General features: G+C 42.0%; 4 protein-coding genes, 1 long non-coding RNA gene and 1 pseudogene across 5 annotated transcripts in view; 1 reads left to right on the top strand and 5 right to left on the bottom strand.

The window, feature by feature from the left end:
* LOC115149342 (BDNF/NT-3 growth factors receptor) overlaps positions 1–11465 on the top strand; it is a 26367-nt gene extending 14902 nt beyond the window's left edge. Inside the window, exons 14-18 of the mRNA XM_029692128.1 lie at positions 181–311; positions 598–770; positions 5028–5268; positions 7036–7194; positions 9564–11465. Of these exons, the coding sequence (XP_029547988.1) occupies positions 181–311; positions 598–770; positions 5028–5268; positions 7036–7194; positions 9564–9749 (890 nt within the window). The 3' untranslated portion in view covers positions 9750–11465. The remainder of the gene's footprint in view (positions 1–180; positions 312–597; positions 771–5027; positions 5269–7035; positions 7195–9563) is intronic.
* A 10657-nt stretch (positions 11466–22122) lies between these two features.
* LOC115149341 (E3 ubiquitin-protein ligase KCMF1) lies at positions 22123–32418 on the bottom strand. The gene is made up of 7 exons (XM_029692127.1): positions 32209–32418; positions 29394–29561; positions 28778–28917; positions 28365–28466; positions 27983–28160; positions 27342–27630; positions 22123–23806 (listed from the first exon to the last, which is right to left on the bottom strand). The coding sequence occupies exons 1-7, from the start codon at positions 32222–32224 to the stop codon at positions 23518–23520; spliced, it is 1182 nt and encodes a 393-aa protein (XP_029547987.1). The 5' UTR covers positions 32225–32418; the 3' UTR covers positions 22123–23517.
* A 5289-nt stretch (positions 32419–37707) lies between these two features.
* On the bottom strand, positions 37708–67614 carry LOC115149339 (calcium/calmodulin-dependent protein kinase type IV). Its single transcript, XM_029692126.1, has 12 exons — positions 67539–67614; positions 67206–67432; positions 48666–48744; positions 48498–48560; positions 48309–48391; positions 48147–48219; positions 44711–44801; positions 44364–44438; positions 43910–43985; positions 43164–43290; positions 41703–41855; positions 37708–38034 (listed from the first exon to the last, which is right to left on the bottom strand). Exons 2-12 carry the CDS (start codon positions 67325–67327, stop codon positions 37864–37866), a joined length of 1113 nt encoding a protein of 370 aa, XP_029547986.1. The 5' UTR covers positions 67328–67432; positions 67539–67614; the 3' UTR covers positions 37708–37863.
* LOC115149340 (uncharacterized) lies at positions 45491–47529 on the bottom strand. Its single transcript, XR_003866850.1, has 2 exons — positions 46475–47529; positions 45491–46369 (listed from the first exon to the last, which is right to left on the bottom strand). It is a non-coding gene; the product is annotated as an uncharacterized LOC115149340 (long non-coding RNA).
* Positions 67615–70186: 2572 nt separating the features above from the next.
* On the bottom strand, positions 70187–103637 carry LOC115148337 (WD repeat-containing protein 36-like; annotated as a pseudogene).
* Positions 103638–115904: 12267 nt separating this feature from the next.
* LOC115149338 (solute carrier family 25 member 46-like) lies at positions 115905–126995 on the bottom strand. Its single transcript, XM_029692125.1, has 8 exons — positions 126521–126995; positions 123377–123419; positions 118717–118774; positions 118368–118445; positions 118114–118214; positions 117475–117531; positions 117168–117225; positions 115905–116785 (listed from the first exon to the last, which is right to left on the bottom strand). The coding sequence occupies exons 1-8, from the start codon at positions 126768–126770 to the stop codon at positions 116210–116212; spliced, it is 1221 nt and encodes a 406-aa protein (XP_029547985.1). The 5' UTR covers positions 126771–126995; the 3' UTR covers positions 115905–116209.
* Positions 126996–144179: the final 17184 nt, after the last annotated feature.

The following is a 144179-nucleotide window of genomic DNA, read 5'->3' as shown; positions in this document are numbered from 1 at the left end:
CGACACAATGAAAAATATTTCAATGTGCCCTTGAGCAAGGCACTTAACCCTTATTTGCTCCAGGGACACCGAAATACTATGGCTTACCCTGTAAAACAAAACATTTCACTGCACCTATCCGGTGTATGTGACAAAACATCCTTTTTTCATAGCCTAACTGTGTCTCTCTTTACATCCCAGTTGTCCAGCACATCAAGAGACACAACATTGTGCTGAAGCGTGAGCTGGGAGAGGGGGCCTTTGGGAAGGTGTTTCTGGCTGAGTGCTACAACCTGACCCCAGATCAGGACAAGATCCTGGTGGCTGTCAAGGTAAAGTACGGCCATCCACGCAGTTATTTCAAACTTTCAACATACACTTTACAAAGGTTAAATAATGAAACAATGGGTCTTTTTATTCTGGCTTTGATATAAAAAATTGCGGTTTGTGCTTTTCATTATGCATTGTTTTGGATAATAGCACCACAAACTAATATCTCTTTGGATTTAATTGAACTTTGTAGGAAGGAGACTTTGAAAAATTCAACAATCCCAGCAATCAATTATGATAATTATGTGTGCATGCGTACCCATGCACGCACATCCCTTTCCTCCTCAGACGTTGAAAGAGGCCAGCGAGAGCGGCCGTGCTGACTTCCACCGGGAGGCGGAGTTATTGACCAACCTGCAGCACGAGCACATCGTCACCTTCTACGGCGTGTGTGTGGACAGCGACCCGCTCATCATGGTGTTCGAGTACATGAAGCACGGCGACCTCAACAAGTTCCTCCGGTACCGTCCTGTGTCCCGATGTCTACCTTTGTCCATTCTTCCTGTGTCTGTATTGAATAGAAAGAAATAAGACGTGGAATTTTGGCACAAAGTGTACCAGTCAAAAGTTTGGACACACCTAGTCATTCAAGGGTTTTTGTTTATTTGGACTATATTCTACATTGTAGAATAATGGTGAAGACATCAAAACTATTAAATAACACATACGGAATCATGTAGTAACCAAAAAAGTGTTAAACAAATCAAAATATATTTGAGATTCTTCAAAGTAGCCACCCTTTGGCTTGATGACAGTTTTGCCCACTCTTGGCATTCTCTCAACCAGCTCCACCTGGAATGCTTTTCCTACATATGCTGAGCACTTGTTGGCTGCTTTTCCGTCACTCTGCAGTCCAACTCATCCCAAACCATCTCAATTGGGTTGAGGTCAGGTGATTGTGGAGGCCAGGTCATCTGATGCAGCACTCCACCACTCTCCTTCGTGGTGAAATAGCCCTTACACAGCCTGGAGGTGTGTTTTGGGTCATTGTCCTGTTGAAAAACTAATCATAGTCCCACTAAGAGCAAATCAGATGGGATGGCGTATCGCTGCAGAATGCTGTGGTAGCCATGCTGGTTAAGTGTTCCTTGAATTCAAAATAAATAATTGACAGTGTCACCAGCAAAGCACCATCACACATCCTCCTCCATGCTTCATGGTGGGAACTACACATGTGGAGATCATCCGTTCACATACTCACATCTCACAAAGTCACAGTGGTTGGAACCAAAAATCTCAAATTTGGAATCATCAGACCAAAGGACAGATTTCCAACGGTCTAATGACCATTGCTTGTGTTTCTTGGCCCAAGCAAGTCACTTCTTATTATTGGTGTCCTTTATTTATTTTTATTTTTTTTCACCTTTATTTAACCAGGTAGGCTAGTTGAGAACAAGTTCTCATTTACAACTGCAACCTGGCCAAGATAAAGCAAAGCAGTGCGACACAAACAACAACACAGAGTTACACATGGAATAAACAAACATACAGTCAATAATACAATAGAAAAAAGTCTATATACAGTGTGTGCAAATGAGGTAGCATAAGGGAGGTAAGGCAATAAATAGGCCATAGTGGTGAAATAATGACAATATCGCAATTAAACACTGATAGATGTGCAGAAGATGAGTGTGCAAGTAGAGATACTGGGGTGCAAAGGAGAAAAATAAATAAAATAAATAACAGTATGAGGATGAGGTAGTTGGATGGTCTATTTACAGATGGGTTATGTACAGGCACAGTGATCTGTGAGTTGCTCTGACAGCTGGTGCTTAAAGCTAGTGAGGGAGATATGAGTCTCCTTTTTTGCAGTTCATTCCAGTAATTGGCAGCAGAGAACTGGAAGGAAAGGCGGCCGAAGGAGGAATTGGCTTTGGGGGTGACCAGTGAAATATACCTGGTGGAGCACATGCTACAGATGGGTGCTGCTATGGTGACCAGTGAGCTGAGATAAGGTGGGGCTTTACCTAGCAAAGATTTATAGATGACCTGAAGCCAGTGGGTTTGGCGACGAATATGAAGAAAGGCCAGCCAACGAGAGCATACAGGTCGTAGTGGTGGGTAGTATATGGGGCTTTGGTGACAAAACAGATGGCACTGTGATAGACTGCATACAATTTGCTGAGTAGAGTGTTGGAGGCTATTTTGTAAATGACATCACCAGCAGCAAGAGCGACATCATTGATGTATACAGAGAAAAGAGTCGGCCCGAGGATTGAACCCTGTGGCACACCCATAGAGACTGCCAGAGGTCCGGACAACAGGCCCTCCAATTTGACACACTGATCTATGTCTGAGAAGTAGATGGTGAACCAGGCGAGGCAGTCATTTGAGAAACCAAGGCTGTTGAGTCTGCCGATAAGAATGTGGTGATTGACAGAGTCGAAAGCCTTGGCCAGGTCGATGAATACAGCTGCACAGTCTCTTATCAATGGCGGTTATGATATCGTATATATGTCATGTCTTTGGCATCATTAAAGTGAAGACTGTTATTTTATCAAATCAATTCTCTGTAATTATTATTACGTGGTTTAACTAATTGTGTAAATGTGATTAACTAGGAAGTCGGGGCACCAAGGACAATCTTCAGATTACAAAGTTAGAATTTTCCTAATATAACTTTTCAGATATTTTAATATCTGATCAATTAGTCTTCTAATTAATGAATTATTCTTTACCTCATGTTAGTCTCATTCCAAAGGTCGTAAGTTGTTGGTTATCTGCACGAACCCAGCCTTCAATATGAATCATCCATACATCAATTGTCTTAATCATTTATTTACTAACTAACTAAATAATCACAGAAATACATAACAAACAATAATATATATGGTTACAAGGAAATGATAGGGGAGGTTCCCTAGTGGGCTAAGCCGATATGACGGCTTGGTGGACAAAGGGAAGTGAGTGTGGACTGAGAAGGCCAGGAAAGACGAGACACTACACAGTTGATAATTATAACAATTGAAATGCTAATCCTTTGCACACGAACGCTCACTCATTCGGGAATAATTGCAATCAATATATCTATTTACGCTCAGTGTGTCGTCATGATCTCTGTAGGAATCGTCCGTCTTTCTGTTGGAAAGTTCATCTGAACTTCTCTTTGCATCCCTGGAGTCTTTTGTGGTTAGAATGGATACTTCAGTAAGAATGGATACTAGATACTTCAGTTAGAATGGATACTAGTAATTAGTATCGAATATTTGCTCTTATTCTGTCGGTATCGATAGTCTCAGAGTTTAACCATTTCCACCAGTGTAGCCAATGCCCCTCGTGGTTTGGTTAGGAATTCAACAACCGAGGAATGCATGGTCTCTACTCAAACCTTAGCCCTCTCGGTAATCGAGGTACTCTTGGTCTGAAGTGGTCTTCTCCAGGTGGGGTTTATATTCGGAACAGCAGAAGAGGGCTGTCCCATGACGCCAGATCAATGTCTGTGCTCATGGGGCGGGCCAATGACTTAGTTAAATTTTAAAGGGAATTGGATTCTCTTTCATTAAACAGTTTAAAATCACATTACATAATTTCACAAATAGTTTCATCTTTACTCATTCATTTTATACAATAATTAGATGCAAATGTCATAACAGAAACTCTTGTATAAACAGGGTTATGGTAATGTGGCTGTATTGCCTCTCATGAGGTCACAAACATTAGACAAAATGGACCGGTCGTAGCTGGATTCTCCACGACCGTTTACACATTCTCCAAAACATGGATATTGTTCAGTTCTCAAGTTCTGTGATGTAGAAGAAGTTCCTTTGTTCTACTGTGAAACTCTCTCTCTATACTGCATGGCCGGGGGGGGGGGGGGAAGAGAGTCTCCTCCAGGAATTTACGACCTGAGATAACAGAGCCTGGGTGTAGGGGGAAGAGAGAGGTGGTGAGAGAGAGAGAGAGAGTTGGTGCTTGCTATATCCAAAGAGGGCCACGTCATGACAGTTAGGACCTTGAGCGTGGCTGAGGTGCACCCATGACCAGCTCGGAAACCAGATTGCATAGCGGAGAAGGTACGGTGGGATTCGAAATGGTTGGTGATCTGTTTGTTAACTTGGCTTTCGAAGACCTTAGAAAGGCAGGGTAGGATAGATATAGCTCTGTAGCAGTTTAGTAGTAGTTTCTTTGCAGCAATACAACCACGAAGGCCTGATTCACGCAGTCACCTCTGAATAGTTGATGTTGAGATGTGTCTGTTACTTGAACTCTGAAGCATTTATTTGGGCTGACATTTCTGAGGCTAGTAACTGTAATGAACTTGTCCTCTGCAGCAGAGGTAATTCTGGGTCTTTCTTTCCCGTGGCGGTCCTCATGAGAGCCAATTTCATCATAGCTCTTGATGGTTTTTGCGACTGCACTTAAATAAACTTTCAAAGTTCTTGAAATTTTTATTTTACCAAATAGGGCTATGTTCTATATACCATTTGTTTAACACTTTTTTTGGTTACTTCATGATTCCATATGTGTTATTTCATACGTTCATGTCTTCACTGTTATTTTACAATGTAGAAAATAGTAAAAATAAAGAAAAATCCTTGAATGAGTAGGTGTGTCCAAACTTTTGACTGGTACTGCATGTTAGTTTGATGGTGATACTGTATTTGAATTAAAACTGGATAACTGCATTGCAATGCAAGCGTATGAGTTTGCACTTATCCTTCGCTGTAGTCAGCTGTAGGTAACTACTATGTCTCTGACCCACCTGTGTTGTGGTGCAGGTCCCATGGTCCTGACATGGTGCTGATGGCTGATGGGCAGCACAGCCTGATGGTGGAGCTGACCCAGTCCCAGATGCTGCACATCGCCCAGCAGATCGCTGCAGGCATGGTCTACCTGGCCTCCCAGCACTTTGTCCACAGAGACCTGGCCACACGCAACTGTCTGGTGGGAGAGAACCTGCTGGTCAAGATTGGGGACTTTGGCATGTCCAGGGATGTGTACAGCACCGACTACTACAGAGTGAGATACATACATACATACATACATACATACATACATACATACATACATACATACAAGCAGGACAGGAATACTCTCAAATGTATAATTTAAATTTTGTTCTGGTTTTGGTTTGTAACAGCCATGCAGTTACAGCAATAGTTATTTTAACAAAAAATATTTGATCTATTTTTAATGCCATTTAAATGCAAATGCTATAATCTGCATATACATGCTGTTTCCATGGTTATAGGGGGCAACAGTGCAAATTGCACTGGCAGTTTTTTCCCTGAGCAAGGAGTTCATGGTTGACTTTGCGTCAACAATTGCGACGCAAATTTAGCCGTGAATTCTACTACACTATTTTAAAGCAAGTCCGTTTTTTTTACCGTTCTTAAAATACCAAGATTTCATGAAAACTCCTCTCCAGTATCTAACCCATTTCAGATAATGTGAGGAGAAATAATCTACCATAGCGGCTAGCCCAATCTGTTTCTGCTTTACCCAACTTTATTGTTGTTGTAATGCTGCACTGGGATTGGCTAGTTAAAGCACAAACCGATTGGGTGACCAGGCTAGCTGTTACTATCTAGTCTACACTAGAATAGTATAAACAGCCACTAGAGATTCTGGGTTCGAGTCCAGACTCTGTCACAGCCGGCCATGACCGGGAGACCCATGCCATGGGGCGGTGCACAATTGGTCCAGCGTCGTCCGGGTTAGGGGAGTGTTTGGCCGGCAGGGTTGTCCTTGTCCCATCACATGCTAGCGACTCTTGTGGCGGGCTGGGCGCAGTGCACGCTGACCCGGTCAGAAGGTGCACAGTGTTTCCTCCGACACATTGGTGCGGCTGGCTACCGGGTTAAGTGGGCATTGTGTCAAGAAGCAGTGCGGCTTGGTTGGGTTGTGTTTCGGAGGACGCACGGCTCTCGACCTTCGCCTCTCCCGAGTCCGTACTGGAGTTGCAGCGATGAGACACGACTGTAACTATCAATTGGACACCACGAAATTGTGGAGAAAAATGGGTAAAAGTAACAAAAAAAATTTATAATCAAAAATAATAGTATAGACAACGCTACAGGCGTCAGTCATTAAACATTACAGATAGTAATCTTAAGCCAGTAATATGATTTGTTAGTTGCAGACATGTTCTGTCTCCCAGTCAGCCACAGACCTAGGGTCTATGTAGACAACAGTACTCTCTGCTGCTGACTGGCCCTCTCTGGGGAGAATCAATACAAAACAGATGAATGTAACTGAGACCATCATCCCCCAATCAGATAGCAGCATATGAATAGGCCCACTCACTAATACACAGATAGGAAGAACAAGAATGCAGCTGAACAGCACTTGGCTCAACACATGGAATAATTAGCCAGTTATTGTAAACCGACAATTGTGATGTCAATATTAGCCATGGCAGAAGATTGTAAATACCATTACAGGCAAAAAATGTATTGTGCAAGTTGGGTTTAAATATAATTTTTTTTAGATATATCACATCATGACATTGCATTCCACGAGAACTCTAGGCCCACACACAATATACATTTGTGTACATGTCATGTTAACCAAAGGCCTTATCGTGTAGGTTGGTTACTGACCTGACTGACATAGTCCTTTCAGCTACTTGTGGAGCAAAGTGACTCAACACCTATCCATTTAACCCCTTTTCGGGGGGGTAGCTTATTTTCTTCACTACAGTTTGTTCCAACCTTCATCTCCTTCATTTGACCTTCACTGTGGTTTTCCTGGATGGTTCCTGATGGATCCTTTGTTTGTTTCCAGGTGGGGGGTCACACCATGCTGCCCATCCGGTGGATGCCTCCTGAGAGCATCATGTACCGGCGGTTCACCACAGAGAGCGACGTCTGGAGTCTGGGCGTGGTCCTCTGGGAGATCTTTACCTATGGGAAGCAGCCCTGGTACCAGCTCTCCAACAATGAGGTCAGTAGTCTCTTATGACGGACAGCAGCACTCAGTGGGATTTGGTTCTGGGTTCTGAGATGACACGGTCAGAGACAGAAGCTCAAAACTTTCCTAAAGTAGATTGACTACACTGGTAGCATAGTTAGGGCCTTGTGTTTTGGACAGTCATGTCACATGACCTGGATTTTAAACTGTTATTAAATTTATTTTCAACAAACTGTCCCCTTTTATTTTAATGTCAGATCGTCCGGCACCATCCTCAGACAATTGCTTTAATTTGTGGTGTAATTTTTGGAAAATACTTCAAATAAAGGTTCAAATTGAGGTCATGTGACATGATAGCCCAAAACACAGGTCCCAAACCATAGCACCTGACCTCCAATGATGAGATTTATCTCCAAATACATCACTCTGCTGTTGTCTCTTTTTCTAATCCTAGTTACAGTAGGTCACATTCGTATTGTCCACATAGATTTGAAATGTATCATGAATATACAGTACCAGTCAAAAGTTTGGACACACCTACTCATTCCAGGGTTTGTCTTTATTTTTACTATGTTCTACATTGTAGAATAATAGTGAAGATATCAAAACTCTAAAATAACATTTATGGAATCATGTAGTAACCCAAAAATTGTTAAAGAAATCAAAATATTTTATATTTGAGATTCTTCAAAGTAGCCACCCTTTGCCTTAATGACAGCTTTGCACGCTCTTGGCATTCTCTCAACCAGCTTCATTAGGTAGTCACCTGGAATGCATTTCAATTAACAGGTGTGCCTTGTTAAAAGTTAGTTTGTGGAAGTTCTTTCCTTATGTGTTTGAGCCAATCAGTTGTGTTGTGACAAGGTAGGGGTGGTATACAGAAGATAGCCCTATTTGATAGAAGACCAAGTCCATATTATGGCAAGAACAGCTCAAATAAGCAAAGAGAAATGACAGTCCATCATTACTTTAAGACATGAAGGTCAGTCAATCCGGAACATTTCAAGAACTTTGAACGTTTCTTCAAGTGCAGTCTCAAAAACCATCAAGCGCTATGATGAAACTGGCTTATGAGGACCGCCAAAGGAAAGGAAGACCCAGAGTCACCTCTGCTGCAGAGGATAAGTTAATTAGGTAATGGCCTCTGAAATTGCAATCCAAATAAATGCTTCACAGAGTTCAAGTAACAGACACATCTCAACATCAACTGTTCAGAGAAGACTGCGTGAATCAGGCCTTCATGGTCAAATTGCTTCAAAGAAACCACTACTAAATGACACCAATAATAAGAAGACTTGCTTGGGCCAAGAAACACGACCAATGGACATTAGACCGTTGTAAATCTGTCCTTTGGTCTGAATTTGAGATTTTTTAGTTCCAACCACCGTGTCTTTGTGAGACGCAGAGTAGGTGAACAGATCTGCGCCTGTGTAGTTCCCACCGTGAAGCTTGGAGGAGGAGGTGTGATGGTATGGGTGTGCTTTGCTGGTGACACTGTCAGTGATTTATTTAGAATTCAAGGCACACTTAACCAACATGGCTACCACAGCATTCTTCAGCGATACGCCATCCCATCTGGTTTGCGTCTAGTGGGACTATGATTCGTTTTTCAACAGGACAATGACCCAAAACACACCTCCAGGCTGTGTAAGGGCTATTTCACCAAGAAGGAGAGTGGTGGAGTGCTGCATCAAATGACCTGGCCTCCACAATCACCTGACCTCAACCCAATTGAGATGGTTTGGGATGAATTGGACCGCAGAGTGAAGGAAAAGCAGCTAACAAATGCTCAGCATATGTGGGAACTCCTTCAAGACTGTTGGAAAAGCATTCCTCTTGAAACTGGTTGAGAGAATGCCAAGATTGTGCAAAACTGTCATCAAGGCAAAAGGTGGCTACTTTGAAAACTCTAAACTCTAAAAATCTATTTGGATTTGTTTAACACTTTATTGGTTACTACATGTGTTATTTCATAATGTTGATATATTCACTATTATTCTACAATGTAGAAAATAGTAAAAATAAAGAAAAACCCTTGAATTAATAGGTGTGTTGAAACTTTGGACTGGTACACAGGGCGGCGCACAATTGGCCCAGCGTTATTAGGGTTTGACCAGGGTAGGCCGTCATTGTATATAAGAATTTGTTCTTAACTGACTTGCCTAGTTAAATAAAGATTAAATAAAAATAAAATAAATAAAGTACTGTACATTTCCCAGTAATCTATTAAATAAACCAGTCTAAAAAACATATCACCATGGTGAACCTCACATTTTTTTAGATGCTGTTATCATATGAGCAATGGCTTCCTTGATTGCCCCTGTGGGGATAAATACATTTCATTTGAATTAAATTGAAAAAGTACTGTGCAGTGGAAGTGACCCGTGGTGCTCCCCCTACAGGTGATTGAGTGCATCACCCAGGGGCGCGTGCTGCAGCGGCCGCGTTCTTGTCCAAAGGAGGTGTACGACCTGATGCTGGGCTGCTGGCAGAGAGAACCCTACATGAGACTGAACATCAAAGAGATCCACAGCCTGCTCCAGAATCTGTCCAAGGCCTCGCCTGTCTACCTGGATATTCTGGGCTGAGTGAGTCTGGTCGGCTGTGTTTGTGTATGGGTGGGAATGAGGGTGGAGTTGTGTGCATACGAGCGAGCATACTGTTTGTATGGGTGCGAATAAGGGTGGAGTTTGTGCGTGTGAGCATACTGTATGTGTGTATGGGTAGGACGAGGGTGGAGGTGTGTGTGTGTGAGCATACTGTATGTGTTTCTGTGTGCTGATTGTGCTTCTGCCTCCTCATCACATAGACAAAAGCCTTACATTTGATTGCGATTTCCTTTCCTTGTCCATTTGAAAATACTCTTAGGATTCGTTTCTCAAACCCAGATTAAAAGAATCCCGGAGTAGGCCCAATTCTGGTTTAGTTAATCAAGAGCAAAAAATAGGATTTCATAAACATCAGTTAACCTTGAATTACATACTCCTGGACTTTGACGGGGATTTTTTAAATAATAGTCTGAGAATAACTTAATAATGTCCATGAAACCAAATGATCAGTAATCTTTATTAAATTGTAATTTAGTCAAGGAGTAGGCCAAATCTGGGTCAGCGAAACAGATCCTTAATGTACAATGTTTATTGCACTGTGTTTGCTGGTGATAAACCGAGGGAAAATGACTGTGTGTCAAATTCATCATGGACACGTGCCAACATGGATACAGCATTTCCTTGTTCCTCCTAACATGAGGAGGAACATCTCGTGTGTAGCGACATATAAAGTCGAGACGTGCAAAAAAAACGAAACCCATTGCAATGAAGTAAGGCTTACTGCTTATATGGATGTCATGGACTATTTTTATGATGTGAGACCTTTCTAATTGATGTCAAGGGCTCTTGACTCTGTTGTTTTCATGTTAAGTCATGTCTTTACATTTTCATTTGTGACTGGACTCTGTTGTCGTCATGGCCAACCAGAGCTGTGGAGTTGATATGTTGGCACTTGAAGGGTACCTCTTAGGACTTATAATGACTTCATAACACGTTCATAAGCAGTATGTAAGCATATCATGAATGTTTTTCCCCATGTATTTATGAAATGCTAATGTACTGCAGTATGTAGGGTTATGAATGTTATGTTAAGTCTCTATGTAGGTTCCCTCAGTCCAGAGAGAATGAGAGCCATTCATCCACACAACCAACACCATTAATCCCCTGAGTGTTAATATCCATATGTGCATATTACAAAAACACATTAATTTTATTAAAATAAGCGTTTACCTTTTAAAAGACAATGGAATCTCTATGCCATATTTATTTATAATTATTTTTTTATTTTGTATTATAATTTTTTTTTTATGAATGTTTTCTGGTTGTGATTCATTATCAGTGGTATTTTCTATCTGAATATATTTTGCTAGCTACTGACATTGTCCATTGTCCATGTAGAAGGTGTTGGTGTTTTGAATGTGGTTAGAATGCACTACACATGTCAGTCTTAACTGCATAACTAAAGCACAGTGAAAAATATCCTAGTATAAAGTTGGAACAGGGAAGAACTTTGAGTTGCCTCAACTCAAATCACAGCAGTATGGAAGTTGAGCATAGCATAACATTGTCCTTTTGTTTTGAATTTGTGAAGAGCACATTCACCAGCAATGGCTTAGATAGAGCATCCCCTTTATCCTCCACCGTATGATTCTTTTGGTGGCCCATAACTCTACTACACTGTTTGTTTTGCATTTTCAAAGGCAGCTTTACAAATGTTGTTGAAGTTGTTGTCGACATTGATAAAATGTTACAGTATATTGAAGCTGATAGGAAATTATGGATTTTGCCTTTGAGGATATTTGATTTATTTCAGCTGTATGAATCGACAGAGTATGGGCGCTGCTCTTAGTATGAGCCTTGAGTTAGAAAAGATTTTCTGGTAGAATGCCCCTATTCAGCTATTTATGCACTTAAATTACAAATTTACTTGTTTCCATTTTGTATAGCATATTATTGCAACCAGGGTGTGATTCTGTGATCTTACATTGATTGATATACAGTATATATCATATCCTATAACCGTGGGTGATTTTATTTGCCCCCCAAGTTTTCTGATCAAAAAATAATTATATATTTTTATTTTTGGACATAAGAATGTAAAAACACCATGAAATCAGCCCCAATTGATTTTGATTTTGTAAATATGTTCCAAAGTATTTCCACGCATAATAGAGATATACAGTTGAAGTCGGAAGTTTACATACACCTAAGCCTAATACATTTAAACTCAGTTTTTCACAATTCCTGACATTTAATCCTAGTAAAAATTCCCTGCCTTAGGTCAGTTTGGATCACCACTTTCTTTTAAGAATGTGAAATGTCAGAATAATAGTAGAGAGAATTATTTATTTCAGCTTTGATTTCTTTCATCACATTCCCAGTGGGTCAGAAGTTTACATACGCTCAATTAGTATTTAGTACCATTGCCTTTAAATTGTTTAACTTGGGTCAAATGTCTCAGGTAGCCTTCCACAAGCTTCCCACAATATGTTGGGTGAATTTTGGCCCATTCCTCCTGACAGAGCTGGTGTAACTGAGTCAGGTTTGTAGGCCTCCTTGCTCGCACATGCCTTTTCAGTTCTGCCCACAAATTTTCTATAGGATTGAGGCCAGGGCTTTGTGATGGCCACTCCAATACCTTGACTTTGTTGTCCTTAAGCCATTTTGCCACAACTTGGGGTCATTTTCCATTTGGAAGGCCCATTTGCGACCAAGCTTTAACTTCCTGACTGATGTTGCCTCAATATATCCACATAATTTTCCTCCCTCATGATGCCATCTATTTTGTGAAGCGCACCAGTCCCTCCAGCAGCAAAGCACCCCCACAACATGATGCTGCCACTCCGTGCTTCACGGTTGGGATGGTGTTCTTCGGCTTGCAAGCCTCCCCCTTTTTCCTCTAAACATAACGATGGTCATTATGGCCAAACAGTTCTATTTTTGTTTCATCAGACCCGAGGGCATTTCTCCAAAATGTACGATCTTTGTCCCCATGTGCAGTTGCGAACCGTAGTCTGGCTTTTTTTATGGTGGTTTTGGAGCAGTGGCTTCTTCCGTGCTGAGCGGCCTTTCAGATTATGTCGATATGGGACTCATTTTACTGTGGATATAGATACTTTTGTACCTGTTTCCTCCAGCATCTTCACAAGGTCCTGTTGTTCTGGGATTGATTTGCACTTTTTGCACCAAAGTACGTTAATCTCTAGGAGACAGAATGCGTCTCCTTCCTGAGCGGTATAACGACTGCGTGGTCCCATGGTGTTTATACTTGCATACTATTGTTTGTACAGATGAATGTGGTACCTTTAGGCGTTTGGAAATTGCTCCCAAGGATGAACCAGACTTGTGGAGGTCTTCAATTTTTTTCTGAGGTCTTGGCTGATTTGTTTTGATTTTCCCATGATGTCAAGCAAAGAGGGACTGAGTTTGAAGGTAGGCCTTGAAATACATCCACATGTACACCTCCAATTGACTCAAATGATGTCAATTAGCCTATCGGAAGCTTCTAAAGCCATGACGTCATTTTCTGGAATTTTCCAAGCTGTTTAAAGGCACAGTCAACTTAGTGTACAGTATGTAAACTTCTGACCCACTGGAATTGTGATACAGTGAATTATACGTGAAATAATCTGTCTGTAAACAATTGTTGGAGAAAATTATTATTAAAACCATGCACAAAGTAGATGTTCTAACCAACTTGCCAAAACTATAGTTTGTTAACAAGAAATTTGTGGAATGGATAAAAACGATTTTTAATGACTCCAACATTAGTCAAATCAAAGTTTATTTGTCACGTGCGCTGAATACAACAGGTTGTCACGAGTGTTGTCTTCGAATTCCCCATCATAAATCAGCCAAGGCGCAGCGTGCCGGTAGTTCCACATATTTTATTTGTGAACCCAAACAAAACAAGAAACAGGTGAAACTGAAACAAACGTGACATTCTGTGGCTGCTCAAACGCAGCTGCACAAAAACAAGATCCCACGACTCGCAGGGAAAAACAGGCTGCCTAAGTATGGCTTCCAATCAGAGACAACGAATGACAGCTGCCTCTGATTGGAAACCATACCCGGCCAAAACATAGAACACAAAGCATAGAATGCCTACCCACCTATCACACCCTGACCTAACTACACAGAGAAAACACAGCGCTCCTAGGTCAGAGCGTGACACAGGTGTAGACCTTACAGTGAAATGCTTACTTAAAGGCTCTAACCAATAGTGCAAAAAAGGTATTAGGTGAACAATAGGTAAGTAAAGAAATAAAACAACAGTAAAAAGACAGGCTATATACAGTAGCGAGGCTATAAAAGTAGCGAGGCTACATACAGACACCGGTTAGTCAGGCTGATTGAGGTAGTATGTACATGTAGATATGGTTAAAGTGACTATGCATATATGATGAACAGAGAGTAGCAGTAGCGTAAAAGAAAGGTTGGTGAGTGGTGGGATACAATGCAGACAGCCCGGTTAGCCAATGTGTGGGAGCACTAGTTGGTCGGCCCAATTGAGGTAGTATGTACATGAATGTATAGTTAAAGTGACTATGCATATACGTGTATGTAAACTTCCAACTTCAACTGTATGTGACCATATACAAACGTAAGCCAGGTCTGGACTTCATGCGGTCTATTTGTAGTCTACAAATTATTTATAACTATGTTCCGGCCCCCTGAGCATCCGCTCAATGAAGACATCGGCCCGCAGCTGAATCTATACTGAACAAAAATATAAACGCAACATGCAACAATTTCAATGATTTTATTGAGTTACAGTTTATATAAGGAAATCAGTCAATTGAAATAAATAAATTAGGACCTATTCTATGAATTTCACATGACTGGACAGGGGCGCAGCCATGGATGGGCCCACCAATTTGGGAGCCAGGCCCACCCACTGGGGAGCCAGGCCCAGCCAACAAAAATAACAACAATAATAAATCTTAAATTCATAATTCCAAACAGTCGATTTCTGAGTGGAAAAACTATTGTAAGTATCTAAAGCCAGCTATATCTTAATCAGCCATCTGAGTTCTCCACAAAAGGGCTTTATTACAAAAATAAATACTCCTCAGTTTCATCGGCTGTCTGGGTGGCTGGTCTCAGACGATCCCACAGGTGAAGAAGCCGGATGTGGAGGTTCTGTGCTGGCTTGGTTACACATGGTGTGCGGTTGTGAGGCGAGTTGGATGTACTGCCAAATTCTCTAAAACGATGTTGGAGGTGGCTTACGTTAGAAATTAACATTCAATTATCTGGCAACAACTCTGGTGGACATTCCTGCAGTCAGTATACCAATTGCACACTCCCTCAAAACTTGAGACATCTGTGGCATTGTGTTGTGACAAAACTGCACATTTTAGAGTGACCTTTTGTTGTCCTCAGTACAAGGTTCACCTGTGTATTGATCATGCCACACCTGCCAGGTGATGGATTATCTTGGCAAAGGATAAATGCTCACTAACAAAAATGTAAACAAATTTGTGCACAAAATTTGAGCAAAATAAGCTTTTTGTGCATATGGACAATTTCTGGGATCTTTTATTTCAGCTCATGAAACATGGGACCAACACTTTACATGTTGCATTTATATTTTTGTTCAGTGTAGTTGATGATCTTTGTCCTATAAGCTATTGCAGTGGTTAGGATCAGTTGTGAGAGTAGCTTAAGTCTGATCCCCCCATGTTGTACAGTAGAGCTGTGAGGCTTCCTGAACAGGTCCTATCAAGGATGTGATGACTTGATAACTCTGACAGAGTTGAGGCAGTATGTACCACTACAGTGAGGGGAAAAAAGTATTTGATCCCCTGTTGATTTTGTACGTTTGCCCACTGACAAAGAAATGATCAGTCTATAATTTTAATGGTAGGTTTATTTGAACAGTGAGAGACAGAATAACAACAAAACAATCCAGAAAAACGCATGTCAAAAATGTTATCAATTGATTTGCATTTTAACGAGGGAAATAAGGATTTGACCACCTCTCAATCAGAAAGATTTCTGGCTCCCAGGTGTCTTTTTATACAGGTAATGAGCTGAGATTAGGAGCACACTCTTAAAGGGAGTGCTCCTAATCTCAGCTTGATACCTGTATAAAAGACACCTGTCCACAGAAGCAATCAATCAATCAGATTCCAAACTCTCCACCATGGCCAAGACCAAAGAGCTCTCTAAGGATGTCAGGGACAAGATTGTAGACCTACACAAGGCTGGAATGGGCTACAAGACCATCGCCAAGCAGCTTGGTGAGAAGGTGACAACAGTTGGTGCGATTATTCGCAAATGGAAGAAACACAAAAGAACTCTCAATCTCCCTCGGCCTGGGGCTCCATGCAAGATCTCACCTCGTGAAGTTGCAATGATCATGAGAACGGTGAGAAATCAGCCCAGAACTACACGGGAGGATCTTGTCAATGATCTCAAGGCAGCTGGGACCCTAGTCACCAAGAAAACAATTGGTAAGACACTACGCCGTGAAGGACTGAAATCCTGCAGCGCCCGCAAGGTCCCCCTGCTCAAGAAAGCACATATACATGCCCGTCTGAAGTTTGCCAATGAACATCTGAATGATTCAGAGGACAACTGGGTGAAAGTGTTGTGGTCAGATGAGACTAAAATGGAGCTCTTTGGCATCAACTCAACTCGCCATGTTTGGAGGAGGAGGAATGCTGCCTATGACCCCAAGAATACCATCCCCACCGTCAAACATGGAGGTGGAAACATTATGCTTTGTGGGTGTTTTTCTGCTAAGGGGACAGGACAACTTCACCGCATCAAAGGGACAATGGACGGGGCCATGTACTGTCAAATCTTGGGTGAGAACCTCCTTCCCTCAGCCAGGGCATTGAAAATGGGTCGTGGATGGGTATTCCAGCATGACAATGACCCAAAACACACAGCCAAGGCAACAAAGGAGTGGCTCAAGAAGAAGCACATTAAGGTCCTGGAGTGGCCTAGCCAGTCTCCAGACCTTAATCCCATAGAAAATCTGTGGAGGGAGCTGAAGGTTCGAGTTGCCAAACGTCAGCCTCGAAACCTTAATGACTTGGAGAAGATCTACAAAGAGGAGTGGGACAAAATCCCTCCTGAGATGTGTGCAAACCTGGTGGCTAACTACAAGAAATGTCTGACCTCTGTGATTGCCAACAAGGGTTTTGCCACCAAGTACTAAGTCATGTTTTGCAGAGGGGTCAAATACTTATTTCCCTCACTAAAATGCAAATCATTTTATAACATTTTTTACATGCGTTTTTCTGGATTTTGTTGTTGTTATTCTGTCTCACTGTTCAAATAAACCTACCATTAAAATTATAGACTGATCATTTCTTTGTCAGTGGGCAAACGTACAAAATCAGCAGGGGATCAAATACTTTTTTCCCTCACTGTATATAATTACCTAAACAACTTCCTATCAACCACCATCTCCCCTGCTTTTGACTGAATCTTCATGGTGATCATGCATTCCCTATTATGACTGGTCAATATGGAAAAGGACCATTAATGTCACAGGGATGTGCTAAGTGTCTGTATGTAAGGCGTTTCAAATCAGATTGTTTCTGCAGTGATAACAATGTAAAATCTTTCCACTTTCTCTAACTCTATGCTGTCTTTACTGGAGTAGGCTAAGGCCAGGATTCAATCCGGACTACGGAAGATCCACGTTGTAGCGCAGTTTGCATTTAACGGTCATTTCCAATTGAGCCGATATCTGCAGTGTTTACTTTGAAAGCAATCTCCACAGCGACGCTAACATGCATAGCCGAAAAGGGGCAATTGGATAGAATCTCGGCCGAACTCTTACTCATAAACATGATCTCTACACTACTGTTTTATCAGTGATACTACGGTACATAGGATCCCAGTTCCCATAACCTTTGGCTTTTGATATGGAGATTATCCAGTGTATTAATGTTTGCTGTGGCAATAGATTCACTTCATAATGCTCTTTAGTGAGTCAGAAGTGCACACCCAAACTCCTATGCTTTGAGCCACTGTCAATTCAATTGTTGTATTATCACCATCATCCCTGTTGCTTTCTTTGCTAAGCACCACAAAAACCTGCCCTCAGCTATGTTGGACTGTCCGCAACATAACACTGAAAAAGCGTACATATTTGTTTGGCGACCATGATCTGTCAATGGTCGGTTCTTTCTTGACCAGTTCCAGCATTTTAGACCATTCTCTATTATAGTCATGTGTCTGCTCTGAATATTCGGAATCGCCTGTAATCTGCATTCCATTATGTACAGTTCGTATATTTGTCTAAATTAATAATATGTTCTATAGTATATTCTGTTTCAAACAGGTACTTTGTCAAAAAACGTGTGACAAAAATGTGTTATGGGCCACTGGCAATATGTAAATACAAATGTATTAGTGCTAAAAAAACTAATATAATTTATTTGTGCTTGTTCATATCAGTGAGAATACTATCACATTTTTTGATGGAACTTTGGAACTCGAGAAGAGATTCCTTTAAAATGGTATTTTCTCTATGAAGAAGGAACTGATTCAGTCCTATATCCCAGCTCACCCTTCTTTCCTATCTGGTGGAAGGACCATAGAGGTTATGACTGACTGAGTGCCGTCTGTCTGTGAGAAGGCCATAACGTCTTGGTCACCTGGAACGTCGAAGGACCAAATCCAGCCACCAGGTGAACCAATGGGGACAGAGGCCATCATTTCACCACCCAACCACTCGTCTATTTCTGGCCTATTGGTCTTCTTTCAGATGAATAACTGTGACTTTGCATCATGAATAATAGTATATTATTTTGAATGTAATCTAGAAGGGATGGGATCTTTTTTGAATGTAATCTCTCGGGATGGGGGGGGATTGCCACTGGTTATTTTGTAAATATGAAAAAGCATAATTTCATTATTTTTTTTATCCCTGTGCAGATATGTTTTACTTGCTGGCTGAATGATGTTGAGTGAGAGTCAGTGTATACGTTCATACGTTTGTGAGTATGATGCCCCTAAGCTGCGGTGTGTGTGTTTTTTTTCTCCCAACAGATTCAGTGTCACTGCTTACGTAACATTCAATTCTATCAATCAAATTGTTGTGCATCATGCGAGTAACTTCTCTGCAGTAAATGGAATTGTTCCTTGTAACACTGTGCATTTAATAAAGGTGGTATGTCTTACAATAAGTTGTCTCCTTTCAGAATGTCAGTTATAATTTACAATACCAATCTCATGCATTATGTTCCGTGAGGTTGTGTACATCTAAATAATTTATAGAACACCAAGCTGATTGAATTATCTGAGATATGGGCGTCTTTGTGCAGCTGTTCAATTGTTAGCAAGTTATGTGAAATTGTAAACCGGATATGCCAATAATATCTCATCAAATCAATTCACATGATATATTGCAAGTAGGCTACCAACCTGCAGCAGAATTCCATAGCACGCTCCCAATCTATCATGGAATTGCTGGCAGAGGTCATTTCAGTCAGTGTACCCCAGTAGCCTCACCAGATCCATGCATCTCATAAATCACATTGATTTACTGCTCCTGCTCCACCATCAGGGCACACCATAGCAAAATGTTTTTGCAACAGAAAACGAAAAGGAGTTACTTGTTCAGATAGCTGTTCTTTCCAGGGAGGTACTTTCTTTGTGCCTACTGAATACGACCCAGCTCTCTATTCTGTCTGAATAACAGGCAGAGTATCTAAGCAGTGTTGATTGATACTTGATACGTGCACCCGCAATTGGGTCTGGTGGCTATTTTAAAAGAACCAGCCCTCGCAGTTTTATGAAAGGAATTCCAAGGTCAAAGTTGGGATCTAACAAACACAGTTAAGTGACAACGGCAGCTGGCCCATAGCAAAGGTCCTGATACACAGTCAAATCAAAACTAGCAGTGTTTGCTGTGCAGGATGAAGTGGTCCCTAGGACAGTTCTTACATTTCCTCTCCAACTGGTTATTTGGTATTTTATCAGGATTCCTGCGGTCCACGCAAAACATGAAACATAATACATAATGACATAATACAGAACATCATTAGACAAGAACTACATACATTTTTAAAAAGGCACATGTAGCCTACATATCAATGCATACACACAAACTATCTAGGTCAAATAGGGGAGAGGCGTTGTGCCGGTTTGCTTTATGTTTTTTGAAACCAGGTTTGCTGTTTATTTGAGCAATATGAAATGGAAGGAAGCTCCATGCAATAAGAGCTCTATATAATACTGTACATTTTCTTGAGTTTGTTCTGGATTTGGGGACTATGAAAAGACCCCTGGTGGCACAAGTGTGTGTGTCAGAGCTGTGTGTAAATTGACTATGTAAACCATTTGGGATTTTCAACACAATGTTTCTTATAAAAATAAGTGATGCAGTCAGTCTCTCCTCAACTCTTAGCCAAGAGAGACTGCCATGCATAGTATTTATATCAGCCCTCTGATTACAATGAATAGCAAAACGTGCTGCTTTGTTCTGGGCCAGCTGCAGCTTAACTAGGTTAAGATTTGGGGACCGCAAATTCTTCTCCTAGTGCTTGGTCGATTTCATTAGGCACAAAATAGAGTGGTTCTCTATCTGAACTTACCCAATATAAAAAATGTAAAAAGTAATTTTCCTTTGCAAAACATTTTGCTACAGTGTGCCCTAATGAGCATAACCTTTGTTGCAGTCATTTAGGCCAAGATTCAATCAGATCAGCGGTAACCCGCGTAAGCTGACAAATAGTTTTTCATTGCTTTTAAAAAATATATTTAAAGCGTGTAGGAGGGTGAACTGTGATGAAGCTGTCAAATCAACAAGCGGCTCCTGCCGTCACCCATTGCGGACATCGGCATTGGATGCACGAGTAGAAATCCCATGCAGCTGTGTTACTAGTTCATACACTGATTTTAATCTATTATTTCTTTAAAATGAATTACAATGTGTCATTTCCATATAGCTTACAATTTCTCGTTCTGAACTTCTGTGGTTTGTGACAATGACCACAAGAGCTCACAGATTTGACAGCTCTAACACGGTTACACCACCAACACAACCCCGCAGAAAAAGCTTATTGCTGGTTCCAAACTTCTTCCATTTAAGGACGGAGACCACTGTGTTCTTGAGGACCTTCAATGCTGCAGACATGTTTTGGTACCCTTCCCCAGAACTGTGCACAATCCTGTCTTGGCGTTCTACAGCTAATTCCTTCGACCTCATGGCTTGGTTTTTGCTCTGACGTGCACTGTCAACTATGGGACCTTTATATAGATAGGTGTGTGCCTTTCCAAATCAATTGAATTTACCACAGGTGGACTCCAATCAAGTTGTAGAAACGTCTCAAGGGTGATCAATGGAAACAGGATGCACCTGGGCTCAATTTCGATTCTCATAGCAAAGGGTCTGAATACTTATGTAAATAAGGTATTTCTGTTTAATAAATTTGCACCAAAAAAAAAAAAGGTTTTTGCTTTGTCATTATGGGGTATTTTGTGCAGATTGATGAGACAGTTTTTATTTAATCAATTTTAGAATAAGACTAATGTAACAAAATGTGGGAAAAGTCAAGTGGTCTGAATACTTTCCAAATGCCATGCAGGTAGAGTTTAGCATGGTTAGTATGTAGCTAGCTCCTGTGTTTGAAAACAATCTCAGTGTAGTTTACAGGTCCAGGGAAACGGCTGTCTACAGGCACAGCATTGTTTGCAGGACAAGGGTGAGACTGTGTTTATAGGCACTAGGGCCTACTTGTTTCCATAGTGAGTAGTGTGTTGCTCACTGCTCAGTCATACTAGTAGTAAAAAAGGTGTAGGCATTGATGTGCATAGGTAGTGAGAGGTCAAAGTACACAGGGTCCATTGGTGGCCATTGTCCACCGGTCTTTACAACCAGGGAAGTTGGTGCTGCACAATAGTATTTTGTTGAGCCTTGCTTTTGTAACCTTGTTTGGTACACACCCAGTTAAATAAAATAACTCCTTAAAGGGATACTGTGATATTCTAGCAATTAAGCAATTTTTCTACTTACCCAGAGTCAGATGAAATCGTACAATCGTAGGTACTGTTGAGTATGCTACTGTACCTGTAGACATCCGGTCATTGCTTAACTCTAGTTGGCTCACAAAACGACCTCTAACTTTCTTCATACTGCACGCAAAGACAAAAATGGTATCCACAAGTTCACCTGACACGGGGGAACTAGACAATGGCTTTATTCCCAGAATCTCACAGTATCCCTTTAAAGCCTAGCACATGGTGACACATATACCCTTTTCACACTAGCAGATCCAAACCAAAACTGTACTGGGTAAGGGTTGGATATTTTCTTCTCACATTGTCCTTTCCAACAACTATGGTGGATGAGTAACCAGGCCAGCTCAGTACAGCTCGGCTCAGTAGAGTGAAGAGCCCTATACAGTAGCCGAATAAGACACCACAAAGATCAAGAGGGAGGGGCTTGGTTTCATCAAAAGCTGTGCGCAGTTTATTGTATTCTAAATTTACATAAAAAAAAAAAAAATCTGCCCATATCCTAGAACCATTATGAAAGTTAACGCACAAATTCAATATACATCTCATTGTATTTTACAGAGGATAAGAGTATAGGCATGGAGGTGGTATGATTCATTACAAGGCTTAAAAGAATCAGAGAAACTAAAAGAATAAATAGAAGGTGCTATCCTTAGCTGAGAAAAAATATTTTTTTCTTCTTCAGTCGAACAAAAAACAATGCCTGCAATGTGGAAAGTCTCGCGCTCCCCTTCCTCAACAAAGAAAGTAATACAAATAAACTTAGGGAGTCTGGGCCTACAGAAGCAGAGAGATGGAGAAGAGTAGAGTGCGATCGATGAGAATGGGAGACTAGTTCTTCTGTACAGGTGCATAAATTAGAAACAACATCTGGTGGTTACACACAGCTTATCACTAAAACAATCAACAGCTAGGAAAAATGTCAGAGACATGATCTTGTTTTTCTGCTCCTAGTATTGTATTATTTTATCTGCTAAGTGAACGCAGACATCTCGAGTTTCTCTTGAGTTTTGCTGTTAGAGCAGCAAGTTGTTGTTATATTCAGACGATGTCACAGAGAGGGAAGGACCAACCGGAGCTGAGAGATAAACACATTGCATTGTTTTCTTTTTAAAGCTACTGCAGATTCCAATATGTTGTGTTTCTCTATTTCAAACAAAAAAGTTTTTAAAAGTTCCTAAATTATTCAGCATGTCAGTTTTTTTTTTGCGATATCACATTTTTCGGAAAAACTCAATCATGTTTCAAGTAACCGTTTAAAATGGTTGGCGAGAGAAAGCGTCGCGATATTTTCTCTCTCCCTTTTTAATGATGAGGTCATTAAAAGTCATGCACGATGCAAAGAACCTCATGCAGTAGTTTATGGTTAACCATCCAAGCACTTTTTATTTGTTATGTCATAAATACACACAGCAGCTTCACCATAGGGTGTCTGGTTCCTCTTCAGGGTTTGAATGTTTGGTATTTATAAGGAGATCATTTTTCATGAGAACAGGAAGAGAGATCTGCCACATCTACCTAATGCTTACCCGCTAAAGGAAAAAATTAGTTGTGTAGAACTGATTATCAACATTTGATATATATATAGATATATATATATTTTCTCTCAATCTCTCGCTCGCTTAGCGCTGCGCACTCATCCACTTGCACTTTCCCCAATCGCTCCCGCTCTCCTTTTTTATGGTTGTACACAAATGTAACAAAGGTGACAGACCTGAAATTACAATCACCAAAAAACAAACCCCAAAAGATCCTGCTGCCGCCCGCCCGTCACTGGCAGTGGCAGCACAGAGGACAAAGTCTGCGTGGAGCTGGGATATCATCAAAGAGGAGGTGGTGGAGGTTCCTTAGAGCTCCTAGAGCTGCTGTTGTAACCGCCGGTACCACTCTCCCTGAGGTTGAGGTTCTCCAGGGCCACATCTAAAGGCATGATATCCACGCAGCCCATGGCCCCAAAGCTGGCAAAGTCTCGCCGCTCATCCTCGTCCGAAGAGGAGCTCTCGTCGCGCATCAGCGTGCTCAACAGCAGCTCCTGGACAAACAGGCTGCGGTCAGCGCGCTCACCCTCCAGCGCCTGCCGCTCCACCTCCGACATCTTGGGCTCATTTAAACTGTAGGAGGACAGAGGAGGAAACCTGGTTAACACAGACCAGAGGGACTACGTGAAGGAAATGGGAGAGACAGTTAAAGGTAGTGGGAGAAAAGACCTGTGTAGGCCTGTGGATGCTGAGAACAGACTGAGGTGGGAGACACCATGTAAGGGGGGTTGGGAGACACCATGTAAAGGGGGTTGGGAGACACCATGTATGGGGGGGTTGGGAGACACCATGTATGGGGGGGTTGGGAGACACCATGTAAAGGGGGTTGGGAGACACCATGTAAGGGGGGTTGGGAGACACCATGTAAGGGGGGTTGGGAGTAGAGGCCGATTAATTAGGGCCGATTTCAAGTTTTCATAAATCGGTAATCGGTATTTTTGGATGCCGATTATGGCCGATTACATTGCACTCCACGAGGAAACTGCGTGGCAGGCTGACCACCTGTTACGCGAGTGCAGCAAGGAGCAATGGTAAGTTGCTAGCTAGCATTAAACTTATCTTATTAAAAAAAAACAATCAATCTTCACATAATCACTAGTTAACAACACATGGTTGATGATATTAGCAGGTTAACTATCTTGTCCTGCGTTGCATATATTCAATGCGGTGCCTGTTACTTTATTATCGAATCACAGCCTATTTCGCCAAAAGGGGGATGATTTAACGAACGCCAAAAAAAATCACAATCGTTGCACAAATGTACCTAACCATCAATGCCTTCCTTAAAACCAATACACAGAAGTATGTATTTTTAAACCTGCATATTTAGTTAAAAGAAATCCATGTTAGCAGGCAATATTAACTAGGGAAATTGTGTCACTTCTCTTGCGTTCATTGCACACAGAATCAGGGTATATGCAACAGTTTGGGCCGCCTGGCTTGTTGCGAACTAATTTGCCAGAATTTTACATAATTATGACATAACATTGAAGGTTGTGCAATGTAACAGCAATAATTTAGACTTAGGGTTGCCGCCCGTTCGATAAAATATGGAACGGTTCCGTATTTCACTGAAAGAGTAAACATTTTGTTTTCAAAATTATAGTTTCCAGATTTGACCATATTAATGACCAACGGCTCGTATTTCTGTGTTTATTATAATTAAGTCTATGATTTGATAGAGCAGTCTGAGCGATGGTTGGCAGCAGCAGGCTCGTAAGCATTCATTCAAACTTGACTGCGTTTGCCAGCAGCTCTTAGCAATGCTTGCTTCACAGCGCTGTTTATGACTTCAAGCCTATCAACTCCTGAGATTAGGATGGCAATACTAAAGTGCCTATTAGAACATCCAATAGTCAAAGGTATATGAAATACAAATGGTATAGAGAGAAATAGTCGACGCATCATAATAACTACAACCTAAAACTTCTTAACTGGGAATATTGAACCACCAGCTTTCATATGTTCTCATGTTCTGAGCAAGGAACTAAAACGTTAGCTTTTTTACATGGCACATATTGCACTTTTACTTTCTTCTCCAACACTGTGTTTTTTAATTATTTAAACCAAACTGAGCATGTTTATTATTTATGAGACTAAATAGATTTTTTTTTATATATTAAGTTAAAATACTTTTTATTGTTGTAATTGTCATTATTACACACACACACACAGTCCGATTAATCGGTATCGGCTTTTTTTGGTCCTCCAATAAATCATAATCAGTCGACCTTTAGTTGAGGTAAGGGGGTTGGGAGATGACACCGCTGTCATGACGTCCTGTTGGTGAGGTTTATGACCCCCATAAATACCTTTCCCCCTTTTCTGTCTACAGATTTGACTCTTGGAAAGCCTTTTGTTAACATAGAGAGAGTCTGGTAACATCAAAAGGTTGGGAACGGAACCATATTTCGGTAATCCAACCAGTTGAAAGTATCCGTTGGTACTTAAAGAATATGATGTCAGATCAGTTGTCGTCAGACATTATTACTGATGATAGGACAACAAACTGTATCTTGGAAAGTCTACACATTCTAGTTATCGAATTCACATAGAATTGTTGTGCAATTTAAATGTTTAAATATGAAACTATTTGTGAAAATATTAAATGTAATTTTAGCTTCTAAATTAGAGTATTGTTTTCATAAGTAAACTCTGCTCACTCAGTGGCCTCGCCTAATTGAACAGACATTGGTTGTGAACTATGAAACACGCCATTCTCTCCACCACTTCAAAAGCCCATTGACGAAAGTCAACCTGGTGTTCCCGATGACGTGAGGACTGCTGTCCATACATTTAAAAGGGCTAATATCAACTACAGAACTAAGCCAACTTTAGCGTGAGCTCTGGTTGCTAATGGTTGAACGACTACAACCTAACGAAATTAACATTGTGTTCCCTATGACGTGAGGACTGATGTCCATATGTTTAAAAGAGCGAATTTCAACGTGGAGGTGACAATCGACACGCTGGAAGGATGAATTTCGACTATACCAGCCAGAATATAGCATGAGCTTAGAGTATGGCAACTTGGTTTGAACTATGGACTCTTATTCACTAAAGAAGTGATACATCCTAGACGTTGAGTTAGCAGCAGCAGCTGTAAACGTGGGCTAGGAAAGGACGGACAATCTCTTCAGAAAGACAGGGTACTACAACGTATCCATTCTACTACAATACATATTCTTCAAAGGACAAGGGAGATCTCTGCTGGGCAACCCAGCCTTCCATCTACGACCAATCTATCGAAGCGCAGCTCAGAGTAAATATTTCTTGCATTTTCCTTTTACAAATGGGCGGTTATTTAGAATGCATTAGATTCTGTATTTACGATAGCATAGCTTCATGAGGTCCGACAGAGACCCAATCCGTTGGTTCCTCATTCTTCCCGCGCTTTCATTCAAACCAAACCACCTTTCTTTGTGTAACCAGCAGTCATATCGGTTCTGTCCACTAGGGACGTTTTCTTGTATGACATAATTAGTAATCAATGTATGATCCATCCTATGTATATGTAATTCTGTGTGATTATTTAGGTATTTAGTAAATAAATAATGAAACCAAATTTTGGACTGCTGATTCAATTTGTTAGACAGTGTTTGTGAAGATAACCAAGAATTTTACGACGTTCAGATGTGACTGCTATTGATATAAAAGATTACCAGGTCTTTAAGAGTTTATTCGGAAGACAACAGCTCTATAAATATTATTCCGTGGTGCCCCAACTTCCTAGTTAATTACATTTACATGATTAGTTTAATCAGGTAATATTAATTACAGAGAAATTATTTTATAAAATAGCATGTCATATCACTTAATCTGGCATAGCAAAGACACAACACCGCGTAGGTGTCGACCCACGACACCGCGGCTGGGTGGGAGACGACCCCCTACGATACCGCGTAGAGGGGAGACGACACCGCGTAGGGGGACAAACAGGAGGATAAGGGAGACCATGCCACAAGGAGTTGATAGGAACAACTTGGGTCCTGGGAGATGTAACAATGTAGTAGAAGTCCAGAAGGGCCTCAGATGTCAAGTCTGCAGAGCATTGATCCATTTTTAAAAACACTAAGTAGAAGGCTCTGTCCACGAGTAGACAACTCACCGTGTGAGCAGGAACTGGGAGCTGTGGGAGGCCATGGGATTGCTCTCGGCCACGCCGGCCGAGTTGGCGACGGCGCTGGGAGGTGGGATGGTGGCACTGATGTTGCCGCCGGGGTTAGAGCGTCGTGTGGCGTTCCTGGCCGTCTCTAGCTGCTGGCGGGCCGCCTGGGCCTGCTGGCGCTCCAGCTGCAGCTGCATCTGTAGCTGCTGCAGCTGAGACGCAGACGGGCCCGACGAGTTGAGCTGGCCGCCCGCCGAACGCCGCACGCCCGACAGCTGAGACAATAGCTCTGTGGGGAGGGGAGATGAAGAGATTTATTTAGAGTTCATTTTGGTGACAGTCAAATGAACATTCTCCAGTATAGACACGTTGTTGGGAGACATCACACTACTGTAGGGGTGTCACAGTGCTTTGAACAAGAGACATTACACTGTGGTTGTACTGGTTATAATTCATTGGAGACAGGAGCCATTCAGTCTCATGGAGAGATAATTTTACTTATTGTATGTCAAATGACTCCATGAGTAACATAGGAGCCACAAGAGGGGAGAAACTATAGAATCTCTATCTATTTCTATGAGGAAGACCCTGTTTGCAGTTATACTGACAGACAGACAGGTCAGACCAGGTGCACTGCTCACCTGCTATAGGGTCCATGGCTTCCCTGTTACTGGGGGAGTAAGAGGAACTCTGTGAGGAAGAGAGCCCCCCAGTGGAGCTGCTAGTAAAGTGCATGTTGGTCCTGCGTGCCCTAGGACCGCCCAGCCCACGACCGTGGTGGAACATCCGACGCACGTGCCGGACGCCACTGGACTCATCGTAAAACACAGTGGGTTAAGGAGTACAGACCAAGGGGCTCGCAAGTAACTGGAATAGTCACATCCACAGACGTGTATAGTAGTCACATCCACAAAGGTGTTCACACTCAAAGGTAGGTAGGCACACACAAGCAGACCGTGCACACACACACACGTGCAGACAGACCGACACACACAGATAGAGTTGAGCTGCGTAAAAGGATATTAAGTCTCTAGGTGCTCTGTGTTCAAGTGTGAGATGAGCAGCAAAGTCGTCAGTCACGTGATTGGGGTCCCCGCCCGGCAACGCAGCACATATTGGACAGATCTGAAATGAAGCAGTAAGCACCATCTGGATATATTCAACTGACCATTCACAAGCACCAGTTGTCAAATAATTATTTGAGAATTGTGTTAATGCTTCCATGAGCCCTGGAATCCAATTTGGATGTATGAGATGTCATTGGATGCAATGTTTCCCCTAGATTTTTTTAGAGGTGGTAAACACCAAAACATTCTATTGAAAGAAATGGATGCCACATTTTTTCAGGCAGAAGAGCAACAGAGCTAGACTGAGGGACCAGTCTGTCCTGTCTTAGTGATGCTAGATGAAACACTAGGATGATATCCCCCACTTACCACCTCTGTGGAAGTCTCTGCATGGTCTGTGGTGACATGCTCCTGTAGGGATGTCTCTGTGTAGCCCATTTTACCACAGTAAGGACAGGAAAAGCTCTGGGGCTGCTCTACTGAGAACGCCTCGCCGCCGTAATACAGGTCTGCAAAGAAAACCATCCATCTTTAGAGTCACAATAATAATAATCACCATAATACAACAAACCTCATATCAAATAATAATCATATTGAATTTGTTGAGCACATTTCACATGCTCAATGTGCATAAGGTAGAAAACAAAGACAAAAATACATTTAAAATTCCCCATGCAAATACACTGAAAGCAGAAGGATCAACAAAAATCTAATTAATAATAACATTAAGGGCGAGGAGTTTTCCGGACCACATGACCTGACCAGGAAGAACTACAAGATAGCTCTGCTGGGCCATCTGACCAGGAATAACTATTAGATAGCCCTGCTGGGCCACCTGACCAGGAAGAACTACAAGATAGCCCTGCTGGGCCACCTGACCAGGAAGAACTACAAGATAGCCCTGCTGGGTCACATGGGCAGGAAAAAATACTCCTGTCCCTTCTCATAATGTAACATGTTTAATCTACACTGCAGATGTCCTTACCAAAGTCTACCCTGGTTAATATACACTGCATGGCGTGCTCCGACGTGTGTCTCGTTGTGGTAGCTCCGCTCTCGTAGCACGATGCGCACAGGTCGTAGTCGTAGCAAATTAAACACTTGTACCGGCGCCCTCTGAAGTTCCCTTTTAAACACGCGTCACAGCTCACACCTGCAAAACAAGGGGGAGGATTCATTGTCAAAATGTACAGGCTAATAGCCCATTCATGTGGTGCAGTAGGACACTGTGTGCAGACAGTCAGAAAGAGAGGCTGGATGACATTGGCACTGGCACTAACCCACAAATGTGAATGGAGAGGAATTTTTCAAATCCACCGAACATCAATAGCAGGTCATTAATGAATGCCAGTGTGTGTGTGTACCTGGCTAGAACAGAATAATAGGGTCCCATCTTGTCCGGTTCTCATGCATTTGTACGTATTCTTTTGCATTTGTTGTTGCAAATGCAAAACAGGCATTTATATCACAATGCAGTAAATTAAACAGGCCTAAACAGCAGATGGACAGACAAGAGATGATCAGGAGAAAAGAACCAGTGTGTATAGACAAAGTGAAAATTAAAAGAAACAAGACACCAAACTGTCATCAAGCTGTCCCTTTGTGGTTTTTCTCTATCATATCACGTGGTGATTGCTATGATACTGTACTGATACACATACTGTAGTTTCCTCCTTCCAACAGGCACTATGTAAACTGCTATAACCACCACCTCCACTTTGTTACTGCTGCCGAAAATGAGACAATTCCACCACTGCCATAAAGCCAAGGCATTTGACACATGTCCCTCCTTAGGTAACTGACAGAGCAAGATACAAAGTGCTGAAACTGAAAAAGGTTAGGCTATGCTGCTGTTCATTGCTCACATTTAGGGTACGTTCGTCAATTCACTCTGGAGTGCCAGAGTAAACTCAGAGTGCGCTCTGGGCGTTCGTAAATTCAGAGAGTTGTCATATTGTCCAGTTTGTAAATTCAGAACGGTTCGCTCTTGGAGCGCACACTGGATGCTCTGGCTGAGGAATAGGGTCGATCCGAGTGTTCTGACCTAACAACGGCAGTCAAGCACCCAAGCTAACTTGCTAAAGTTGGCTAGCTTGCCAGCTACTTCCAGACACCTATGAGAGAACACATCACTGACAATTTTACTCGCCCTAGTTAAGCTGTTTTCATGTCATCTAGAGCAAGGGTTCCTCCAGACGAGAGCGCTCTGAAATCTAAGTAAGGCTCCCGAGTGGCGCAGCGGTCTAAGGCACTGCATCTCAGTGCTAGAGGCATTACTACGGACCCTGGTTCGATTCCAGGTTGTATCACAACCGGCCGTGATTGGGACTCCCATAGGGCGGCGCACAATTGGCCCAGCATCGTCCGGGTTAGGACGTCAATGTAAATAAGAATTTGTTCTTAACTGACTTGCCTAGTTAAATAAAGATAAAATAAAATAAAAGACAGACAGAATTAATTTACGAACGCACCCACAGTCAGACATTTCTGAGAACTTCTGTACTGATCTATTATTAAATTCTCCAAATTGAGAATTTGCCCTTGTTCTGCGATTACAACAGCCCTTGACTTCCCATCCTTGATGACAATAAAGCAATAATGGAAAAAATGACACCAAATCAATCAGTTACACCCCTTGCTACACTACTCAAATGTTTTTTCAGAGGCCTGGTGTCTGTCACACCTACAGCTGTCTATGCAATGCTTGTCTGGACTCTGGATAAAGGTGTGCTGCTTAGGAAAACATCCTATTTGGAACTGTATGTCATTTTGACATAGCTATGGAGGGACAGAGACTGAGAACACTTTCACCATACACTGACAGGCCTTCCTTCATAAGTGCACAGATCCTTAGTTAGCTAACGTTATAGGAGATAAAACATCCAGACCTGGCTATTCATCCAGACCTAATATGACGTTGTCCAACAAGTATAGCAAGCCAGACAGATGTCTAAGTAGATATCAAGTAGGTTGAGGCCGGGTGTTCTCCAAAACCGTACTCTAACAGGGTCAACTTAACTAGCTAGCTAACTTGTACTATTCACTCTGTTTGCAGTTAGCTAGCATACTCTACTGATCCAATAAGTTAGCTAATTAACTAAAGAATTTAACTATAACACCGGTAGCTAGATAACGTTCATTGAGTGAAGGTAGAAGACGGGCGAAGTAGTTAGTAAACTAGGTAGCAGCTAGCAAACTAGGTAGCAGCTAGCTAGCTGCCTGGTTAGGTTTGGGCCACTGTGACTGAGGCCTCAAACTACCTTAATGACAGTGCATTCAGTGACCAAACCCTTCTTGGGTGGCATGGAGTATTTCAGCACTTAGTCCAGTTAAATAACTTGTTAACGAAACTACCTACGAAAACAATGTGGCCATACCAACACACACCACGCATCCACCCTTCCTAAAAAAGGCCAGTCTGGAAACTTAACTACTAGGCTAACGACGTTGTCATTGAAGAACGCTAGTTAGCCAACGTCCTAGCTATAGCAACTGTCTGTCGGACCATCACTTTAGCTAGCTACGTTAGTTAGCAAGCTAACTAGCATTAGCTAACTCGCTAGAATAAGAAAACGGACGCTCACTAGAAGTATTACTTCTTTGAAACATGACTATTCATAAATACGGAGACTGTCGTTATCAAGAATCAGCCTGGTTCTACTCAGCAATCAGGAGGTTGAGAAAATTCATGGTGGCCGCCATCATGAGCCCTGTCCAATACATTGCAATACAAAACATGGCAACCCACTGACCAACCCCAGGAAGCTAATGTTAGCTATGGACGTCTATTTTTCACTTACCCTCATGTCGGGACATCCTACAGACGATGACACAGCCCCCTCCTTGGCCTCCCTAGCACGGATCACGCGGAAAATATACAGCTTTTAAGAGATAAACCTGGGACGCGATTTCAATTTCGTATTTTCTCTTTAAGATGGATCCTGAGCTTACAGTTCTGTGCTTCCCCCTCCCTGGCTGTCACGAAGAAGTAAGTAGTGAGACAGAGCATTCGCAGTCTGCTGAAGAAACACTAGGGGGAGCCCTTCACAATAATGTGGTTGTTCAACTGAAGAGGGGGAAAAAAAAAAAAAATCAGCCCATAGAAATAGAATCCATTTTATGATTCAGCCACTGTAATCAAAATGTGAGACAAGAAAGCTATTTACCCAATGCAATCCCTGACTAGTTTGACGTAAAAAATGTTTTTAAAAAATACATACAGTACCAGTCAAAAGTTTGGACACACCTACTCATTCAAGGGTTTTTCTTTATTTTTACAATTTTCTACATTGTAGAATAATAGTGAAGACATCAAAGTAGCCACCCTTTGCCTTGATGACAGCTTTGCACAATCTTGGCATTCTCTCAACCAGCTTCGCCTGGAATGCTTTTCCAACAGTCTTGAAGGAGTTCCCACATATACTGAGCACTTGTTGGCTGCTTTTCCCTCAGTCTGCTGTACAACTCATCCCAAACCATCTCAATTGGGTTGAGATCAGGTGATTGTGGAGGCCAGGTCATCTGAGGCAGCACTCCATCACTCTCCTTCTTGGTCAAATAGCCCTTACACAGCTTGGAGGTGTGTTTTGGGTCATTATCCTGTTGAAAAAAAATTATAGTCCCACTAGGCACAAACCAGATGGGATGGCATATCGCTGCAGAATGCTGTGGTAGCCATACTGGTGAAGTGTGATTTGAATTGTAAATACATTACAGACAATGTCACCAGCAAAGTATCCCCACACCATAACTTCTGAAATCTCCTCCTCCATGGTTCAAGGTGGGAACCACGGGTGCGTAGATCATCCTTACTCCTACTCTGCGTCTCACAAAGACACACCGGTTGGAACCAAAAATCTCAAATTTGGACTCATCAGACCGAAGGACAGATGTCCACCGGTCTAATGTCCATTGGTCATGTTTCTTGGCCCAAGCAAGTCTCTTCTTATTATTGGTGTCCTTTAGTAGTGGTTTTTTGCAGCAATTTGACCATGAGGCCATGATTGGGAGTACCATATGACGGCGCACAATTGGCCCAGCGTCGTCCGGGTTTGGCCGTTATTGTAAATAAGAATTTGTCCTTAACTGACTTGCCTAGTTAAATAAAGGTTAAATTAAAAAAAGGTCTGATTTATGCAGTCTCCTCTGAACAGTTGATATTGAGATCTGTCTGTTACTTGAACTCTGTGAAAAATGTATTTGGGCTGGAATCTGAGGTGCAGTTAACTCTAATGAACTTACCCTGTGCAGCAGAGGTAACTCTGGGTCTTCCTTTCCTGTGGCGGTCCTCATGAGAGCCAGTTTCATCATAGCGCTTGATGTTTTTGCGACTGCACTTGAAGAAACTTTCAAAGTTCTTGAAACGTTCCGGAATGACTGACCTTCATGTCTTAAAGTAATGATGGACTGTCGTTTCTCTTTGCTTATTTCAAATCATATCAAATCCAATTTTATTGGTCACATACGCATGGTTAGCAGATGTTAATGTGAGTGTAGCGAAATGCTTGTGCTTCTAGACTATGCAGTAAAATCTAACAAGTATTCTAACAAATTCACAACTACCTTATACAAGATAGGGCCATCTTCTATATACCACCCATACTTTGTCACAACACAACTGATTGGCTCAAACGCATGCACAAATTAACATTTAACAAGGCACACCTGTTAATTGAAATGCATTCCAGGTGACAACCTCATGAATCTGGTTGAGAGAATGCCAAGAGTGCGCAAAGCTGTCATCAAGGCAAAGGGTGGCTACTTTGAAGAATCTCAAATAAACACTTTTTTGGTTACTACATGATTCCGTATGTGTTATTACATAGTTTTGATGTCTTCACTATTATTCTACAATGTAAACCTGACTGGGGCAAAGGTTCACCTTCCAACAGGACAACGAACCTAAGCACACAGCCAAGACAACACAGGAGTGGCTTTGGGACAAGTCTCTGAATGTCCTTGAGTGGCCCAGCCAGAGCCATGGCTTGAACCCCATCGAACATGTCTGGAGAGACCTGAAAATAGCTGTGCAGCAACGCTCCCCATTCAACCTGACAGAACTTGAGAGGATCTGCAGAGAAGAATGGGAGAAACTCCCCAAATACAGTTGTGCCAAGCTTGTAGCGTCATACCCAAGAAGACTCGAGGCTGTAATAGCTGTAAAATGTGCTTCAACAAAGTACTAAGTGCAGGGTTGAATACTTATGTAAATGTGATATTTCAGTTTTTTCTAAAAACCTGTTTTTGCTTTGTCATTGTGGGGTATTGGGTGTAGATTGATGAGGGAAAAAACTATTTAATCAATTTTAGAATAAGGCTGTAACCTAACATACTTTACAAAGGCACTGTACATCCCTGTTAGTGAGCATTTCTCCTTTGCCAAGATAATCCATCCACCTGACAGTTGATTAAGCAGCATGATTATTACACAAGTGCACTTTGTGCTGGAGACAATAAAAGGCCTCACCAATAAAAGGCCTCACCACAGATGCCTCACGTTTTGAGGGAGCGTGCAATTGGCATGCCGAAAGCAGGAAAATCCACCAGAGTTGTTGCCAGAAAATTGAATGTTAATTTCTCTACCGTCAAATCCAATCAAAGTTTATTTGTCACCTGCACCAAATACAATAGGTTCACTTTACAGTGAAATGCTTACTTACAGGCTCTAACCAATAGTGCAAAAAAAGGTATTAGGTGAACAACAGGTAAGTAAAGAAATAAAAACAACAGTTAAAAGACAGTGAAAAACAGTAGCGAGGCTATAAAAGTAGCAAGGCTACATACAGACACCGGTTAGTGAGGTAGTATATATATTCACGTCATTTAGCAGATGCTCCTATCCAGAGCAACTTGCAGATGCAATTAGGGTAAAGCGGGCACATTGGCAGATTTGTCACCTAGTCGGCTCAGGGATTCAAATCAGCAACCTTTCGTTTACTGACCCAACGAGCTTAACCTCCAGGTGTAAGGAGTGGAGCAGATACAGGGAGTCAAACATTTAATAGGGAACAGACATAGAACAAGACAGGAACAGCGTCAGAACACGGGTAACATGGACATATGACAATCCCGAAGCAGGGAATTGAGCTTGGGAACAGACAGATAGTAATTGAGTCAAAGTGAGTCCAATGATTGCTGATGCGCGTGACGGGGGGGAAGGCAGGTGTGCATATTGATGGTGGCTTGAGTGCGTAATGCTGGGGATCCGAGAGCCAGGGGGAGGAAGAGCGGGAGCAGACAGTAACCCTACGCTACCTGCCGCCATCTATGCATGTACTATATATATACTGTATATGTTTTGTAAGCAAGGTGTATGTGAGTGTTCTGCTATAAGGAGTAGTGCCCAATTGCAGGATCCATGGATCGTGCCCAATGATCATGCCCCATCACTCTTTCTCCACCTCGGCCTCTTACATTGTTGGCAGCAGTGGGATGGTCTTTGGAGGAGCTTACCCGTTGGCATGGGCTTGGTTCAAATGGGAGGAAAGTTTGAGAGAGGGGTAATTCTGTAACATGGTGTATGTCAGAATACTACTGCCAATGCCCAGGGTAGTGCTCTCACCTTTGCACCACAGGATCCATAGATGCCCCTTACATTTCACTCTCTCTCCACACTGACCTGTTACATACATTATACCATAGACATTGGTCAGTATAGAGGCATCTTCCAGTACTGAGCGATGGAGACCACCCCACCTAGTTCATCTACAATGTAGCGGAAACACTGGAAATGGTAGGTCACTAAAAATAATAAAAACCATTTGTATACAAGTTCAAAAAGTACATAAGCCGTCTGATATACAAAACTGCCCAAACATATGTAACTTCATATTGTTTATTATTTTTTTTTATCCTGCAGTCCTTACCAAATCAATGTTAATGGTAACCATTTTAAGACAACATTGAATTATTTAATGTTTCCTTGAGCATATAAAAGGAATATCAAGTTAATGTCTTAAGAGGCCTCTAATACTTCACTGTTTAACACAGATTACGTCCGTCATGTGATGTCAGCCAACTATAGTGCATTTCTACAGGCAACCGCAGCAGTTCAATTCAACATTCCTACATGCATATATTACCCACATCATTCCTTTATACTGAGGGCAAAAGCATGCTAAAATTCAATATACAGCTTTTTCTTTGTAGATTTAAAAAATCATTCCATAACACAGCATGTCAGTTTATGGGTTAATTAAGCAATAAGGCACGAGGGGGGGTGGTATATGGCCAATATACCACGTCTGAGGGCTGTTCTTATGCACGACGCAATGCGCAGCGCCTGGATACAGCCCTTAGCCGTGGTATATTGGCCATATACCACAAACCCCCAAGGTTCCTTATTGTTATTATAAACTGGTTACCAATGTAATTAGAGCAGTAAAAATAATATGTTTTGTCATACCCGTGGTATACGGTCTGATATACCACTGATGTCAGCCAATCAGCATTCAGGGCTCGAACCACCCAGTTTATAATGAGAGATAAATATTTGCACTAAGATTACAGTCTCTTCAATTGTATATGACAGAGGTGGGATATTATCAAATAAAGCAGCAGCCTCAAACAATTTTGGCACTGAATAGCTACATCAAATCAAATCAAATTTTATCTACTCATCCATTTCCCTGCAAATGGTGTATTTGGCAATAAAAAAACTGGGGTGCCTTTTCAGTTGTACACAACATATTTTGGTATACAAAAGTGAAAAGTTCTTAATGCTAAAACAACTCTACACTATGAAATAACCTTATGTTCCTTGAAAGTCAATTTCAACACAATCATTGTGCAATTGATTGATTTGAACATGTTTCTAATCTATTTCTTAACAAGATATGAAATATTTCTTACAAAGGGAGTGTAAAATCCAGTTAATAAGATACAATAATAAGGCATTCTCCTTAGAAGTTGTAATAAAGGTTAAATTTATGACCGCCTGGAAAATGTGTCCAACCAGTTCTCCAGATACTGTCGACTTACTCAACCAGTATTGAAAATCAACCTAGATCGATTCTTCAGTCTATATTCTGCCACCAAAGCAGCATGATGATTACCAGAACACATAATGACCTACTATCCTTATTCTGCCAATTGTTATGAATTAATTTACAAACTGGCAAATTAATACTGGGAACACTTGGAGGCCATTTTGCAGTTATAACATGGTATAATGGAAGAGATAAACCATCCAATGAAGCTACTTGTGTGAGTTATGAAATGGGAATGTGCAGTAGTAAACTCTGATTTCACATGTACTTTAAATACTTGTAGGCATGTCGTTCCAATGTACCGAGTCAATATGGTTGTACATCGTTTAATAAATCAGTCACATGCAATAAAGCCAGGCAGAGTATCTCCAGTACAGGTGAGACCACATAGCTCCTCTCAGCAATTTCACAGTCCAACAGGAGGGTAGAATGTCTGCACAGGGTCACAACAACAGAGGAGATCCACAGTTAGGATCCTTCCTGGATCTTTGACTGTGATTGGTCGTTCCGTGGCTGCTCCTCTTGTGCCTCTTTCTGATTGGCGGAGTTGTTGCAGTTGATATTCTTGCTGTTGTCAGCATTGCCGTGACTGCCAGCGCTGCCCAATCGTGACGAAGCCACCACGGCCTTTACTGCAGCCTGTCAACGAACACACAGTACACAGTATATCATTCATTGACACAGTTTACGATTCATGTGTAGGCCCACTCTGACTATGCTGATGAATCTAGGTATTATAGCAATCATGCAAACTCAGCAAAAAAAGAAAAGTCCCGTTTTCAGGACCCTGTCTTTCAAATCCACATAGCGGATGTTCTGAAAGAGCTGCAAAATCTGGACACCTACAAATCAGCCGGGCTAGACAATCTGGGCCCTCTCTTTCTAAAATTATCTGCCGAAATTGTTGCAACCACTATTACTAGTTCAACCTCTCTTTCGTATCGTCTGAGATTCCCATAGATTGGAAAGCTGCCACGGTCATCCCCCTCTTCAAAGGGGAAGACACTCTAGACCCAAACTGCTACAGACCTATATCTATCCTACCCTGCCTTTCTAAGGTCTTCGAAAGCCAAGTTAACAAATATATCACCGACCATTTCGAATCCCACCGTACCTTCTCCGCTATGCAATTTGGTTTCAGAGCTGGTCATGGGTGCACCTCAGCCACGCTCAAGGTCCTAAATGATATCATAACCGCCATCGATAAGAGACATTACTGTGCAGCCGTATTCATCGACCTGGCCAAGGCTTTCGACTCTGTCAATCACAACATTCTTATTGGCAGACTCAACAGCCTTGGTTTCTCAAATGATTGTCTCGCCTGGTTCACCAACTAATTCTCTGATAGAGTTCAGTGTGTCAAATCGGAGGGCCTGTTGTCCGGACCTCTGGCAGTCTCTATGGGGGTGCCACAGGGTTCAATTATCAGGCCGACTCTCTTCTCTGTATACATCAGTGATGTCGCTCCTGCTGCTGGTGATTCTCTGACCCACCTCTACGCAGACGACACCATTCTGTATACCTCTGGCTCTTCTTTGGACACTGTGTCCTCCAGACGAGCTCCAATGCCATACAACTCTCCTTCCGTGGCCTCCAACTGCTCTTAAATGCAAGTAAAACTAAATGCATGCTCTTCAACCGATCGCTGCCCGCACCTGCCCGCCCGTCCAGCATCACTACTCTGGACGGTTCTGACTTAGAATATGTGGACAACTACAAATACCTATGTGTCTGGTTAGACTATAAACTCTCCTTCCAGACTCACATTAAACATCTCCAATCCAAAATTAAATCTAGAATCGGCTTCCTATTTCACAACAAAGCATCCTTCACTCAGGCTGCCAAACATACCCTTGTAAAACTGACCATCCTACCGATCCTCGACTTTGGCGATGTCATTTACAAAATAGCCTCCAACACTCTACTCAACAAATTGTATGCAGTCTATCACAGTGCCATCCGTTTTGTCACCAAAGCTCCATATACTACCCACCACTGCGACCTGTACGCTCTCGTTGGTTGGCCCTCGCATCATACTCATCGCCAAGCCTACTGGCTCCAGGTCATCTACAAGTCTCTGCTAGGTAAAGCCCCACCTTATCTCAGCTCACTGGTCACCATAGCAGTACCCACCCATAGCACGCGCTCCAGCAGGTATAGCTCACTGATCACCCCCAAAGCCATTTCTTCCTTTGGCCGCCTCTCCTTCCAGCTCTCTGCTGCCAATGACTGGAAAGAACTGCAAAAATCACTAAAGCTGGAGACTCATCTCCCTCACTAGCTTTAAGGACCAGTTGACAGAGCAGCTCACAGATCACTGCACCTGTACATAGCCCATCCGTAAATAGCCCATCCAACTACCTCGTCCCCATACTGTATTTATTTATTTACCTTGCTTCTTTGCACCCCAGTATCTCTACATGCACATTCATCTTCTGCACATTCTACCATTCCAGTGTTTAATTGCTATATTGTAATTACTTCGCCACCATGGCCTATTTATTGTCTTACCTCCCTTATTTGCACATGCTGTATATAGACTTTCCTACTGTATTATTGATTGTATGTTTGTTTATTCCATGTGTAACTCTGTGTTGTTGTATGTGTTGTATGCAAACTGCTTTGCTTTATCTTGGCCAGGTCGCAGTTGCAAATGAGAACTAGCCTACCTGGTTAAATAAAGGCTAAATAAAGGTAAAATAAAAATAAAAAAATGTATAAAAAAGATAATTCGTAAAAATCCAAATAACTTCACAGATCTTCATTGTAAAGGGTTTAAACACTGTTTCCCATGCTTGTTCAATGATCCATAAACAATTAATGAACATGCCCCTGTGGAACAGTCATTAAGAAACTAACAGTTTAGTGACTGTAGGCAATTAAGGTCACAGTTATGAAAACTTAGGACACTAAAGAGGCCTTTCTACTGGCTCTGGAAAACACCAAAAGAAAGATGCCCAGGGTCCCTGCTCATCTGCGTGAACTTGCCTTAGGCATGCTGCAAGGAGGCATGAGGACTGCAGTTGTGGCCAGGGCAATAAATTGCAATGTCCGTACTGTGAGACGCCTAAGACAGCGCTACAGGGAGTGGACAGCTGATCGTCCTCGCAGTGGTAGACCACGTGTAACAACACCTACACAGGATCGGTACATCCGAACATCACACCTGCGGGACAGGTACAGGATGGAAACAAAAACTGCCCGAGTGACACCAGGAACGCACAATCCCTCCATCAGTGCTCAGACTGTCCACAATAGGCTGAGAGAAGCTGAACTGAGGGCTTGTAAATTTAGGCCTGTTGTAAGGCAGGTCCTCACCAGACATCACCGGCAACAACATCGCCTATGGGCACAAACCCACCGTCGCTGGACCAGACAGGACTGGCAAAAAGTGCTCTTTACTGACGAGTTGCGGTTTTGTCACACCAGGGGTAATGGTCGGATTCGCGTTTATCGTCGAAGGAATGAGCGTTACACCGAGGCCTGTACTCTGGAGCGGGATCGATTTGGAGGTGGAGGGTCATTGCAGGCAAGCTTGTTGTCATTGCAGGCAATCTCAACGCTGTGCGTTACAGGGAAGACAACCTCCCCCTTCATGTGGTACCCTTCCTGCAGGCTCATCCTGACATGACCCTCCAGCATGACAATGCCACCAGCCATACTGCTCGTTCTGTGCGTACTTTCCTGCAAGACAGGAATGTCAGTGTTCTGCCATGGCCAGCGAAGAGTCCGGATCTCAATCCCATTGAGCATGTCTGGGACCTGTTGGATCGGAGGATGAGGGCTAGGGCCATTCCCCCCAGAAATGTCCGGGAACTTGTTGGTGCCTTGGTGGAAGAGTGGGGTAACATCTCACAGCAAGAACTGGCAAATCTGGTGCAGTCCATGAGGAGAAGATGTACTATAGTACTTAATGCAGCTGGTGGCCACACCAGATACTGACTGTTACTTTTGATTTTGACCCCCCCCCCCCCCTTTGTTCAGGGACGCCTTATTCCATTTCTGTTAGTCACATGTCTGTGGAACTTGTTCAGTTTATGACTCAGTTGTTGAAACTTGTTATGTTCATACAAATATTTACACATGTTAAGTTTGCTGAAAATAAACGCAGTTGACAGTGAGAGGACGTTTCTTTTTTTGCTGAGTTTATGTTTGTCTATGCTTGCATTCAAAATACATTCAAAGGATCTTGACACAACTACACAATCATGACTTTAAAATCTCCTGACATCAATAAATTAGACAAGGTACTACTTGCCCTCAACCACTGTACAAAATCCTATTGAGAAACGTTGTTTTGCATCTACCTTGAGTTTTCGGCGTGCATTGAACTCCTGCAGTTTCTTCTGAGCAGTGTCCATATGTGCTGAGTTAACTGCCTTCCCAGTCACCCAGGGGTGCTCCAGCGCTTGCAAGGTCGTCAGCCGTTTATTTGGATCCTGGACAATCAGCTTTCTCACCTACAGGACAGCAGTACGTCATATATGGTTAGTAACTGGGTCACTGAGACTGAATTCATTATTTTCTTGGATGCTGTTTACGCAGGTTTCTGTCCACATAACAAGTCGGTCCAGTTCATAATGTGGAGATAAAATTCAGAATGTACAGTAAGAGATGGATGTAGTCTGTTTGCCCTGCATTTCTAGTTACCCTCCTTTTTTACATTCTTTGATAATCAGACACACCAATATATTTTTTTTATAACTAGGCAAGTCAGTTAAGAGCAAATTCTTATTTACAATGACAGCCTAGGAACAGTGGGTTAACTGCCTTGTTCAGGAGCAGAATGACATATTTTTACGTTGTCAGCTCGGGGATTCGATATTGCAACCTTTCGGTTACTAGTCCAACACTCTAACCACTAGGCTACCTGCCGCCCCCAACATGGACACACTCACACTGACATTTCACCTGGGAAACATTTCACCTGACCCAATGGCACAATCACAGATAATCCATTATATTGAGCGCTCTAACAATGAAAAGAAACATCTTCAAAAATGGAAGGCAGTCAGGAGGAGGCAAGATAAGGTGGGACCATTCTAGCCAAAGGCACAACTCTGATAGAAAGTGTTTTTTTCCAAAGTTGCCGGGATGTCACATGTATTATTTATATCAGTAAACTCGTAAAAACCTAAGCATTACGAAACTTCTATTCGATCAAATAAGGCACTGCATCTCATTGCTTGAGGCGTCACTACAGACACCCTGGTTCGAATCCAGGCTGTATCACAACCGGCCATGATTGGGAGTCCCATAGGGTGGTGCACAATTGGCCCAGGGTCGTCCGGGTTAGGTAACATTTTAAAAAACAAATACATTTAAATTCGACACTCATGAACCTCCATACAAAACTCATCTCTTGGTGAGCAAAAAAAGAGGAAAAGCACCACTTGCTGGAGAAGACAGATTGTGGGTCCAGTTATGCCTCTCGCTTGCTACTTCCTCTCTTCTACAATGCAGCCAGTAGGTCTCCCACGGAACTAGGTTTTCATTCTCCACCAATTACTGATTTATCAATTACGCCTAAGTACCAGGGGAACGTTTTTGCCAGCGTGACTGTGGTAACCTCAGGACCCCAGGGGTGTCTTAACTAAGAACCAAACAGAAACAAACAGAAGCAAGCGGAACAAAACGGGATGGGACCAACCTGAATTTGTCCAATAGAAACTCTAGTTTTCATTGAATAACATTTTGCAACAGACAAAACGTTTTGCGATAGAATTGGTATCATAAATACACCCCTGGTAAAAGTCAATAAAACTCACCAGGTCCTTGGCGTTGAAGGACACATTGTCCCACCAGGGGGAGACAAACTCATATTCACAGTTGAGGATCCTCTTGAACATGAACTGGTCCCCTCTTTCATCGAAGAACGGTTCAAAGCCACATAGCCTTTCAGGGAGGATGAAATACGAGGCATACATCAACCACAGACAGCTCCTGTCTATTGATTCAATAGCTGGCTACAGTCTGACAGGATCTGATAGCAGCAGGGGCCTAAGCTACAACTCTATTAGAGGTCCAATCCAACTTGCACTAAGGCTTTCTAGTCACACAGTCTCTTATTCTCCCAGATTGATGTGCCTTCAAAATATGTTATTTTTACAGTTTAATATTCATTAACTAGTAGTGAGTCTGTATAGCAGTGATTCTTCTGAATGCTGTTGCTACCAGTTGCACTACCGTTTCCTGGCTTGCTGTATAATGGGGAACTCACAACCACATACTGAATCAAATCAAATATGGATACCAATCAGTATGTGAAAGAAACAAAATCACTCAGGAGCTATACAACAGGAATGCACCAACACCCTTGGTTCAGAAACCAAATGGCCGAAAAATACAACTTAAAAGGGTCTGTAATTCCTCAAAGAAAGAACACACAAATTCTTGATGTATTTTTTTGGGCTGCTAACAAATGAATAAAACTGTTGAGTGTCAAAATAACCAATGTCTTTTAATGATGTGATTCAGGGTTCAAGTAAACTTTTGAGGGGCTGGTATCCCTTACAAGATATACGTGATAACTCCCACCGACCACACGTCAACCTCAGGTCCATAAGCACTTCCTCGCAGAATCTCGGGGGCTGGAGGGAGGGGAGGAAGGATAGATAGGGGGGAGGGGGAGATGAAAAAGAGAAGAGCAGGATGGAGGGCGGGAGGGAGGGAGAGGCAGCACAAGGGGGAAGGAGAGAGACAGTGGTGAAAACAGAGTAGGGAATTCTTACTCAGTAATTATTTATCCAAGGAAAAATGTACTATGTAGTATGTGGATAAACATTACAATATACACCCTGTCCTCATGGTAACCTTCTCTGCTCAAATCTTGGCAAGTTAAGCATGCAACCAATACAAGAAACATCTGCTTGGTCTGAAATGGCAATCTCTAGTCCTGTAGCTAGCAAATATTATGTTCCAAGTGAATGAAAAAGCATTACAGTAATGGGTTACAACTTACAACTTACCACAGTATCCTGGTGTACCACAAACAGTCTTCATTGTGACCTGATCATCGATGACCTTCGACAGACCAAAATCAGCTGCAAAATGATAGAGAGAGACAGAGCTATATTAAAAATGATGCCTCTTTCTGGAAGTCCGAATATCTGGTATTTAGAATAAAATAGTACAATAGAATACCGGTAGAATAGAAAATAGTAATAGATCATTCCAATAGAATATAATCGTTGGCATTGATTTCCTAATTATGTCTGATCAAGTCAGTTCTGTCTCTGATAGCACAACAGAGTCAATGGATGTTCTTTGGGATAATCGTAGTGAACCCCACAGGGTATTGAGTAACCCCACCAACCTATTTTGAGGGGAGCATCTGGTGCTGCGGTAGCGTATAGGAGGTTCTCAGGTTTCAGGTCTCGGTGCACCACGCCGTTCTCATGCAGGTACTGGATAAAGACAAAGACACAAGGCAACACCATAGCACCCAGGTGGCTGTATGACTCCTACACACGTCTTGTGCTATTGATTTGTCTGCTGGTGTGTATGGAGCTGGACTGTTTGGGGATTTGGGGATTCAGCACCGCCGAATGAATCGGTGCCCGCTCCCACAATTCATTTTCTACAGAGAACTATAACATTCCTGCTTTATAGTGCACTGGGGCGGCAGGGTAGCCTCCAGAAGTGTTAGAGTGTTGGACTAGTAACCGAAAGGTTGCAAGTTCAAATCCCTGAGCTGACAAGACACAAATCTGTTGTTCTGCCCCTGAACAGGCAGTTAACCCACTGTTCCTAGGCAGTCATTGAAAATGACTTGCCTAGTTAAATAAAGGTTACATAAATAAATAAAAATAGTACACTGTTGAAAATGTTCTATGGATATGCAAAGTTGAATTACCTTATCATTGCCTATTCTAAGCTGTGTGTGTGTGTGTATCAGATGCCAACCCAATTGAACACTTCTGGAGCAACACCTGAATAAGTGTTTTCCACCACCAACAATTTGTTTTAGTGGAAGAATGGTGTCGCATCCCTCCAATAGAGTTCCAGACACTTGTAGAATCTATGCCAAGGTGCATTGAAGCTGTTCTAGCAGCTCAACACCCTATTAACACACTTTATGTTGGTGCTTCCTTTATTTTGGCAGTTTCCTGTACACTGTGCGATGATACTGTGTACTGGACGTACGCATGATTTAAACTATTCTTGGGTTCAGCGAGTACTTTCACCAGTGTTAACACAGTAACTCATCAAACAAGGCAATGTGGGACATAGAAGTCTACCCAGTTACAGAAAACAGCAGCACAAGGCAGCTACCTTGATAAGCTGGCCATTGAAAAGAAGAGGTGGGATTCAAGTGAGGGAAAGCAATATGTTCAAAGACTTTGTAGTGTCATGGATAAGATATAGAGTATAGACCTACTCTACGGCTCACTGTCTTGATAATGACATCTGTTTGTAAAGCAACCTATTGTATAACTTATCTTCTGCACACTGTGGGTGGGTTAGTGGTTATGCAAATCCCTAGTTTCTTATGTAACATTAAGCTGTTAAAGAACCACATTCCATTCCACTGGAATGAAAATGCTAAGCATCAAGGTTAGTACTGAATGAGCTATCCTTATTGTGCAACAAAACAGTAATATTTTCTCATTGGGAATGGCTAGGTTGAATAGACCTCGTTCACAGTGAATGAAGGCATCATTTTCTCCCCACACTATGTATTGTGACAACCCCTCAGTGTAATGGCTGTGATGTCAGAGGGGAATTCTCCTCTCCTGCACAGAGCTCTATGGAGCCGACACAGATAAGGTGTCCTCTCTCATCTGACAAGTATAGTGTGGGATGGAGGGATGAAGAGAAGGCAGGAGGGAATACAGTAGCCCCCACTACACACGCACATACCACCACAGATATCTCAGGTCTCCCACGGCTGCCATAGCACCACTCAAAATAAGATTTTGTGGCCAATAGGCCAACGACACAGCTCGGTGTTCTCATTGACAGTGGATCTCTTCTGCCAGAGAAAGTAAAGTATGTGAGAGGTGGGCGAGCCGATGTATTTGGCCAATGAGGGAAATATTACCTCTCAATCTTAAAATCTCAACATCAAGAACCTTACCTAGCCTAATACCGCCTTTTACAGTAAACAGTTTAACGGATCTAAAACGGGGTTCCAGATTCTCCGTGTCTAAAATAATAAACACATTGGGATACTAAGATAACACCAAATGAGATGCCTATAATAAAAGACTCTAATCTGTCACTAACAGAGTGGGGATTTAAGTGTAGACGTGCCAGTGAGATTGGCCGGACATGAGGCTACCAAGATGCTCCACTGGGACGTTAGCTAGATATCCAGATGGCTTTGATCATGTAACAGACAGACTGCAGAACCTCTCTGCCGTTTCCACTGTAAATACATCACTCCCAATCAACACGGAACAGAGACTTCCTCGACGCTTGCTCAACAACACAAGGAAACTTAAAAAAGATCTGGAGGCTTCAGAAATCCCGTTTTTTTTCTCCTCATTCAGCTCGTTGTGAAACCAGGCCGTTTCAGACTGCCTATACAACAAGCCCTGAACTGATTTCAACAGACCGCTGTGTTGCAAACATTGCCGCACGGGGGCGACGTGCGGCAAGCTGGTGACTGAACAAGGGGGAGTTCTTATAGAAATCCTTTCTTTACATGTTGCTTATAAGTGCATTTCACACAACTTTTGGATTATTATAATTGGATTTTAAGGCTCGTATGAATGTCCTGCTTAATATAATGTTTGTGTCATCATCGCAAATCAACCGCATTATACTTAAAAAAACACAACTTCAACCAGTAAAATGGCTCTTTGGCTAGCCTATATCATTGAGCTATAGCATTCTAGCTAACAACTGCTGCATCCAAAATAGTTATTTTTGAAAAGATCACAGCCAAATATAATCTTAGCGACTGTTCAAGTAAGAATCGAAACATAATTGTAAGCCTATGAGAACCCAAAACACGTATTCTGTTTAGAAGTAATAAAACACATCTAGGATATGTTGGCGATGGCTTTCTTACTGCCGCGCGCATGTGTGCGTGACGTCATTGTGTCGTGTACTGGAAAATTGTACCTTTATTTAACTAGACAAGTAAGTTAAGAACATTAAGAACAAATTCTTATTTACAATGACAGCCTTCCGGGGAACAGTGGGTTAACTGCCTTGTTCAGGGGCAGAACGACAGATTTTTTACCTTGTCAGCTCGGGGATTTTATCCAGCAACCTTTTGGTTACTAGCCCAACTCTCTAACCACTAGTCTACCTAACGCCCCAAGGAAAGGGGTCTATGTGTTTAAAAAAAAATCACTGTTTAACTATTCTCCTTAGCAACAGCAATCTAACAAAGGATCATGGAATACACTAACATGGGAATGCCTGTTCAACAGGACTCTTAACATGAGGAAGAAGACATATGCCTTGGTCCATGTTGATGACATGTCAAAGATAGCACAGTGAGAGACAGCCACATGGTTATGTGATGACTCAATGAAATCCAGCATACTTGATCCATTTACACTGTTGGTCCAACAATGCTGGTTCAAATGATAGTAAATTTAGGATTTGATTATGGAAAAAGGGTTCTATTGGTGCCATTTTGTTCTTTACAATGTATAGATAAAGGGACAGGCAGAGTGAATGTGTGATGGTGCCCCCCAGCTATGCAGGTCAAAAGCATTACGGTATGTCAAGAGTTTGCTAGACATTTATTAGCCTACTTTCTGACAGGTGTCAGAGGAAGGAAGTCAACTTACTGCAACAGCTTCTAGTACTTGTATGACAGCATCAGCAGCATCCCGCTCAGTGTAGAAGCCCTTCTCCACAACCCTGAGAGAAAAACATGTTGTGATGTAACAGAGGAATGGTACAGAGAGTGTGGGTGCGTGTGCGTGTGACCATTAAGGCAGTTAACTAACCTTTCAAATAGCTCTCCTCCAGTCACAAGTTCCAAGACCAGACTGATCTCTGAAGGGGTCTCAAAGATCTCTTTTAGTTTGATCTGAAAGAAATAAAACAAAACAAACATAAATTCAGTATCAATAAAAAACATAATAACAATTGTTAATTCTATGCAAGGACAGCACAAAAGTGTGTAGAACCCTTACAATGTTTGGGTGAGAGAGTTGAAGTAGAACACCTATCTCTGTCCTAACTATCTTCTTATCCACCTGCAGAAACAAAACAGAACTGGGTTAAGGAAGAAACATGTACCTGTTGTACTCTGGGTAAAAATATTACACTAAGAATATGATGAACATCCAGTGAGAACTCACTGTTTTCTTCAGTGTTTTCACTGCGTACGGCTTCAGTGTTCCCTTCTGTCGACATCTGCACACCACCGACGTCGCTCCCCTAAATGCAGAGGGAATACACAGTTAAGCTACAAGAACAACTGTCAAGTGGGTAGGGAGTAGCAACACATTGTGCAAAACGCCCAAGAAACTAACTCCTGGGAAATGGTGAATAGGCTTTGATGTAGTTCTTCTATACTTCCATTATGGCTGGGTAGCCTACAGTGGCTACACTCTTAGAAAAAAAGAGTTCCAAAAGGGTTCTTTGGCTGTCCCCATAGGAGAACCCTTTTTGGTTCAAGGTAGAACCCTTTTGGGTTCCATGTAGAACTCTCTGGAAAGGGTTCCACGTGGAACTGAAAAGGGTTGTACCTGGAACCAAAAATAGTTCTTCAAAGGGTTCTCCTATGGACAGCCGAAAAACCCTTTTAGGTTGTTTGAATTGTACTTCCATTATGGCTGGTTAGTACAATTCTCCAAAATAAACTAGGCAAATTCCAACACAATCCCATAGACCTATGCAGTACAACAGTAGTAGGCAGACATGGAGATTAGACCTATATTCCTTCAGGTTTAAACATTGTCATGTGTTCAGTTGAAATGGGTCAGCAGTTTGTTCACCTGAGCCACTAGCTCTGGGAAATGAAAATCCCTGGGCCTCTCAGACTAGGAGTGCTGATCTAGGATCTGTTTGGCCTTTTAGATCATAATGAATATGATTATATGGACAGGGGGACCTGATCCTAGATCAGCACTCCTACCCTAAGACAAAGCTAACTAAGATCTACTTTAAATGTATTCAAACAAAACAAGTAGTACTGTTAATTGTGAATATAATTCCACTTTGCATATATCATATTTTACAGGTACAACCTAACCCTGCTAGTGTCAGAGGAGTTGATAATGAGAGTTTAAAGAGAAGATTCCTTTAATGGGTCCAAGAATGCAAGAGGAATACACACTGTGCTGAAGTATGGATGTATATAAAAAGGTAGGCTAAATTCCAATGTGCAAATACATCTAATTTGGCTGCACAGCTTACAATTAGCAGGGAGAAGGAAGAGGCAGAAAGTGAGAGAGTGAGAGATTGGCAGCTTTTGTGTTCAGAGGAAAGCATCTGGGCTCTCAGGTGTCCAGACCCCAATATTCACCATTACTACAGAACACTCTCCCCCTCTCTTTCTCTCTCCCCCTCGCTTTCTCTCTCTCCCCCTCTCTTTCTCTCTCTCCCCCTCTCTTTCTCTCTCACCCCCTCTCTTACTCCCACACACCTCCACTCTGCCTCTCTCTTTCTCTTCCTCTCCCACACATTCACTCTCTCCTTCTCCTGCCTCTCTCCCACACATTCTCTCTCTATTTCAATATACAGTGCATTCGGAAAGTATTCAGACCCCTGCCCTTTTTCCACATTTTGTTACGTTACAGCCTTATTCTAAAATAGATTAAAGAAAATCTACACACCATAATGACAAAGCAAAAACAGGTTTTTAGAAATGTTTAAAAAAATATTAAATATAAAAAACTGAAATACCTTATTTACATAAGAATTCAGATCCTTTGCTATGAGAATCGAAATTAGGCTCAGATACATCCTGTTCCCATTGATCATCCTTGAGATGTTTCTACAACTTGATTGGAGTCCACCTATGGTAAATTCAATTGATTAGACATGATTTGGAAAGGCACACACCTGTCTATATAAGGTCCCACAATTGACAGTGCATGTCAGCAAAAACCAAGCCATGAGGTCGAAGGAAGCCATGTGTCGATGATCAGATCCGGGAGAGGGTACCAAAACATTTCTGCAGCATTGAAGGTCCCCAAGAACAGAGTGGCCTCCATCATTCTTAAATGGTTGTCCTTCTCTGCAGCACTCCACCAATCAGGCCTTTATGGTAGTGTGGCCAGACGGAAACCACTCCTCAGTAAAAGGCACATGACAGCCTGCATGGAGTTTGCCAAAAGGCACCTAAAGGACTCTCAGACCATGAGAAACAAGATTCTCTGGTCAGATGAAACCAAGATTGAACTGTTTGGCCTGAATGCCAAACGTCACATCTGGAGGAAACCTGCTACCATCCCTACAGTGAAGCATGGTGGTGGCAGAATCATGCTGTGGGGATGTTTTTTAGTGGCAGGGACTGGGAGACGAGTCAGGATCGAGGAAAAGATGAACGGAGCAAAGTACAGAGAGATCCTTTATGAAAACCTGCTCCATAGCGCTCAGGACCTCAGACTGGGGCGAAGGTTCACCTTCCAACAGGACAACGACCCTAAGCACACAGCCAAGACAACGCAGGAGTAGCTTCACGACAAGTTTCTGAATGTCCTTGAGTGGCCCAGCCAGAGCTCGGACTTGAACCCGATCGAACATCTCTGGAGAGACCTGAAAATAGCTGTGCAGCGACCCTCTCCATCCAGCCAGACAGAGCTTGAGAGGATCTGCAGAGAAGAATGGAAGAAACTCCCCAAATACAGGTGTGCCAAGCTTGTAGCGTCATACCCAAGAAGACTCAAGGCTGTAATCGCTACCGAAGGTGCTTCAACAAAGTACTGAGTGTAGGATCTGAATACTTATGTAAATGTGATATTTTTTTTATTTTTTTTAAATAAATTTGCTACATTTTTTGAAAAACCAGCTTTTGCTTTGTCATTATTGGGTATTGTTCCACACCTTCTTTCTCTCTTTCTCTTTCTCTTTCTCTCTTCTCTTCTCTCTCTCTTGGCCAGTGGGGAATACCATCACGGCTGGTCCATGTGAACAGACATAAGGCAGGCATGACAGCCAGATCACAGCTTCAATCCAAGCACAACAACATCCAAGAGTCTGAGGAGAAAAGCTAGACTTGGACTGTACTCTATCATTGTGCAATGGAGCTCAGGGGCAAAAGCTAGGCCTATCTGAGCAAATGACGCAAATCAAATAAACAATAATTGTAAAATATCATCAAATTGTTATCAGGCTGTTATCAGGCTGACTAGCGTACCCTCCTCCCTCCTAGGATCCCTCCCTGTAACGTCTACAATGCCTCATTTTGTTAAATCATTAAATGTTAATGTCGTACAGAACAGAGGGATCTATATTCATGTGTTTGCCCTGCTTGTATGAGACCACTTTACTGCACGACGTTGAAAAGACCCTTCATTGGTAAAGGAGTAAGAGTTTGAAATACACAATGAAGAAGTGAAGAGGTAATATCAATCAACACTTAGTGCAGTCTAGGCCTGTGTACACACTTCTTCCAAAAAAAAGAACATTGAAAGCTGATTTGACCTGAACAAAGGGACGTCTTGTATTATCATATCCTCCATTTTCCTTATGTTATCGTCCGACAAAATAGGTCTAAATGTCTGAGTCAGTTCTTGAATAAACAACCCATTTATTCCATTCATTTACTCATTCATTTTAATCAATGCATGCCTTAATCCACTTTATAAATCCACCTCCTAATTAAACTTCTTCCTGTATTGTTTCTGTCATCCTTATTCCATGATTTTCATGAATTATTTAACATTGTGTTGAACCTCTCAACCCTAGCAGAGATAAGCATTATTTCATCCTGAAGTCATTGTACAGACTGCAGATGAGTGAAGATGCTGGTTCATTTAGCTTGGAAAGATGACACCCTGAGAATGAAGCTTATTGTTGCTGTCAGTTCTAGTGCTAAGCTGTACAGAGACTGGCAACAGAGATCTACACATCCACTAAACTGAACAGAGATCTACATATCCACTAAACTGAACAGAGATCTACACATCCACTAAACTGAACAGAGATCTACATATCCACTAAACTGAACAGAGATCGATCTACATATCCACTAAACTGGACAGAGATCTACATATCCACTAAACTGGACAGAGATCTACATATCCACTAAACTGGACAGAGATCTACATATCCACTAAACTGGACAGAGATCTACACATCCAATAAACTGGACAGAGATCTACACATCCACTAAACTGAACAGAGATCTACATATCCACTAAACTGGACAGAGATCTACATATGCACTAAACTGAACAGAGATCTACACATCCACTAAACTGAACAGAGATCTACATATCCACTAAACTGAACAGAGATCTACACACCCATGCAGGAACACGCACACTCACACAGAGAAATTAGCTTCTGCTATCATCAGATTCAGAAATGCTTTTATCTGATAAGGGATTCAATTGTGGGATCATTTACAGTTGAAGTCGGAAGTTTACATACACCTTAGCCAAATACATTTAAACTCAGTTTTTTCACAATTCCTGACATTTAATCCTAGTAAAAATTCCCATAGTCAATTTAGTGTATGTAAACTTCTGACCCACTGGAATTGTGATACAGTGACTTATATGTGAAATAATCTGTCTGTAAACAACTGTTGGAAAAATTACCTGTGTCATGAACAAAGTAGATGTCCTAACTGACTTGCCAACACTATAGTTTGTTAACAAGAAATTTGTGGAGTGGTTGAAAAACGAGTTTTAATGACTCCAACCTAAGTGTATGCAACCTTCCGACTTCAACTGTAACTATCAGATTGTTCTTCAACATCAAGGCCAGAGAGCTCCATCCCAGATCATCAGTGATGAGTTCCAGTAATCGACTAATGGATCATATTCATCATTCTGGAATGGCCATATCCATCCACAGCACCAAGATAACATCCGAATGGGTTTATTGGGGGGAAATCTGCAAAAGTAAGTCACACTGAAAGTAGGACATTTAGTAGCAATGAACAAGACAAACTCATATAGCTAATCCCATAAACAAATGTATATAGCAAATCCCATAAACAAGCTCCTATAGCTAATCCCATAACCAAACTCATATAGCTAATCCCATAAACAAGCTCATAAAGCTAATCCCATAAACAACATAATATAGCTAATCCCATGAACAGGCTCCAATATCTAATCCCAAGAACTCAAAATGCAACAGTACTTTAGGTGGGACAATATTGCATTTAGGAGGGAATAAAAGAAAACCCGACCCTAGGCAAAAGCAGTGACATTGATACATTGTGGGAGGCAACAAGTATGCCTAGGGAGAATAAATAAAAGTGGGCTCAATTGTTTGAAATGTGAATGTTTGTCATACTCCTTTATTTTAAGGCATCTTCATTTAATTCTCTACAAAAATCTTAATATGGTACAAATTAGATGAGTTAAGATAAGAACTGTCTATGAAGAGGATGACACAGACAAGAGGATTTTTATTTCTTTATTTTATGATATTTATTTTATTAACCGTTAGTTAACTACGCACTAGGATAATAATAATAAAGCATCTGCAATCTGAATGGCATAATACGATTCCCCCTGGAAACTACACTGACCTCACCCTCTTCAGTTAATAAGTGACAGGCAGAATCCAATCCCATTTATATCTCCATTGTGAAGTGAGACAAATGTCGGACAAGTGGAATATGATGACTGCAAATGTCACTCGCAATTTAAGATATCGACAACCTTATTTCAGATGCCCATTGTTTAAAATAAATGTCTCATTCATCTTTTACACAACTGATGGTTGTCGTCCTCACCAGGACTGTACAGGATTAGCGCCTGTCATGTGGCTTTACACAGCATGAATGAAAATAACAAATTAACTTCAATTTAAAAAAACGACTGGTTCTTTTCAATCATAGTTATTTGAATTTAACTCATGTAGAGCTTTTACAAAATTCATTTGTCGTAAAGTGCATTACAGCAAACAAGGCCTAAACCCCCAAGAGAGATTTATATTATTAATGCTACTCAACAATATGACTATGTAACTACAACTGTAGAAGTTATACCGATTGAATGGAACTCAAATAAACCCTCAAGCTTTTCTAAACCAACAAAACAAGTAATCTGAATGAAGGCATATCTTTGCTGTTGCAGCTCATTGCTGCCTGCCTTTAAATTACACAAGCTGCTCCTGTTTCAGTGTTGTACTCACACAGCATTATGTAATCCCAGCAGAGATGCTGCTGCTCCTCTCAGGAGCAAGACGAGCTACATACATGCATTCAGCTGGGGCCACTGCCTGTCTGCTCAGACACAGAGCCAAATAGCTTCCCTCTGGACTCTGATTGATAATGCTCAAAGTCCAAAACTTTAACTGTGTGTGATGGTATAACTGGGGCTAGGAGTTATTCCAGACCACGTGAATTGAGCATGGAAAAACTCGAGCCCTAGGTAGGTAGCCCATAATGATTCCTGATCAGAGTAAACACCTGGCCCTAGTGATGGTATAAGTGCTCTACCCAGAGACATGTCAAGCTACAGTTGAAGTCGGAAGTCTACATAAACCTTAGCCAAATACATTTAAACTCAGTTTTTCACAATTCCTGACATTTAATCCTAGTTCAAATTCCCTGTCTTAGGTCAGTTAGGATCACCACTTTATTTTAAGAATGTGAAATGTAAGAATAACAGTAGAGAGAATTATTTATTTTAGCTTTGATTTCTTTCATCACATTCCCAGTGGGTCAGAAGTTTACATACACTCAATTAGTATTTGGTAACATTGCCTTTAAATTGTTTAACTTTGGTCAAACGTTTCGGTTAGCCTTCCACAAGCTTCCCACAATAAGTTGGGTGAATTGTGGCCCATTCCTCCTGACAGAGCTGTGGAACTGAGTCAGTTCTGCCCACAATTTTTCTACAGGATTGAGGTCAGGGCTTTGGAATGGCCAGTCCAATACCTTGACTTTGTTGTCCTTAAGCCATTTTGCCATAACTTTGGAAGTATGCTTGGGATCATTGTCCATTTGGAAGAACCATTTGCGACCAAGCTTGAACTTCCTGACTGATGTCTTGAGATGTTGCTTCAATATATCCACATAATTTTCCTCCCTCATGATGCCATCTATTTTGTTAAGTGCACCAGTCTCTCCTGCAGCAAAGCACCCCACAACATGATGCTGCCACCTCCGTGCTTCACTGTTGGGATGGTGTTCTCGGCTTGCAAGCCTCCCCCTTTTTCCTCCAAACATAACGGTGGTCATTATGGCCAAACAGTTCTATTTTTGTTTCATTAGACCAGAGGACATTTCTTCAAAAAGTACGATCTTTGTCCCCATGTGCAGTTGCAAACCGTAATCTGGCTTTTCTTATGGCGGTTTTGGAGCTGAGCTGCCTTTTAGGTTATGTCGATATAGAACTCGTTTTACTGTGGATATAGATACTTTTGTACCTGTTTCCTCCAACATCTTCACAAGGTCCTTTGCTGTTGATCTGGGATTGATTTGCACTTTTCGCACCAAAGTACGTTCATCTCTAAGAGACAGAACGCATCTCCTTCCTGAGCGGTATGACGGCTGCGTGGTCCCATGGTGTTTATGCTTGCGTGCTATTGTTTGTACAGATGAACGTGGTACCTTCAGGCATTTGGAAATTGCTCCAAAGGATGAACCAGGCTTGTGGAGCTCTACCTTTTTTCTTCAGAGGTCTTGGCTGATTTGTTTTGATTTTCCCATGATGTCAAGCAAAGAGGCCCTGAGTTTGAAGGTAGGCCTTGAAATATATCCACAGGTACACCTCCAATTGACTAAAATGATGTCAATTAGCCTATCAGAAGCTTCTAAAGCCAAAACATTATTTTCTGGAATTTTCCAAGCTGTTTAAAGTTTTAATGACTCCAACCTAAGTGTATGTAAACTTCCGACTTCAACTGTATATGTTCAACATTGAACTCGCCAGCGCTAAGAGATATTTTGTCAAGCTTGCAGGCATATAGTTAGTCTGATCACACACCAGACATTAACACATCGGCCTCACCTTACAAAGTGTAAGACCCCCTATAGTAACAATCAGGTTTTTGGTATTGTAAACTCATGTAGGCTAAACTCATCTGAGCCAACAGGAATAGCCTATATTAAACTTTAAGTATAATGCAATGGGCTCTTTTTTCGGCTGGCGTTTAGGCGGCGCTAGTGTCACACGCACGTTACTTTGCAATTTCGTCTCACCTGTTGGGAGAGGGGCATTCTTCTTACCAAACCACATGACCTCCAAAACAAAGGTCATGTGGTTTGGTAAGAAGAATGCCCCTCTCCCCACAGGTGTGATTACTACCTCTGATGGTTTAGAGCTTGAGGTAGTCACCTCATACAAGTATTTGGGAGTATGGCAAGACAGTACACTGTCCGGCTCTCAAGACATATCAAATCTGCAGGCTAAAGTTAAATCTAGACTTCGTTACCTCTATCGTAATCGCTCCTCTTTCACCCCAGCTGCCAAACTAGCCCTGATTCAGATGACCATCCTACCCATGCTAGATTACGGAGACTAATTTATAGATCGGCAGGTAAGGGTGCTCTCAAGCGGCTAGATGTTCTTTACCATTCGGCCATCAGATTTTCCACCAATGCTCCTTATAGGACACATCACTTCACTCTATACTCTGTAAACTGGTCATCTCTGTATACCCGTCGAAAGACCCACTGGTTGATGTTTGTTTATAAAACCCTCTTATGCCTCACTCCCCCCTATCTGAGATATCTTCTGCAGCCTTCATCCTCCACATACAACACCCGTTCTGCCAGTCACATTCTGTTAAAGGTCCCCAAAGCACACACATCCATGGGTCGCTCGTCTTTTCAGTTCGCTGCAGCTAGCAACTGGAACAAGCTGCAACAAACACTCAAACTGGACAGTTTTATCTCAATCTCTTCATTCAAAGACTCAATCATCAACACTCTTACTGACAGTTGTGGCTGCTTTGCGTGATGCATTGTTGTCTCTACCTTCTTGCCCTTTGTGCTGTTGTCTGTGCCCAATAATGTTTGTACCCTGTTTTATGCTGCTATCATGTTGTGCTGCTGCCATTTTGTGTTGCTACCATGTTGTTGTCATGTTGTGTAGCTACCATGCTATGCTGTTGTCTTAGGTCTCTCTTTATGTAGTGTTGTGTTGTCTCTCTTGTCGTGATGTGTGTTTTGTCCTATATTTTATTTTTAATCCCAGCCTCTGTCCCCGCAGGAGGCCTTTGCCTTTTGGTAGGCCGTCATTGTAAATAAGAATTTGTTCTTAACTGACTTGCCTAGTTAAATAAAGGTTAAATAAAAATACAAAAATGTAAAAACTGGTGCACCAGCATTTTCCAGCCCTAACGCCAGGTTTGGCAATTGACAGGGGTGTGGAAATATTTGAGGTGTGTCCTTAAAAACATGATCCAAAGTGCTATTTTCAGGCAGCGCATGTAGGGATATTTAAGACCAACCAAAAGCTAGTTTTAGCGGTAACATAGATGGTTATGGCATGATGCACACTGCCCATATGCGCATGGAACAATATGTGATATGGGGCCTGTATACTTCGTATTTATAAACATAAAACACTCATGCTTCTTCCTCATTTCATTTTATTTGATTAAGAACCAAGCATTGCCTCCCCTACTCTCAATTAAGTCTGTTTTCTTTTTGTCCTGCCCAATGCAATCAAGTAGGCTAGTCAAGACCGTCAATAAAGGGTTTGGCTCCTGAGACCACTTGGAAAGAAATCTTAATCACCAAAGCATTATTAAAATATCAAGTTTGAGAGGATTAAAACAGTGAGCTGACATTCAATTTTTATCTACTGTATGTATTGTAGGCAGGCCTACATTATTTTAGCAATGCTTGTAACATCTGCTTCCAACTCACAACCTCAAACATGTAGATCCTCTGAATGCAGCTCATCCCAGATCCCAATCACCTGAATTCTGATCACCTGTTCACACACCTGTATGTCATTATCACACACTATTTAGTTCAGTTCTTTGCACCCTATCACTGTGAGGTATTGTTTGTTTTGTGACACATGGCTTTCATTTCACGTGAATGACTACTCCCGTAACATTGTACTTAGAAGTTATTTTCCTGTAACAGTTTTCCATATTTTTTTTAAACCCAAGCCCCTAGGCTACCCTTACCCTAGGCCTACTATACCGAAGGCTGGTTCAACAGCAATGCATGTGTCTTTTTTTATGCTGCCGATTTTGTCATTACATTTTACATGTATTTATTGTTGTTGAAAAAACAAACAGCTTGTTTTTTGTTTCATTTGATTAAAACCAAACTTATTAGAATCTTTCACTGTCCTGGTTTTATGGTGAGAATGTCTGTGGCACGCATGCAATGCAACTTCTGGAGAAGTGTGAATGCGATCTGTAAGATGGTTCCAATTTGTATATAAAACATATTTGGGAGCAGTATAACGGTGAGGGGACATTCTCCCTTTCTATTTATATTGGATCTTTGTTCAGCAACTGTGAAAAGTTTGGATGTCTGTAAAACATATTTCATTGTATATGCCCACAGGAAGAAATGATGGTGCGTGTAAGTGTATTTAGACAGCCTATATAAAATAAGTTGTTTTGTTAAGAATTTGATTCAAATTATTTGCTCTCTTTTTAGGCCGTATCAATAATGAATGAAATCTTTCTTATTGACAATGTTTGGCATGTCGATGCTCAGCCATAATGTAATTTACAGTAGGTCTAGCCCCTATATCAGTGTGAATGCTATTGAAGACATGCAATTACTTAGAACAATGTGGACTGCAGATGGTTCAAATTAACATATTTAGCAAAGATGGGATATGTCTACATTGTATTATTTTGTTTCTGTAAGCTGTTTAACAAACTACAAAGGACTAACATTGGAAATGGAGTTGATTCTAAGGCAATACATAAAAGACCGTGAAGGAACCACATATTTAGCCATGGAGCACTTTCTGATTGGCCAGTGAGGGGCCAAGCCTCAACACACCCACAACTTGTTTATTCGTCAAAGCTCAGCCCTTTCGCGCTGCCAGCAACTGCGCCGATAATTCTTGTTGTGAAAATAGCCCAAAATATTTCTGACACTCCCCGAATCTATAGCGCTACTGCCAGCGCTTAAAGTTACCATTGCGTTAGGTTTGTTAAAATATAGCCCTATATCCCCTATTTCCTGTCAGCTAAATTAATTACCAACTTGAATTAATTCTAACTCCACAGGGCACCCTCTCTCTGCTCACAACAGACAGCAGACGGCTTCATCCCATTTCAACAGCATGGGAAGCAGAAGCAGCTCCATATGGGTCTTCTGTAGATGGCTCTAATTTCCCCTGATCCTATGCATTAGATTCCCTCTCTCTCTATTCCATATCCCTGATTAGGGCTCAGTGGCAGATCCTTAAGCACAGCTGTTGTCCCGATGCTATCAGACTGCCTTGTATAGTACAATTCATTATGAATACGGAATGGGGCTCTTATAGATCCTGCAGCAGAGACAGAGACATATAATGCAGTGCTAGTGAACGATCAGTAATGCACCTTTGGTTTAGACTGTAGTCCTAAACCTCAAGCAGCACACCTCATATTACGATACTATATGATAATATTGAATGTACTTCATTGAAACACAGCCTGCCCTATTGTATGTTTCCATATCTCACCCTCTCTCCGAAGGTTAGGGGTAAACAAAAGCAAATAAAATAACACATGCAACAATCCACATTGTCTCAATATATGCTGTCACCAGACCACCAAAATGTATCTGTTATAATCTGCTATGAAATCATTAACATGTGCTGCTGCTGGTGTCTCACAGTGTCATTGTCTAGAGACTGATTCGGTAGTAGGTGACATCCACATTGCTCTTATGAAATCCACAGAGTGTCTCAAATGAGGACAATATGTTAATTTTGCCGCTATGACTCATGAGCAAAAGTGATGAGGGAATTATTTGTATCTATTGTTCATGCTTTGAAAGTGTTGACAGTTCTACAGCAAAGGGCTATGAAGTTAAACATTTTCCAAATGGACCACGGTCATAAATAACAATTATCGGTATAATAAAAATGGAAATGGACAGTATATATACAGTGCCTTCAGAAAGTATTCACACACCTTGACTTTTTCTATATTACAAAGTGGGATTAAAGGTGGGATAAAAATAAACATTTTGTCATTTTTTGTCAACAATCTACACAAAATACTCTAATGTCAAAGTCGAAGGAAAATTATAACATTTGTAAAACATTTAAGAAAAATAAAACATATCTTGATTACATAAGTATTCAACCCCCTGAGTCAATAAGTGTTAGAATCACCTTTGGCAGCGATTACAGCTGGGTGTCTTTCGGGGTAAATCTCAAAGTGTTTTACACACCTGGATTGTACAATATTTGCACATTATTCTTTAAAAAAATTCTTAAAGCTCTGTCAGTTGTTGATCATTGCTAGACAGCCATTTGCAAGACTTTCGAACGATTGCCAAGCCGATTTAAGTCAAAGCTGACACTAGGCCCAGGAACATTTAATATCGTCTTGGTAAGCAACTCCAGTGTGTATTTGGCCTTGTGTTTTAGGTTTGGTATTTGGTATTTTATTAGGATCCCCATTAGCTGTTGCGAAAGCAGAAGCTACTCTTCTTGGGGTCTACACAAAACATGAAACAATAATACAGAATGACATAATACAGAACATCAATAGACAAGAACAGCTCAAGGACAGATCTACATCAATTTAAAAAAGGCACACGTAGCCTACATATCAATGCATACACACAAACTATCTAGGTCAAATAGGGGAGAGGCATTGTTCCGTGAGGTGTTGCTTTATGTGGTTTTTTTAACCAGGTTTGCTGTTCATTTGAGCAATATGAGATGGAAGGGAGTTTCATGCAATAATGGCTCTATATATTACTGTACACTTTCTTGAATTTGTTCTGGATTTGTGGACTGTGAAAAGACCCCTGATGGAATGTCTGATGGGTGTGTGTCAGAGCTGTGTGTAAGTTGACTATGCAAATAAATTGGGATTTTCAACATATTAATGTTTCTTATAAAAATAAGTGATGCAGTCAGTCTCTCCTCACCTCTTAGCCAAGAAAGACTGCCATGCATAGTATTTATATCAGCCCTCTAATTAAAATGAAGAGCAAGACGTGCCACTCTGTTCTGGGCCAGCTGCAGCTTAACTAGGTCTCTCCTTGCAGCACTCGACCACACGACTGGACAATAATCAAGATAAGACAAAACTATAGCCTGCAGAACTTGCTTTCTGGAATGCGATGTCAAAAAAGCAGAGCATCTCTTTAGTACGGACAGACCTGCCCAAATCTTTAAAACCATTGAATCTATATGTTTTGACCATGACAATTTACAATCTAAGGTAACACCAAGTAATTTAGTCTCCTGAACTTGTTCAACAGCAACACCATTCATTACCAGATTCATCTGAGGTCTACAACTTAGGGAATGATTTGTACCAAATACAATGCTCTTAGTTTTAGTTTATTACTGGCCACCCATTCCAAAACAGACTGCTACTCTTTGTTAAGGGTTCCAGTGACTTCATTAGCTGTGGTTGCTGATGTGTATATGGTTGAAGATTAGCATACATGGACACACATGCTTTGTTTAATGTCAATGGCAGGTCATTGGTAAAAATAGAAAAGAGTAGTGGGCCTAGAGAGCTGCCCTGCGGTACACCACACTTTACATGTTTGACATTAGAGAAGCTTCCATTAAAGAAAACCCTTTACATTCTATTAGATAGATAGCCTGAATCCGCAATATGGCAGAGGTTGAAAAGCCATAACACATACGTTTTCTCAACAACAGGTTATGGTCAAAAGTATCAAAGACTGCACAGAAATATCATTGATCTTGGCTTCATAATACAGTTTACTCTTCTTTTTGTTGAGTTTAATCACATAATTTCACCATTTGCAGTAAGTCAGCCAGACAGATCAAATGAATTATCTAAGTGAGTCTCAGAAATTGATCATACATGAATGTTATCTGATGTTAGTAAGTTATTGATTGCGTGAACTGTATTTTTAAGGCTACATATATTAATATGGGCTACCCTTTCTTGGGTAGCTTATCAGAGATAGACATAATAATGGAAAAGAGAAAACAAAGCAAGAAAAAATATATACATTCAGAAGTCCATTTATTAGTTGGTGTGTGTGTGTGCTGCGGGGTTGAAGCTACAAACCCATAAGCTTAGCACTCTCATCCCTTCCAGGCTTTTGGGAGGGAGGGTGGACAATGGGCCTGTCATAGTGGATGTAAGCAATGTCCCAACACGCTCTGGCAGCTTTCATGGCTGGGATAAGTTATTTCCTGTTCTGGCGCACAGCTTCAGGATAGTCCTCGTTGAGGAAGATATACATTCCTCTCCAGTTCTTTGCTCTTTCCAGAACAGCTACCTTGTCCTTGAACTTCAGGAACTTGACCACTATCGGCCTGGGCCTGTCACCTGGGCCGGTTTTCCAGTTCTGAGGGCGCACTCCATCACAATCTTCCTGTGATCCATCTTCAGTTTCTCTGAGATCATTTGCCTCACTTTGTCCTCAGACTCCATCCAGGTCTCATGTGGAGACTCTGCAATTCCGTCCACAACCATGTTTTTCGCCTTGATTGTCCCTCGAGATAATCAGATTTCTCTGTCATTGTTATCATGGATTCACATACAGAACTGATTTCCTCTCTCAATGACTTGCAGATTGCTGTCATCTTGCCGTCCTCTTGTTTAAACTCATCGAGCTGACCCTGGGAGAACTGCAAACTGTTCTTCAGGTTAGCTTAAAATATCCTTCACCTGTGATAGACAGACAACACTGTCCTCAATGGTAGTCCCACCAGCTTTGGTCTTTGCCATGTTAGTAATGTAGGTTACTCTGTTACCCTTCGCAGTTCCATACAACAACAAACAGCAGGGGTCTAGACAGCCACAAGCCCGGGACAATCCGCGGTCCCAGCTACAAAGGCTAACCAGTTCGCAGGCTGCGTTCAAGCCCTGAAGAAAACCCTGCTAGCTTGATAGGCTGCTAGCTAGCAGCTAGGCTAGCTGCTACACCAAACAACTCCTCAGACCCGGCCTTGGTTGGCAGGATCACTGGACAGATAGTAGCAGTCCCAGAAACTGATGCCAAGCGCATCACGGGATCCAAACTCAAAAGGTAGCTAGCAACTAAGAAACTTTTCAAGAAACTTTCAAAACTTTCCAAAACAACAAACCGATCTCTCCCTCATCCTGCTGAAAGGTGGATTTGGTTATTGTCTCACAGTGTCTGTTGGAAAGCAGACAGAACCAAGTTTTCCTCCAGGATTGTGCCTGTGCATAGCTCTTTTCCGTTTCTTTTTATCCTAAAAGACACCCTAGTCCTCGCAAATGACAATAATACCCATAACATGATGCAGCCACCACTATGCTTGAAAATATGAAGAGTGGTACTTACTGATGTGTTGGATTTGCCTCAAACATAACTCTTTGTAATCAGGACATTAAGTTAATTTCTTTGCCATATTTTGCATATGTTTACTTTAGTGCCTAAGTGCAAACAGGATGCAAGTTTTGGAAAATTGTTATTCTGTACAGGCTTCATTCTTTTCACTCTGTCACCATTGGCCTAATGGTGAAATCCCTGTCCGGTTTCCTTCCTCTCAGGCAACGGAGATAGGAAGGACACCTGTGTCTTTGTAGTGACTGGGTGTATTGATCATCCAAAGTGTAATTAATAACTTCACCACACTCAAAGGGATAGTCAATGTCTGCTTTTTTCAATCATCTACCAATAGGTGCTCTTCTTTGTAATGCATTGGAAAACCTCCCTGGTCATTGTGGTTAAATCTGTGTTTGAAATTCACTGCTCGACTGAGGGACCTTACAGATCATTGTATGTGTGGTGTACAGAGACGAGGTAGTCATTATAAAAATATTTTTAAACACTATTATTGCACACAGAGTGAGTCCATGCAACTTATATGACTTGTTAAGCACATTTTTACTCCTGAACGGATTTAGGCTTGCCATAACAAAGGGGTTGAATACTTGCTCACTCTCTTCTAATTTTTAATGAATTTGTACAAATGTCTAAAATCATAATTCCACCTTGACATTATGGGGTAATACATTTTAAATTCCCACTAACACAATAACATTTGGAAAAAGTCAAGGGGTGTGAATACTTTCTGAAGACACTGTGTAAACATTACATACAGTTGAAGTCGGAAGTTTACATATACTTAGGTTGGAGTCATTAAAACTCGTTTTTCAACCACTCCACAAATTTCTTGTTATAGTTTTGGCAAGTCGGTTAGGACATCTACTTTGTGCATGATACAAGTAATTATTCCAGCAATTGTTTACAGACAGATTATTTGTCACGTCCTGATCAGTAAAGGGGTATTTTGTTATTGTAGTTTGGTCAGGACGTGGCAGGGGGTGTTTGTTTAGAGTGTCTCGGGGTTTGTTGGTCTATGTGCTTATGTAAGAGGGGGTGTTTGTTTAGAGTGTCTCGGGGTTTGTTGGTCTATGTGCTTATGTAAGAGGGGTGTTTGTTTAGAGTGTTCCGGGGTTTTTGGTCTATGTTCTATGTTAGTGTATTTCTATGTTCAGTCTTTCTATTTTATATGTTTAGGGTTTGTTGATTGACCTTCAATTGGAGGCAGCTGTTCCTCGTTGCCTCTGATTGAAGGTCCTATGTATAGGGGTGTTTGTGCTATGGGGGTTTGTGGGTAGTTGTTTCCTGTTATGTGTCTGTGCACCTGACAGGACTGTTTAGTGTCGTTTGTTGTTTTGTATACGTGATTTGTTAGTTTTTTCCTTCTTTTAAGTTAATAAAGAAGATGAGTATCCACGTTCCCGCTGCACCTTGGTCCAATCCTTACGACGCCCGTTACATTATTTCACTTATAATTCACTGTATCACAATTCCAGTGGGTCAGAAGTTTACATACACTAAATTGACTGTGGCTTTAAACAGCTTGGAAAATTCCAGAAAAGAATGTCATGGCTTTAGAAGCTTCTAATTAACATCTGATAGGCTAATTGACATTTGAGTCAATTGGAGGTACTCCTGTGGATGTATTTCAAGGCCTACTTTCAAACTCAGTGCCTCTTTGCTTGACATCATGAGAAAATCAAAACAAATCAGCCAAGACCTCAGAAAAAAATTGCAGACCTCCACAAGTCTGGTTCATCCTTAGGAGCAATTTCCAAATGCCTGAAGGTACCACGTTCATCTGTACAAACAATAGTACACAAGTATAAACACCATGGGACCACGCAGCTGTCATACTGCTCAGGAAGGAGACGCGTTCTGTCTCCTAGAGATGAATGTACTTTGGTGCGAAAAGTGCAAATCACTCCCAGAACAACAGCAAAGGACCTTGTGAAGATGCTGGAGGAAACAGGTACAAAAGTACCTATATCAACAGTAAAACGAGTCCAATATCGACATAACCTGAAAGGCCACTCAGCAAGGAAGAAGCCACTGCTCCAAAACCGCCATAAAAAAGCCAGACTACGGTTTGCAACTGCACATGGGGACAAAGATCGCACTTTTTGGAGAAATGCCCTCTGGTCTGATGAAACAAAAATATAACTATTTGGCCATAATGACCATCGTTATGTTTGGAGGAAAAAGGGGGAGGCTTGCAAGCCGAAGAACACCATCCCAACCGTGAAGCACAGGGGTGGCAGCATCATGTTGTGGGGGTGATTTGATGCAGGAGGGACTGGTGCGCTTCATGAGGATGGAAAATGGAAATTATGTAGATATATTGAAGCAACATCTCAAGACATCAGTCAGGAAGTTAAAGCTTGGTCGCAAATGGGTCTTCCAAATGGAGAATGACACCAAACATACTTCCCAAAGTTGTGGCAAAATGGCTTAAGGACAACAAAGTCAAGGTATTGGAGTGGCCATCACAAAGCCCTGACCTCAATCCTGTAAAAAATGTGTGGGCAGATCTGAAAAAGCGTGTGCGAGTAAGGAGGCCTACAAACCTGACTCAGTTACACCAGCTCTGTCAGGAGGAATGGGCCAAAATTCACCCAACTTATTGTGGGAAGCTTGTGGGAGGCTACCTGAAACGTTTGACCCAAGTTAAACAATTTAAAGGCAATGCTACCAAATACTAATTGAGTGTATGTAAACTTCTTTCCCACTGGGAAAGTGATGAAATAAATAAAAGCTGAAATAAATCATTCTCTCATTTATTCTCACATTTCACATTCTTGAAATAAAGTGGTGATCCTAACTGACCTAAAACTGATTTTTTTACTACGATTAAATGTCAGAAATTGTGAAAAACTGAGTTTAAATGTATTTGGCTAAGGTGTATGTAAACTTCCAACTTCAACTGTACCTTTAATAACTTTGACAACTATTTGTCAATCCATTATTTAGATGACAATTACATGCATTGCTAGATTGTTGCTGTAGAATAATAGTTTCATTTAGCCAAAGCATCAGGGGATAAGCAGGAAATTGTGGTAACCCACTGCACTCTCTTTCTCCGGTGTGTATGTGAGAGAGAGAGAAAGAGAGAGAGGGGAGGAGGGAGGGAGAGTCAGTGTGTAGATGATATTTCATTGAAAACAACAAAATAGAGGTAATTCATTAGATGCAATACCATTTACCGTATCCTTAGATCACGTTTACTAAGTAGCCTAATACATTTTTAGAACTATAGATTAGACCATAAAACACTAGCAGTCAAAACATGAGAACCCTGAGTACAGTGCCCGTACAGAGATACGCTCACCGTCCCAATTCGGACTCCAACTCATAGTAGTCAGCCAGGGTCTCCTTCTTCGATCCATCTATCCAGTAGTCTGGAGCTGGGGATGCCCCTGCTCTGGACGAGGGTATAGTGACTTTACGCATCACCAGCTAGCCAGACGGATTCAAGTATCTTGACAGCTCTTCTCCCCTGCTGCGATTCGAGGCTTGACTCAGTTACAGTGGTGTGAAGAAAAGCGAATTTGGAACCTTCCAAAACAAACCCGTATGGAAGAATATAAACATCAGTTACAGTACTATTTGAAGGACTGGGTAACGTAGTGAATGAAATTGGTCCTAAATGCATATTACTCACAGCCGCCAGCCCGCTTCGCGACCATAATGCAAGTGTACTGGAAAGGCAAGTATACAGAGAGGAGTCTGCGTTTGAGGTTTCCACCGGGTCTTACTGTCGCCGGGTTAACATCAAAAACATTTTAGTTATCTTTACCTGAGGTCACAATCAAGTACATAATGTTTGTTACCATAATCATTGTGGTGCTTTTTATGTCACACAAATACCATTTTAACTATGTAATTATATCGTCATTATTTCCACAAAAATGTGTATATTGTGAGAGGGCCAAATAATTATTTTTAAAATACAGATTTTCCAGCTGTACAATAAACAGGAAATATTTGAATTTGTCTTTTTAAAATAATTAATACTGACAAATAACAGAAATGCTCAGTAAATAACATTCTTATCTTTCAATGATAACACTTCCATATTTGTCAAAGATGCAAGACATCTGAGTAAGATGTACGTACAGTGCCTTCAGAAAGTATTCATACACCTAGACTTATTCCACATGTTGTTACAGCCGGAATTTAAAATAGATTAATACAAATAAAAACATCTCATCCATCTACACACAATACCCCATAATGACAAAGTGAAAACATGTTTTTTGAAATGTTTGCACATTTATTGAAAATGAAATATATCTAACTAATATAAGTATTCACACCCCTGAGGCAATACATGTTAGAATCACCTACAACTGTGCGTCTTTCTGGGTAAGTCTAAGAGCTTTGCACATCTGGTTTGTACAACATGTTCAATTCGTCAATCTCTGTCAAGTTGGTTGTTGATCGTTGCTAGATAGCAATTTTCGAGTCTTGCCATAGATTTTCAAGCTGATTTAAGTCCAAACTGTAACTAGGCCACTCAGGAATATTTAATGTAGCCTTGGCAAGCAACTATTTGGACTTGTGTTTTAGGTTATTGTCCTGCTGAAAAGTGAATGTCTGTGTCTTTTGGAAAGCAGACAGAACCAAGTTTTCTAGGATTTTGCCTGTGCTTAGCTCCATTGTTTATTTTTTATCCTAAAAAAACTCTGTAGCCCTTGCCGATAGCAAGCATACCCATAACATGATGCAGCCACCACCACGCTTGAACAAAATGAAGAGTGGTAATCAGTGATGTGTTGGATTTGCCCCAAATAGAAGGATTTGTATTCAAGGACATAAAGTACATTTCTTTGCCAATTTTTTAGCAGTTTTACTTTAGTGCCTAAATGCAAACAGGATGCATGTTTTGGAATATTGATATTCTGTACAGGCTTACTTATTTTCACTCTGTCATTTTGGTTAGTATTGTGGAGTAACTACAATGTTGCTGATCCATCCTGTTTTCTCATATCATAGCAATTCAACTCTGTTTTAAAGTCATCATTGGCGTCATCATGAAATTCCTGAGCCGTTTCCTTCCTCTCCGGGAACTGAGTTAGGATGGACACCTGTATCTTTGTAGTGACTGGGTGTATTGATACCACAGGAGGTTGGTGGTACCTTAATTGGGGAGAATGGGCTCGTGGTGATGAGTGGAGCGGAATGGTAACAAATACATCAAACACAGTTCCCAGGTCTTTGATGCCGTTCCATTTGCTCTGTTCCGGCCATTATTAATAAATGCTTTCTTCATTTTTACCCATCTGCCAATAGGTGCCCTTCCTTGCAAGGCATTGGAAAACCTTGCTGGTCTTTGTGGTTGAATCGGTGTTTAAAATTCACTGCTCAACTGAGGGACCTTTTAGATAATTGTGTGTGGGGTATAGAAATGAGGTAGTCATTCAAAAAATACCATCATTGCACACAGAGAAATCCATTCAACTTGTGAATCACATTTTTACTCCTGAACATATTTAGGCTTGCCATAACAAAGGGGTTGAACACTTATTGACTCAAGACATTTCAGCTTTTCATTTTTAATTAATTTGTAAAAATGTCTAAAAACATAATTCTACATTATGGGGTATTGTGTGTAGGGCAATGGAAATGTCATGTAATACATAAAATAATAGTTAACTGTTTTATCTTCCTTACCCTCAAAACACATTCAAATGAAGGGCTTGTCTAACCCTCTGTCCCAAGCCCAAACCCTGCATAGCTGGTCATCCTCTAGGACTCCAGCAAAGCTTAGCTACAGAGGGGGACACAGACACCATCTGATCCACTACCTGCTCTGTCGTTGTGAGACAAAAACTATAATCCCCAACAGGACTGTGAAAATATATTGATGTATCCGAGTTGTCTATGGAGTACAGTACATGTACACATCTATTTTGTCCTCTGTATAATCCTCATTACTATGCTGTGTACCATCGAGACAGCAGGGAACGTCTTAAAATGTGGTAACTCATGCTGAACCAATGAACATCAAATTGTATTAGGGTAAGAACGTAAAGTGAAAACAATCTGGAGTAATACAATAACAATCATGTCTATTTTAAAAAAGGTAGTTACATCAGGTTTTGGTCAATCACGGTTTCATTGAACATCATACGTGTTAGACAAAAGCATTAGAGCACATAATATATAATATAAAATGTGGCCAACTTCTCTTGCATCAAGTGTGAAACTATAGTTCACAATGCTGTATAGAGATGTATACATAGATCGGTGTGAAAAACCACATAAATAAAATAAAAATGAAAGAGGGTTGGTTGGGAGAGGCACACTTCAAAGCAGTGCACTCTTGGTGTATGACAGCAAACACAGACTCTGATTGAAAAGTGTCTGCATGGATGTCCACATCTCCTCCAGTTTCTCAGATACTCTATATGCCTCCTCCATGAGCTCTGGTTCCTGGGTGATCAGTCTGAGATGCAGCTAGAGAGAGAGAGCGAGAGAGAGAGAAACTATACGGAGTTAGTGAAGGAAACTCAGAAGTAAGACAAACCATACAGGAAATACACACGTTATGAACCTTTGAAACAAAGTGTGTCTGTGGTGCTGTGAAGTCAAAAACACATTGTTCATGTTCTGTAAAGATACAATTTGAATTCAGGTACTCAACAAAACTGAGCTTAGTTTAAGAGTGAAACAACAGAACTACATATCAAGTCGAACATGTTTTCTTAATAAAACATTTCATTTTTATTTGACTTCTAGAGATGTGGTCATTGGTTTTGATTGAATTGTGTATCACATTATATATATATATTTTTTTACAGTTCTGTACCGCTTTTTAATGTATTTCCAATGTTCTGACTCCATCTGCTGGTTGCCGATGTAAGTGGGTTACAGTCAACGCAACAGAAAATAGATTTCCCTCTTCCTCTAGTGACATCGTTGATATCATTAAGCTGCTATTATTCATGTGTAGTGACGCTATAATTACTGGAGTAATAACATCATTGAACTCATGTGTAACAATAAAAACTCAACATGTCAATTAAATCAATAACAACAGTGTTATAACACAGATAACAGCAGGTTGTTAACATGGCTACAGTGTTGGTGACTAGAATATTGATGTGGTTACCTTTAGGAAGAGTGCCAGGTAGGCCTGTGCCAGATCAAAGTCCCTCTTGGAGTTAAGCATGTTGGCCATCATCTTCAGAAAGTCTTGTAAGACGGAGACATCTCCACCCATATCAGGGGCCAGACCTCGAAGCTCAGCATCAATACCAGACAGACCCATCTCTTTCAGCATCCCCACAGGGCCATCATCTGGAAGAAACAATGAGGATAGATTATGACTCATTGTATTGACCTGAGGTATCAGCAGAGTAAGTGTGCCAAAACATCCTCTAGTTACTACACATGCTAATAACTTGACATCGGATTTAGCAGTAGGTTCAAGTATTGAGATTCTAAAAGACATTTTTCAGTTTTTATGGCCTTAGAGGTGATTTGGGGTGAGAGGAATGTCTATGCTTGCAAGAGGTGCGTGAATAATTGCTCGCGAAGTGATATTCAGACTTGCAAGACGTTTGATTGATTTTGTCATCAAAAAATAAATACATATATAGACACTGAATAAAGATTTAAAACGTGACCGGGATTGCACAATAAAGTTGGGGACTTATTTCCATTGTGGTCCCTATTTTTTTTTTACATAAATACATATACAATTACTGTGAGTAGTTGCTAGCTAAGTGAGATTCAAACATACATTTGTTGCATAGTGTGGCAGATTCTAGCTGTTGGTTAGAAAGCAGACTTCTGTGCCAGGACTCCAAAATTCAGAATATTTGACTGTGGAAAAAGTAAACAAAATACACATTATGAACCCAAATAACATACAATACTCAGATTTGCTACACACATATATCTTGTCTCAATTTTCTAACATCTGTGGCATTGGCTCACAGGCGAACAGGCAAGGGAATAACACAAATATTGCTAGAACCTATTTCTTGAATTCTAAATATCAGACATTTGAAAGTTCTAGTTTTGACCTTCATAATACCTCTGATGTCAGTAACTTTATAAGCACTAATTATGGTCAATTTAGACTGAGAATAGTGTCTAGTTATGGTAAGGGGTGAAGTAAGTATAGCCAGTTATAATTGTAACGGTTTAGCAGATTATAAAAAAATATCAGTCTTTACGTGGCTAAAAGAAAAGGAATATAACATATACTGTTTACAGGAAACTCACTCTACATCCTTAGATGAAGTTCTGTGGAAAAAGGAATGGGGTGGTGAAATAATTTTCTGTCATGGACAAAGGAACTCAAAGGTTGTGATGATATTAATTAACAAAAATGTAAATCTGAATGTGCAAATAGTCAGGAATGATTTGCAGGGAAGGTGGATCCTTTTGAATATGAAAGCGGACGAAAAAGAGATTTGGCTCATTAATCTATATGGTCCAAATCAGGCTGATCCACACTTCTTTGAAAATATTTATACCAATTTATTGAACTTACAGGTAACAAATGATCTAATCATTATGGTAGGAGACTACAACAGTGTTAAGTACCTCAATGGACCGTAAAGGTAATCACTCTACAAACTATCATCACCGTGCCCTTAGGGAAATCACAAATATTATGGACACATTAGAAATAGTGGATATTTGGAGACCAGAAAACCCCAACCTAGTGAGATATACATGGAGGAGACTTAATCAAGCTAGTCATCTTTACTACTTTGTCTCCTTCTCTCATGCATCAAAGGTTAAAAAAGTTTTAATAGGAGACAGAATGCGATCATCATCTAATTGGCATTCACATAACTCTTTTATAGATTTTCCACGTGGACGGGGATTTTGGAAATGTAATCAAAGTTTACTGGAGGACAACTTATATTTAACTAAGACAAAATCATTTATAACCACATTTTTCCAGTATAATATAGGTGCAGCAAGTCCCCTTATTGTTTGGGATACCTTTAAATGTACCTTCAGGGGTCATTCAATTCAATATTCATCAATAATAAAAAAGCAGTTTCTGGCTAAAGAGAAGACTAACAGAAGACTACCGATTCCATTCCATGGTATGAGTTGATATATAAAACAACGCAATATTCAAGACTTCGTGCTTTTCAGCTAAAATTATTATATAGAATTCTTGCCACCAACAAAATGTTGAATATTTTGGCCATAAAATCATCGAAGCTCTACAGATTTTGTTGTGAGGATACAGAATCAATAGACCATTTATTTTGGTATTGCCCTCAGGTAGCCTGTTTCTGGTCTCAGGTTCAGGAATGGCTGAAAATGCATAGCATTGATCTTAAACTGACCCTAGAAATAGTACTGTTAGGAGATCTGGAGAGACCGGGTCAGTCAATTACTAATACTCTTAGTAAAAGTATTTATCTTCAACTTGCAATCTGTGGATTCTATTTGATTAGATAGATTGAAATTGTATGTTAAACATCACAGCATAGTTGAAAGATATGTGTTGTGTAGAAACCCGAAGTGGGTGGCCAGCAGAGATAGATGGGATGGGCTAAGGGAAGCTGAGGGTTGGTATGTGGAATTGGAGACAAGTGGGAGTGGAGTTGCTGTGTGAGAGATAGAATGATGGTCAAAGATAAAGTAAAAAATAAAAAAAAGTCAAAATAAAACATAATAAAAAGTACATTTGAATGACACTAAGTGGCAGTGTTTTTATAACTAATGCCGGTTTGCCTGAGGCTGATGCCGTGCAGGTGTTTGTACACATGCATATACACACACTCTCATTCAAATAAACACATACAAGAACACACACATACATGTAATAGTGCCAGACATGCACACAAACATATACAGTTGGCATTGCTGTTAGGATTTTAGTTGTCCTTGATGTCCTGTTTTAAATGTATTCTTTTTTTTTTTAAATGTTTGCATTATTTTCTTCTGTCTTTCCCTTTTATCTCTTTAGTTCATTCTCTTGGTTGTTGGTGCATTGGGGGGTTCTTGGCGGTGGGGAATGGAATTAATTGTATTTTATATATTTTTTTTTTCTTCCTGGGAGGGGACTGTGGGAGGGGTCTCGAATTGTTGAGGGACAGCTACTGGGGAACTGTGGGGGGGATCTTGGAGGGGTCGGGTTTACGTTTTTTGGCCTGGTGGTAGATCGGTCAACATGTCCTTGAGCAGGGCATTGACCCTGGATGCTTGTGTGTGTCGCTCTGAATGGGAATCTGTTGGATGACTGGTATGATGTAGTTGTTGAGCGGCTTCACTGCAAGTACACTGCTCAAAACAATAAAGGGAACACTTAAACAACACAATGTAACTCCAAGTCAATCACACTTCTGTGAAATCAAACTGTCCACTTAGGAAGCAACACTGATTGACAATAAATGTCACATGCTGTTGTGCAAATGGAATAGACAACAGGTGGAAATTATAGGCAATTAGCAAGACACCCCCAATAAAGGAGTGGTTCTGCAGGTGGTGACCACAGACCACTTCTCAGTTCCTATGCTTCCTGGCTGATGTTTTGGTCACTTTTGAATGCTGGCGGTGCTTTCACTCTAGTGGTAGCATGAGATGGAGTCTACAACCCACACAAGTGGCTCAGGTAGTGCAGCTCATCCAGGATGGCACATCAATGCGAGCTGTGGCAAGAAGGTTTGCTATGTCTGTCAGCGTAGTGTCCAGAGCATGGAGGCGCTACCAGGAGACAGGCCAGTACATCAGGAGACGTGGAGGAGGCCGTAGGAGGGCAACAACCCAGCAGCAGGACCGCTACCTCTGCCTTTGTGCAAGGAGGAGCAGGAGGAGCACTGCCAGAGCCCTGCAAAAAGACCTCCAGCAGGCCACAAATGTGCATGCGTCTGCTCAAACGGTCAGAAACAGACTCCATGAGGGTGGTATGAGGGCCCGACATCCACAGGTGGGGGTTGTGCTTACATCCCAACACCGTGCAGGACGTTTGGCATTTGCCAGAGAACACCAAGATTGGCAAATTTGCCACTGGCGCCCTGTGCTCTTCACAGATGAAAGCAGGTTCACACTGAGCACATGTGACAGACGTGACAGAGTCTGGAGACGCCGTGGAGAACGTTCTGCTGCCTGCGGTGGGTCAGTCATGGTGTGGGGTGGCCTTTCTTTGGGGGGCCGCACAGCCCTCCATGTGCTCGCCAGAGGTAGCCTGACTGCCATTAGGTACCGAGATGAGATCCTCAGACCCCTTATGAGACCATATGCTGGTGCGGTTGGCCCTGGGTTCCTCCTAATGCAAGACAATGCTAGACCTCATGTGGCTGGAGTGTGTCAGCAGTTCCTGCAAGAGGAAGGCATTGATGCTATGGACTGGCCCGCCTGTTCCCCAGACCTGAATCCAATTGAGCACATCTGGGACATCATGTCTCGCTCCATCCACCAACGCCACGTTGCACCACAGACTGTCCAGTAGTTGGCGGATGCTTTAGTCCAGGTCTGGGAGGAGATCCCTCAGGAGACCATCCGCCACCTCATCAGGAGCATGCCCAGGCGTTGTAGGGAGGTCATACAGGCACGTGGAGGCCACACACACTACTGAGCCTCATTTTGACTTGTTTTAAGGACATTACATCAAAGTTGGATCAGCCTGTAGTGTGGTTTTCTACTTTCATTTTGAGTGTGACTCCAAATCCAGACCTCCATGGTTTGATAAATTGGATTTCCATTGATTATTTTTGTTGTCAGCATATTCAACTATGTAAAGAAAAAAGTATTTAATAAGATTATTTCATTCATTCAGATCTAGGATGTGTTATTTTAGTGTTCCCTTTATTTTTTTGAGCAGTATATATTGTATGTTTCAAATATTCAATAAAAATAATAAAAAAACATACAGTAATATGAAGAGCAAACAATCTTTCTTAACTTATACAGTGTTACAATGTTTTATTTCCATACACAGTATTGTGATTTTAGGGTCTTTTCATAGAGTTCTGTTAATTATCAGTGGCCAACTTCTCTCACCTGTTCTTGCTGTTTGGAGCCTTCAGAAGGGGCAAACTGTGGTATCAATCCTGGAATGGTGTGCATGAAGAAGGGAGCAGCCTTCGGAACCTTGGGGGGCTCCTTGGGTTTGTTCCTTTTCTATATAAGAACAGGGAAAACAACAATCTAATTTTAGTCCCCCCCAAAAAAGATGAGTAGAGTGGTCTATATTATGAAGAGATGACAACGGCATTACAGAACAATTGCTACACGTGTTGTCTGTCATTGTGCATGTGTAAGGAGACGATGCCTTGGATTTAGCTCAGAAAGCTAAGACAGCCGTGAGTCGCACAGACAAACAGGGCTTAATACCCTGTCGGTGACACGTTTTTCTCCACAGACAACCACCAGTGACATGCTCACCTTGATGATGTCGAGGTGGAGCAGGTTCTTCCAGCGAGAGTCAGGCAGCAGAGAGAGAGTGACCAGCTGCTGGTCCAGTTGCTCTGGAGACTCATAGTCTATCACCTCAGAGTTGAGATCACCCTCTTCCTCTCCCTCTTCATCTGCAGAAAAACAAAACAACCTAAAAATACAACCTGACACCATCAAATGTCATGAAATATTGTTCTAGTTCTTGAGAGGTAATTTCAAAAATTGTGTTTGAATGTACTTTGGCACACTGATTATGGCACAGTATTGTTTTCCTCCATAAATATTGTGGTGGAACATTCTATTCAACTGAGAGAGACTTGGTCATTTCTTCAAACAATCTTTATTCAATATCGAAATAATGAAACCGTCGACTCAACTGTCTTGACTGTTGGGCCGAGAGCCTACCCTTTTACAGACCATGCTGTTCCTTATATACCTGATACCAAGATTGCTCAGTCATAGCTGGTTCAACCCCCCGCCCCGTATAGATTGGGGGCACCATAACCCACTTTGGGTTCATCCTCTGGTCATCTGCCTCTGCTGTTGTCTCCCAGATGACAGGATAATTAGGAATACTGAGGCCTTTGTTCTGTTCCTCCAGGCTCTCTCGGTGACACCCACCACATCTGATCTATGGAATGCCAGCTGTAGGTTTTTTATCACCAAGCCATCGCTTAATCAGTTGCCAGCCCAAGCTCCATAAAGACTTCTCTCAGTTAACTCAGAAAGAAGAGAGAGAGTCCTAAGTACCTTACTCTATTAAATAAAACAACCATTTGGTGCATAAATATAACATCAACTTGTAATCCTGCTACCACAATATCTAGTCAAAAGGATTGTTACAAGTACCTATAAAATCATGGACACACTTCCTCCATATTGAATATCTTTCATTATCAATGCTTGAATAACTGGCTGATACCACTGTTACATGTGCCAGTCCAGATGGTGTGGGGGCTTTCTGGCCCCTGTGCTGGGTACAGAGTAAGTGCTGCATGAGCTCACAGTGGCTGTTCAGTAGCTACCTTGGTTGGGACAGGTTCCTGGCAGCATGATCACAGTGGGCTCGTAGTCTGAAGGCAGAGGGCGCAGTGATACCATACTGCACAGCGTGTTGTTGGACCTGGAAACACACAACATGGAATAGTCACTCAACATGGAATACTCAAGAATAATAGTAAATATTACTAACCTACTTGATTTTAATAACACTGAATTGTACTACTGAATACTACCAATAACTTCTCATACTGCTACAGCATGTTCTCCAACACATATCTTTTGAGATATCAAATTGACAATATTAACACTAATTTGCTGAGTCACATTTGTTTAAAAGACTTAGTTAATCAAGATGTTTCCTTTATCAGCTAATTCTTGTTTGCAGTTTAAATAAGTCGAGATGTGATAAGATGAGTGTCTATATGAGTGTGAACATCAAATCTGCAGGTTCCCTAATAATGCCATAACCTGAGAATGATTTTGACTCCCACACCCCATCTTTCCTTGATGTGGTGGTGACTCTTACCATAAGTATATCCCCAAGCTGTCAACATGGGAGGAGGCCAGAAAGTCCCCAGTTGGTGACATGGTGAGACTGACCGCAGCAGAGTCTACCAAGAAGCAGTCCACCAGGCTAAGAAAAAAAAGAAGAGAAATCAAGTCAATGACTGACGGCTGAGAGGGAGTTTCCACTGGAAAGTACTTGAAAGCGATTACATTAATTGATACTCAATTTATGATAAAGTGAAACAAAGATGGCCTGAGAAATCTTTGGACAAAGGTCATCTCATCGATCTCAGTTTGTGGGGAGAGGAAATGACAAGGCAGGGCTGGTGACATCACAGGTGTGAGAATGGTCAAGGACCGAGAAACATCAGTAAAGTGTAAGGGCCCGGTCCAGAAACAAACCCTATCCCCTACCCCCAACCCTCTATCCCCTACCCTCAATCCCCTACCCTCAACCCTCTATCCCCTACCCTCAATCCCCTACCCTCAATCCTCTATCCCCTACCCTCAACCCCCTACCCTCAACCCTCTACCCCCTACCCTCAATCCCCTACCCTCTATCCCCTACCCTCAATCCCCTACCCTCAACCCTCAACCCCCTACCCCCAATTAGGGACATGCTAAACTACTCCAGAAGTGACAGGGATGGTCTTACCAGCCGGAGGGGAGGTCCCATGTCCTGATGGTACAGTCCATGGCTGCCGTTATCAACCAGCGCCCGTCTGGGCTGAAAGCCTGAGGAGTATCATCAGACAAGAACAAATATTTGCGGGAAAGAGTGAGAAAAGGCAAGAAAAGACTGCAATCAGACACTAGTCTACTGCTATGCAATGACCAAGTGAAACAAATCAGTGTATAAAGTTAAAGGAATAGTGCTGTCAATTAAGCCCTTTATCTCCTTCCCCAGCAACAGATGAATACCATTTTTCTGTCTCGGAGTTCATTATGAAGAAAGTTCGATGTAGTTTCGTGAGCCAACGCTAACCAGAAGTCATTGCGCTAATGCTAGTTAGCAAAGGCTTGCAAAACTACCGCTAACTTCCTTCATACTGGACACAGACATAAATCAAATCTTATTTGTCACATACGCCATGCCAAATCTTTTCAGTCCCCTGAGGGGGAAAAGGTATTGTCGTGCCCTCTTCACAACTGTCTTGGTATGTTTGGACCATGATAGTTCGTTGGTGATGTGGACACCAAGGAACTTGAAATTCTCGACCCGCTTCCTAGGTTTGAACTTCCAGATCTTGACCAGTTTGTCAGCTCCGGCACTGATGATCAGCTGATTAAGTCCATCCACGGAAACGCCACGCACCGGCCCCTTGTGAGCTACAGAGTCAAAGATAGGACAAATTAAGCTGAATCTATATCAGAAATCATGAGATAAATATACACAAGCAATTGTCTTTACGGGGGTACTTACCCTTGTCCTCTCCATATTGACCTCTATGCATGCTGGACTGCATGTTGTAAACGTCAATGTGTCCAGATGAGAGTCCTACCACTACAAAGTTACCACATGATGTGATACCTACTGCCTGAGGGGAGAAAACACAGCTTTTAACAACATAACTAGCGTGTATATTATGTTTGTTTCTGTGTAATAAACTATTAAGGTAGACGTCTTATTGATTGATCTTTATCAAATGATTTGGGTTCATTGTACACTAAAACAAACTGTACATGACCAGTAATGTATTTAGCTACCATAGCGTGGACGTTGAGAGCACGGTTCTTATTGAAGCATTGGGGTTCCAGCCTGTGTGCTCCCATGCTGCCCTTCTGATAGTTCCAGGTGTTCGTCATGAGGTACCCTCTGTGACATGCTACTATACTGTCCCAATCACTCTGACGGGCAATCTCTACATCACACATAGAATCAGAGAAAATATCAACGTTTTCAAAGAATTAACCACATTCAATGATAAAAGGTTCCACATAAATACAGACTAGTTGAGTATTTTTATCTCATGAAGGTAATTGCAGTTTTGAAATATTCAAGTTGCTAAACTTTTTTTGTTGTTGTTGCTAAACATACCTGAGGCGAAAATGGTGATGGCGGGAAGCTTCAGTTCGTCATACCTCAAGCTTTTCTTTTTGGATTTCTTCTTGTTGCTGGAACCTAGTTAAGCTAATTGGTTTATTTTCTAGCTAATTGGTTTATTTTCATGAAGAATACAAGAAACAAGGATTTATGCATGTAAACAAATAGTATTGAAATTACCATCTCGTTGTCCATAACAGCCATCGTTCCGCAAAAGAGAAAATAAATCGTACCATGTCCTAAACTGTTGAATCTCTCATGAACAGTGGAGAACGACTGCAGAGTACCATCTTGACCTTAGAAAAAGAGTACAGCGGATTAGGGAGAAATCTAATAGTTTTACTAGAAACTCATAGATGCCTTATATAACTGGCTGATACATTTTAGTCATTTAGCAGACGCTCTTATCCAGAGCGACTTACAGCAAGTAGTGAGTGCACCTATTTTCATACTTTTTTCTGTACTGGTCCCCAGTGGAAATCAAACCCACAACCCTGACGTTGCAAGCACCATGCTCTACCAACTGAGCCACATGAGACAGCAAGTCACACATACCAGCACTGAGAATGTGATGCCCGTTCAGGCCATGGTGCTGGACCTTAGTGGGCGGGGCGCAATGTGCCAGACAACTCCTGAGTAGACGGCCTCCTCAGCCCGCCGTGTCGAAGATCAACACCTGCGGAATAGGACTTTGATCATTCAAAACTCAACGGTCAAACATATTAATTCTTCATAACCCTATTGTATGTTGGTACTGGATTGTGTTAGCAGTGCTGAATTTGCAACTAGTGATGTCCAAATAAAAGCTTTAAGCTCTGTAGGTAAAAACTGTGTATTGAGACATGTCTCAAAAAAAGGACAGTTGTTTACAGCAATTTAACACTGATGCCCTCTAAGTACCACTAACCTGAATGCTGTTATCAGCCCCATTGGTGATGAGAAGAGGCTCGCCATGGAGGAATGTTAGTCCAGCGACAGCTGTGTTGTGGGCATCTTTCATTTGACACACAAGCTTTTTCTCCTCTAGATCCCACAGTCCAATATGTCCGACAGGACTACCAGCCGCCAGAAATATTACACTGTGTATAAAACATTATGAACACCTGTAACGATCGTCGTAGAGAGGTGACCAAGATGCAGCGTGGCACGTGTTCATGATTATTTATTTAAATCAAACAAACACTCGAACAAAAATAACAAAGGGAAACGAAAGCGCACAGTTCTGTCAGGTACAGAAACACAAAACAAAAAACTACCCACCAACACAGGTGGGAAAAGGCTGCCTAAGTATGGTTCCCAATCAGAGACAACGATAGATAGCTGCCTCTGAATGGAAACCATACCTGGCCAAAACATAGAAATAGAATGCCCACCCCACACCCTGACCTAACAAAATAGAGAAATAAACCGTCTCTCTCAGGTCAGGGCATGACAGTACCACCCCCCCCCCCCCAAAGGTGCAAACCTGAACCTATAGGGGAGGGTCCGGGTGGGCATCTATTCTTGGCGGCGGCTCTGGTTTGGGGCGTAGCCCCCACTCCGCCCGGTTCTGTGTCACCGGAGGAACCAGACCGTGGATCGCCGCTGAAGACTCTGGGCTGCAGGCCACCGCTGGAGACTCTGGGCTGCAGGCCATCTCAGGAGGTTCCCGGGTTGCAGGCCGTATCAGGAGGTTCCGGGCTGCAGGCCGTCTCAGGAGGTTCCGTACTGGGGACCGTCGCTACAGGCTCCATGGCATGGATCATCACTGCAGGCTCCGCGCCATGGATCACCACTGGAGGCTTTGTGCCATGGATCATCACTGGAGGCTCCGGGCCATGGATTATCACTGGAGGCTTCATGCCATGGATCATCTCTACAAGCTCCGGGCCATGGATCATCCCTACAGGCTTCTTGCCATGGATTATCACTGGAGGCTTCATGCCATGGATCTTCCCTACAGGCGCCGGGCCATGGATCATCCCTACAGGCGCCGGGCCATGGATCATCCCTACAGGCTTCTTGCCATGGATCATCACTTGAGGCTCCGAGCCATGGATTATCACTGGAGGCTCCGGGCCATGGATCATCCCTACAGGCTCCGAGCCATGGATCATCACTGGAGGCTTCGTGCCATGGATCATCACTGGAGGCTTCAGACCATGGATCATCACTGGAGGCTTCTTACGTCGAGCCGGAACGCGTCTCACCAGACTGAGGAGACGTACTGACAGCCTGGTATGTGGAGCAGGCACAGGGCGTACCAGGCTGAATAGACTCACTGGAGGGAGAGTGCAAGGAGCAGGCACAGGACTTACTGGGTTGTGGAGGCGCACTGGAGGGAGAGTGCGAGGAGCAGGCAAATGCTCACCATGTTAAGCATGGGGAGTTGGCTCAGGTCTCAACCCTGACTCCGCCAATCTACCCATATGCCCCCACTCCAATTTTTTGGGGGGGCTGGCTCTCGTGCTTCCGTCCTTGCCGTGCTAGTTCCTCTCTCGCTGCCATCACCTGCTTCCCCGGCAGGCTTCTGTATCTGTCCAATACTTGCCCCCAAGTCCAGTCTATCCTCTCCTCCAACTCCTCCAGAGACCAGGCATCCATCTCCTCCCGGGCACGCTGCTTGATCCAGTTGTGGTGGGTAGTTCTGTAACGATCGTCGTAGAGAGGTGACCAAGATGCAGCGTGGCACGTGTTCATGATTATTTATTTAAATCAAACAAACACTCTAATAAAAATAACAAAGGGAAACGAAAGTGCTCAGTTCTGTCAGGTACAGAAACACAAAACAGAAAACTACCCACCAACACAGGTGGGAAAAGGCTGCCTAAGTATGGTTCCCAATCAGAGACAACAATAGACAGCTGCCTCTGATTGGAAACCATACCTGGCCAAAACATAGAAATATAATGACATAGAATGCCCACCCCACACCCTGACCTAACAAAATAGAGAAATAAACCGTCTCTCTCAGGTCAGGGCGTGACAACACCTTCCTAATATTGGAGTTGCAGGAATTGTCCGTAGAGCTCCGAGACAAGATTGTGTTGAGGTACAGATCTGCCGAAGGGTACCAAAAACTTTCTGCAGCATTGAAGGTCCCCAAGAACACAGTGGCCTCCATCATTCTTAAATGGAAGAAGTTTGGAACCACCAAGACTCCCTAGAGCTGAGCAACTGGGCCTTGGTCAGGGAGGTGACCAAGAACCCGATGGTCACTACATTTTACATTTTACATTTACATTTAAGTCATTTAGCAGACGCTCTTATCCAGAGCGACTTACAAATTGGTGCATTCACCTTATGATATCCAGTGGAACAACCACTTTACAATAGTGCATCTGAATCTTTTAAGGGGGGGGATTAGAAGGATTACTTTATCCTATCCCAGGTATTCCTTAAAGAGGTGGGGTTTCAGGTGTCTCCGGAAGGTGGTGATTGACTCCGCTGTCCTGGCGTCGTGAGGGAGCTTGTTCCACCATTGGGGTGCCAGAGCAGCGAACAGTTTGGACTGAGCTGAGCGGGAACCGTGCTTCCTCAGAGGTAGGGGGGCCAGCAGGCCAGAGGTGGATGAACGCACTGCCCTTGTTTGGGTGTAGGGCCTGATCAGAGACTGAAGGTATGGAGGTGCCGTTCCCCTCACAGCTCCGTAGGCAAGCACCATGGTCTTGTAGCGGATGCGAGCTTCAACTGGAAGCCAGTGGAGAGAGCGGAGGAACGGGGTGACGTGAGAGAACTTGGGAAGGTTGAACACCAGACGGGCTGCGGCGTTCTGGATGAGTTGTAGGGGTTTAATGGCACAGGCAGGGAGCCCAGCCAACAGCGAGTTGCCGTAATCCAGACGGGAGATGACAAGTGCCTGGATTAGGACCTGCGTCGCTTCCTGTGTGAGGCAGGGTCGTACTCTGCGAATGTTGTAGAGCATGAACCTACAGGATCGGGTCACCGCCTTGATGTTAGTGGAGAACGACAGGGTGTTGTCCAGGATCACGCCAAGGTTCTTAGCACTCTGGGAGGAGGACACAAGGGAGTTGTCAACCGTGATGGTGAGATCATGGAACGGGCAGTCCTTCCCCGGGAGGAAGAGCAGCTCCGTCTTGCCGAGGTTCAGCTTGAGGTGGTGATCCGTCATCCACACTGATATGTCTGCCAGACATGCAGAGATGCGATTCGCCGCCTGGTTATCAGAAGGGGGAAAGGAGAAGATTAATTGTGTGTCGTCTGCATAGCAATGATAGGAGAGACCATGTGAGGTCACTGACTGAGCTCCAGAGTTCCTCTGTGGAGATGGGAGAAACTTCCAGAAGGAAACCATCTCTGCAGCACCACCAATGAGGCCTTTACGGCAGAGTGGCAAGACGGAAGCCACTCCTCAGTAAAATGCCCATGACAGCCCGCTTGGAGCTTGTCAAAAGGCACCTAAAGGACTCTCAGACCATGAGAAACAAGATTCTCCGGTAGGATGAAACAAAGATTGAACTCTTTGGCCTGAATGCCACGCGTCAGGTCTGGAAGAAACCAGGCACTGCTCATCACCTGGCCAATACCATCCCTACAGCGAAGCATGGTGGTGGTAGCATCATGCTGTGGCGATGTTTTTCAGCGGCAGGGAGACTAGTCAGGATCGAGTGAAAGATGAAGGGCACAAAGTACAGAGAGATCGATGATGAAAACCTCAGGACCTCAGACTGGGGCGAAGGTTCACTTTCCAACAGGGCAACAACCCTAAGCACACAGCCAAGACAATGAAGGAGTGGCTTCGGGACAAGTCTCTGAATGTCCTTGATTGGCCCAGCCAGAGCCCAGACTTGAACCTCATCAAACATCTCGGAAGAGACCTGAAAATAGCTGGGCAGCGACGCTCACCATCCAACCTGACAGAGCTTGAGAGGATCTGCAGAGAAGAATGGGAGAAGCTCCCCAAACACCGGTGTGCCCACTTAGCACTTTTGGGGCGGCAGGTAGCCTAGTGGTTAGAGTGTTGGGCCAGTAACCGAAAGTTTGCTAGATCGAATCCCCGAGCTGACACGGTAAAAATCTGTCATTCTGCCCCTGAACAAGGCAGTTAACCCACTGTTCCTAGGCCGTCATTGTAAATAAGAATTTGTTCTTAACTGACTTGCCTAGTTAAATAAAGTTTAAATAAAATAAAATATAGCGTCATACCAAAGAAGACTCGAGGCTGTAATCGCTGCCAAAGGTGCTTCAACAAAGTACTGAGTAAAGGGTCTGAATACTTAGGTAAATGTGATATTTCCTTTTTTTTATACATTTGCAAAAAAAAAAATTTAAACTGCTTTTCCTTTGTCATTATGGGGTATTGTGTGTAGATAGATGAGAAGAAAAAAATACTATTTAATCAATTTTAGAATAAGGCTGAAACGTAACAAAATGTGGAAGGGGTCTGAATGCTTTCCGAATGCACTGCATGCCCCCCTTAGATATACAATGGAGATGTATATAAGCCCTACATGCTTAGAAGAAAAGGTTCTAGATTGAACCATAAATGTTTTTATTGCTTGCTTCATATATTGCACCCCAAAAGGTTCTATATAGAACCCTTTTGTAGGGTTCTTTGATCAGAACCCCCAGGGGTTCTTCTTCACTGAACCAAAATTGGTTCCATATAGGACCTTAAGGGGTGTCATATTTGAAACAACACAGTACCTTAACCATTCTATACAGTACGTGAAAGGAGTTGAACATATGTATGGCTGACAATTCCTCAACAACAAAAATATGTATTAATTCAGTTTCAGCTTTGAGAATAAATATACTCCAACCAACCTGCTGAAGCACTGGGACTCCTACTGCCCATCCTGGGAAGGTATACAGGAGTTTGCTCAAATAAAAGGAATCCACTTAATGAGTACAGACAATGTCAAGTTGTCCTAATTTTAAGACCAAACTTTGATAAAGCACACTATAACAAAGTCAGGTGCATTACAGATCTTTGGTTGTGCTGTCCTTCCGTCAGTTTACAGATTTCATAACTAAATTATAATTCTACATGAACGACCGTACTTGGACTTGACATTCCAGAGCTGGAAACCTCCTTGGCTACTCCCAAACAGGATCTTGTTCAGGTAAGTGCTTGGGTGCATTAAAGCAGACACTTCAAATGACACTTTGTCAAATGTTATCTGCAGGTACTCCTCTGTGGGAAAAACACAATTTCATGCACTTCACAAGAACTGGTTAAATTGGAAAACTAAAAAAGTACTACTGATCATTATTTTAACCAAAACATTTTCTACTCAAGGTTTATTGGAACAGATGGCATCAAATATTATCCCAATGTTATGTTAAGCATTCTTTTGCAACACCAACCCTCTGACTCCACGTCCCAGACAACGACAACATTGTCCCTGTCCACAGAAATAACGTGATCCCCGAAAGGAAGCAGGAGGTGAACATCAGCTCCATGGCCAGTGTACGTGTGGACAACCTGGATAGACGCAACGTCTCAGTCAGTTTAGTACTGTTGGAATCGGCTAAACTTTGAACATTGAGATATTAAATAAATGATAGAGAAGAAGCCTGGAATAGGAAGAGTGAAAGAGACTGGGTTGTGTGTCAGAAGTGAATGGTTCTCCGTGGGAAGACAGATAGATTTGGAATGTGTTGGGTGGAAGGGAGTAGAACAACGGTTGAGATAGGGGAGACAGATGGACATCTGTGGACTAGGGGAAGGAGGGGTTGAGGTTAGGAGGTGAGGTCAGTTCCCCTTAAGGGAGTAACCAGGGTTAAGTATCTGGTTACCTTCTTTCTGTTGAACCATAAGATGTAACGATTGGAGAGAGAAGGAGGAGTGTCCTAAAGTGGGATGTATATAACTGTGATGGTGAGAAATGTTTTGCTGTCTGAATACAGCTGTACAGAACCTTTGGGAAGAATTAAACTTGGTTAAAGCTTCTCTAGTGTCCGTGAGTTATTTACTCTGACAAATAAGAACCTAACAGTAGAATCAATGTAATTCACTATCATCAAGACTACATTTAGGTTAAAGCCAGTGTGTGAGCTCAGCTAGCGCTATATCTACTATATTGATTTTATATACAGTACCAGTCAAACGTATGGACACACATACTCATTCAAGGGTTTTTCTTTATTTTTAATATGTTCTACAATGTAGAATAATAGTGAAGACATCAAAACTGCGAAATAACACATGGAATCATGTAGTAACCAAAAAAGTGTTAAACAAATCAAAATATATGTTATATTATAGATTCTTCAAAGTAGCCACCCTTTGCCTTGATGACAGCTTTGCACACTTGGCATTCTCTCAACCAGCTTCACCTGGAATGCTTTTCCAACAGCTTTGGAGTTCCCACATATGCTGAGCACTTGTTGGCTGCTTTTCCTTCACTCTGCGGTCCAACTCATCCCAAACCATCACAATTGGGTTGAGGTCAGGTGATTGTGGAGGCCAGGTCATCTGATGCAGCACTCCATAACTCTCATTATTGGTCAAATAGCCTTTACACAGCCTGGAGGTGTGTTGCGTCATATCCTGTTGAAAAACAAATGATAGTTCCACTAAGTGCAAACCAGACGGGATGGAGTATCGCTGTAGAATGCTGTGGTAGCCATGCTGGTTAAGTGTGCCTTGAATTCTAAATAAACCACAGACAGTGTCACCAGCAAAGCACCACCATACCATCGCACTTCCTCCTCCATGCTTCACGGTGGGAACCACACATGCGGAGATCATCCGTTTACCTACTCTGTGTCTCACAAAGACACGGCGGTTGGAACCAAAAATCGCACATTTGGACTCATCAGACCAAACGACAGATTTCCACTGGTCTAATGTCCATTGCTCGTGTTCCTTGGCCCAAGCAAGTCTCTTCTTATTATTGGTGTCCTTTAGTAGTGGTTTCTTTGCAGCAATTCGACCATGAAGGCCTGATTCACGCAGTCTCCTCTGAACAGTTGATGTTGAGATGTGTCTGTTATAGGTCAACCGATTATGATTTTTCAACGCCGATACCGATACCGATTATTTGAGGGCCCAAAAACAGCCGCTGCCGATTAATCGGCCAATTTTTATTTATTTATTTATTTGTAATAATGACAATTACAACAATACTGAATGAACACTTATTTTAACTTAATATAATACATCAATAAAATCTATTTAGCCTCAAATAAATAATGAAATACGTTCAATTTGGTTTAAATAATGCAAAATCAAAGTGTTGGAGAAGAAAGTAAAAGTGCAATATGTGCCATGTAAAAAAGCTAACGTTTAAAGTTCCTTGCTCAGAACATGAGAACATATGAAAGCTGGTGGTTCCTTTTAACATGAGTCTTCAATATTCCCAGGTAAGAAGTTTTAGGTTGTAGTTATTATAGGAATTATAGTACTATTTCTCTCTGTACCATTTGTATTTCATATACCTTTGACTATTGGATGTTCTTATAGGCACTTTAGTATTGCCAGTGTAACAGTATAGCTTCCATCCCTCTCCTTGCTCCTACTTGGGCTGGAACCAGGAACACATCGACAACAGCCACCCTCGAAGCAGCGTTACCCATGCAGAGCAAGGGGAACAACCATTCCCAAGTCTCAGAGCGAGTGACGTTTGAAACGCTATTAGCGCGCACCCGCTAACTAGCTAGCCATTTCACATGGGTTACACCAGCCTAATCTCGGGGGTTGATAGGCTTGAAGTCATAAACAGCGCAATGCTTGAAGAATTGCAAAGAGCTGCTGGCAAAACGCACAAAGGTGCTGTTTGAATGACTGCTTACGAGCCTGCTACTGCCAACCATCTCTCAGTCAGACTGCTCTATCAAATATCAAATCATAGACTTAATTATAACATAATAACACACAGAAATACGAGCCTTTGGTCATTAATATGGTCGAATCCGGAAACTATCATTTCGAAAACGAAACATTTATTATTTCAGTGAAATACGGAACCGTTCCGTATTTTATCTAATGGGTGGCATCCCTAAGTCTAAATATTCCTGTTACAATGCACAACCTTCAATGTTATGTCATAATTATGTACAATTCTGGCAAATTAATTACGGCCTTTGTTAGGAATAAATGGACTTCACACAGTTCGCAATGAGCCAGGCGGCCCAAACTGCTGTATATACCTTGACTGCTTGCACGGAACGCAAGAGAAGTGACACAAATTCATGTTAGCAGGCAATATTAACTACATTTACATTTACATTTAAGTCATTTAGCAGACGCTCTTACCCAGAGCGACTTAAATAGGCAGGTTTAAAAATATATACTTGTGTATTGATTTTAAAGAAAGGCATTGATGTTTATGGTTAGGTACATTGGTGCAATAACAGTGCTTTTTTCGGAAATGCGCTTGTTAAATCATCACCCATTTGTCGAAGTAGGGTGTGATTCGATGAGAAATTAACAGGCACCACATCGATTATATGCAACGCAGGACACGTTAGATAAACTAGTAATATCATCAACCATGTGTAGTTAACTAGTGATTATGTTAAGATTGATAGTTTTTTATAAGATAAGTTTAATGCCAGCTAGCAACTTACCTTGGCTTCTTGCTTCTTACCTTGGCTTCGTAACAGGTAGTCAGCCTGCCATGCAGGCTCCTCATGGAGTGCAATGTAAGGCAGGTGGTTAGAGCGTTGGACTAGTAATCGGAAGGTTGCAAAAACGAATCCCCGAATCTCCCCTGAACAAGGCAGTTAAGCCCCGTTCCTAGGCCGTCATTGAAAATAAGAATGTGTTCTTAATCTGACTTGCCTAGTTAAATAAAAAATAATAATAATTTAAGACAAAAACCGGGAAATCGGTGGCCAAAAATACCGATTACCGATTGTTATGAAAACTTGAAATCGGCCCTAATTAATCGGCCATTCCGATTAATCGGTCAACCTCTAATCTGTTACTTGAACTCTGAAGCATTTATTTGGGCTGCAATTTCTGAGGCTGGTAACTATAATGAACTTATCCTCTGTAGCAGAGGTAACTCTGGGTCTTCCTTTCCTGTGGCGGTCCTCATGAGAGCCAGTTTCATCATAGCGCTTCATGGTTTTTGTGTTATTTCATAGTTTTGATGTGTTCACTATTATTCTACAATGTAGAAAATAGAAATGGAATGAGTAGGTGTGTGCAAACTTTTGACTGGTACTGTATTTTTCAGACAGAGAAGGTCATGACAAGTAGACGGCCTAAACAGTTTCAAATATCATTTTCAGTAAAATAAAGTATTCGATATAATACTCTATTTATACACACAAAGGTATGTGGACACCCCCTCAAATTAGTGGATTCGGCTATTTCAGCCACACCCGTATATGGGTGCTGACAGGTGTATAACGTCGAGCACACCGCCATGCAATCTCCATAGACAAACGTTGGCAGTAGAATGGCCTTACTAAAGAGCTCAGTGACTTTCAACATGGCACCGTCCATATTAATGAACCATGATTTTGGAATGAGATGTTCGACGAGCAGGTGTCCACAAACTTTTGGTTATGTAGTGTTTATTCATCATAAGTGAAGGAATGGCTACTTTACCTCTTTGTTCCTAGCAAATGCTGTTACTTTTCTCCCATTTGCAACATAGACCAGCATGCGATCAGTTGCAAGGTATGATATGTCCTCTGGAAGTGCATTACCTTTAGAAAATATCACACATTCCATAAATCTACTGTCAAATGGTAACATTGATAGCTATATATTAGAAACTGTAACAATGCTGAATTAATAAAAAGGTAGCTAGACTCAGTGACATGACATTATACACAGTGGGGAAACCTTCTGACATACATCAACCGAATCAAATCTTTCTGATGTATGCCCATCCTTGACACATGCCCACATTGGGAAGAGCAAACAGTGGCAGATTTGGGAGATAGCTATGTATTTTGTTGTTGATTTCTGTAGGCAGAAAGTCCTGCTGTGAATGGTAATGTCAAATCAGGAAATGTGCGTGCGTCCTACTTACTGACAGCAACGATTCCAAGGTTCTTGACCTGCAATATGACAAATAGTTGACAACATCACCAAACAAAACAATGGAATGGACGTCACCAAACAAAACAATGGAATGGACATCACCAAACAAAACAATGGAATGGACATCACCAAACAAAACAATGGAATGGACATCACCAAACAAAACAATGGAATGGACGTCACCAAACAAAACAATGGAATGGACATCACCAAACAAAACAATGGAATGGCCAATGGATTGTGCAAAAAGGTGAACTGATAATTTACTCTTTTAAGTCATTTCTATGGTTACTGATAACTAGGCCCAATGATGATCACCACTAGGACCACTAAATAACCACTTTGATTAAGAGATTAGAATTAGCAGACTGGTCTCAGACTAGACATAGTAAAAGTAAAACCGGGACACTCAAATGAATATGATATGTTACGTTTGGTATGGTTACATATAACAATGCAAAAATACAAAAAAACTTCTAGCAACCCAAAGGTTGCGTTTTCAAATCTCCTCACATACAACATTAGCATTATAGCTTTAGCTACTTTGCAACTACTTAGCATGTTAGCAATCCCATCTCCATTCCCTAACCCTAAACTTAATCCCTAACCCCTTAATTCCTAACATTAGCTACAACAAATTGTAATTTGTAACATATTGTACGAATTGCAATTTGTAACATATTGTACTAATTGCAATTTGTAACATATTGTACTCATTGCAATTTGCAACATATTGTACAAATTGCAATTTGTAACATATTGATTGTACAAATTGCAATTCAGATCCTGCTTCTGATGCCTGTTTGAGTGCTTGTTTAATAGCTCACTGATTCCGTGAGCACCAAGCCTCACACAACCACAACATGTCCAATTTGTAAGTCGCTCTGGATAAGAGTGTCTGCTAAATGACTTAAATGTAAATGTAAAATGTAATGTCGGATAAACAGTTTCACAAATTTGGCTGGTAAAAGGTGTGCTTTAGGACCATGCGGACGCCTCCGAACTATCGGGTAGGCTGTTATCCAACTGAATATTACAAATAATAATAATTGTCCCACACTTCTAAAACCAAAGTTGCGCCCCTGTTGTAATCTAACAGTACGTGTTTGGCACACATAATATGCATGCATTGCTCCTTAGATTATTTTTCTGGATCTCCAGTATTTTCCACAACTAGTCTAATTTATTCCACAAATTCCCCCTTCACCTCCTGAGCAACCAGTAAACATTATGATTTGATATAGGTCTGGCCCTATTGGTCACGCGCATGCAATGCATACATGTGTCACGTAAAAAGAGCAAGGGTTGAGGGAATATTTTTCCGAAACAAATGAGCGATTTCGAAACAGAACTTTTCAGCCAGAAATGGCTGTAATTATGTCAAATCAAAGTTTATTTGTCACGTGCGCCGAATACAACAGGTGCGCCGAATACAACCTTACAGTGAAATGCTTACTTACAGGCTCTCACCAATAGTGCAAAAAAGGTATTAGGTGAACAATAGGTAAGTAAAGAAATAAAAACAACAGTAAAAAGACAGTGAAAAACAGTAGCGAGGCTATATACAGTAGCGAGGCTATAAAAGTAGTGAGGCTACATACAGACACCGGTTAGTCAGGCTGATTGATGTAGTATGTACATGTAGATATGGTTAAAGTGACTATGCATATATGATGAATAGAGAGTAGCAGTAGCGTAAAGAGGGGTTGGCGGGTGGTGGGTGGCGGGACACAATGCAGATAGCCCGGTTAGCCAATGTGCAGGAGCACTGGTTGGTCGGGCCAATTGAGGTAGTATGTACATGAATGTATAGTTAAAGTGACTGGGCATATATGATAAACAGAGAGTAGCAGCAGCGTAAAATACGGGTGCAAATAGTGCGGGTAGCCATTTGATTACCTGTTCAGGAGTCTTATGGCTTGGGTGTAAAAACTGTTGGGAAGCCTTTTTGTCCTAGACTTGGCACTCCGGTATCGCATGCCATGCGGTGGTAGAGAGAACAGTCTATGACTGGGGTGGCTAGGGTCTTTGACAATTTTTAGGGCCTTCCTCTGACACCGCATGGTGTAGAGGTCCTGGATGGCAGGCAGCTTAGCCCCAGTGATGTACTGGACCGTACACACTACCCTCTGTAGTGCCTTGCGGTCGGAGGCCGAGAAATTGCCGTACCAGGCAGGGATGCAACCAGTCAGGATGCTCTCGATGTTGCAGCTGTAGAACCTTTTGAGGATCTCAAGACCCATGCCAAATCTTTTTCGTTTCCTGAGGGGGAATAGGCTTTGTCGTGCCCTCTTCACAACTGTCTTGGTGTGTTTGGACCATTCTAGTTTATTGGTGATATGGACACCAAGTAATTTGAAGCTCTCAACCTGCTCCACTACAGTCCCGTCGATGAGAATGGGAGCGTACTCGGTCCTCCTTTTCCTGTAGTCCACAATCATCTGCTTAATCTTGGTAACGTTGAGAGATAGGATGTTGTTCTGGCACCACCCAGCCAGCTCTCTGACCTCCTCCCTATAGGCTGTCTCGTCGTTGTCTGTGATCAGGCCTACCACTGTTGTGTCGTCTGCAAACGTAATGATGGTGTTGGAGTTGTGCCTGGCCATGCAGTCGTGGGTGAACAGGGAGTGCAGGAGGGGACTGAGCACGCACCCCTGGGGGGCTCCAGTGTTGAGGATCAGCGTGGCAGATGTGTTGCTACCTACCCTCACCACCTGGGGGCGGCCCGTCAAGAAGTCCAGGATCCAGTTGCAGAGGGAGGTGTTTAGTTCCAGGATCCTTAGCTTAGTGATGAGCTTTGAGGGTACTATGGTGTTGAATGCTGAGCTGTAGTCAATGAATAGCATTCTCACATTAGTCTTCCTTTTTTCCAGGTGGGAAAGGGCAGCGTGGAGTGCAATGGAGATTGCATCATCTGTGGATCTGTTTGGGCGGTATGCAAATTGGAGTGGGTCAAGGGTTTCTGGGATAATGGTGTTGATGTGAGCCATTACCAGCCTTTCAAAGCACTTCATGGCTACTGACGTGAGTGCTACGGGTCTGTAGTCATTTAGGCAGGTTGCCTTTGTGTTCTTGGGCACAGGGACTATGGTGGTCTGCTTGAAACATGTTGGTATTACAGACTCAATCAGGGACATGTTGAAAATGTCAGTGAAGACACCTGCCAGTTGGTCAGCAAATGCCCCGAGCACACGTCCTGGTAATCTGTCTGACCCTGCAGCCTTATGTATGTTGACCTGTTTAAAGGTCTTACTTACGTCGGCTACAGAGAGCGTGATCCCACAGTCATCCGGAACAGCTGATGCTCTCATGCATGCCTCAGTGTTGCTTGCCTCAAAGCGAGCATAGAAGTGATTTAGCACGTCTGGTAGGCTCGTGTCACTGGGCAGCTCGTGCCTGTGCTTCCCTTTGTAGTCTGTAATAGTTTGCAAGCCCTGCCACATAAGATTCAATCTTAGCCCTGTATTGGCGCTTTGCCTGTTTGATGGTTCGTCGCAGGGCAAATCAGGATTTCTTGTAAGTTTCCGGGTTAGCACCTTGAAAGCGGCAGCACTGCCTTTTAGCTCAGTGCAAATGTTGCCTGTAATCCATGGCTTCTGGTTGGGGTATGTACGTACAGTCACTGTGGGGACGACATCCTCGATGCACTTATTGATAAAGCCAGTGACTGATGTGGTGTACTCCTCAATGCCATCGGAAGAATCCCGGAACATGTTCCAGTCTGTGATAGCAAAACAGTCCTGCAGTTTAGCATCTGCTTCATCTGACCATCTGACCACTTTATTATATATTTTATGTTGCAGCTTCAGCAACACGGACAGCGCAATAAACACTGTTAATGTTCTGTTGTGGTCGCTGCAACAGGGAGGAGAGAAAGACAACGGGTGCTAGTCACACAGTCACTCGCTGTCAATTATTATTATTTTATTTCATTTTAAACACAGCAAGTCTAAGGCTGCCACAATAAAATCAATTGCGGTCAGACTCCATCTAGTCATGTGTGTGTCCTAATTACAGTTGAAGTCGGAAGTTTACATACACCTTAGACAAATAAATTTAAACTCAGTTTTTCACAATTCCTGACATTTAATCCTAGTAAAAATTCCCTGTCTTAGGTCAGTTAGGATCACCACTTTATTTTAAGAATGTGAAATGTCAGAATAATAGTAGAGAGAATGATTTATTTCAGCTTTTATTTCTTTCATCACATTCCCAGTGGGTCAGAAGTTTACATACAGTCAATTAGTATTTGGTAGCATTGCCTTTAAATTGTTTACCTTGGGTCAAACATTTTGGGTAGCCTTCCACAAGCTTCCCACAATAAGTTGGGTGAATTTTGGCCCATTCCCCCTGACAGAGCTGGTGTAACTGAGTCAGGTTTGTAGGCCTCCTTGCTCGCACACGCTTTTTCAGTTCTACCCACACATTTTCTTTAGGTTTGAGGTCAGGGCTTTGTGATGGCCATTCCAATACCTTGACTTTGTTGTCCTTAAGCCATTTTGCCACAACTTTGGAAGTATGCTTGGGGTCATTGTCCATTTGGAAGACCCATTTGCGACCAAGCTTTAACTTCCTGACAGATGTCTTGAGATGTTGCTTCAATATAGCCACATAATTTTCCATCCTCATAATGCCATCTATTTTGTGAAGTGCACCAGTCCCTCCTGCAGCAAAGCACCCCCACAACATGATGCTGCCACCCCCATGCTTCACGGTTGGGATGGTGTTCTTCGGCTTGCAAGCCTCCCTCTTTTTCCTCCAAACATGACGATGGTCATTATGGCCAAACAGTTCTATTTTTGTTTCATCAGACTAGAGGACATTTCTCCAAAAAGTGGGATCTTTGTCCCCATGTGCAGTTGCAAACCCTAGTATTTTATGGCGGTTTTGGAGCAGTGGCTTCTTCCTTGCTGAGCGGCCATTCAGGTTATGTCGATATAGGACTCGTTTTACTGTGGATATAGATACTTTTGTACCTGTTTCCTCCAGCATCTTCACAAGGTTCTTTGCTGTTGTTCTGGGATTGATTTGCACTTTTCGCACCAAAGTACGTTCATATCAAGGAGACAGAACGCGTCTTCTTCCTGAGCGGTATGACGGCTGCTTGGTCCCATGGTGTTTATACTTGCGTACTATTGTTTGTTCAGATGAACATGGTGCGTTCATACATTTGGAAATTACTCCCAAGGATGAACCAGACTTGTGGAGGTCTACAATGTTTTTTCAGAGGTCTTGGCTGATTTCTTTTGATTTTCCCATGATAAGAGGCACTGAGTTTGAAGGTAGGCCTTGAAATACATCCACAGGTACACCTCCAATTGACTCAAATCAGAAGCTTCTAATGCCATGACATAATTTTCTGGAATTTTCCAAGCTGTTTAATGGCACACTCAATTTAGTGTATGTAAACTTCTGATCCACTGATACAGTGAATTATAAGTGAAATAATATGTCTGTAAACAATTATTGGAAAAATTACTTGTGTCATGCACAAAGTAGCAGTGGCGGTTCTTAATTTCAACTGGGGGGGCCAAGCTGGGGCCAGTTGTACTGTTAGAGGGGCCAGTTACATTAGACGTTATTGTTGTCATATCATTTTCTTCACTGCATTGCAGGCATTAGCAGGCAAAAGACCATGTTCATAATGCAGATGCATGTGGTACGATACTGTTGTGTTCCATCTAAAGCCGTCCATCTAGAAAATATGTGGGTTAAATTCATGTTCCGCGCTGCCACTGTCTAATAACGGATGTAAAAAAAGAACGATAGCCAAAATTTGTTATGTAAAAATTATTTCATACTCCACATTTAGGGGGGCCACTAGGGGGTCCAAAATTGTTGTCACAGAACCGCTAGTGCAAAGTAGATGTCCTAACCGACTTGCCAAAACTATAGTTTGTTAACAAGAAATTTATGGAGTGGTTAAAAAACAAGTTTTAATGACTCCAACCTAAGTGTATGTAAACTTCCGACTTCAACTGTATATAATCAAATAGTGTGCTTAAAGCATCAGACAAGCTCAGTGAATATAGTTGATTTGATTAAAACACATCGGTGTGTCTATACAGTGCATTTGGAAAGTATTCACACCCCTTGACTATTTCCACATTATGTTATGTTACAGCCTTATTCTAAAATTGATTAAATAGTTTTTTTCCTCAATCTACACACAATACCCCATAATGACAAAGCAAAAACAGGTTTAGAATTTTTTGCAAATGTGTAAAAAAGGGCAAACAATTCACACAATAAAACAACCAATGCGCAAGAATTGGTAGGAGACATTGAGTGCATTCTGGAGCGCTGAGTTCATGCTTTCTGGAGAGAAAAGCACCATATCTTTGTCACACACCCTTCCCCTTAATGTTGCAACATTTTATACTCAAGACATATTATCTTCACACATATTTTAGATGCTTATCACTGACAGCCGCAACTCAGTCAACTAAACCCGTTGTCACATTTACTACCCAAATTGCAGGCTTCCCAAAGAGGCATAGGCCTACACACTTGTGGATTGTTTCAAATCACAGCTATTAATGATACTCTGTGGCTAAGTCATGCTACCTCATGAAGTATTTTGAATTATTTTATTTAGACAGGTGTAATTACATAATTTTGGCGAAACAATTTACTTTAGGGAATACTGAATTCAGCATCCACTGTGCACACGCCAACTTTCCTTTACAATTCGCAAGAGGCTGAATCTAGAGACCTGTATATAAATGATAAGATACTCTTGTCTCAGCCTTAACAATGGTAGTCTTTGTCCCAAAGGCGGGAAGGCAGTCTCCATATTTTACCCATTGAAAAGCATTGGGCTTATTTAGGATAGATTTTGGCAAGAGTGAGCTCTCTAGCTTCGCCTCTTCATCTGCAGAAACTATGTCACCGGAGAAAGCATCCGGGTGAGCAAAACAGCACCCTGCAAAAATTAAATCAGGAAGTACCAGTGACTCACTCAATAAGGAAGTGGTCAGATGACGCGGATGCTACGCTACAGGACTGTTTTGCTAGCACAGACTGGAATATGTTCCGGTATTCATCAAATCAAATCAAATGTATTTATATAGCCCTTCTTACATCAGCTGATATCTCAAAGTGCTGTACAGAAACCCAGCCTAAAACCCCAAACAGCAAGCAATGCAGGTGTAGAAGCACGGTGGCTAGGAAAAACTCCCTAGAAAGGCCAAAACCTAGGAAGAAACCTAGAGAGGAACCAGGCTATGAGGGGTGGCCAGTCCTCTTCTGGCTGTGCCGGGTGGAGATTATAACAGCACATGGCCTAGATGTTCAAATGTTCATAAATGACCAGCACTGTCAAATAATAATAATCATAGTAGGTGTCGAGGGTGCAACAGGTCAGCAGCACAAGAGTAAGTGTCAGTTGGCTTTTTCATAGCCGATCTTTGAGAGTATCTCTACCGCTCCTGCTGTCTCTAGAGAGTTGAAAACAGCAGGTCTGGGACAGGTAGCACGTCCGGTGAATAGGTCAGGGTTCCAGCAGGTCTGGGACAACAGGTCTGGGACAGGTAGCACGTCCGGTGAACAGGTCAGGGTTCCATAGCTGCAGGCAGAACAGTTGGAACTGGAGCAGCAGCACGGCCAGGTGAACTGGGGACAGCAAGGAGTCATCAAGCCAGGTAGTCCTGAGGCATGGTCCTAGGGCTCAGGTCCTCCGAGAGAGAGAAAGAAAGAAGGAGAAAGAGAGAATTAGAGAGAGCATATTTAAATTCACACAGGACACCGGAAAAGACAAGAGAAATACTCCAGATGTGACAGATTGACCCTAGCCCCCCGACACATAAACTACTGCAGCATAAATACTGGAGGCTGAGACAGGAGGGGTCAGGAGACACTGTGGCCCCATCCGATGAAACCCCCGGACAGGGCCAAACAGGTAGGATATAACCCCACCCACTTTGCCAAAGCACAGCCTCCACACCACTGGAGGGATATCTCCAACCACCAACATACCATCCCGGGACAAGGCCGAGTATAGCCCACAAAGATCTCTGCCACGGCACAGCCCAAGGGGGGGCACCAACCCAGACAGGAAGACCACGTCAGTGACTCAACCCACTCAAGTGACGCACCCCTCCCAGTGACGGCATGGAAGAACACCAGTAAGCCAGTGACTCAGCCCCCGTAATAGGGGTAGAAGCAGAGAATCCCAGTGGAAAGAGGGGAAACCGGCCAGGCAGAGACAGCAAGGGCGGTTCTTTGCTCCAGCCTTTCCGTTCACCTTCACACCCCTGGGCCAGACTACACTTAATCATAGGACCTACTGAAGAGATGTGTCTTCAGTAAAGACTTAAAGGTTGAGACTGAGTCTGCGTCTCTCACATGGGTAGGCAGACTATTCCATAAAAATTGAGCTCTATAGGAGAAAGCCCTGCCTCCAGCTGTTTGCTTAGAAATTCTAGGAACAATTAGTAGGCCCGCGTCTTGTGACCGTAGCGTACGTGTAGGTATGTACGGCAGGACCAAATCGGAAAGATAGGTAGGAGCAAGCCCATGTAATGCTTTGTAGGTTAGCAGTAAAACCTTGAAATCAGCCCTTGCCTTAACAGGAAGCCAGTGTAGGGAGGCTAGCACTGGAGTAATATGATCAAATTTTTGGGTTCTAGTCAGGATTCTAGCTACCATATTTAGCACAAACTGAAGTTTATTTAGTGCTTTATCCGGGTAGCCGGAAAGTAGAGCATTGCAGTAGTCCAACCTAGAAGTAACAAAGGCATGGATAATTTTTCTGCGTCATTTTTGGACAGAAAGTTTCTGATTTTTGCAATGTTACGTAGATGGAAAAAAGCTGTCCTTGAAACAGTTTTGATATGTTCTTCAAAAGAGAGATCAGGATCCAGAGTAACGCCAAGGTCCTTCACAGTTTTATTTGAGACGACTGTACAACCATCCAGATTAATTGTCAGATTCAACAGAAGATCTCTTTGTTTCTTGGGACCTAGAACAAGCATCTCTGTTTTGTCCGAGTTTAAGAGTAGAAAGTTTGCAGCCATCCACTTCCTTATGTCTGAGACACAGGCTTCTAGCGAGGGCAATTTTGGGGCTTCACCATGTTTCATTGAAATGTACAGCTGTGTGTCATCCGCATAGCAGTGAAATGTAACATTATGTTTTCGAATGACATCCCCAAGAGGTAAAATATATAGTGAAAACAATAGGGGTCCTAAAACGGAACCTTGAGGAACACCGAAATGTACAGTTGATTTGTCAGAGGACAAACCATTCACAGAGACAAACTGATATCTTTCCGACAACTGATATCTTTCCGACAGATAAGACCTAAACCAGGCCAGAACTTGTCCATGTAGACCAATTTGGGTTTCCAATCTCTCCAAAAGAATGTGGTGATTGATGGTATCAAAAGCAGCACTAAGATCTAGGAGCACGAGGACAGACGCAGAACCTCGGTCTGACTTCATTAAAAGGTAATTTACCACCTTCACAAGTGCAGTCTCAGTGCTATGATGGGGTCTAAAACCAGACTGAAGTGTTTCGTGGACATTGTTTGTCTTCAGGAAGGCAGTGAGTTGCTGCGCAACAGCTTTTTCTAACATTTTTGAGAGGAATGGAAGATTCGATATAGGCCGATAGTTTTTTTATAATTTCTGGGTCAAGATTTGGCTTTTTCAAGAGAGGCTTTATTACTGCCACTTTTATTGAGTTTGGTACACATCCGGTTTGGTACACAGCCGTTTATTATGTTCAACATAGGAGGGCCAAGCACAGAAAGCAGCTCTTTCAGTAGTTTAGTTGGAATAGGGTCCAGTATGCAGCTTGAAGGTTTAGAGGCCATGATTATTTTCATCATTGTGTCAAGAAATATAGTACTAAAACACTTTAGTGTCTCCCTTGATCCTAGGTGCTGGCAGGGTTGTACAGACTCAGGACAACGGAGCTTTGGAGGAATACGCAGATTTAAAGAGGAGTCCGTAATTTGCTTTCTAATGATCATGATCTTTTCCTCAAAGAAGTTCATGAATTCATCACTGCTGAAGTGAGAGCCATCCTTTCTTGGGGAATGCTGCTTTTTTAGTTAACTTTGCGACAGTATCAAAAATAAATTTTGGATTGTTCTTATTTTCCTCAATTAAGTTGGAAAAATAGGATGATCGAGCAGCAGTGAGGGCTCTTCGATACTGCACGGTACTGTCTTTCCAAGCTAGTCGGAAGACTTCCAGTTCGGTGTGGCGCCATTTCCATTCCAATTTTCTGGAAGCTTGCTTCAGAGCTCATGTATTTTCGTGTATTTTCTGTATACATTTACATTTTACATTTTAGTCATTTAGCAGATGCTCTTATCCAGAGCGACTTACATTTCATACAATTTCATACATTTTTTTTCTGTGCTGGCCCCCCGTGGGAATCGAACCCACAACCCTGGCGTTGCAAACACCATGCTCTACCAACTGAGCTACAGGGAAGGCTAGTTTCTTATGACAAATGTTTTTAGTTTTTAGGGGTGTAACTGCATCTAGGCTATTGCGCAAGGTTAAATTGAGTTCCTCGGTTAGGTGGTTAACTGAATTTTTGTCCTCTGACGTCCTTGGGCAGGAAGAGCGAGTCTGGAAGGGCATCAAGGAATCTTTGGGTTGTCTGAGAATTTATAGCATGACTTTTAATGCTTCTTGGTTGGGGTCTGAGCAGATTATTTGTTGCGATTGCGAACGTAATAAAATGGTGGTCCGATAGTCCAGGGTTATGAGGAAAAACATTAAGATCCACAACATTTATTCTATGGGACAAAACTAGGTCCAGAGTATGACTGTGGCAGTGAGTAGGTCCAGAGACATGTTGGACAAAACCCACTGAGTCAATGATGGCTCCGAAAGCCTTTTGGAGTGGGTCTGTGGACTTTTCCATGTGAATATTAAAGTCACCAAAAATCAGAATATTATCTGCGATGACTACAAGGTCTAATAGGAATTCAGGGAACTCAGTGAGGAACACTGCATATGGCCCAGGAGGCCTGTAAACAGTAGCTATAAAAAGTGATTGAGTAGGCTGCATAGATTTCATGACTAGAAGCTCAAAAGACGAAAACATCGTTGTTTTTTTGGGGTAAATTTAAATTTGCTATCATAAATGTTAGCAACACCTCCGCCTTTGCGGGATGCGCGGGGGATATGGTCATTAGTGTAACCAGGGGGTGAGGCCTCATTTAACACAGTAAATTCATCAGGCTTAAGCCATGTTTCAGTCAGGCCAATCACATCAAGATTATGATCAGTGATTAGTTCATTGACTATAACTGCCTTTGAAGTGAGGGATCTAACATTAAGTAGTATCAAATGGCATTGCGGAGTATACCACCTCAGTCATCGGCTTCATCAATAAGTGCATCGACGACGTTGTCCCCACAGTGACTGTACGTACATATCCCAACCAGAAGCCATGGATTACAGGCAACATCTGCATCGAGCTAAAGGCTAGAGCTGTCGCTATCAAGGAGCGAGACACTAATCCAGACGCTTATAAGAAATCCCACTATGCCCTCAGTTGAACCATCAAACAAGCAAAGAGTCAATACAGGATTAAGATTGAATCCTACTACACCGGCTCTGGCGCTCGTCGGATGGGGTAGGGCTTAAACTATTATGGACTACAAAGCAAAACCCAGCCGCGAGCTGCCCAGTGACGAGAGCCTACCAGGCGAGCTAAATGCCTTCTATGCTCGCTTCGAGGCAAGCAACACTGACGCATGCATGAGAGCACCAGATGTTCTGGATGACCATGTGATAACACTCTCGGTAGCCAATGTGAGCAAGACCTTTAAACAGGTCAACATTCACAAAGCCGCAGGGCCAGACGGATTACCAAGACGTGTACTCAAAGAATGTGCGACCAACTTGCAAGTATCTTCACTGACATTTTCAACCTGTCCCTGACCAAGTCTGTAATACCTACATGTTTCAAGCAGACCACAATAGTCCCTGTGCCCAAGGAAACGAAGGTAACCTGCCTAAATGATTACCGCCCCATAGCACTCACGTCGGTAGCGAATGAAGTACTTTGAAAGGCTGGTCATGGCTCACAACAGCATGGTGGTAAGGGTAGGCAACAACACATCTGCTACACTGATCCTCAACACTGGGGCCCCTCAGGGGTGTGTGCTTAGTCCCCTCCTGTACTCCCTGTTCACCCACGACTGCGTGGCTAAACACGAAACATGCCCTGTATTGATACTTTATTGTGTTTCTTTTTATTATTTTTTACTTTAGTTTATTTGGTTAATATTCTCTTAACTTTCTTGAACTGCACTGTTGGTTAAGGGCTTGTAAGTAAGCATTTCACGGTAAGGTCCAAACATTCCGCGCAGGTGACAAATAAAGTTTGATTTGTATGCCAAGGAGCTGATGCTGTCTGGCCAGAAATAGTATGACATTCAATACTCTTTTGGTCCAGACAGCATCAAATGCATGGTCTTACATATACTGAGAAAAGAGGGATGCTATTTCGCTCGCTCTGACGCTTTAACTGAGATTGATGCATCTGTCTGTCTGTGCGCTTCTCGGTCAAATAAATTATCAATATTTTATTTGAAAGGGCAAGAAGCTGGTGTGGTAGGATGGACCTGGCCCATCCATAACGCCGAACCTGCATCATGCAAAGGCAATGTATTATGAGTGCCACTGACGTGAAGTATATGTGATAAGTAAATAGCTAGCTTTAGCATTACATTTACCAACATAATAGGCACTTACATTGTAGGTGTGGAAACAATTTCCCACGGCTGTCACAGCGTAGAATTCTCTGTGTTTCTTATGGTAACGTACCACGTGTGGGATGTGATTCCGATACAGCCCCAATGCTCTAAAATCTGAGAATATAACGCTTCCCTTTTTACTACCCACAGGCATGTTTTAGACTATGGCGTACATCAAGTAATACTTTCTATAAAATGTAGATACCCTTATCGTAGACTGAATTTGAAACGAGAGGCCGAGTATTCCTGTAGTTGTTCTTCAATGTTTTCAAAGCATGAACACATATTGTTACACTGCAATATGTCCGATAGACCGGATATAAGAGAATTGTTTGTTCTGTGGGATTATAGTTCCCTGAGATAATTACAGTACTTCTCTCAATATAGTTAATAAAGTTACGCCTCTCAGTCTCTATTCTATTGCAAATAAAGGAATCAACAAAATATTGAAAAATGTCTGATAAATTATTGGTATAGTACAAAATATGGCCTTGTGTGTCAATTGGGAATAAATTAATGAATTAATGAATCCCCCCACCCCATATTTTCTTGTGTAGCTAAATCAAAAGACTGTATTGCAGTGTTTCTCAAATGCAAGTTTATTAATAAAGTGTTTAAAAAACATAAATGAGATATTTAAAAGCACAAATGGAATCTGAAAAATTGAATCTGAAAATAAGCAATCACATAGCCTTCTTTGGTGAAATTGAAGTATTCCGACAGGTAATTTTACAGAAAATGCATGATAAACTATTAGAGTGTTCATTCATATTTTATTTAAAAACAATACCAAACAGCTCTTCTGCAGTTGGTTTTAAATATGGCCATAAAAAAATCAATCAATTAGGTTTGCAGATATAAACATTTGCCAGCATTGCAAGAACTTGCACAGATATGTGTCATTTTGATTTGGCTGCCTCTGATTGTCCTTCAGATGCTCACACTCTGGAACCTGTGAAAATCAAGCACACAATCAAACAACACTTCATCTGACAGCAAACACCTTACTATTACTGTCTGTCACAATAACAACAATGATAGACACATATGGAAAATATGACAGATAGATTATGAAAATACTTGCCTTTGCAGAATATGCCAATCTACATTGTATCATCCTAAATTTCTCCATATCGTTGTCCCTCAATTCCTCCATAACATTTTTTTCATCGCTCGGGCAAGGAGACCATTTCAGGAAACGAGACCATTTGAAAATGCACTCAGTCTGGATTCGTTGCAGAGTGAAATGAAATGTATAATATGGTGCTGTTTATCATTGAACAAACAACATAGTTTAGTCTAAATCAAGTCAAATAGAATGTATTAAGTGCTTACCTTGTTATTTTGTATCGGTTTCCCACTACAGTTAGTTTTCCACATTGCCTGTGAAAGAGAGCACTTAGGTGTTTCAAACCTCAGGGTGCATGCAGTGTGCAGACCATATACAGTATCAACAAGATAATTAATAAAATCTAATAAATATTATTTTAGAAATCTGACTTACATCCATGTTATATTTTGGTCTGATATCATTCCATGCCACATCCTGCATTTTTAAGAGACATCCCTTATTCCTTGCCGAAATGCTCTGAACAAGGTGTACCGCAAAAGCCAGTGTGACATAACCTGCAAAGAAGGAAATCAATACACAGACCAATATCTAAAACTGGATCAGTAACCAATCAATTGTCAAATCAGATCAGTCACCAATCAATTGTAAAATTGAATCAAGTTACCAATCAAATGTGCCTTGCTCATCTTTGTGTTAATTTGAGACCTTTGAACCTTTCGGTGATCAGGCTTCTTTTATACTCTCTAAGATACTTGACCCGTAACCCTTAATGTCAAATCACAAAATAAACTCTGACTCACAGTATGAATCACAGTTGCATATACTGTAAACTAATGGTAACTTCATGTAACATAGTAGACTACATCAAACAAAGAAGAAATATCTTAGCCCATTCACCGCATTTCATGGAATCTCAGAGTAACCACATGACCTACTCATTTTATTTAAAGTCTGCACTGTCCACATTGGTGATTCAAGTGTAGAGTGCTCTGTGGCCAAGTGTTACAGCTCTGACTGAAATCAGACCAAAGCATTATCATACAAACTGATCAAATCTAAAAGATTATTTCACTTTTCAAAAAAATGCAGTGCCTACACTGTTCTCATTAATGACATTTGAGGGTTTCCTTCTTTTTAATACGTTTAGCCAGATCACTTTATCTCAATGAAGAGATCTGTCTGGTGTATCTGGGCATATTCTGCACTGGGCAGACTAACACATGAAGCCTGAAGCACCCCTAACATCTCTTTGACCAGCATACAGTCCTCTCTCATCTAGCCGCCCCTGGAGAGAGAGCTGCTCTTCTGCTCACCTGACATATAGCTGCCCCAGGTAAATCCCTTGGTATCTATAGCACACTATACTTCATGGCTCCCTTACAAAAAGGGTTCTACGTGGAACCAACAAAGGTTATTCTATGGGGACAGCTGACGAACCCTTTTAAGTTCTAGATAGCACCTTTTTTCTTAGTGTATGATGGCTGATAGCTTACTTTTTGAATGGCCTTTTACATATGATTTGAACATGACATGTTGATTTCCAAAATGTTTTTTATTGGGGAAATAATAGAGATCTACTTGCCTTAACTTTGGATGTGTAGAGCCGAGTGGTAGATGAGACTAGTGTGGATAGAACATTTTATATACCAATTAAAGGCCCTAAATTCCAATAGCCTGTGTACAGTTCAGGTAAATCAGAGACAAACAGTATCTAAATATACAGTACATTCGGAAAGTATTCATCAGACCCCTTTACTTTTTCCACATTTTGCTACTTTACAGCCTTATTCTAAAATGGTTTAAATACATTTTTTTCCTTATCAATCTACATATAATACTCCCTAATGACAAACCGAAAAACATTTTTTTTTACATTTGTGCAAATTTATTACAAAAAAATAAATGAAATACCTTATTTACATAAGTATTCAGACCCTTTGCTATGAGACTCGATAATTGAGCTCAGGTGAATCCTGTTTCCATTGATTATCCTTGAGATGTTTCTAGAACTTGACTGGAGTCCACCTGAGGTAAATTCAATTGATTGGACATGATTTGGAAAGGCACACACCTGTCTATGTATGGTCCCACCATTGACAGTGCACGTTAAAGTGCTTTCCTCACCAACTTAAATAAGTATGCCCCTTTCAAAAAATGTAGAACCAAGAACAGATATAGCCCTTGGTACTCTCCTGACTTGACTGCCCTTGACCAGCACAAAAACACCCTGTGGCGTACTGCACTAGCATCGAATAGTCCCTACGATATGCAACTTTTCAGGGAAGTCAGGAACCAATACACACGGTCAGTTAGGAAAGCAAAGGCTAGCTTTTTCAAACAGAAATTTGCATCCTGCCGCACTAATTTCAAAAAGGTTTGGGACACTGTAAAGTCCATGGAGAATAAGAGTACCTCCTCCCAGCTGCCCACTGCACTGAGACTAGGAAACACTGTCACCACTGATAAATCCACGATAATCAAGAATTTCAATAAGCATTTCTCTACGGTTGGCCACGCTTTCCACCTGGCTACCCCAACCCCGGCCAACAGCTCTGCACTCCCCGCAGCAACTGGCCCAAGCCCCCCCCCCCCCCCCGCGCTTCTCCTTCACCCAAATCCAGACAGCTGATGTTCTGAAAAAGCGGCAAAATCTGGATCCCTACAAATCAGCTGGGCTAGACAATCTGGACCCTCTCTTCCTAAAATTATCTGCCGCCATTGTTGCAACCCCTATTACTAGTCTGTTCAACCTCTCTTTCATATCGTCTGAGATTCTTAAAGAATGTAAAGATGCCGCGGTCATCTCCCTCTTCAAAGGGAGAGTATGGTGGAAAATTGCAAGATTGTGTTATAATACTTGTATTGCATCAAATGGTTGTTTTATTCAACAGAATATAGTATTCTGTTAACTATTGTGTGGGTGTTCTACTGAGGATGGGCCTCTGGGAGATAACACTGACAGGAGATTTACGATGTCTTTTGGGTGATTAAACCAAAAGAGCATTCCAGAGCATGAGTTAATGTTTCTGTTCTATACGGGGCCAGACACTGGTCTTTACACAATGGAAACTGTTGACACAGCAGATACTGTCTGCTATATACTATAGGTATCTTTCATACAAATCTTAACCTTGTGACCCATTCTATATATCTGTTGTTCGTCATGTAGGTTGAAAGGGGTGTATCTTGGCTATAAAAGACCTTTGTACTTTTGTCTCGGGGCTCTCAACGAATCATCTGAGCGTGAATCGTCGACCAGCCATGACCAGCCATCATTATAGTAGAGCACTCAATCGATTCACTTTATATGTGTGCGTTGTATTGATCTGCTCCCTTATTAATAAGTGATTAAAGATTTAGTTTAAGTATAACTCTGACTTCTGTGATAAGTTTGTCTCTCCTCATTTGATAGTAAAAAATTAACCACCACAGGAGACACTCTAGACTCAAACTGTTACAGACCTTTATCAATCCTGCCCTCTTTCTAAAGTCTTCGAAAGCCAAGTGAACAAACAGATCACCGAACATTTAGAATCCCACCGTACCTTCTCCGCTATGCAATCTGGTTTCCGAGCTGGTCACAGGTGCACCTCTGCCACGCTCAAGGTCCTAAACGATATCATAACCGCCATTGATAAAAGACAGTACTGTGCAGCTGTCTTCATCGACCTGGCCAAGGCTTTCAACTCTGTCAATCACCGTATTCTTATTGGCAGACTCAACTGCCTTGGTTTCTCTAATGACTGCCTCGCCTGGTTCACTAACTACCTCTCAGATAGAGTTCAGTGTGTCAAATCGGAGGGCCTGTTGTCCGGACCTCTGGCAGTCTCTATGGGTGCGCCACAGGGTTCAATTCTCGGACCGACTCTTTTCTCTGTATAAATCAGTGATGTCGCTCTTGCTGCGGGTGATTCTTTGATCCACCTCTACGCATTCTGTATACATCTGGCCTTTCTTTGGACACTGTTAAAAACCTCCAAATCGAGCTTCAACGCCATACAACACTCCTTCTGTGGCCTCCAACTGCTCTTAAACGCTAGTAAGACGAAATGCATGCTCTTCAACCAATCGCTGCCCGCGCCCGCCCTTCCCGACTAGCATCACTACTCTGGACGGTTCTGACTTAGAATATGTGGACAACTATAAATACCTAGGTGTCTGGCTAGACTGTAAATTCTCCTTCCAGACTCAAATTAAGCATCTCCAATCCAAAATTAAATCTAGAATCGGCTTCCTTCACTCATGCTGCCAAACATACCCTTGTAAAACTGACTATCCTACCTATCCTTGACTTCGGTGATGTCATTTACAAAATAGCCTCCAACGCTCTACTCAGCAAATTGGATGCTGTCTATCACAGTGCCATCCATTTTGTCACCAAAGCCCCATATACTACCCACCACTGCAACCTGTATTCTCTCATTGGCTGGTCCTCGCTACATATTCGTTGTCAAACCCACTGGCTCCAGGTCATCTATAAGTCTTTGCTAACTAAAGCTCCGCCTTATCACAGCTCACTGGTCACCATAGCAACCCCCACCCATAGCACGCGCTCCAGCAGGTATATTTCACTGGTCATCCCCAAAGCCAACACCTTCTTTGGCCACCTTTCATTCCAGTTCTCTGCTGAAAATGACTGGAGCGAATTGCGAAAATCACTGAAGTTGGAAACTTATTGTCACATGGAATGACACTGGAGAGACGAAGCAGGTAAGGGGAGTAAAACATGTAATAAATGACGAACATGGAACGAGACAGGAACAGCGTCAGCAAACAGGTAACACAAACAAAAGACAATCAATGCAGCAGCAGAGAACAGAGCAAGGGAACTGACAAATATAGGGGAGGTAATAACAGGTGATGAGTGAGTCCAGGTGAGTCCAATATCGCTGATGCGCATGACGAGGGAAGGCAGGTGTGCGTAATGGATGATAGGAGTGCGCGATGCAGGGCACCCTGGCGCCCTCAAGTGCCGGGGGGGAAGGGGGGGAGCTGACATGACACTTATATCCCCTCACTAACTTTAAGCGTCAGCTGTCAGAGCAGCTTACCGATCGCTGCAGCTGTACACACCCATCTGTAAATAGCCCATCCAACTAACTACCTACCTCATCCCCATAATTGTTTTTGTTTTTCTGCTCTTTTGCACACTAGTATTTCTACTTGTACATCCTCATCTGCACATATATCACTCCAGTGTAAATTGCTAAATTGTAATTACTTCGCCACTATTGGCCTATTTATTGCGTTACCTCCTTACTTAATTTGCACACACTGTATACAGATTTTTCTATTGTGACTGTATGTTTGTTTATCCCCTGTGTAACTCTGTGTTGTTGTTTTTGTCGCACTGCTTTGCTTTATCTTGGCCAGGTTGCAGTTGTAAATGAGAACTTTTTCTTAACTGGCCTACCTGGTTAAATAAAGGTGAAATATATATATTTTTTTTTTAAGAGCAAAAACCAAGGCATGAGGTCGAAGGAATTATCCGTAGAGCGCCGAGACAGGATTGTGTCGAGGCACAGATCTGGGGAAAGGTACCAAAACATGTCTGCAGCATTGAAGGTGCCAAAGAACACAGTGGCCTCCATCATTCTTAAATGTAAGAAGTTAGGAACCACCAAGACTCTTCCTAGAGCTGGCCGCCCAGCCAAACTGAGCAGTCGGGAGAGAAGGGCCTTGGTCAGGGAGGTGACCAAAAACCCAATGGTCACTCTGACAGAGCTCCAGAGTTCCTCTGTGGAGATGGGAGAACCTTCCAGAAGGACAACCATCCCTGCAGCACTCCACCAATCAGGCCATTATGGTAGTGGCCAGACAGAAGCAACTCCTCAGTAAAAGGCACATGACAGTCCACTTGGAGTTTGCCAAAAGGCCCCTAAAGGACTCTCAGACCATGAGAAACAAGACTCTCTGGTCTAATGAAACGAAGATTAAACTCTTTGGCCTGAGTGCTAAGTGTCCCGTCTAGAGGAAACCAGGCACCGCTCATCACCTGGCCAATACCATCCCTACGGTTAAGCATGGCAGCATCATGCTGTGATGTTTTTTAGCGGCAGGGACTGGGCGACTAGTCAGGATTGAGGGAAAGATGACCGGAGCAAAGTACAGAGATCCTCGATGAAAACCTGCTCCAGAGCGCTCAGGACCTCAGACTGGGGCAAAGGTTCCCCTTCCAACTAGAAAACGACCCTAAGCATACAGCCAAGAAAACGCAGGAGTGGCTTCAGGACAAGTCTCTGAATGTCCTTGAGTGGCCCAGCCAGAGCCCGGACTTGAACCCCATCGAACATCTCTGGAGAGACCTGAAAATAGCTATGCAGTGACGGTCCCCATCCAACCTGACAGAAATTGAGAGGATTTGCAGAGAAGAGTGAGTGAAACTCCCCAAATAAAGGTGTGCCAAGCTTGTAGCGTCATACCCAAGAATACTTAGCTGTAATCGCTGCCAAAGTACTGAGTAAAGGGTCTGAATACTTATGTAAATGTGATATTTCAGTTCATTATTTTTTATACATTTGCAAACATTTAAAAACATCTGTTTGTGCTTTGGCATTATGGGGTATTGTGTGTAGATTGATTTGTATTTATTTATTGTTATTTAACATTTATTTAACTAGGCAAGTCAAAGAGAGAATGATGAGGGAAATAAACAATTTAATCAACTTTAGCAAAAGGCTGTAACATAACAAAATGTGGAAAAAGTGAAGGGGTCTGAATACTTTCCGAATGCACTGTATGGCTCTGAGGTACGGTGCATTCAGAAAGTATTCAAACCTTTTGACTTTTTCCACATTTTGTTGTGTTACAGGCTGAATTTAAAATGGATTAAATTGAGATTTCGTGTCACTGGCCTACACACAATATAATGTCAAAGTGGAATTATGTTTTTAGAAATGTTTACAAATGAATTAAAAATGAAAAGCTAAAATGTCTTAAGTCAATAAGTATTCAACCCCTTTGCTACGGCAAGCCTAAAGTTAGGCAGCAAAAATGTGCTTAAGCAAGTCACATAATAAGTTGCATGGACAATAAGTGTTTAACATGATTTTTGAATGACTACCTCATCTCTGTACCCTGCACATACAAATTATCTGTAAGGTCCCTCAGTCGAGCAGTGAATTTCAAACACAGGTTCAGCCACAAAGACCAGGGAGGTTTTCCAATGCCTCACAAAGAAGGGCACCTATTAGTAAATAAAAATTTTTTTATAAAAAAGCAGACATTGAATATCCCTTTGAGCATGGTGAAGTTATTAATTACACTTTGGATGGTGTATCAAAACACCCAGTCACTACAAAGATGCAGGCGTCTTTTACTAACTCAGTTGCCTGAGAGGAAGGAAACCGCTCAGGAATTTCACCATGAAGCCAATGTTGACTAAAACAGTTACAGAGTTTAATGGCTGTGATAGTAGAAAATTGAGGATGGATCAACAATGTTGTAGTTACTCCACAATACTAACCTAAATGACAGAGTGAAAAGAAGCAAACCTATACAGAATAAAAATATTCCAAAACATGCATCCTGTTTGCAATAAGGCACTAAAGTAAAACTGCAAAAATGTGGCAAAGAAATGATCTTTATGTCCTGAATACAAAAAGTTATGTTTGGGGCAAATCCAACACAGCACATCACTGAATATCAACTCATCATATTTTCAAGGGTGGTGGTGGTTGCATCATGTTATGAGTATGCTTGTCATCGGCAAAGACTATGGAGTTTTTTAGGCTAAAAATAAATGGAATAGAGCTAAGCACAGGCAAAATCCTAGAGGAAAACCTAGTTCAGTCTGCTTGCCAACAGACAAATTAATCTTTCAGCAGGACAATAACCTAAAACACAAGGCCAAATATACCCAAGTGGCCTATTTAGATTGGACTTAATTCGGCTTGAAAATCTATGGCAAAACTTGAAAATAGTTGTCTACAGTAGCAATGAGCAACAACCAACTTGACAGAGTTTAAAGAATTTTTCATATAATAATGTGCAAATATTGTGCACTCCAGGTGTGCAAAGCTCTTAGAGACTTTGTAATCGCTGCCAAAAGGTGATTCTAACATGTATTGACTCAGGGTTGTGAATACTTATGTAAATGAGATATTTCTGTATTTAATTTTCAATAAATGTGCAAACATTTCTAAAAACATGTTTTCACTTTGTCATTATGGGGTATTGTGTGTGGGTGAAAAAATATATATTTAGAAAATGTTGAATTCAGGCTGTAACATACAATGTGGAATAAGTCAAGGGGTATGAATACTTTCTGAAGGCACTGTAAATGATCTGAATGCTGGTTGGTTTCCCACTGAATTTGGTGTTCAGTTGGAAACCAGCTACTTCTCGCTGCCGCCATCCTTTGCATTGGAGAACTCATTGTTCAAATATACAAAAGCAAAGAATATGTCTGACATTTATTTTCAGCAAGGTTCTCAAGCGATGAACAAATGATCTTATACATTTCCCTACTCTGAGCTCCGTAAGGTCCTAAAACATTCACAAGAGGCAGTTCAATTTTTTATAAACCCTAAACTCAATCACTCATTCTCATAAATCTGTTCATGTTCCTACTCTCGCACTACATACCTTTGAATTGTTCATAAATGTACTGTTCATTTGTAACGTAATGTACTCTGTGGATACCAAAAATGTGAACAACTTGATGCATACCTACCAGTGGCGTGTATTCATGGATGCCAAAGTAAGCCAGGCTTCCCAAAAAAATTGACCAAGAAAAAATCTTTTTTTTCCCCTTTGGTCTCGCTGTGTTTCATAATGCTCTTTTTAATTCGCAAGAGGCTGAATGTACACATGACCAAAAGTATGTGGACACCTGCTTGTTGAACATCTCATTCCATATGAATGAGAATGAGGTTATGTTTGTTGGCCGTCATTGTAAAACAAGAATTTGTTCTTAACTGACTTGCCTAGTTAAATAAAAAAATGTTTATCAGCCTCATAAAAGATGATATTTCAAACACATAAAATATGCTTCCAAGCCTAGCTGAAATATTGAACATGTTGGGTCATTTTCACAGCTCTCTTTCCTTACAACCGGTCAAACTGAAAAAATAATTTCCACTGATTTTTCTTGTTTTTGAATTGTATTTTCTCACTGGTGCCTCTTTGAGCTGCAAAGGAGGTAGAGATGACAGATAAATCTTTACAATGTCAACTAGATTGAAGTACACTACATGACCAAAAGTATGTGGACACCTGCCTATCAAACATCTCATTCTAAAATCATGGGCATTAATATGAAGTTGGTCCCCCCCTTTGCTGCTATAACAGCATCCACTCTTCTGAGAAGGTTTTCCACTAGAAGTTGGAACATTGCTGCGGGGACTTGCTTCCATTCAGCCACAAAACCATTAGTGAGGTCGGGCACTCATGTTGGGCGATTAGGCCTGGCTCGCAGTCAGCATTATAATTCATCCCAAAGGTGTTCGATGGCGCTGAGGTCAGGGCTCTGTGCAGGCCAGTCAAGTTCTTCCACACCAATTTCAACAAACAATTTCTGTATGGACCTCGCTTTGTGCACGGGCATTGTCATGCTGAAACAGGAAAGGGCCTTCCCTAAACTGTTGCCACAAAGTTGGAGGCACAGAATCATCTAGAATGTCAGTGTATGCTGTAGCATTAAGATTTCCATTCACTGGAACCAAGGGGCCTAGCCCGAACCATGAAAAACAGCACCAGACCATTATTCCTCCTCCACCAAACTTTAGTTGGCAATATGCATTGGGGCAGGTAGTGTTCTGCAGGCATTTGCCAAACCCAGATTCGTCCGTCGGACTGCGAGATGGTGAAGCGTGATTATCACTCCAGAGAATGCATTTCCGCTGCTCAAGAGTCCAATGGCGGCGAGCTTTACACCACTCCAGCCGACGCTTGGTATTGCACATGCTGAACTTCCGTTTGTGTGCGGCTGCTTGGCCATGGAAACCCATTTCATGAAGCTCCCAACAAACGGTTATTGTGCTTCCAGAGGCAGTTTTGAACTCGGTAATGAGAGATGCAACCGAGGACAGACAATATTTACGTGCTATGTGCTTCAGCACTCGGCGGTCCCGTTCTGTGAGCTTGTGTGGGCTACCACTTCGCTGCTGCGCCGTTGTTGCTCCTAGACGTTTCCACTTCACAATAGCAGCACTTACAGTTGACCAGGGCAGCTCTAGCAGGGCAGAAATTTGACGAACTGACTTGTTGGAAAGGTGGCATCCTATGACGGTGCCACGTTGAAAGTCACTGAGCTCTTCAGTAAGGCCATTCTACTATCGATGTTTGTCTATGGAGATTGCATGGCAGTGTGCTCGAATTTATACACCTGTCAGCAATGGGTGAGGCTGAAATAGCCGAATCCACTAATTTGAAGGTGTGTCCACATCCACTATACAAAAGTATCTCAAAGCAAACCGAGTGAATGAAACAGCACCCCTCTGTCTCTGTATGTGTAGGCCATCTATCTGATTCTCTCTGGTCCAAAAGAGTTTGACATTGTTGCCGCCCTTAGCATTGAATGCAAGGGAAGCCAACAAGCATTTGGCCTCCCTTGATAAAAGAAAAGTATAAAATAATAGCCAATCAGCGTTGAGCTAAACTGAGTGAGCTCAACTGTGAATGGTCCTGGCACACCAAAAAAAGTGTCAAAGGATCCAGTTTGGATTTGGTGTCACTCCTATCAAATCGCATTCAGAGCAGACGTCATTGGCAGAAACAACTTGAACTGTTGCATCTGGTTGTGTTATTGTCAGCCGGTGGCTAGCTAGCTAAAATTAGCGCTTTCCTAAATTAGCCATGGATGGGGATCTGGACTTGTGGTTTTACTTAATTCTCTGTACTGGCCTGATTATGAAGGCAATTCTGATCTTCACCGGACAGAGGTTGCTCTCCGGTTGTGATGAAACAAAGGTGTGGTTGAATTTATTCTGCCACTGTGTCTTCTTATTGTCTCGGCCTTTAGGCCTATATATCACAGTCACAAGGCATATGAACTAACAGGTTACATAGCAACACATAGGTTGTAATATGGATTTTTTTTCTGGCTTCTCCAGTGATTTTACCCACGCACCGCTACCGATACCTACACCCATACATTATCACTTGTAAAGCAAATAATAATTGAAAGACTTTCTGTACATACATTTCTGGATAAATTGGCACAACCCATCCTCTGCTAGTGCTAACACAAACACAAAAGCAACAAATTGTCACATTCATACAATGTAGAAGTTAGATCCTTTCAGATGAGATATACCAGAAAAAACGTGTGATTTGCAGAGAAGACTACTGACTGATAATTCACATAAATGGTGCCAGGATGAGTTAGTTTGACAGATGCAAGTTAAGTGTATTTCCTTCTATGACCATTGCGGATATTTATTGATTCCATGCGTCATAGTACATATCATTATTCAGTGCTTTGTGACACAGTGGAAGTGGTGACAATTAAGGACACCATTCTCTGCAAAACACTCGAAATGTGCTTCTGGACAGAAAAAATAATCAAGCCATCTTTTGGTATTTTAGTTATTCGAAAATGACAACATTTTCCAGAATGAGCACAACCCAGACTGGAATGAAAAAAAACAGGGTATCAAAGGGGCAACCACCAAGTCAAACTAACATTTAGGAATATTTTGCATTGTTTTTCTTTAAGCGTTTTGCAGCAAGGTGGAATAGATCACCTTGGTGATCTGCAGCACGGCGGCGTGTAGCGAGTACTGCACCACGATGGAGCCAAAGCCTTTGTAGAATCCCAGGGCTCCCTCCTCTCGCCGGATCACATTTACACAGTCCCGGATGCCTTCATACTGCGTGTTGATGGGCAGGACCTCAAAGCCCAGGTCCGTGTTGTCGATGATGGTGCGCGTTCCCTGGATGTGGAGCCTGTGCATCACCGTCTCCAGCGGATAGAGGAGGACGTCGGCACACAGACTGGCCACAAAACTAGCCATGAGTTCTGGGAAGTAGGCATCCAGCATGGTCTGGACCGTCTCCGAGCCGTCCACGGGCTGCTTGGCCGGACTCTTCCGGCGCAGGAGGAAAAGAACCAACCTCTGCACGGTGGAGCTCACCACATAGTGGAGGACCCCGTGGAGCACTGTGGGGAGCATGAGACCCCACAGGGGCAGCAGGCGCTTGCTATGGGGGACGCCCATTCCCATGACCCGGCCCACACCCTCCTTCACACAGTCCAGGATGCTAGGGTTGTCCCGGATGATCTCACTCTGGGGACACACAAAAAGGGATACTATGGGTGGCGCATATTTCATGGTTAATACAGAATGATCTGAAATTATCTCTGCATGTGTGTTTGGATTGAAAACACCAGCTCTGTGAAGGAATGGATACATTTACTGATTCTTTGATACTGTTAAAGGTTGAGATTCGCAAAAAAAGTCATATTTATCTTTATTAGACAATGGACGAACGATGATCTTCACACTCAAGATTATCTTTATGTTGTTGGGAAACTCATCCAAAGTCAGTTAGAAAGTGAAGGGGAGTTATAGAAGATACAGATGGACAAGATAAGGACAGCCAAAATACAACAGACCACAAAGGGATCATCATTCATATACAGTAAGTATGAAGTGTGGACACACTCACCTGCACAGTTTCAATGAGGCTTGCTGAGTAAAATGGCATGGCAACCACACAAGTCAAACTGTAAAAAGGAGACATACACAATGACTGGTCATAAGATCAAAGCATTCTACTGAAATAAAGATATCAGCACCATCTGATAACAGCAGCTACTAAATGTAAAGTCCCTTCTCTATTACCCTGCACACTTTTTTATACGTATGAATATGCACTCAATTAAATTATCACTTACCATACTGATACTTGTAAGTCACTACTTTTTACAGTATAAAACCATTCATTATTTAGGAAAGAAAATAAATGTTATTACCCTTTCAGAACCAAATGCCCAATAACTTGCTTGGGGTTCCATTTGTGGGAGAGTTCTCTGAACAAACAAACAAGCATAGTCAGTCCTCTATTCATGGTACCAGGTAAGTAACAGTGTTCATTTATTTCATATGTTCAAACAAGGTGATTTAACATGATTCTGATTTTTAAGAATAAAAAAAGACTGGTTTAAACTAATTATTGTCTTGTTTGAACACTTATTGTTGAAGTATACTCTATAGTTTTGTTTCATGACGTTTTTTTCTCCATTCATTTAAAGCTGTTAGAGGTCTTCGATTTTGGTACTGGAACGTTGTGATCATCTCACTGGAACCCTTGGGAGCTGATAGATATGGCCTCTCTGAGTATAATCACCCACCTCCAGCATGTTATGGTAGTGGCTAGAGGCCACATTGTGAGTGGAAGTTTGACACCTAACGCCATTTAAAAGGATGACTCGCTATTGATGTTGTGCTCGATTTTTGTCAACAGCAATACAAACATTTTATTTTTGTTTGTCAAAGTCTTGTCAAAGATATGGTGGGCGATCAGGCGATGACTAAAGGCAATGACTAATATAGGCAATATTCCCATTGGCTAGTTTTCTTGTCTCAAATATCCTCCAACAGTAAACGCATACCGTGGTAGTGGAGTGCATTCACTTATGATGCCTTCTGTTCCCAATGTGACTCCCTGTACCACAAAGGTGCTGCCCATTCCTTTCCATAAGGCCTTAGGACCCTGCAAGCAGACAATTCACAACAATATACCGGCATTAAAACATGTTAGCCCAAAATTCACATTTTCAACATCTTTTGAACATTTTTTTGTTGTGATATTAGTTAGGCCTATTTGTGAATGTTGGGTTTTGGGTTTGTGAAAAGCATTTATTACCTGACTCTTGGTGACATTATACATCACACTGACAGCAGTCAATGGGGAAAGATGGTAGCACCTGGCGTGATAATTGACCTGGATGCCACAAACAAACAGAATTAAGAATGATTTATTTATTATTACTATTTACTTCAACTTAGTTCATTAAATACTTACTTCAAGCACACTGGAGGTAAAACCTTAAGTAGCATTCTAATGGGCAACTGTGATACACCCATGAGGATTTATTTACTGTAATGTAGAAAGATTTGAATCAACAGATTACACCAAAGCCTAAGGATGGAACACATACAGACTCTGAACATGTGAATTGTGGCATATACTGCATGGCTGACTGTAGGCTTACCTGGCACTGACGACGAAACACAATGCAAGGGTGAGCCAGGACATTTTCAGTAAAGAGACTGGAAGAAGAAGACATGGTGTGAACACAGTGCCTTCAGAAAGTATTCACACCCTTTGACTTTTTCCACATTTTGTTGTGTTATGGCCTGATTTTAAAATTGATTCAATTGAGATTTAGCAGACATTGAATATCCCTTTGAACATGGTGAATTTATTAAATACACTTTGGATGGTGTATCAAAACACCAAGTCACTACAAAGATACAGGCGTCCTTCCTAACTCAGTTGCCAGAGATGAAGAAACCGCTCAGGGATTTCACCATGAGGACAATGGTGACTTTAAAACAGTCACAGAGTTTAATGGCTGTGATAGGAAAACATTGAGGATGGATCAACAACATTGTAGTTACTCCACAACACTAACTAATTGACATAAGTATTCACACCCGACTCAATACTTTGTAGAAGCACAGCATGTTCTGCAGCTTTTATAGCTGTGAGTCTTTCTGGGTAAGTCTCTAAGAGCTTTCCACACCTGGATTGTGCAACATTTTCCCATTATTCTTTTCAAAATTCTTCAAGCTCTGTTGAATTGGTCGTTGATCATTGCTAGACAAACATTTCCAGGTCTTGCATAGATTTGCAAGTAGATTTAAGTCAAAACTGTAACTCGGCCTCAGGAATATTCACTGTCTTCTTGGTAAGCAATTCCAGTGTAGATTTGGCCTTGTGTTTCAGGTTTTTGTCCTGCTGAAAGGTGAATTCATCTCCCAGTGTCTGTTGGAAAGCAGATTGAACCAGGTTTTCCTCTAAGATTTTGCCTGTGCTTAGCTCCAGTCTGTTTAATTTTTTTTAACTGAAAAACTCCCTAGTCCTTAACGATTACAAGCATACCCATAACATGATGCAGCCACCAGTATGCTTGAAAATATAGAGAATGGTACTCAGTAATGTGTTGTATTGGATTTGCCTCAATCATAACACTTTGTATTCAGGACAAAAAGTGAATTCCTTTTTTAGTATTACTGTAGTGCCTTGTGCAAACAAGATGCATGTTTTGAAATATTTTTGTTCTGTACAGGTTCTCTTCTTTTCACTCTGTAAATGTGATATTTCTGTATTTGATTTTCAATAAATTAGCAAACATTTCTAAAAACATGTTTTTACTTTGTCATTATGGCATAATGTGTGTAGATGGATTAAATCCGATTGTTTTCACATCCATTTTGAATTCAGGCTGTAGCAAAACAAATTGTGGAATAAGTTGAGGGTTATGAATACTTTCTGAAGGCACTGTACATTTGTATTTGTATTTATTATGGATCCCCATTAGCTGCTGCCAAAGCAGCATCAATTTTGCTGGACCCCAGGAAGAGTAAAGGCAGTTTATACAATTTTAAAAACATTACAATACATTCACAGATTTCACAACACACTGTGTGCCCTCAGGCCCCTACTCCACCACTACCACATATCTACAGTACTAAATCCAGGTGTATGTATAGTGCGTATGTTATTGTGTGTATGTGTGTGTATGCATGTGTCTATGCCAATGTTTGTGTTGCTTCACTGCTGCACTGTTCCATAAGGTGTTTTTTTAATCTGTTTATTTTTAAATAGAATTTTACTGCTTGCATCAGTTACTTGATGTGGAATGGAGTTCCATGTAGTCATGGCTCTATGTAGTACTGTGTGCCTCCCATAGTCTGTTCTGGACTTGGGGACTGTGAAGAGACTTCTTGTGGCATGTCTTGTGGGGTATACACGGGTATCCGAGCTGTGTGCCAGTAGTTTAGACAGACAGTTCGGTGCATTCAACATTACATTTACATTTTAGTCATTTAGCAGACACTCTTATCCACAGCAACTTACAGTAGTGAATGCATACATTTCATTTCATGAATTTTTTTTGTTATTTTTTCTTTTTGTACTGGCCCCCCGTGGGAATCAAACCCACAACCCTGGCGTTGCACACACCATGCTGGCATTGCAAACACCATGCTCTACCAACTGAGCCACAGGGAAGACCAATACCAACATGTCAATACCTCTTATAAATAAAAGTAGTGATGAGGTCAATCTTTCCTCCACTTTCAGCCAGGAGAGATTGACATCCATATGATTAATATTAGCTCGCTGTGTAGATCCAAGGGCCAGCCGTGCTGCCCTGTTCTGAGCCAATTGCAATTTTCCTAAGTCATTTTTTGTGGCACCTAACCACACGACTGAACAGTAGTCAAGGTGCGACAAAACAAAGGCCTGTAGGACCTGCCTTGTTGAAAGTGTTGTTAAGAAAGCAGAGCAATGCTTTATTATGGACATACTTCGCCCCATCTCAGCTATTGTATCAATATGTTTTGACCATGACAGTTTACAATCTAGGGTTACTCCAAGCAGTTTAGTCATCTCAACTTGCTCAATTTCCACATTATTTATTACAAGATTGAGGTTTAGGGTTAAGTGAGTGTTTTGTTCCAAATACAATGCTTTTAGTTTTAGAAATATTTAGGGCTAACTTATTCCTTGCCACCCACTTTGAAACTAACTGCAGCTCTTTGTTGAGTGTTGCAGTCATTTCAGTCACTGTAGTAGCTGACGTGTATAGCGTTGAGTCATTCGCATACAAAGACACTCTGGCTTTACTCAAAGTCAGTGGCATGTCGTCAGTAAAAATTGAAAAAAGCAAGGGGCCTAAACAGCTACCCTGGGGAATTCCCGATTCAAAATGGATTATATTTGAGGGGCTTCCATTAAAGAACACCCTCTGTGTTCTGTTAGACAAGTAACTCTTTGTCCACAATATAGCAGGGGGTGTAAAGCCATAACACATACATTTTTCCAGCAGCAGACTACGATCGATAATGTCAAAAGCAGCACTGAAGTCTAACAAGACAGCCCCCACAATCATTTTATCATCACTTTCTCTCAGCCAACCATGCACTGTACATACGGTGCATTCGGAAAGTATTAAGACCCCTTGACTTTTTCCACATTTTGTTACATTACAGCCTTATTCGAAAAAAAATGAAATTTAAAAAAAGCTCAATATCCCATAATGACAAAGCGAAAACTGGTTTATAGATTATTTAGCAAAATTATGACAAATAAAAACAGAAATAGCTTATTGACACAAGTATTCAGACCCTTTGTTATTAGACTCGAAATTGAGCTCAGGTGCATCCTGTTTCCATTGATCATTTTTGAGATGTTTCTACAACCTAATTGGAGTCCACCTGTGGTAAATTCAATTGATTGGACATGATTTGGAAAGGCACACACCTGTCAGAGCAAAAACCAAGCCATGAGGTCAAAATAATTGTCCGTAGAGCTCCGAGACAGGATTGTGTCGAGGCACAGATCTGGCGAAGGGTACCAAAAAATGTCTGCAGCATTGAAGGTCCCAAGGATAATGTGGCCTCATTCATTCTTAAATGGAATAAGTTTCGCACCACCAAGATTCTTCCTAGAGCTGGCCGCCCAGCCAAACTGAGCAATTAGGGGAGAAGGGCCTTGGTCAGGGAGGTGACCAAGAACCTGATGGTCACTCTGACAGAGCTCCAGAGTTCCTCTGTGGAGATGGGATAACCTTCCAGAAGGACAACCATCTGTGCAGCACTCCACCAATCAGGCCTTTATGGTAGAGTGGCCAGACGGAAACTACTCCTCAGTAGAAGGCACAGGACAACCCGCTTGGAGTTCGCCAAAAGGCAACTAAAGGACTCTCAGACCATGAGAAACAAGATTCTCTGGTCTGATTCTCTGGCCTGAATTCCAAGCGTCACGTCTGGAGGAAACCTGGCACCATCCCTACGGTGAAGCATGGTGGTGGCAGCCTCATGCTGTGGGGATGTTTTTCAGCGGCAGGGAATGGGATCGAGGGAAAGATGAATGGAGCAAAGTAGAGAGATCCTTGATGAAAACATGCTCCAGAGAGCTCAGGACCTCAGACTGGGGTGAAGGTTCACCTTCCAACAGGACAACGACCCTAAGCACACAGCCAAGACAATGCAGAAGTGGCTTCGGGACAAGCTTCCTAATGTCCTTGAGTGGCCCAGCCAGAGCCCGGACTTGAACCCAATCGAACATCTCTGGAGAGACCTGAAAATATATGTGAAGCAACGCACCACATCCAACCTGGCAGAGCTTGAGAGGATCTGCAGAGAAGAATGGGAGAAACTCCCCAAATGCAGGTGTGCCAAGCTTGTAGCGTTATACACAAGAAGACTTGAGGCTGTAATCCATGCCAAAGGTGCTTCAATAAAGTACTGAGTAAAGGGTCTGAATACTTATGCAAATCTGATATTTCAGTTGTTTTTTGTTTTTTTATAAATCAGCAAACATTTCTAAATTTGCTTTGTCATTATGGCGTAGATTGATGAGGGGGAATTTAAAAAAAAAGCATTTTAGAATAAGCCTGTTACGTAACAAAATGTGGAAAAAGTCAAGGGGTCTGAATACTTTCCAAATGCACTGTATTGGCTTACTGCTTTCCTTTTCCCAAACACTTTGGCTGTATATATATATATATATATAATGTATATATAATGTTTAATGACGGAAATGTTTGTTTAATGTAAATGTTTACTTTCCTTTAGAAGTCAAGGATCACAGTCATCTCTTTACTACTGAACTACCACTGAATTACTGAAACATTGAATTACCTTGCAAGCCCGATACCAAATCCAGCAAATCGGTTCAACTGCTCTGAAAGAGAAAGAACATATACATGTGAATGAATATCTAACAGCATTTAATGGAAAACCTTACTTATTGTTATACATAATTAAGTCATAGTCACGCAAGTCACTCAATATTTTGAGCATCATAGGCTAAGTAGCTGAGAAATAGACTCTTCAAATTGTGTTTATTGTTAACAAACAAGCAGAGAATAAAGTATCCTGCAAGGGTCACAGCCTCACTGGGGGGAAGCACACGTATTAGTCGGAGGTGTAAAGTCACCAAGACACGCAAACCCCCCTCAAATGTTATTGGTTGTGTACACAGATTTGCAGGTGCATCGAAATGCTTGTGTTTCTAGCTCCAACAGTGCAGTAATACTTAGCAATAAAATAAAAAACAATACACAGATTATTATCGGAAATATCAGAACGAGCAATGTTAGAGACTGGAATATATAAATATACACATACTATTGTTCAAAAGTTTGGGGTCACTTAGAAAAGTCTTTCTTTTTGAAAGAAAAGCAAATTTTTTGTCCAATAAAATAACATCAAATTGATCATAAATACAGTGTAGACATTGTTAATGTGGTAAATGACTATTGTAGCTGGAAATGGCAGATTTTTTATGTAATATCTACATAGGCCCATTATCAGCAACCATCACTCCTGTGTTCCAATGGCACGCTGTGTTAGCTAATCCAAGTTTATAATTTTAAAAGGCTAACTGATTATTAGAAAACCCTTCTGCAATTATATTAGCACAGCTGAAAACTGTTGTTCTGATTAAAGAAGCAATAAAACTGGCCTTCTTTATGTAACCGATGTGAAATGGCTAGTTAGTTAGCGGTGGTGTGGCGCTAATAGCGTTTCAATCGGTGACGTCACTCGCTCTGAGACTTGAAGTAGGGTTTCCCCTTGCGTTGCAAGGGCCGTGGCTCTTGTGGCGCGATGGGTAACGATGCTTCGGTGGGTGTCAGTTGTTGATGTGTGCAAGGGTCCCTGGTTTGAGCCCGGGTTGGGGCGAAGAGAGGGACGGAACCTACATTGATGCTGTTGACCCGGATCATTGGTTGCTGTGGAAAAGGAGGAGGTCAAACGGGGGGTGAGTGTAACTGATGTGAAATGGCTAGTTAGTTAGCGGTGGTGCGTGCTAATAGCGTTTCAATCGGTGACGTCACTCGCTCTGAGACTTGAAGTAGGGTTTCCCCTTGCGTTGCAAGGGCCGCGGCTTTTGTGGCGCGATGGGTAACGACGCTTCGGTGGGTGTCAGTTGTTGATGTGTGCAAGGGTCCCTGGTTCGAGCCCGGGTTGGGGTGAAGAGAGGGACGGAGCCTACACTGTTACATTTAGACTAGTTGAGTATCTGGAACATCAGCATTTGTGGTTCAATTACAGGCTCAAAATGGCAAGAAACAAAGATCTTTCTTCTTTAACTCGTCAGGGTTCGATTACAGGCTCAACATGGGCAGAAACAAACACCTTTCTTCTGAAACTCGTCCGTCTATTCTTCTTCTAAGAAATGAAGGCCAAGCGAGAAATTGACAAGAAACTGAAGATCTGGTACAACGCTGTGTACTACTCCCTTCACAGCAAACTGGTTCTAACCAGAATAGAGTGGGAGGCCCCGGTGCACAACTGAGCAAGAGGACAAGTACGTTAGTGTGTCTAGTTTGAGAGACAGACAGGCAGCTGGCAGCTTCATTAAGCTGCAGCTTCAACTGGCAGCTTCATTAAATAGTACCTGCAAAACAACAGTCTCAATGTCAACAGTGAAGAGGCGACTCCGGCTGGCCTTGCAAAGAAAAAGCCATATCTCAGACTGGCCAATAAAAATAAAATAAAAGATTAAGGCGTGGCGCAGTGGTCACAGGCACTGCATCGCAGAGATTCTGGGTTTGAGCCCAGGCTCTGTCGCAGCCGGGAGGCCCATGGGGCGGCGCACAATTGGCCCAGAGTCGTCTGGGTTAGGGAGGGTTTGGCCGGCAGGGATATCCTTGTCTCATCGCGCACTAGCGACTCCTTTGGCGGGCCGGGCGCAGTGCACGCTGACACGGTCGCCAGGTGTACGGTGTTTCCTACGACACATTGGTGCGGCTGGCTTCCGGGTTGGATGGGCATTGTGTCAAGAAGCAGTGCGGCTTGGTTGGGTTGTGTTTCGGAGGACGCATGGCTCTTGACCTTCGCCTCTCCCGAGTCTGTACGGGAGTTGCAGCGATGAGACAAGACTGTAACTACTACCAATTGGATACCAAGAAAAAGGGGTGAAAAATACAACAACAAAAAAGAGATTAAGACAGGCAAAAGAACACAGACACTGGAACGAGGAACTCTGCCTAGAAGGCCAGCATCCTGGAGTTGCCTCTTCACTGTTTACCCAATCCACTGCATACTTGTTGATGTGGATGGGGGAGTGCTCTCTCTGCTGTCTCCTGTAGTCCATAATCAGCTCTTTCGTTTTGTTGACGTTGAGGGACAGGTTATTTTCCTCCTCCCTTTAGGCTGTCTCATCGTTGTTGGTAATCAGGCCTACCACTTGTGAAGACATCCAATGCACCTACTGTAGGCCTACACTACACTCCCTCCCTCTCTCTCTGTAGGGTATTGTCTGAACCCATAAATGGTGGTCAGTCTGTTCAAATTCTGGACATGTTTGGATATGAGTTGGTTGGATTGTATCAGCGCAATAGTACATGCAATCAAGAACAGAGTCTCATAAAACAGTTTAAAAACAGAGATCCAGGCTTGGCCTACAGTAGTTTGTGCTCTCGTCAGTGTTTTTGTACTTTAATGTCATTGAATCCCTATCCTGCACAGGAATAATTTATATGAATGGTAACTGATTGTAAACGTGGATTTCAGGGCGAAGTCAAAGAAAGTTAAACGTATTTTTCTGGTACCAAGACACGTAACGTTACGCTAAAGTTGAAGTATGTCGCATAAGTTACTGTCGGTAATGTAAAGTCCAAATTGTTGACACTGACTCTACTACTCTCAGGCCTAGCTAGCTAGCTTGTTGAAAGTTCAGTGATTTCACACTCAAACACTCATGAATGACACAGTGACGATTTCGTCGTCATTGTTGTGAATGAAAATGGTAAGCGTTGCTGAAATGATGTCCCCTACCGGATGGAGGAGCCGTGGGCAGAGCATCTTCAGCACCAGGTGCTGCAGGGGCCGCCTCAAATTGGGGCGTGCGTTCACCAAAATGTAAATTTCGGCTACCTGGAATATCTGGCGGTGTTGTTACCCAATTCTGCAGGTCCACACTAGAGGAATTATTAAATGACCTCCCACTGTAGCCCCCACTATAAGCAGGATCATCTCTACCTCTGTAACCTAAGCCATCAAAACTGTCCGGTCGCCGAGAAGTCATCCTGCACGAGAGCTAAATAGGAGTGACAGCTCTTTTGATATCACGACTAGTCAAATAAACATGTGTAACTATACCACTTTTTAAATCTACGAGAAACACATTGAAAATTAACCACAGTATAACACCAATTTAGACTGTTAGCAAGCTAGCCACCCTAAATTACTTCGTTAGATACGCTTGCTAGCGAGCAAAACAACAACACGAATGAACTGTCAGCCGATCATATCAGCGGCTCGTCAGAAACACTGAAAAGGTACATCCTGGTCATGGAATTTTGAAGTTTGTCAAAATAAAAGTCCCCCACGTAATAGTAGAACCGTGTAAATAACCTGTATTTATTCATGATATATGAAATGTAATTAGCTAAACATTAACAATGAATCTTATTTATTCATATTTAAGTGACATTTGCATTAAATGTCGGTTTTAAAACATGTTCCAAGTTCAAATGAATGGCCACAATGCGAATCACTGTATATGGAATACATATAGGCTTGTACAGCAAAAAAACTATTCTGGGTGCCACAGTAAAGGTGTTGTAGGGAATACTCAGTAGGGTCTGTACAATGTATATATGGTGTCATTTCATGGGGCTCTCAATAATACAGAGTATTTCATATACAGTGATTCATATTGTGGCCAATGGAATGTATGGAGTAAAAGTCCAGCAACACTCTGCATTATTCAAAGTCCCATGAAATGACACTACGTATAGATTCTACAAACCCTACTGAGTATTCCCAACAACACTTTTACATCGGCACATAGAAAAGTTTTTTCTATATAAGACAATATGTAACGTATAGGCCTACACAGGGGCGAAAATCTGATATAAACTTTTGAGGGGACAATTACATTACATTTTCTCAAGAGCAATTCCTGAGGGGGACACCAAAAGTAGTGCTGTAACACATAGCCTACGTTTAATATGGAAATGTATATTGAGGGACCAAAGAAATAAGGTGTTTGCCGTACTCCTAACTACCGGTACCCAAAACTACACAACTAATCACAACAGCAATACCATTGCCTTTAAAAAATCTTAGTTCAGTCACCAGTTTAAGTTGAGAGTGGGGGTATCCATGGCATTTTCCAATTATGTTCCTATTTTACAAGTCAAAAAAATTGAGAACCTTTCATAATGTTGCCAAACAAAGACTCAACAAACTTACCTGAGACTCCCTGTCTCTGCCAGTCTGTCCCTGCATATCTGTCCCCAACTCTGCTGTCTGTGTGCCATCTGTTGCCTGCTCTGCCTAATGACATCATTGTGAAACATTTCCATTAGAATTTCATTTCTTTCTTATGAACATTTTATCAACTAGTCTTTGAGATATTAGGCTACTAGGGTTCTTACTTTGCGTTTTGGTGTACTGAAAAATACTCTGATGTCCGTCTTTTTTCTGCCATTTTTCTGCCATTTTTCTACCTGGTTGGCTACACACACACAGTATGTAGGTTATTTACAGTAGGAGATGGGCTTCTATCATCTTATCTTCTATCATTCTATATGGGCTTCGATCTAAAAGGTAGCTAGCAAATGTGAAACGGATTGCAGTGACAAGAGTTGACAGCTGTATGAGTTCACCATTTACACAACATATGCTGCAACCTTTTGTAATTTTAATGGTTTGTTTCATATTGGCTGGCTTCTAACAATAGCTGAATTTGCAAAGCTAGCGAACACCAATTCAGTGGTGTTTGCTATAATCTTTGCTACCCGGGTTAAATAAAGGTGAAATAAAATATATAAATAAAAGTTCCCTTGCGACAATTTAGCTTTTGCAACGAGACCATTAAATATATTTAAAACAATGGTAGAAGAGAGTGTAGTTCTGTTCAGTTTATCGCTAACCTTATCACAGGGACTTTGAAGCACTAACTTACATCATCTGCATGCTGATCTTGGAATAAATTGACGATAGCAAAGATTCCATCTTTGACGACGCCACATAAATGGAATAGGTACTAGCTAGCTTAATAGTTAATATTTGCGCGCTAGCTCTGCATATTCAGCTAGTGTGTGTGCGCGATTGACTGGATTAACCTCACGTCAGTTACGGGCATCGAGTGCCTTTCAGACAGTAGATACGACCTCTACGTTACCTCGCAAGCTAAGGAACTGGCAGTGGATCAAACCATTGTGAGGCAAAGGGTGGGGGGGGTCGCAATCTTTTGAAACTTAAAAACAAGCTATTAAGTGTCTATAATCAGCACAATTGCTTTCATTGCGTATTATTAATATTATTTAAATTACATAGTTATGTTTCAGTGATATATTGGGGGGGACAAATCATATTTTTCCCAGGATGGGGGGGTCGTGTGTCCCCCGTCCCCCCCGGGATATCCGCCCCTGGGCCTACAGTGCAATCTTAAAATTGTATTTAACTAGGCAAGTCAGTTAAGAACAAATTCTTATTTACAATGACAGCCTACCCCAGACAATGCTAGGCCAGTTGTGTGGTTCCCTATGGGACTCACATTCACAGCCAGATGTGATTCAGCCTGGAATTGAACCAGGGACTGTAGTGCACTGAGTTACAGTGCCTTAGAATGCTGCGCCACTCGGGAGCCCTGCATTGGGACCAATGGAATGGGTGGAGTAGAAAGGGCTGCTGGGTAGACCACAGTCATCCAAAAAATAACACCATATATAGATTCCATTGCAAGATCAGTCGGGTCTGTAGAATATAATTTTCTTTACATTAATTTACTTAAGCTCCAGCCATTTCTCAATGTGCTCCACCTTATAATATAATGTATCTTATATAAAGTAGTAATTATCTTTAGTTTAGATATTTCCCCGATGTAGTTATAATTTTGTAACATTATTTTAACATTATGCCCTATGCAAAGCTGCAATTTATTTTGATATTGTATCATACACATAGCGTTTTACTTTTATTTTGAAGGCAAAATCAGAAAACCGGAAGTCTTAATGCTGCTCCCCGGACACTAACGCTGCTGCCGTGACGCTAATGCCGATCAACTGGAAGTTGTTTCCTTCTCTTCCGCATCCAAACTGCATTGTGGGACATGTTGTTTCTTGGTGTACTTATTTGACCTAGCCGCCGTGCGTCCATGGAAACAGCAAACAAACGAGACTGGTGTGCAAGAGATGAGGGCGAACAATCCATAGGTGTTAAATGGAGGCGAGGGAAACAGGTGTCTATACAATTATGAAAGCTTGCCAATGTGATAATTGTATATTTACACAGCTGTGCAAGATGCCTATAATTAAAGTTCCAGTTGTCCATATTGTGGGTATAATTTCCCATCCACACAAAGAGGATTTGCAAAATAAGATCAAGAAATAACCATCTCAATCAATTCAAATGATACCTGGTAAGGACTGAGTTCGATGCACTGTCCCTTCTTTTTAATCTAGTATATTCAAGTAAAGTATAGCCTGTATGTGTGTAGAGATCTGGACCTAAATGGTACAGGTGGTAGTGCACTTGCCCATTAACGTCAGGGTTGCTGGTTCAAGCTCTGTTCTGTCTGTTTCTCATCGGGATTGCTAGACTTCGATCAGTGGTGTGCGACGTTGCAAATAAGATAGACTCAGGGAATTCAATTTAGGCTACTGACACATTAAAATATGCTCTCCCACTGCGCACAGTCCTTCATTCAGTGTCTTTTCTACGTGGTTTGACCTAATTTCGTTGAAAAACGTGGAAACAATGTTGATTCAACCAGTGTGTGCCCAGTGGGCTGTAAGAAGGCTATGAAATCTATTGATGCTATGAAGCTTTTCATTTAGTAAAACCCTTAATGTGTTTTTGTTTTATGTTTAGCTGTTTATTTGTTGTGTTTTGTGTTACATTTTTAAGATGGATTTTTGTATCGCATTTTAATTATTCTCCTTTAAAATGTATGTAATTGTTACGTTCCCCAGTTTCTGTGTTGTGGTTTGTGTATTTTCATGTGTGTATTTCAGGAAATGACCTCCTGAAATACCCCAAGCAGCTGATTGGTCGGCCCCCATTGCTAATTGGAGAGCTGACCCCGCCCCCTCGTCAGGACGCAGCTGTCTCCAATTTCCGACTCCCCAAAGCTATATAAGCCAGTGTTCTGTTGCGCAAAAGAGAGATATTTGCTGAGAGGAGGCTGATGGCTATAGCATGTTGGCTGTTACTAAGAAATTTGGTATATACTGTGTTCGTTGTTGCTGAGGGAGCTGATTGGTTGTCTGTTGTGTGTCAATAGGACGCAGTGTTTTGATTATTGAACTTATTTGTGTTATTCTGTTTAATTTGTTCCCGAAGGGGAAGGCACCTAGGGAGTGCTTAGGCAAGAGGCCCGCGGGCATACATAACCTGTAGTAGTTTACTGTCTATGCACACTAGGAAAGACCTGGGTGGACCATCCCCTGTATTTTGGTTAGTGCACCAGGTGGTGCTAGTTAGGCAAGTAGTGGGTAGGCAGGTAAAGTAAGAGGGGACTTTAATATTTACTTTCTTTGCTTTGGTTCCGTCCAGCCCCTTTTCCCCAAACTTACCGTTGGAAGGAATAAATTCCTTGTGAATGGTATTCTCTGCCTTTTTGTCATCCCTACTGACACCTACAGTCCATACCTCTTTCACACCATGTTGAGTTGTAGCAGGGTGTTGCATTCCCTCTTACTAGAGGCGTGCGTAACAGTAATTTTAATATAAATACTGTATATACACTCAGCAAAAAAATAAACATCCTCTCACTGTCAACTGCATTTATTCTCAGCAAACTTAACATGTGTAAATATTTGTATGAACATAAGTTTCAACAACTGACAAACTGAACAAGTTCCACAGACATGTGACTAACAAAAATGGAATAATGTGTCCCAGAACAAAAGGGCGGAGGTCAAAATCAAAAGTAAGTCAGTATCTGGTGTGGCCACCAGCTGTATTAAGTACTGCAGTGCATCTCCTCCTCATGGACTGCACCAGATTTGCCAGTTCTTGCTGTGAGATGTTACCCCACTCTTCCACCAAGGCACCTGCAAGTTCCTGGACATTTCTGGGGGGAATTTTGTTTTTTTTATTTTACCATTATTTAACTAGGCAAGTCAGTTAAGAACAAATTCTTATTTTCAATGACAGCCTAGGAACAGTGGGTTAACTGCCTTGTTCAGGGGCAGAACGACAGATTTGTACCTTGTCAGCTCGGGGATTCGATCTTGCAACCTTCCGGTTACTAGTCCAATGCTCTAACCACTAGGCTACGCTACCGGAATGGCCCTAGCCCTCACCCTCCGATCCAACAGGTCCCAGACATGCTCAATGGGATTGAGATCCGGGCTCTTCGCCGGCCATGGCAGAACACTGACATTCCTGTCTTGCAGGAAATCACACACAGAACGAGTAGTATGGCTGGTGGCATTGTCATGCTGGAGGGTCATGTCAGGATGAGCCTGCAGGAAGGGTATCACATGAGGGAGGAGGATGTCTTCCCTGTAATGCACAGCGTTGAGATTGCCTGCAATGACAACAAGCTCAGTCCGATGATGCTGTGACACACCGCCCCAGACCATGACAGACCCTCCACCTCCAAATCGATCCCGCTCCAGAGTACAGGCCTCGGTATAACGGTCATTCCTTCGAACGTCTCACCTATGGTGAGACAAAACCGCAACTTGTCCGTGAAGAGCACTTTTTGCCAGTACTGTCTGGTCCAGCGACGGTGGGTTTGTGCCCATAGGCGACATTGTTGTTGGTGATGTCTGAGGACCTGCCTTACAACAGGCCTACAAGCCCTCAGTCCTAAGTTTTCATAACTGTGCCCTTAATGTAAGATGTTAATGTTACTAACCTGTGTTAGTGTCTTAACAACTGTTCCACAGGTGCATGTTCATTAATTGTTTATGGTTCATTGAACAAGCATGGGAAACAGTGTTTAAACACTTTACAATGAAGATCTGTGAAGCTATTTGGATTTTTACAAATTATCTTTGAAAGACTGGGTCCTGAAAAAGGGACGTTTCTTTTTTTGCTGAGTTTATGTGCTGGCTAGCAGAGTAGAACACTTGAAAAATAAAAGGAGAGCTGCACACTCTAGAAGCTCAGATGCAATAATGTAATAACCTAATAACCAACGTTTCAACAGACAAGGTGTCTTCACCAGGGTATAATGACAAACACTACGGGTCACAAGTTTAAATCGTGTCAAAGGACACACACAGGTGTCTGTAATCATGGCGGGGTGTGGCTTGATATCATTGGTTAATTTACAGATATAAATAGAACATATAAAATAGACCATATTAAAAACAGAAATGTATAAATCAAATCACATTTTATTGGTCACATACACATGGTTAGCAGATGTTAATGCGAGTGTAGCGAAATGCTAGTGCTTCTAGTTCCGACAGTGCAGTAATATCTAACAATTCCACACCAACTACCTTATACACACAATGTAAAGGGATGGAATAAGAATATGTACATATAAATATATAGATGAGCGATGGCCGAGCGGCAAAGGCAAGATGCAATAGATGGTATAAAATACAGTATATACATATGATATGAGTAATGTAAGATATCTATACATTAAAGTGTCATTATTAAAGTGACTAGTGATCCATTTATTAAAGTGGCCAATGATTGAGTCTGTATGTAGGCAGTAGCCTCTCTGTGTTAGTGATGGCTGTTTAACAGTCTGATAGCCTTGAGATAGAAGCTGTTTTTCAGTCTCTCGGTCCCAGCTTAGATGCACTTGTACTGACCTCGCCTTCTGGATGGTAGCAGGGTGAACAGGCAGTGGCTCGGGTGGTTGTTGTCCTTGATTATCTTTTTGGCCTTCATGTGACAATGGGTCCTGTAGCTGTCCTGGAGGGCAGGTAGTTTGCCCCAGTGATGCGTTGTGCAGACCTCACTACCCTCTGGAGAGCCTTGCGGTTGATGGGGGTGCAGTTGCCGTACCAGGTGGTGATACAGCCCGACAGGATGCTCTCAATTGTGCATCTGTAAAAGTTTGTGACGGTTTTAGGTGACAAGCCACATTTCTTCATAGCATAAGTTCATAGATACAATTTGGCTCCAAACATTTACAAGGAATAGCAAAATCACAACAATGACTTCAGATCAAAGTCTACTTTTAGACAGAAGAGAGGGTGACGTGTTTGATGCAAATATAACTGTAGGGACGAAATCGAGTGGTTCGCTTCTAAAACGTGGGCCCCAACTGGGTACGTGGAGTTTTTGCACCTAATGGTGCTACAATGCTCCGAGATTAGTACTTTTAATTTGCGCTTCGTTTTACCCACATCATTTTTACCACAAGGACAAGATATAAGATAAATAACTGCCTTAGTGGAGCACGTGATAATGCCTTTTATTGGGGTCTGTTTCCCTGTTTGGGGGTGTTTGAAGGATCTACATCGTTCTAATTTGTTCAGAGCACTTTGGTAGTAAGAACGCAAGAATGCTTCTTTATGCGAGACTGTCCTTGAAAGGCATCATGTCTCGATTTGTTTTGGATTTTCTCAATGGCAGTATTAATTTGACCAATTTCGTACCCCCTCTCCTTGATTTTTCTTTGTGTCTCATCCATATTTCTGTTGAAACCTGATTGTTTTTTGCAAATAATTTTGATTCGACAGAATTGGCTGTAGGGCAAACTATTTTTCAAGGGAAGCAGGTGACAGCTATCAGCCATCAACAAACTGTTACGATCAGTAGGTTTCCTGTAAAGATCAGTGTATGGAACATTATCCTCACACAAAATCGGGGTTTAGGGTCATAAAATAGTATGTGGATGAAGGGAGGGTGTGTGGAATAAAGAGAAAACAATACATAAAAAATACATGTATAATATTGTGCAATTTATATCTATATGTAACAGGATTGGTTATGTTTCCACTTGCCACTGCAGAGATATGTATTCAATGTTTATGTATTCCTATTTGCTGGTTGAATTTACATATCAAGGTGTTATGCCATTGGTTGCGCTTGCAGATAGGGGGAGATCGTGAATGTAAATTCTTCTCAGTTTGATATTGACGGTAGGTCACGTTCTTTAACACTTGTTGTGGAAATGCAACACAGGGACACTCAAAGTCAATCTTAAATTAATAATTGTTTATTATCAGCTTGCTAGAGAGGTTCCAACAAACTTGATGCAGCATAGTGAACATATGTCAGGAGCTCTATCGGGGCAGTCCTGTCAGTTCCCTTATATACAGACAAGTTATACTTGCAGTTATATAGCTTATTCATTCATAATTAATTCATAATTAATGTTTGCTTCATTCATGTGACCGACCAATACTGGGTCATGCATGTGACAGACCAATACCTCACGAGGCTTCTTCTCTCTAAGCTGTGACCTTGAAACTGAGATATCCTTTCTCTAAACAAGGTTCTGGGCATACTGCCAAATTGCAGATACTGATTGTGAGGATTCATTCCATCAGTCACTTGCATGAACACAGAAATTGTTTTTTCGAAAAGCACAAAGAGAACAGAAATTAGTTCATAGAAAAGCACGAACATAAACATTTCCATCACACACTATATTCTATTTTCATATTTACAATGTGTACAAGTTCACTATGTACATGTCCCTGATGTACAGTACCAGTAAAAAGTTTGGACACCTACTCATTCAAGGGTTTTTCTTTATTACTACTACTACTACTTTATTACTAGTACTATTTTCTACATTATTTTTAATTTATTTTTATTTTTATTTATTTTTTGGGGGGTGGATCCGCTTAATATTGCGGAAAGAATATTGCTTCCATCAATGTAATTGTCTGCATCATTTCCAATCCCCCATTTATTTTTTGGGTAAATATATATATCCATACACGCATGCATACATATACACATATATACAGTACATACACATACCTATATAGACATACATACTTTTTTAAAGAATATACCTTTATTATTATTCCCCGCAAACCCTACCACCGATCGCCCAATTGGAGTAAACTAATAAACACTTCGACTTTTACCTTAAATTTATTCATCTTATACACATTTTACAGACAGTCTAATAGTTTTTTTTACTTTGTTTTTAGTCCTTCCTCTATTTCTATTTGTAACTGTGCTATATCACAAAAGTTCTGAACCTATATACATTTTACAGACCCCATATGTTTTACATTGTTTATCTTGTTATTAGTCCCACCCTTCAGCTCCATTCAACCCCTCCCATCAATCCATCAACATCATTCATTTCAGATTTCTATTTGACATATATTTTTCAACTGTGCTGTGATGCTTCACAAAACAATTGAACCTTTCTATTCTCATAGCTTCTACAGATTGTAAATTAAAAATAAACATTTTTGCTAAAATAATTATTATATTATTAATTGATTGACTATGGCTTTTCAAATCACCCAGTATTGCTATCTGCAGCGTTAGTTCTAGGCAAATGTTGCAATTCTTCAGCCATTCCTGGACCTGTGACCAAAAACGAGCTACATATGGACAATACCAAAATAAATGATCTAAATAGAATTGCAACATTTGCCTCCTGCCTCCTCACAGCAGAATCTGCAGAGCTGGGAAGATTGTATCCCCCATATATATAACATTCTATTAATTGCAAGAATTTTGTATAGTAATTTCAATTGAAAAATTCGAAGTTTTGAATCCGGCGTTGTTTTGCATGTCAATTCATAAACCTTGTGCCATGGAATGGGTACATCGAAAATCTCTTCCCAACTATTTTGCAATTTATATGGCACAGCTATCAGTTTTTTGGTCCTTAAATGAAATTGATATATGTTTTTATTTATCACACTTTTCTTTAACCATTTATGTTCTTTAATACAGGGCCGACATACAAGTTCCTTACTTTTTTCCCCTTCTACTTGCCTCTTCCATTTTTGTGGTAATGCTGCAATTAATTGGTTGTAATTTTGGGTAGAGCAGACATTTCCCTATGTCTGTGTTAGCTGCATGTGTGACATCACTCCACCAGTCCTATTTATAATATCATTCACTAAAATTATACCTTTTTTAAATATTTCTTTGAAAAATACAGTTTTTTTAATCAATTACTATATTTGAATTTAACCACAATATTTGTTGTATTATTTGTTCTGTCTTTTCAGGTGGATTAAACTGAAATTTCAACCAACTTTCTAAGGCTTGTTTAAAAAATAAAGATATTTTGGAGATTATTTCCTTTTCAAACAACCGAAAGTGGGCAGGTGTAATCTGGATAAAGGGGAAAAGGCCCTTCTTGAACATAGGATGAGACATTTGTACCAATTTTGTCACAACGTCCACAGAAGGTGGCGCCCCTCCCCGGTCGGGCGGTGCTCGGTGGTCGTTGTCGCCGGCCTACTAGCTGCCACCGATCTGTTTCAGTGTCTGTTAGTCATGTCTGTTTTTTGGTTGCACCTGTGTTTTGTTTGTCATTAGTGGGGGGGTATTTAGTTTGTCTGTGTTTAGTTAGGATTCGTGCGGGATTGTTCTATGTTACGTGTGGTAGGGGTTGTATTGATTTAACGTATTTGCTTTTGCTACGTATTCGTTTAGGTATTAGGGTTGCCGGGCTGCGCCCCGTCTGACTTTTAGAGTGGAGCTGTCACTCGTCATTTTACTTTTGTGCACCCTGCCTTATACGTGGATTTTGTCCCTTGGCAGTATTAAATACTTTTTGCTCAAACGGAACTCAGTCTCCTGCGCCTGACTCATCCTCCAGTGATTTATCTGCCCGTGACACAATCCCACAGCAAATATATGGAGTCAGCAGGAGCCGAAGCACCTTCGATGGCGGAACAAGTCTCCCAACATGCCAGCCTCCACCGGCTGGGCACGGCCATGGACCAGGTGCTGGCCCGTTTGGAGAGCTGGGAGAGAGTCGCTCCCTCACCCCCACCAGTGCCAAGTCATCACCCTGCGCCCATACCGGCACCCACCGAACCCAGTACGAGTGGGATCCGGATCCAGGGAGTTCGATGGGACGGCCGCCAGGTGCAAGGGGTTTTTGCTACAGTTGGACCTGTACCTGGCAACCGTCCGGCCCTCTCCCTCCGATGAAGAGAGGGTGAGAGTCCTCGTCTCGTGCCTCACGGGTAGCGCCCTGGAATGGGCCAACGCCGTCTGGGAGGGCCTAGACTCGGCTAAGGACGACTACCCAGAGTTCACCCGCCGCTTCCGGGCGGTATTCAATCATCCCCCGGAGGGCAAGGCGGCGGGTGAGCGATTATTTCACCTGAAGCAGGAGACGAGGAGCGCTCGGGACTTTGCCCTGGAGTTCCGGACTCTAGCCGCTGGATCGGGGTGGAATGAGCGGGCCCTGATTGATCACTACATTAGTAGTCTTCGTGAGGACGTCCGCCGGGAGCTGGCTTGCCGGGATCACACAACTACCCTGGACCAGCTGATCGATTTATCCATCAGACTGGACAACCTGCTGGCTGCCCGGGGACGTTCCAGTCGGGGCCTGTTTGTTCCACCTCCCAGCCCTCCTGCTCCAACGCCCATGGAGATAGGAGGGGCTGCTACTAGGAGGACCGGAAGGGGGGAGCCTCTCCTGCACCCATTGTGGTCATAGAGGACACACTACGGACCGGTGCTGGAGAGGTTCTTCCGGGAATTCAGATGGCAGGCAGAGCACCACATCGACCCCCCAGGTGAGTCAGCACCAGCCACAACCAGAGCCCCCTGTCGACCACATGTACGCCTCTGTTTGTTTTCCTGAGTTTTCCCCTCACTTCCAGTATAAGGCACTAGTCGATTCAGGCGCAGCTGGGAGTTTTATCGACCGTAGGGTTGCTGATAAGTTAGGGATTCCCCTGGTTAAACTGGACCAACCCTTCCCCGTGCACGCTCTAGATAGTCGACCACTAGGGTCTGGCCAAGTGAGGGAGGTAACAGTGCCACTGGTCATGCTGATGCGGGGGGGTCATGAGGAACGTATCAGCCTGTTCCTTATTGATTCCCCGGCGTTTCCAGTGGTACTGGGAATTCCCTGGCTAACCACTCACAACCCGAAGATTTCGTGGAGACAGAGGGCTCTTAAGGGTGGTCGAGGGAGTGCTCAGGCAGGTGTATAGGAGTTTCCATCGGTGCGACCACGGTGGAAAGTCCAGATCCAGTGCACATTCCCTCTGAATATGCCGATTTGGCTATCGCCTTCAGTAAGGCGACTCAATTACCCCCTCATCGACGAGGGGATTGTGTGATAAACCTCCAGGCTGGCGCGGCCTTTCCTAGGAGTCACATGTATCCTCTGTCTCAGGAGGAGACAGCGGCTATGGAGACATATGTCACTGCATCCTTGAGACAGGGACACATTCGGCCGTCTAAGTCACCCGTCTTTTTTGTGAAGGAGGGTGGTCTGCGCCCGTGCATTGATTATAGAGGTCTAAATTCCATCACGGTGGGTTTCAGTTACCCGCTACCTCTCACTAAACTAGATCTCAGGAGCGTGTATAACCTGGTGCGTATCCGAGATGGAGACGAGTGGAAAACTGCATTTAGTACCACATCTGGCCATTATGAGTACCTCGTCATGCCGTACGGGTTAAAGAATGCTCCCGCCGTTTTCCAATCTTTTGTAGACGAGGTTCTCAGAGACCTGCTCGGTCAGGGTGTGGTGGTCTACATCGATGACATTATAGATCTACTCCGCCACACGCGCCGAGCATGTGTCTCTGGTGCGTAAAGTGCTTGGGCGGCTGCTGGAGCATGACCTGTATGTCAAGGCTGAGAAATGTGAGTTTTCCAAACGAGCCGTCTCTTTTTTCGGATATCGCATTTCCACCAACGGGGTAGTGATGGAATGTGATCGTGTTACAGCCGTGCATAATTGGCCGACTCCAAGAACAGTGAAGGAGGTGCAGCGGTTCTTGGGGTTTGCTAATTACTACCAGAGGTTTATCCAGGGCTTTGGTCAGGTGGCGGCTCCCATTACCTCACTGATGAAGGGGGGCCCGGTGCGGCTGCGTTGGTCGGCCAAGGCGGACAGGGCCTTTAGTCGTCTGAAGGCTCTGTTTACCGACGCGCCGGTGCTGGCGCATCCGGACCCCTCTTTGCCATTCATAGTGGAGGTGGACGCGTCCGAGGCTGGAGTAGGAGTGGTGCTGTCGCAGCGCTCGGGCGCACCGCCGAAGCTTCACCCATGTGCTTTTTTTTCTAAGAAGCTGAGTCCGGCGGAGCGCAACTATGATGTGGGGGATCAGGAGCTGTTAGCCGTGGTCAAGGCCCTGAAAGTGTGGAGACATTGGCTTGAGGGGGCACGGCACCCTTTCCTCATCTGGACCGATCACCATAACCTGGAGTACATCCGGGCAGCGAGGAGACTTAATCCTTGGCAGGCTAGGTGGGCCATGTTCTTTACAAGGTTTTGATTCACCTTGTCGTACATTCCAGGTTCCCGGAACCTGAAGGCCGACACACTGTCGCGTCTCCACGACACCGAGGAGCGGACCATCGATCCTACTCCCATTCTCACCGCATCCTGTCTGGGGGCACCAGTGGTTTGGGAGGTGGATGCGGACATCGAGCGGGCGGGGCAGTCAGAACCCACTCCACCTCAGTGTCCTGCGAGCCGGAAGTACGTCCCGCTCGAGGTTCGTGATCGTCTGATCCGGTGGTCGCACACTCTACCCTCCTCGGGTCATCCTGGGGTGGAACGGACAGTGCAAGCCTTGAGAGGGAAGTACTGGTGGCGCACCTTGGTTAACCTGTTGGGGATGGGGGCAGTATTTGCACGGCCGGATAAAAAACATACCCGATTTAATCTGGTTACTACTCCTGCCCAGTAACTAGAATATGCATATAATTGTTTGATTTGGATAGAAAACACCCTAAAGTTTCTAAAACTGTTTGAATGGTGTCTGTGAGTATAACAGAACTCATTTGGCAGGCCAAAACCTGAGAAGATTCCAAACAGGAAGCGCCCTCTCTGACCATTTCTTGGCCTTCTTTGTCATCTCTATCCAAAACAAAGGATCTCTGCTGTAACCACTAACAACTGTATCTTTCCAGGCAAAACATACTAACAGTTGAATGACAATCAGCAACTCAAATTTGAATCCACTGATGCATAGGCTAAGAAATTATCCCGGGTCTACCGCATGGTAGGCAAGGATTCTACCTCTGAACCACCAATGCTATTGCTTAGGCTGGCAATTTCGGTGGTTTTGTCCTACTCGGTCACAATGTTTACAGGGAGCCTTACACTCCCGGACGAAATGTCCTGTCTTATCGCAATTGAAACACTTTCTGGTTCTATGCATTTTCTTTTTCCTCCTCTCTTGAACACCATTACCCCGTTAGTTACTGCTAAATGCTCTGACTCCACCTTTTCTCTCTTTTTACAGTCTCTGTGATTATGGCCTGCTTTATTGCAGTGTGTACACGGTGCCTCACAATCTCTAGCAAAATGACCCGGTTTGTGACAGTTAAAGCATCTATCTCCCCCTTTCTTTTAACTGTCTCTATCCACTTTTCTCAACTTTCTCCCTTTCTCTACCTCTATCCACTTTCTCAATAAGGTTGCTAAATCCTGTCCTCCTCACAATCTCTATGTACTTGCTATTGACCTCAATGTGTGTTCTTTCTACCGTTATTATCCTTAACCTATTTTGAAAAATACCTACCGTTAATCTTTTCTAGAATTTCAGAATAATTATTTGTATGAATCCTGATACATTATTTATATCTCACACGTATACAACCATAAATACGTATATGACCATAAATAATACTTATTTTTGTCGTTCCTTGAGACTTTTGACTGATCAATATATCTATCTCACACGCAAATAATTATCTTCTTATTCTATGTGCTTTTTTAAAACTCTGATTCAATTACTTCTATGTGTATCTCTTACCTACTGTTAATTTCCTCTAGGATCTTAGAATAATTACTTTTATGACTTTTGATAGATTTATTAGGTCTCACATGTATCCAACAATAAGCTGTTTCCCAGAGGTTGTAAGGCCCTGGTTAACATCCCATTTTTCCGTTGTTACTTATGGCTTTTGACTGGTCAATATATCTATCTCACACGCAATTATCTTCTTACCCCCGAGGAAATTTCCCAATGTGTAATCAATTACTTATATGTGTTGATTTCTATTCAATTACTTAATTGCTATATTTATTTTCTAATATGTATTCTCACTTTCTATGGGTGTAACCTCCTTCCTCCTGTTTGGAATAATCAGACCTATTTTGCGCGCCTCCGGTAGATCTCGACTATCCCCTCTAAAATGTATTTCGACAGGCGATCTATATTCATACAAATTATGTCCCTGACCTACGTTCTTATAATTTTTATTATTATATTTCGCCTTCTATATTATGTTTTCCACCTAATATATTATTGACCAATTATCATTTAGGTCTCAATATTAGCTCCAATTCTCACAATCTATGTGTGTGCTTCTATAATCTGTTATTATACTTAAATCTCACAATCTATGTGTGTGCTTCTATAATCTGTTATTATACTTAAATCTCACAATCTATGTGTGTGCTTCTATAATCTGTTATTATACTTAAATCTCACAATCTATGTGTGTGCTTCTATAATCTGTTATTATACTTAAATCTCACAATCTATGTGTGTGCTCTACTGTTATCATACTTAATCTCACTTACTCCCGTTAGTCCTAGACTAATGTAACTTACTTATCTTTATTTCGCCTTCTATATTACGTTTTCCGGCTACTGTACTTCAACCAGTTTTACTGTTAGGTCTTACTGTTAGATACTGTACTTTAACTAGTTTTACTTTTAGGTCTTACTGCAACCAGTTTTACTTTTAGTTCTTACTGCAACTGGTTTTACTTTTAGGTCTTACTGCAACCAGTTTTACTTTTAGGTCTTACTGTTTGATACTTACTTTGAAATTTCTTAATTAGATCTGTGACCCAGTGCCGCCAACACTAACATCGATACTTTTGTCTTAAACTTTCTCTACATTAGATTATATGGACGGTATACCCGATACAAATCTTACTTACTGGTAGTTTAACAGTTAAAATCCTCCCTCACATTTTTCTTGACCAATGCTTTATAGGAATTTAATCCAGTCCATTCTAAGTTAATTTTTAGTAAGTTTAGAATTTAACCCCAAACGAATGAATAAAGATTACTGACCTTATCTTGCAGCTGAGAATTCAATGTAGGTTGGATCTCGTCACCGTTTCTGTCGCATACCAGTTCGCCACCGGCCTGTAAAGAACCCTCAGAAAGGGGCCAGGTCTTTAATCTACGGATATTTCATCCGCCCGTGCACGGTTTCGGTGTCTCCCTGGACCGACAGAAGCAGGAATTGAGTTCCGGCTGTCGAAGGACCAAGCTGTCAGTGGAATTTTGTATCCCCAATGATAATAATTAACAATCAATAAGCCTTGACTAATCTCCAAGGTTTGTAAGACACTGGGTTAAGAATAATTAGGCAAGAACTCAACTTTCTGCAAAAGGTCTGTACAGTTTATTCAGAGAACGTTCTGAAGTACGTTACACAAAGATGTTCATTTTATGCTCACTCCCCACTTACGCACATACCTACACACAAACAATAGATATCCTACGCACATACATACACACGAACAGCAGGTGAATTGTATCCCTCCCCGGACTTCTCACCACTGTTATTCACTATCCAGTGCTGTCTGTTCCTTTCCCCCGAGATTAGAGAAACCTTGAGGGTCACTCCCTTTCTTCTCTAAGTTACTCAAAGTTCCTCAGCTACCGGGTCAATCACAGTCTACTTGTTGTCATCCTGGGGCCACTAAAACACACACACACATTTAATTTTGTTCCGGGCCTCTACTGGACCTTATGGGTCTTTCGATTAGTACTTTAATTATTCATTATACATGCTACATAACTACTTAATTACTAATTGGTTATGTGACAGGGTTGGATTCTTTATTCATTTACCTTTATTATATAATTCCCTTATCACTACTCAAAATATAATAACCCACAAAACCCAGGAAGAAAAACCCCTACTTAAATATGATCTCCAATTAGAGACAACGAGGACCAGCGGCCTCCAATTGGAGATCAACCCAAAAACAACAACATAGAAATAGAAAACTAGAACTAAACATAGATATAGAAAACATAGAACAAAACACTAAACACCCCCTGTCACGCCCTGACCTACTCTACCATAGAAAATAACATCTTACTATGGTCAGGACGTGACACATCTCAACATCAACTGTTCAGAGGAGACTACGTGAATCAGGCCTTCATGGTCGAATTATTGCAAAGAAACCACTACTAAAGGACACCAATAATAAGAACAGACCTGCTTGGGCCAAGAAACACAAGCAATGGACATTAGACCGGTGAAAATCTGTCAATATTTTTGGTTCCAACCTCTGTGTCTTTGTGAGACGCGGAGTAGGTGAACGGATTATGTCTGCATGTGTGGTTCCCACCGTAAAGTATGGAGGAGGAGGTGTGATGGTGTGGGGGTGCTTT

This window comes from Salmo trutta, chromosome 15 (genome assembly GCF_901001165.1).
Source record: "Salmo trutta chromosome 15, fSalTru1.1, whole genome shotgun sequence".
Taxonomy (NCBI): Eukaryota; Metazoa; Chordata; class Actinopteri; order Salmoniformes; family Salmonidae; genus Salmo; species Salmo trutta.
This window is presented reverse-complemented; position numbering and strand designations above follow the sequence as displayed.

Excerpts from the sequence above, each read along its gene's own strand:
- LOC115149339 (XM_029692126.1), bottom strand. The coding sequence starts at position 67,327 with ATGCGTAAAGTCACTATACCCTCGTCCAGAGCAGGGGCATCCCCAGCT. Across the intron at positions 48,745-67,205 it reads TTGGAGTCCGAATTGGGACG|GGGAGCGACGTCGGTGGTGT; the intron begins GTGAGCGTATCT and ends CTCTGCATTTAG. Across the intron at positions 41,856-43,163 it reads CCTTCAACGCCAAGGACCTG|GTGAGAAAGCTGATTGTCCA; the intron begins GTGAGTTTTATT and ends GCTGTCCTGTAG.
- LOC115149341 (XM_029692127.1), bottom strand. Across the intron at positions 28,918-29,393 it reads ATTAACCAGGGTAGACTTTG|ACCTGTATTACGGCGGCGAG; the intron begins GTAAGGACATCT and ends TTTTCTTTGCAG. Across the intron at positions 28,161-28,364 it reads ACAGAGCACCTAGAGACTTA|GATGAGTCCAGTGGCGTCCG; the intron begins ATATCCTTTTAC and ends ACTGTGTTTTAC.
- LOC115149338 (XM_029692125.1), bottom strand. The coding sequence starts at position 126,770 with ATGACTTCTCGGCGACCGGACAGTTTTGATGGCTTAGGTTACAGAGGT. Across the intron at positions 123,420-126,520 it reads GCCCACGGCTCCTCCATCCG|AGCAGTTGAACCGATTTGCT; the intron begins GTAGGGGACATC and ends TTTCTCTTTCAG. Across the intron at positions 116,786-117,167 it reads GCCTCATTGAAACTGTGCAG|AGTGAGATCATCCGGGACAA; the intron begins GTGAGTGTGTCC and ends GTGTGTCCCCAG.